The sequence below is a fragment of the Rhinatrema bivittatum genome, chromosome 11, assembly GCF_901001135.1.
Source record: "Rhinatrema bivittatum chromosome 11, aRhiBiv1.1, whole genome shotgun sequence".
NCBI classification, from domain to species: domain Eukaryota; kingdom Metazoa; phylum Chordata; class Amphibia; order Gymnophiona; family Rhinatrematidae; genus Rhinatrema; species Rhinatrema bivittatum.
The window spans coordinates 84007771-84151949 of record NC_042625.1 but is presented as its reverse complement, the minus strand read 5'-3'; the positions used below and the strand labels follow the sequence as shown (position 1 = coordinate 84151949).

Below are 144179 nucleotides of genomic sequence, written 5' to 3'. Positions count from 1 at the left end.
AAGTTCCTGCCTTTTTTTTTAAATTTAAATAATCAAATATTCCACAATTTCCAAATTATTCAATGCAAGTTACAGTAAAAGTGTTCCTGCAGGCTCCTGCCTTGCTTCTCGTTTGTTTCTTGCCTTGCCCACCCCTGTCTATCCTGTTGTATTCTCTCCTCTGGCCTGACTTCTCGTTGCCTTGTCCTAAGCCCTGGACCCTGACTTCGCTTTGCTCTCTGCCTGCCTGGACCTTGACCCCGCTTTGCTCTCCATCTGCCTCAACCTCAGTCCAGCCACTGACCTTGCTTATTTCTACCTTCCTTGTGCCCAGCCTAGAAAGTCCTGCCCGCCACCAGAACCTGCAAGCTCAACTAAAGGGAGAGGTGGCTAGTCATGCAGAAGATCTAGTCTGGTGGTGTATCAGCTTCTACCTGTTAAGGCCTATCTTGTGCTCGCATAAGATAAGGCTGTATAAACTTAACAGTGGCCCAAGGGCTCACTAACCCTGTCTCATAGCAGTTACCTTGTTCTCCCTTTGAACTTCCTTTTTATGAATGTAAATGGTGTCTTATTTTCTTGTCTGGCACTTTATGTTTTATCGTGCTGGGTTCCAAACAAATAAATAAAAAGTTTACAAAAAAACAAGAGAGGGCTCCTGAGAATAGTTTAAGAGACCACTGGAAAAAAAGTAGGGACAAAAAGCTGCCTTTGCTTGAGATGTCCAATTACCCTCGACTTGCGTGGTACCTTCCTGCTCCAACACATCTTCTAGCTTTCCAAATATGCAAGAGATGTCTCCCCGTGGCACTCAACTCATGAATATTTAAAGCTCAGATGGTCGAGTCTAAAAACTCGGTGGATATTTATGCTTCCAAAGACCAACGAGGCAACATAATGACTTCCCCTCCAGTGTATTTACTGTTACAAATTAAAAGTGCACTGACATTTCCAATTAGCTGCAAAGAAAAGCCGGGATCCCATAAGTATATCAGAAAAGAAAATGAGCCCGCATGGAATGAGTATTCTGCTACCGCAGTGTGAACTGTGAACGTATAGCATTCTCTTATTAGAAAGGATATTTAATGATACTACGATAACAGAAAAAAAAACAAAAAACCCCACCCAAAGATCTTGGGTCAGATTCAAGGATGGCAAAAAGTGTTACCCACGCCTCCCCCTTCCCCTGTAAAGGTCAGCTCACAAAATCAACACAGCACCAACCAGCAGCACCTCCCGAATCGATGATCCTGGAAAACATTGTTTTCAAGGCAGCAGGCACCCCTCCAAAGGGATACAGCGGGACAACACAAATAGGCCTGTAATAAAAAGGTGAACCCTTCTAGTCAGGAGAATGCCCCCCACCCCAGAGAGCTGTCTAGTCAAGCAGAGCGCGGCCAAGGTTTGGGTGAACCTTCAGCCAGGTCGCATCCCGAAGGGTCTGGTTTCAGCTGGCTCCAGTTGATTTAAGGGGAGTCATTCTTCAACGCAAAGGGGGTGAGGGGTGGCCACTCGAAGTCTTGAACGTCAGCACTTGTCTGGGGCAAACCTGACCAAACATCTGTGAAGTTTCGTTGATTTACTGTTGCTGACCTTTGGCATTTTGCACGACTTCCCTCTCAATTCCACATTTACTTTTCAGATTGCAATAACGGGGGCCATGCTTTGAACAGCAAATGTAGAGTTTATAGAGATTATGGTATTAATTCTATTTGTTATGACCAATATGCAACTATTCATTTTTAGAAGGAGAAATAAATGACTGGGGGTATGGCTATGCAGCTAAAATCAAGGTCAATGGTTCAGAGTATGGTCCTAGCGGCTCCATCAACAGGCCTGGTTTTCAGGATATCTACGATAAATATGCCTGGAAAATATTTCGGTACGCTGGCTCTAAGATCTAAGAACCAGACTACTTAGCCTTAGTTTGGTTACTCTAAATATCAGACCTGTTGGGGGATACCCCTAAAAGCAGGTTGAAAACCACCGATCAGGGCAACACCAGCATCCAAGGATTTGCGCCAATAGCAAGATTTGGGGGGGGGGGGGGAGGGTGTCCTGCATCCCCCTTTAACGCCATGCAAAGAGGGTGGAACTCAGCAGTCGCCTTGTCTTCCCATGAATATCGCCAGCTTTTCTTCCAAATACAATGCTACATTATAATATGCAAAGGGACTTCTACCACTGCAATAAATATTCATCGACAATGCCTGTCTTTTGCAGGGTGAAATCCATTCTGCGATGGATATCTTTTGCCTGCTTGCTAAAGTTTGAGAGCCACTGGCAGTTAGACTTAGGGATAGGAAGCAATAAATTAAGAGAAATCTTCAGGATGGCTAGAAAGGAAGAAGCGCCCCATTCAAAGGAAAGTTGAGGACCATACGTTTGCCCGAGGGGGAAAAAAACCCCAAACAAACAAAAACGTGTTTCTCTAATGCAGGCGTGGGGCTAGAGTGGAACACAATTTTATTTTTACTGGAAGTCTGTAATCATTTTAAACCAGTTTTGAAATGAGAGAGGAACGCAGCTCAGACTATACGTGTGCAACCTCACTGGTAAGCCCGAGCAAGTAAGGGGGTGAGAGAAAGGGAACTGCAAAGGGAAAGGAGGAACGTTACAGGGTGGTACATCAGGGTTAACCCTGAGGGTAACGGAAGCCACCAGAGGAGCGGCGACCTTCGTCCGTGCTAAAATTGCCAGGTGCTGCCATCAAGCTCGCCACCAAATATTGTGACGAGCCCCCACGGGCCTAACGGTACGAAAGCTCCCAAGAAGACAGGAACAGAGGAAAATGGGAAGATCTTCAGGATTCGCTCTCCTCCTAATAACGCTATATCTTTGCCTTTAAAAGAAAGGAAAGAGCACTGGACGGGGGGAAACTGAGGGAATGCCCACAGAAGAGGCAAATTTAAAAAAAGGGATTTTGTACCTCACTGGCCCCAGTCCTGCCAGGGTGTTTACAGGCCACCGGCAAGGCCGGACAGACTGAAAGAGGCCCAGACCTCTGTGAGATGAACTGTTTGTTTGGCGGATCTCTGTTCCTACAGCAATTCAGGTGCGAGACCCAGATGAACCGCAAGCTGTGAACGCCTTCGTGCAAACTCTCTGGGTCTCCTCCTAGGCCTCCATACAGCTTTTGTTGTGTTTTGGGGGTTTTTTTGTTTCAGGGCTAGAGATAGGTTAATCTCTCACTTAAAACTCACTGGACTGTGGGAATTTTTCAGAGGGAGACCGGGATCCCGGTACCGTAATGGCCCGAGATAGAGCTGGTAACATGGCAGTTCTGGAAGGGGGCCCGGTGTCACAGCCAGCTCTGTGACGTCACACGAGGCTTCCACTGCGCTCTGGAAGCCCCGCCAGCGACGCCAGTTTCCACAAATCGTGCAAAGGTCAGGCCGATGGATGTTTGTGACTCTGCCGCATGAACATTCATTGCGGGGAATCAGACCCTCTTGTGTCGCTCGAGGGCTGGCGTTCCCCACTCATAACTCGAGTTTCCTCCTCCCCCACCTTTGCCATCTGTTTTCTGGGCTTCCTGCTCACACTCGCTGCCACGCTGCAAGCATTCCTGACCTGTGCAAATGCTCAAACATCTGGACAGATGCACTTGGTTTTTTTTCTCTCTCGTGCTACAAAAAAAAAAAAAAAGATTCTGGCCTTCTCAGTGTGAGGGTGGAGGGATGGGATATTTGGATCTGCCCCTTAAGTCTTTGCACACCTCCGGTTAGACCAGTTGCTCTCGAAACTGCTGGACCTAGAATAACCAGTGAAACGCAGGCTGTTAAACTGTGCAACACAGGCTTACAAAGAAATCTACATTCCCAGGCCACTGCTATACAAATAATTATGTCCTGCTGTTTAGTGCTTAGTTCCTAGAAAAGCCATAACATGTAAACTTTTTTTATATATGAGTACTCTTGAGAACACAGTAGTGTACCATGTTCACAAGGCAATTTATAACCAGAGGAAAAGCAAAGGTAGCAATTATTGTGTGCAGTCACAAACTGACACAAAACACAATGCACAAGGGCTAAAAAGCTGCCGACAACTCTGATGCCTGCAGACTCTGCGCTGTAAATACATTATTTGGGGTTGGCTGTTTTTTTTCCCCACTGTATACTGCAGAGCTATTTCCTCTGGAGGGCTTCTGAAATGGGCAGAAGCAGCCAGTGTATCACCCAGCACAGAAGCTAATCTCATCTCATCTGTCCCAGAAGTTGGAAGATCTGAGTCGGATCCGCCAGGATTTGAACTTGAGGACCTCAGGTCACACCGAAAGTAACAAGCTGACGCCAGAAGACATCAGAACAAACACAAACACACATCCGGCCTGCAAACCCATCGCTGACCCGATCCTGTCACTTCGGGAGATTCAGAGACTGCAGAGAGAAACATGAACTGTGGGGGAACCCCCCCCCCAAAAAAAAAAACCGTAGGGCTTGAAAGACAGAGCTATGAAAGGGAGGAAGGCGAGAGCCCCCAGGGACGGTGCTGGCATGCCACAGCTCTGAAGGAAGAGCCACAGCAGACCCTGCGGCAGCCATTTCCCCCGGGAATCTCTGGAGCCAGCCCCCCTGCAGCTGCCATTCCCCGGGGGCCCCTGAATGCAACCTTTGATTGGTGGAGCACCTAAGGGCGCAAAGTCTTTTACGAGCCGGGTTAAATGCTTTTCCCAGGATCCGACGCTGGGCTCCATTCACCCCTATTTAAAGACTTGGAAGATCTTCGAGCTGAAGGGTAATTTTTTTTTCCGATGCACAGAACTATTCGTATTCTTAAAAAAAAAAAAACAAAACCCAAACTAAATACAAACGGCCCAGGGGCACCGTGTACCTGAGAAAGAAACTCCCAGCCCCCCTTCTGACTGGGCTTTCTGGGCCTGCCCCACCTTTCAGTGCAATAGGCCAGAGCCTCATTATTCCTTTCCTGATACATGCGGCCACTCTCATGCTGCCCACAGCTGGACTCTGGGGAACGGGGAGGCTCGCCTGCCAAGCTTCAGACCACCGCCGCGCCTCACTTAAATCCAGAGAACGCAGCGGCTTGCTCCATCCGGCCCTGCCCGCCGTGCCATCACAGGTCTCAGGCCAGGCACAGCCTTTTCCCTCCCCTCTGCCTGTGGGGGTCCCTTCGTTAGGCCCAGCACTGGGTTCGCTTTCTCACATCTACTGCCTTTCCTCTCCCCACACCCCCCTGGCATCATCATCTCCCTGCCACTAACCCTCCTTGGTATTATCACCTTTCCTTCCCTGGCCCACCGCCACTCCCTGCCATCACGTTCCCTTCCCATCCCTCCCGGCATAATCATCATCTTCCCTCCCCCCCATCACCAGGCATCACCGCTTTCCTTTCCCTCATCCCCTTGGCAGCACCACGCCCCTTACTTCTCTGCCCTCCTCTCCACTGCCTGGGCATCACCACCTCCCCTAGCCCTATGCATTACCATCTTCCCCTCCCCACTCGGGATCATCTCCTCACCTGTTGGTGCTCTACTGCTGCCTCTCTCTCTCCCCCCCCCCCACCCTTTCCTGGCTTCCCATTGAACTCGGAGCCATGCAAGGCTGCAGCGAGAAGCCAGCAAGGGAGGCTGTGTGCCGAGGATGTGGGTGGAAAGAGAGAGAGGAAGTCTACGCTGATGGCACCGGCGCCTGTGACCCGCTCCCACCTTCTCTCCCTGGGAGGGGGGGGAGCAAAATTTGGCAGCACACGTGAGGTCCCCCCCCCCCCATCCCCTCCCGGGACACCAGTTGGAAACTTCTGTTCTATTCCATGCGACGCCGGGCATATCGCGCGTGCGACCCTAGCGCCTCCTTGCTAACGCCGACAAGCTTGGGGGTGCCAGGGGCGCGTTAAGAGAGCGGGCGCTGACTGTTCGGCGCCCGCTTTCTACGCGGCTTTATTGTATCGGCTCCCCAAAGCGTGGATAAATCCTACGGGCAATTCAGTGGTGCATTTTTGTAGCAACTTTCAAAAGCCCACTTACATTAGTCCCGTGCGTTTGCACGTGTAAAGCCCAGCACTATTGAAAAATCAGACCCTTCGTGTGTGTGTTACAGGGTGGCAAGAAGACGACAGAATCAATGAACAAGAACAGCCCCCACCCAAAAAAAAAAAATAAATAAAATAGAGGGAATGCCTCAGAAGAAAGGGCCGAGGGGAAGATGTGAAAATAGAGGCAGTGAATAATATCCTGTTGATGCGCGATCCGCTTCTTCCCCTCAGCATAATATGTTCATTAACAAAACGTCACCGTGCATGAGCGCCTTTAATTAAAGGCCTCAAAAGAAAGGAGCAACGGGAGCAGAACCACCCACGCAGTCGGCTCCCTCTCCAAGGAGCAGGCAGGAAGGAGATTGTTCCTGGCTGCTCAGCCGTGCATAGAAAGCTCCACGGTGGGGCCGCCCAAAGTGCAGGTTTGGATGGAGAAATAATAATGGCCGTCCCACGCCGCGTCGGCATTCCATCAGGCGGCGGCGGCGGCGGCGGCGGCGTCCTAACGCTCGAGCCTGCTATTAACGTCGAGCGCCCGGCGCGGCCTTCGTCATTTACGCCACCCAGGCCGGCGAGAGAAAGGCGGCGGCGGAGGGATTCCGCAGGGTCCCGCGGGCAAAGCGGCGGAGGCGACCGAGCCGGAGAGGGCAAAGGCCGCTCTCCCTCCTTTCCCCCCACCGCACAGCATCGCCACGAGGCGCACAGACACCCCCCCCCCACCCTTCTATAAGATAAGAATTCACCATTCCTCCCCCTCCACTAAACTCTCTACATTTGTTTTTTTTTTTGGGGGGGAGGGGGCGGTTGTATTATTCACGCTTTGGCTCACTGACTTATCCACTCCTGAGCCTAAAAAAAAAAAAATAATAATTCCTCTAATTGTAATCCGCGATGAATATATTTTCTGGACTTGCGGAATATAAATCAAATACATACATAAATAAATAAATAAATAAAATATTACCCCCCCCCCCCCACCCAGGAGGTGGTGATGCCAGAGAGCCTCCCTCCCAGCTGGTATTTGTGCGGAAATATTCAAAGTGAAAGCAGAAAAAAAAAACATTTTAAAAAGAATTTTTTTTTTGTGGAAGAGGCTGTGTAAAACTCATTACATCCACGATGTTTTTCATCACCGAGCTCAAATTTTAAAAAGTTTTGGCAAAGCGGGTAAAACTACCCCTCCACCCCCACTAAAATGTTTCCCTCTCCACGGCAGTTGTGGCTCAGCCTCCCCTTTTCCTCTTTTTTTCTGTAACCAGGCAAGATTTAAGATTTAACATTCTGCAGTTTTCCCGAGGAAAACTCTCTCATTACTGAGATATATTCTCACTAACATCCAGTCGTTGCTGTGTTATTAGCAAAAACCGTGGCCGGATAAGTCTTAAAAAGTGCTCCCTACCCGGCTAAGTAACAGGGTCATTGATTAAAATGTGACGGGCCATTATCGCCTGCGTCAACATTTAAATGAGGGAAAGGGGAGGGGTTAGGGTGGGGTTAATTACATTTTGAAGCCGGTACCGCTGCGGGCGATGTTTTGTGCATTAATCGCCGGCAGCAGCACCGGAATTAGCCGCGCCTTTCCTACTGGCGCCCTGGGGGCGATAGCGGGCAGCGCAGCCGCACCCGCGGTGGGAGAAAAACGCACCGCCGGCTCAGTATCGCCCCTGCCCCTTTTTTTTCCGCGACTCACCATTCCGCTATAGTTAGCCGGATAAGTGAAAAAGATGGATAAGTAAGATAGCCGGATAAGTAGCACTTTTTAGGACTTATCTGGATAAGTGAAGGCAAAGCCACTACTTAGCGGGAAAAGTCAAAACTTGACCAGATAAGCGTCGGAAACTGTTTCACGCGAGTATTTTGACGTGTAATTTTAGAAATCTGCACCAGTACATTTTACATGCGTAGATTGCCCTCCCTAAATCGGCTTTTACATGCGCGTGACTCCTGAAATTTTACAACCCGAGCATGGGAAGCTAAATACCAGTTTCACTGATTCGTCCACCAGTTTTCCCAGTCCTTATGCAGGACACCAAGCCCACCCACCCCCACGGTTCTTTATCCTGAACTCCCACCAGTTCACCCAGACCCCTCACCCGGCCTGTATTTGGCAGTAAAGAGTTTTTTATTCTCACATCAGATAATCCGCAGGTATAAATGGACGCAAGTCACAAACTTGCACGCGTCACTTTGGGAGGGATGTATAGTAAACGGTGGCCGTGCCTCGGACCGTCGCTGGACCGTGCCCTTTTTTTTTTTTTTTTAACGCGTGCAATGTTGCTCGCCAATGCTTACTTACATGTGCATGTTTGGATTCATAAAAGACCGTGTGCAGGAGCACGTGCCATTTTACGTGCATACGTGCCACTTTTGAGGACGTTAACATTTTGAAGAGTCGCCTTTTTTTTTAGGTGCACAAGTTGTCTTTTGTTATGGTGCACATAAATCTTACTTTAGCGCAGAAGACACCAGAGCGCACAAAATACGTTTTCCACGCAGACAACATGTCTTATGTGTACAAATTTGTACTTTATGCGCACTAAGCAGCTCTTCTGCGCACACTTTCGAGTTAGCGTGCTTTTTTTTTTTTTTTTTAAAGTCCCGATGCATCGGGCGTTAGCTTCGTTTAGTCAAGAAAATGTGAACCCAAGTTTAGCTCGCTTTATTCTACTCACTTTTTATTACACTGGGCCCTCCGGACCAGAGGGAGCGTGAACTTCCGACATCCAGTCAAGAAGTGGTCACTATCAGAAGTTATCACCTTGCTGTATTTTTGCTTGTTATTTCCGTGCCGTCAAATGAAAAACTGCGGATGCTGTGAAACAGCAATAACATGCCCTGCTTTGGGCCCTGGCACGGGTGAGGAAGCCCCCTGCCTACAGAAGACGTGTGTGAAAGATCATCTCCGCCAACCTACCCTGCACTTTTATGAATCAAAGGTGACCAAACAGATTTCATTTTTAAATCATGATGAGTGATCCAGGCCTGGTTTTACCCCCAGTCTAGACAAGGTCTCACAGTTTTGATTTCACCCTCCCTATATATAAAATAAGGTAACCTTAGTGACCCAAAACGAGAAATCTCATCTCTGGCTTCTTTTGCTAAAGCTGAGCCTTTAACAAGCAGGCTGGTAGGGGGGAAGAGCCAAGAACATGGAGCAGGAAAGGAAGGGACATGGGCAGCTCTGCCTCTTTGCTCAGCTTTCGGTAGCCGAACGGCTGCGGCGGGCTGGTAGCCAGAAGGTTGCAGCTTTAAATCCCAGTATCCCCAGTCTGAGGTGCTGCTGCTTTGTAAACCTTCAGAAGGATACAAAAAGAAAGTTTTAGCTCCTCCCCTGACCTCATCTTTGCAGTCTGTAATCTGCATCTCCACCCAGTTTGTTTGTTTTTTCCCTGCCCATGAATCACCAGTTCTCAATGGGATTTCAGAAGGCACCGTTTGCACTGCACTGGACACCAGGCCTCCCTCCCCCCCTTCAAGCCTTAGAGATCTGTGCAAGCATGGGAGACTGGCTGAGCCAGCCAAGCTAGTTTTATAGTTTCCACTGTTTAAGAGGGGTTTTTTTCCCCACATTTCAGCACTTTTAGGGAGGCCCTTACAGCCATTCTACTTGACGCATTCTCTCCCATTTGATAAAAGGCTCAGCTGCTCTCCTGAAGTGATATCAACAGTTAGGAACACAAGTCTACATGTGTTACTGACTCACCAGCATATAGTGCACATTAATAATAATAGGAGCCTGAGAACCATTTGTGGGCATATATTAAGGCAATCTAGCAGCCCTGGCCACACACTACTGAGCAGGGCTGTTTAATAACCGCATGCAATATGAGAATGGGCTGTGCATACCTAACATCCACTGTAGGACAGCCAGTGGCGTGCGGCGACATTCAATCTCGCTCTCTCAGCTCCGCTCCTCTCTCCCCACGCCCTTTCCCCCACCCAAGCCTTCAACATTCTTACTCTCTCATCCCCTTTTCTCCAAGACACAAGGGACACTTGGAACCCCCATGGCATTTGGCCTATTGTAACATGCATCGTGTGGGAGTTTGGCCCTCAGAAAGTAATGAATACAAAATTCAAATATAGCATTCAAACACTTATGAAAAGACAGCACTGCAAATATAGCAGCAGGCCCTATAACACCAATACACCATCAATTAGGAAAACAACAAGCTCATGCTGCCTAAAAATACCTTTAAAATAAAAATACTTGTGCCTAAAAATATTGTACAAAATATTTTAAATCTACATAGGTCCCTTCTTTATATATCAGCTCAGAAACATTCACATCTAAAGACAGTTCCTTTATTGTCTCAATAGCTCACGTACAGTATTTTTGGGTAATACTTACATAGATCCTATAAAAACTATCACATTCTGCCAAAAAGGCAGTTTACCACAAGAGACAGATCTGCCATATCAAAACAATAATTCCCAGGATCCTACAGCAACAACCCAACCCAGCAAAGTGCAGCACTGCAAATATTACATCAGGCTCTAGAAGACCAATACACCTCCAACTAAAAACAGAACAAGCCAAATTATTATAGACCCCTACACTAGCAGAATCCCTCACCTCAGTCGCACATACAAAGCACAGACAGACTCTTACCAAATACAGAATAAGAGACCACAAATTAGCATGCAAACAAAACTGAACTGGGAACCCCAAGCAGACTCTGCAGTGCAAGAATGGAAAATGAAAAACATCACCACTGCCCAACACTATTGGCCTCTGCCCCTACCCGGCCTCTACAGAAGCTGTGGATCCCAGGACTGGACTAGAAGCAAACGGTTACCGTCTTTTCTCACCCCGGAAGATCCCCTATTCTCTGCCCAGCACCTTCCTGACTGCACCCCCCCATCCCTCTTCCAGCCATCCCCATGTCCACATTCTCCCTCTGACCCCCCCCCCCTCCTATGCTCCACCCTGGTCTCAGCCCATCATCCCCCTGGCCATTTTCCCAGTAACCATCCCCCCCCCCCCCCCCCCGGTCTGTAATTTCCTCCCTCTACCTCTCCAGGAACGTGAGCATCCTCATCCTCCCCTCCTCCTGTCTCCCAGGCTACAGTACCTCTCTCCTTCTTGGTGCATGGAGGAGAGGGCCAGTGGAAGAAGGCAGCACTCTCTCCTTTTGACAGGCCACGGACACGGGGGCAATGGGAGGCAGCCTCTCTTCAGGCCGGGCCACCAAACGGAGGAGGCGGAAGTAGCCGTGGCAGCAGGGGCGCCACGCACACTGAACTGCCACGGCATGCACCTCTCTCCCGCCATCAAGGCCCAGCTTGCGCAGAGAGCTGGATGTGGGAGCCGTACAGGTGCAACCTCCATCCCTTCCACTGCTGGACCGGCACAAAACGGGGGGACACCGTCAGCTGGAAACCCTACCAGAAATCCGTGCCCCCTCTGAGAAGCAAACTGCAGCCGAAATATAAATGCAAAAAATAAAAACTATTAGGGCTGGGGATTCTCTGAATCCCTCCAAGGCCCTGACCGCACGCCACCGACAGATAAGCAGATATTATATAATTACCAGAACCGCTGTCCCCTTTATACAGGCTGTGCCCTCTGCCAGCAATATGACACTTATAGTAAAACTGCAGCCCAGGCACCCTAAAAGCTTCAATTCCCCCCTGAAAAAAAGCTTGGGATTTTAGCTTGATAGGTGGGGACTCTCTCCCCCACTTCACTTTAACATGAAAGCAGCAGCACCTTGTAAAGAGGGGGAAGGACACTGCTCCTGCAACTTGACTGCAATGAAAACGTAGCCGAGATTCTGTAGAGGGTTCTGAGGGTTCCTCTTGTTTCCTCCTGGCCCAGAGTAAGAGTAAGAGAGCTCTATTGAGGGGCTGCAGGCCTCTAGGTGCCTACAAAGTGTAACTTTCCATATAGCGCTCAAGAGACACAGCGAGAAAATAAAGTGCCCAGCTGAGAGACCCATGAGTGCCACCTCGTGGCCGGACCTAAGAATGCAGGCTGGGCTAAATACAAGCCATTCCAGAAAAGGAGGTGGCCAATTCACCTAAGAAGTCTCTCAGACAAGAGCCACATACTGGCAAACTTATTTCCACGTGCCAAGGGTATTCCCCTTACACAAACCTCCCCCATTGCATTCATTAAACGCTTTGCTTCCTATCATCTCATTTTCAGGATATTCTCGTGGCGCGTTTGGGCAGCCTGGAAGTTTTCACTTTCCGCACTTCACGCAGGGTTTTGGGGGAAAACGTGCGACCGCAGTCTCCTTAGAATTATAGCTCGCCCGCATTTTTGGTTTCCTGACACCACCATGGAGCACAAATGGAGCAAGAGGCCTAATTACAAAACCTTTCCTTTAATATATCTTCAGTGTAAGCGGAGCAGTTTTTCAGGAGGGCCCCGGTTTCTTTTTAAAGAAACTGCAACTCAATTACGAAAAAAAAAAAAAAAGGTAAATTCTAAGAGGAACCAAAGAACAGAAGCGATGAGCCTTTGTGACCTTAATGGATGGCTGGAAACCTTAATTTAAGGACTGAGCGGCTCCCGGCTTAGTTTTGCCTAATCTGAAATACCGCTTTTGCCCTTAAGAGCAAGTGCATATTGATTTGATGCTGAAAAGCCGCAAACTTGTGGCCCATTTCACTCTCTGGCCTATCATCCCTCGACTTCCCTCTTTTGCGGCCCGTCCTTTCCAGCGGTTAAGCTCAAGCGCGCTTGCACGAAAACCAGAGCGCCCGGCCTTCGCCTCATTATAAGGGAGTGAAACGGACCTCCCCACAGATAACAGGGAAGATCAATTCTGCTCAGCGGCTGCTCCTGAGTGTCAGATTCAATTTAGCTGCAGAATGGTTTATTTCTTTATTAGAGAGATTTAAAAGCACAGTGCCCTTTAAAAGCAGGCAGAGAACTGGAAAAGATTAACGGGCCTGGTAGCTGGGCTAAGTGTTGCAGTAACATCAAGTGGCTCTTCCTTGCAGAGCAGTGCAAGGCAACGCTTTACCTCCATTTCACTCCGTCAACGTATTCCCAGTCCGATCAGCTACTCCCAAGACCAGTGGTATGTAAAACCCCCCCCTAAGCTAAGCCCCCCCCCCCCCCCCCCCCATATTCTCTGACCAGGCAGCTCCTATTTTCTTCTTCATGCAGCTCAGTCCCAACGAGGATTGGGGTCCTGGCACAATCCTTCCATTGCAACTACCTGGGGATTTTTTTGCGCCCCCCTCCCCTCCCCCACTTTTTATTCCCTCTTCCTCCATTGTCCCTAGTCTGCTCATTGCAGCAATGATCCCCAGGTCCGGAAACTGTGCGCCAGGGCTCCTCCTGGGGACCTAGAATCACGGGTTCCCTTTGCTCGATGATCACAGTTCCCTCCCGCTGAGGGTGCTGCACTGGCCCAGGGTGAGAGCCCCCCCCCCCCCCCCCCTGTCCTGAAGCGGACCCTGAACCATCAAGGCTAGTCCCCCCCCTCTTTACGTTTGATACACCTCACCAGCTCTAGTATAGACGGCAAAAAAAAGACCAAAGGGTCCGTCCAGCCTGCCCGGCGAGTTTCTTATGGAAGTAACTGCCGCTCCATGCAGGTTATCCCCATGCTACCCCTTATGTTAAGGGTAGAATATTAGCAATCAAAACCAAGCACTGTCAACCCCATAACTAAATTACTGCTAGCAGCATTTTTACCGGGTGAGCAGCCTTCCTGACAATTCATGCAATGCTGCTGCTGCTGCTGCTGCTGCTTGAACATGTTTTGCTTTGGCTGTAGAAGCAGTCCTGCACTTTTCCCCTAATGTCTGTGTGTCAGTAGCCCGGACCATAAAAGTCAGAATCCTGACTTTTACCCCTGCCAAAGTGGAGAGCGATGTTACAGTTGTGTCAAAATTATGAAAGCTAATTGTTAAGGGTAAGTAATCCCCATGCCTTCTACGAGGGGTAGCAGCTGCTGCTCCATGCAGGTTACCATCATTTCCACCTCTAGCCTTTAGGCATCCATAGTGTGTTTACCCTATGCCTTTTTGAATTTGTTTACTGTTCACCACCTCTTCTGGAAGGGTATTCCAGGCATCCACCACCCTCTCCATTAAGAAATATTTCCCTACATTGGTTCCCCTGGAGTTTCATCTCGTGGCCCCTGGTTCTACTGATTTCTTTCCAACAGAAAAGGTTCAAGGATCATGCATCATTAAATCCAGGTAGCTGACGATCTGTATCGCATCTCCCCTGCACCTCCTCTCTTCCAGGGTGTACATATTCAGATCCTCCAGCCTCTCCTCATAAACTGATTATTTACGTATGCTCATGCTATTTCTGTATAAAAGTTTTTTTTAGATATTTGAGTATATGCAAATAAAAAATGAATTAAAAAAATAAATAAAAATGAGTGTTTCTCTTCCTAGGTCCCATGAGTAGAGAGGAAGAATACACTTGTAGTGAAAGGAAAGGAAAGAACACAGTTTTAGTGAAGCGAAGACATTTAATAAACCTGGGGTATACTGTTACTGACCGCAGCCTGCAGAAAACACTGGGGATGTGCAATCACGTAAAATGAAAAAATATATAGCGAAAGAAACATACAACAAATATTTTTTCCTCATGTACACCTTTAGCAAACTCCACAGCTTCTTCTATCTGGCTAACGAGTATAAACCAAAATTATGCAGGCTCAACTGTTTTCCCAAGAGAAGCTACTGTTAGGCTAGGACTGGGATGTAGACGGCCATAGGAACAAAAAGGGGCATCAATTCCTTGGCCAGCAAGCAGAGTCAGGGCTGAGCCAACAGGTCAGTGCTTATTGATTTACATATCCTGCAAAATTCAAATCTTTGTTCAGTGTGGCTCACAAAAATACAGTCAAGAAAGCCCGTGCGGATGAAGCAGAAACAGGCAAAGATCCAAGAATTAGGCCAGAATAAAAGGAGCAGCAAAGTCTAGCAAATCCACTGGCACATCAAAGAGCCAGCGCTGCAAAGGAGGTTATATGATTATACAGCCAACAAACAGAGGAATATAAAGAGCCTGATGGAAGTCACCCCCCCCCCCCCTCCAAACTGCTGAACCTGTAGCTTGCAGAGCGTGCTCTCCATCAGCAGATCCAAGGTTCACCTCTTCAAGATGGCAAACTTGCCTTTCAGACCAATGCAATGCCGAGCGCGAAAAAAACAACAACCAAAAAACGTGCATCCAAGCTGGGCGAACGTTTTTAAAATGTGGGCACATCCCCCATCTCCTGGGCGCCCGATGCAATAGGCAAACGAGCTGACACGCTAGGGAGAAGATGCACGTGCCTAACGCATCCACGGCATCGTGCGCCCAGGAGATGTGGCAGTGGAGCAGGTTAGGAAAACGGATGCTCGTAAATTGAGCGTCCGTTTCCTAACCTGACTGCCGTCGAGATGTTCTTTTTTTTTCCCCCCATGCTGCTTCCTGTGCTTCCTCCTACTTAGTATTGGGAAATGCTAAGTAGTAGGAAGCACAGAAAAGAGGTATTTTGGAATTTTTTTGGTGGTGGCTTGGAGCGTGAAGACTTAACACTAGCTCCGGGGCTGGCGTTAAGCTTTGCACATTAAAACGTGTCAGCAGGCGTGCGGTGATTTTTTTTTTTTTGCTTTGGGGGTAATAGCTAATAGCTTCATTGTCATGGCATTTATTTGCTATTAGCTATGCACTGGGTTTGGACGCGCATTTTGGACTTGCTAATCCCATTGCATTGGGAGTCATTCTAGTGTGGCAAACTGCGTGCTAGGCTGAGCCTGTTTTGGGGTTTGTTTGTTTTTTTAAGTAATAATCTTAAAATTGAAAGCAAAAAAATATATGCATTGTATAAAAGTTAATCTGTGTTTGAGCACTTCATTCCATCCCTTAGAAGCTCGCTATGAAATATTTATTTGAAGTGCACCAACACAGAAGGTTTAACTGTTATACAACGCATTTTTCCTCCCCTTGCTCTTAAATAAGCTCCTGTTTCCTTTTAGTATGCAATGGTAACTTCGCTGAGAAATGTGAGACATGCTGGGACTTCCCATGAAGCAGCCAAAGTGGTGAAACAAGGCCCTGACAGAGTCCTTTTTCTTTCCAGTGGAAGCTGCCATAGTTGGGATCCCATAAGATATTCATTTTCACATAAAGCACTTTTGCACGAACAAGGACATTATGGGAAGGTTTTGGGACCTCGATGCTCATGGGGTGCATTATGATTAGATGCTTGGATGACATCACAGCACTGTTTGGTGTAAAATGTGAAACATGAACGCACCCGGCTACTAGGAAATGATTATGTGTCATAAAAAATGATGCAGGAAAGATTTTTGATTAATGAAATGGATTTTGGGAGATAGAGCATGCATGTCTGGTTTATTTTGAGTGATTGGATCTTTTTTTTGACAATTTGTACTACTTTTTAGTCAACTCACAGTATTTTTTTTGAAGAAAAAAGTCTCATTTGAATATGCCATTCATTGTAACCCGGTAATGGGGCTTGACCTTGCAATCACCACTGAACCCTATAAAAAAAAAATAAAATGTTCAGAGATGGTGGAGGGTGCTGTCAGTGGCCCTCAGCAGCAGGCTGACACTGCTTTCCAGGTTATCATAATCAGTGCATTCAGCGAATCCAACTGCCAAAGTGGTTGAGATCACAGCCCTCTCATCTCACTGTAAAACAAAAATGCTACATTTGTAGATGCCTTTTAATAAGATGGTACCTGCTGTGCTCTCTTTATTGTACAAGAGTGTTAGCAACATAGGATGGCCACTTCACCCAGGTCAAGCTGGAGAAGTTATTCTGGTCCTGGTTTTGCCGCATGGCATTATACTTCTGATTTCCCTTAAAACAAAAACAAAAAAAAAATCACACAACAACAACAACACTACATCGCCATGAATACAATGGGGCAAAACCAAGCCTGGATCAGGCTTTGAGCTGACAAACTAAACACTCAGAGCAAGTCAGGAAATTCAGAGTTTTAAAAAACATCATCCCTCACTATATAGCTATCTTTCATTCAGAGAGGAAGCTAGGATTCTCTACAATTGCAATGCATACAAAGCCTGCCTGCAGCCACCTTCAGGGTGGAAAATCTAGCGTCCAGATTTTGGCTTCCAACTCTCTCTCTGTATTTTTTTTTTTTTTTTAAGGAAGGCAACACACCCCTGACGCATAAAAAAAAAAAAAAAAGAACGCACCAGTAACTCATCAACCCATAAATTAGCACTGCCTGAAGGAAATCTTTAATGAATGCACATACCTTCCACTAGCACAGTGAGATTACAAGGCTAATTTATACCTCATGCTATGCTTGGTAATCTCTTTGTAAATAAAAGTGATGGAAGATGACTTAAAGAGAGATTGTTTGTTTGCGGTTATTTGATTTTTCATGTTGCTTTCCTTTACCAGGCATCAGTGCCTCTGGTCAGAAGAGCGAAGCCTTGGCGCAAAAGCATATTATTTAGCAATAATTTTTACGTAAATCGGATGTACCCATAATAAAGTGGGCCACTTTTTAGGGGGTCCATTGCCTGCTCCCCCAATGACCAGCAGCCGTGGGCTCTTACTTCCGCTGACCTGGCACTCGTCTTGCCCATCCCTTCTGACAGCCCTAACTTCACCCACTTAGGTCACATCCAGCAAAGGCTGCTCCAAGTCTGGCTTTGCCACATTGCATGCAGGGAAATGTAGTTTTGATTTCAGGCAGGCAGGTAGGGGCAAACCCAGGACCCCCACTCACTGACAACATAGTGTATTTTAATTAACAGACATTAAAAACCCCAACTTTGAAAATCTGCCTCATAAATTTTGCTTACCACCCAAGCGACAGGGAGCAAATTCTCGTTCTGCTGTCATATGAGCACGCATGCGCTGTTAGCGGGGCAGGGAGACGCGACCTCAGGGACAGGACGGGGACGCGCAATCCTGCGGCTGAAAACGCCTTGCAAAAAAAAAAGGAGTTTGAAAAACCAAAATCTACAGTTTAAAAAAAAAATCTTTTTCTGTGACCGCTTCCCATCAGACGATTTAATGGAAACAATTTTTTTAAAACTAAGGTGAAAGGGAAAAAAAAGCAATTTGTCATTTGTCCAGTTTTTTTAAGCGGCAAAGTGCAGCAGATGCAGCAAACTTCCATCACGTTCTGTCTTCCGTGCAATAATGGTGCCATTACATCTTGTAACGAATCCTTATTTCACATTTTCGCACATCCTGACTTATAACATGGCTCTGAATTGTAAAAGCAGAGACCTTTTAGCTCGCTTTGGTGTTTGAAGGGTGCGGCTGCCTGTTTGAACAGTTTCCATGTCTGGGGTGTTATCGGCGGGCCAGAGAAGAGCTCCCCGGACCTCAATACGTGTACCCGAGAGGAGAGGAGACACAAGGGGGAAAATAATACAGACAGGTGGCCAACTCCGGGCCTCAAACAGGCCTGATTTGCATGCTACCCACAGTGAATGTGCATGGGATAGATCTGCCATGCGCCGTCTCTATCATAGGGAAATAGATCTCATGCATATTCATTGTGGATAACCTGAAAACCAGGCCTGTTTGTGGCTCTTGAGGACCAGAGTTAGCCACCCCTGTGGAAGCAAGCCCTTTTGAGTGCAAAGAAAGTTCTGCAAGTAAGAGGCTCTTAACAAGTGTGGGTGTGGTGTGTGTGGGGTTGGGGGGAGGGGTAGGCTTAGGAGCAAGAACAGGACACGTTTCTTCCCAAAAAGAGCAGTGGATACGTGGCACCGCCTCCTGGGAGTGGGAGGGGTGCAGACAAGAACAGTAAGAATTCCAGAAGGCCTGGGATAAGCAAAGAGGATCCCCACCCGTGAAGGAGGAAAGCCAGGGGTCAACTGGGATCTACGGCAGCGGTTTTCAGCATATCCACAATGAATATGCATGAGAGGGATTTGCATTCAATAGGGGGCTTCAATGCTGTGTTGTCGCTCCCGATTTTTTTTTTTCGAGCAAGTCATTTTCGGGGAAAATTCGTTTTTCGGGTTAGGGGGGGGGGGGAGGGGCACATTTATTTAAAAAAAACAAAACACCCCAACCCTTCAATTTTACTTTCTTACAACCTCCCCACCATCCCGATCCCTCCCCAAGACTTACTAAAAGCTCTGGTGGTCCAGCGGGGTCCCACGAGCAATCTTTCCCTCCATGCCATCGGGCTGTCGGGCCTGCTACGAATCAAAATGGTGCCGATGGCCCTTTGCCTTTATGATGTCACAGGGGCTAGCGATGCCATTGGTCGGCCCCTGTCACATGGTAGGAGCAATGGATGGCCGGTGCCATCTTGTGCTCGTTGAAATTGCCTAATTCATGATAAACGAATGCACATCTCTATTGGATAAATTCTTGGAGGAGAAGTCCATTAACTGCTATTAATCAAGTTTACTTAGGGGTAGATTTTAAAAAAGAGCGCGATCGCGTACTTTTGTTCGCGCAGCAGGCGCAAACAAAAGTACGCTGGATTTTATAAGATATGCGCATAGCCGCGCGTATCTTATAAAATCCTGGATTGGCGCGCACAAGGCTGCCGATTTTGGGCAGCCTGCGTGCGCCGAGCCGCGCAGCCTGTCTCCATTCCCTCTGAGGCCGCTTCAAAATCGGCGTGGTCAAGGCCTCTGGACCAGCCCGGGGGCTGGTCCAGAGGCCTTGACCACGCCCCCGGGCCAGCGCCACGCCCCCCAGTCCCGCCCCCAAAACGCCGCATCATTCGGCCCCGACACGCCCCCTTTAAAAAACCCCAGGACTTACGCGCGTCCCGGGGCTCTGTGCGCGCCGGTGGCCTATGCAAAATAGGTGCGCCAGCGCGCGAGGGCCCTGCTCGTGTAAATCCGGGCGGATTTACACGAGCAGGGCATTTAAAATCCGCCCGTTAGGGAATAGCCTCTGCTATTAATTGCAGTAGTAGCATGGGATCTTCTTAGTGTTTGGGTAATTGCCAGGTTCTTGTGGCCTGGCTTGGCCACTGTTGGAAACAGGATCCTGGGCTTGGTCTGACCCAGTATGGCATATCTTATGTTCTTATGACTTAATGTCACCTAGAGCAAGTAGATCCAGTCCTGGTTTTGTCCATTGCATGCATGAAATTTTAGTCCTGACTACATCTGGATGCACAAGGTTAGATAAAAACCAGGGGCTCGGTCTGTCCCGTGAAGGGAAGCACGGACCTCTCCTATCAGACTTAATTTCTCTGAGGGTTTTCAGGAATTTAAGTGTTTTGTTTTTATGATTTAAAATCTGAGCAAGAGCAACTTATGTAATGCTCTCAGAATTTAAATCTGGGGCAAAAAGCCTTTAGCTCATCTTGCTGGTGCAGTTTGGAAATAGGGCGGCTCTTACCCGGGCACTTAATTTTCTGCAACTTCTATGAGGAGGAAAAAAGAGAAATTGTACAAGAAAAAAAAATCTCCTGCCATAAAAGCACCGCGGGTGTTTTGCCTGATTCTTAAATTTTGCACTTTTGTTAGGAAAAGGGAGGAGTCTGGCTGCTCTTTGGAAAGAAATGTTTGCTTGTACAAATGCTTCTATTTACACTTTATTGCTTCCAGAAGCTGCAGAAAATTAAAAGATGAACTATTTCTCACTTTCTAAACTGGACACACGTTTCTGGACCAATTTTCAGTCAAAGCTTAAAATCTGGTCCTTAATGTCCTCTCAGTACGTAATAATTCCCTTCCCAAATCCTTTCCCTCTCCGGCACTGCTGCATTACTATGGATTTTAACTTCTCAAATTAATAGGATGCTTCCAGAGTTGGCTACACAAAAGTTATGCCCAGTGATTAAAGTGTGGCACAACCTATGACCTATGCTCTTATGGCTGAATATACCGATGCGCTTGGACCCGTGCACGCTGCGCACCCGAATCAGAAACGCGACAGTGGATTTTGCCGACCCCTTATCAAAGCCTCTCCTTGCTATTCCGTCCTGACCTTTAGCGAAGACGCCTCTCTGTTATTTGTCCCATTCCAGGCTGCTCCAGGATGTTAAGTGACAGAGCATCCTATTAGCACGGGGAGAGAAAATGCCGCTGTTAGCAGCGCACCGCCCGTTCCGTCCTATCAATCATGGTTCCTCGCGGTTGTCGCCGCTTCTACAAAGGAACTATTGTTAGGTCCACTACTGGGGAAAGGGGAAAAAAAAAAGGCTTTCTTTCTTTTTGGTTATAATTGGATGGATTTTATCTCTTCAGTTATACAGCATTTCTTTTTTTTTTTTTTTTTGCTTTGCGGCTTGACGGCCTCCTTCTCCTCCGGCCTTCCGGCTCGATCAGAAAGCTCTCTGCCCCCCCACCACATTTCCCTCCATATTAATTGTCTCGGCCACAGCGCTGCCCAATCATTGCAGCAGCTGTCACGGGGGCGTGGGATTCCTTTCATTAACTGGGTGGCGTGGCCTGCTGGTTAGAGCAGCGGGCTGCAAGCCAGGGTTGAAAATCCCACCGCTGCTCCTTGTCACCGTGGGCAAGTCAGTTGATCCTCTGTTGCCTCAGGTGCAAGCCTGGATTGCGAGCCCTCTCCAGGCAGAGAAGCACCTGAAAAAGCAGAATATAAATATTCTCAAAGCTGTGAGGGAAAAAGCCACATGGATAACGAGGTGAGAAGCAGACAGGCAATGCTGGACAAATGCTGCGCCCCACTGCGTGGTGCCAGAGACCCGACAAGTCAGCCAATTCACTGTCTTGCATTTATCTCACCTTAGACCAGCAGCGGTATTCAGTCCTCCGGGGCCGCCATCGCCGGTTCACGTTTTCAGGGCATCATGAATATGTACGAGCTTTATGTTGTTTAAGGACATCTTAATGCAATGTAAAAATTTTAAAAAAGTTACATTTTGGGACTTAGACCTATGATGATTAAAAGGCTGATGTAAGGGCCTGATCATCATTGTTCAGTGCTGGTCCTCAACAGTGTATGATGATCTCTTCACTCTATATTTCACAATGTAAATCACCTGGGGCCATGTACAGGCCGCATGTAAATGAAATAAATAAAGAGGTTTTGATATATAGTTTAGGTAGACTGAGGGTCCTCAAGGCAGGCAAGCGTAGGCAAGTTCTGAAATTAGTACTCCTATGTGGCTTTTGATTTTTGTTTGGACAGAAACCAACTATGTCACGGTTAAGCTAATACTCAACCGCTTTACCAGCAACCAATCGGAGGGAGACTTTATTTAGACCAGCCCTGACTTTCTACCAATTCCAACCCCTCATGCATTTTGGTAAGCACAGGACCATCAGTGTCAGAATATCTGGGAGCTGAATGCAGCCGTGATCCAAAGTCTTCCTCCAGCAACCCATCTCACTGGGCAACTCCTTCTCACCCCCTTTGTTTTGGGGTGAGGGGTGGAAGGGCAGAGTAAAAGCTGCCTGCTAGCAGTGCTCTCATTTCTCTGCAGCTCATTTTTTTCCCTTTCCTGGTCGGCCTGCACACAACCGAAGCAGCTACCACACCACCAGACTAAGGATATCCAGTTTTGATGAAATAATGGGATGTTGACTGGCAGCCGAAATCCTCCACAGCTCTCGAGCAGGGCTGATGGGAATTCAAGATAACAAAAGCTGCAGCATTTCTGATGGTGCTGTTGCACTCAAAATGCATTTTTTTTTCAATCTCTTTCTGAAGCCCCTCAGGACTAGTTTCTTGATTTCTCTCTCCACTTCAGGCTAGACAGCATGAAATGCATTATAGTTACAGAGTCTATATCTTGTTATGTGTGTTTGTTAGACACTCTGAAATAGGCTGCTGAAAGCTTATAGTGCATTTTGATTTAAATATTTAGACACTGCTTTCATTTACTTACCACCGCGAAGGCCTTGCTCTGGAACACTGCGCTTGCACGTTGACCCGGTTTTGAGAAGAGTTCCAGGCTGAGCCGGATTCTATAGGGCTCCAAGGCCATATGGAAAGCTGTGAGGCTTGTGTGGCTCGCACAGCGGGATCTAACTTGCCTAGAATTGGAAGCAACCTGAAAAAAAAAAAAAAAAAGGAACAATTTTATTTTTAACACCAAATGAGGTGCTGTCTTCCTAACTGCAGGACAACTGACCGCGCTCGTGGCACGTAGGAACCCTAAAATCCCAGTTTCCCCGAGAAACGTATTGTTGTTAGTCCAATAAAAAAAGGTCTCACCTTATACTGTTTTTTTTTTGTTTGTTTGCTAACCTTTATTTCTGTGCAATTTCCCTGTGGAAATGATGCTTGCAGGGTACAAGGTAGGACAGTTGCAAGGCCCAGTGCGGGTCCATTCTGATTGAACTGGAAATGCAAAGGAGTGGGAGGAAAGCAGATAAGTGCAAAATGATTTCCTGGCAGTTATTTGCCAGACGTTTTAACCGTAGCATTTGGTTATCAGTCATGAGGTCGTCCTTGTCTGCCCCCGCTGCACGGAAGAGGGGAGTGTGCATGGTGGATTGCCTTTTGCTGCAAAGGAGGAAAGAAATCAAGCTTCCTGAGTTGGGGGCCATAGGGACAGAAGCTTAAGTAGTGTTTTCTGTAATTACTTTCGGTGTCAAAACTGTACAAGGAGCCATTCTCTGGATGGAACAGTTCCATTTCTGCTCAAACAGGGACATCTGCTGGCCGAACCTGTGTACAGCACCCTGGCACCCAGAGTTATGAGCCAGGCAGCTATTTGAATCCCTACCTCTTTTGTGGTGCGCAGATGCAGCTAACAAATTGGGGAACTCATCTAGAGGAGCTTCACAACTGGAGACCCTTGTCCCGCTGGTAAATTAGATACCAAAATCAGTTTCCTGGTGATAAGGGCTGACCTGTGTCCTCGGGAATCCCAGTTGGTTGGGTTTGCGCAGGCCCATCTACAATAAATAGGAACGAGGTATATTTGTGGTCCCTACCTCCACTGTATGCAGATATTTCTTATGCATGTTCATTGAGGATACCCCTGAAAACCCAACCAGCCTGAGGCTATCTGAGAATCGGTTTGGGAATCACTGCAGTGTCTTCTGGGGAAAAAAGTTGCCAACACAATTGAGTTGGTGCTGATCATCCAATGTTTTGGGTACTAATTGATCAAGCAGGGAGGAAGGTGATCTACTCTTCTTGTCTCAAAAGGCTTAAGCCATTGAATTGGATGCCGTCTTAATGGACAGCAATAATTGCCACCTAACTAGCAATTATAGGGACCTCTTAATCCTATTATAGAGGGACTCACCTTAGTGAGGAGTAATTATATTCCTTGGATTAGAAATTATTAGGGATGTGCATTCATTAACTAAATGTCACATTTTCTTTCATTTCATTTTTAAAACAAAAGAAAAGCAAACTTTTGTTTGTTTTCCTTAAAAAAAAAAAAAGGTTGTCACTGCCGCAAACCCCCCCCCCCCCCCCCACCGCGCTTACTCCCAGGCCTTTCCCCTCCCCCCCATCCTCCCCAGGTACCCACACCCCCCTCTTGCCCTCTTTCTGAAAATTTCTTCAGGAGCAGCAGTGCTTGCTCCTGCCCTGCACACATCAAAGCCGATGCCACTGTAGATTTTTGTCACACAAAATGACAGCGGCCATAAGGAATATCTAGTGTGAAGCGTTTCATTGGAGTGAATCCAAAGGCCTTAAAGTATAGCGATCTGTGGGGCAAAAAGTTTTGTTTTTTTGGGGGGGGGTCCTTTTTATGGGGGGGGGGTTGTTTTGTTTTTTTTTATTTCCTTGTTATTGTTTTTGTTTGTTTAGTTTAGCATGTCCCTAAGCCATTTTAACACATGCTAAAACCATTGTACACGCACCAAACAGTAAACATTTTAACACAGAAAACAGAACTAACAAAATCACCTCCCTGTTGGAGTATGGCCTTGCTCCTGTTAGAGAGCAGGACCCAGGGCTGAGACAGGTGTCAGACACCTCTCAGTTCCCTTGCTCAGCAAGGGCAGACCTAGGAGGGGGACTATTAAGATTAGGAATGTTCCTAATCTTTCTTTGAAAGACGGACAAGAAAGTGACTTGTCAGGTAGACATGGCCGTGATAAGTAAGGAGCAGCAATCAAAGGCATTGCAACATCCAAGGTCTCCTGCCATGTGGCAGGTGGTGGAGTAAGTTCTGTCAGCCTGTGGCCGTTCATCTGTAACCTCATCCTGCCGACTCTCTCTAGGAGCAGAGGAAAATGCCTGGATGCTTTGCCTTAAATATTTCATTGCTATAAACTTGTTCAGCAGCGAGACTGTGAAGCACCAAATCCACTGTGCTGCGCGTTGCTTGGATGAGAAAGACAGCCGGGGTACTGTGAGGCTGGAATCCAATTCATGGAGGAGCCTAACAGAGATTTATTCTGTCCCATTGTAAACAAGAAGAACCCCCTGTTCTAAATGCTTTTCGCGCATGAATAATTGAGGTGGTTTGTCCAAGGAAAGAAGCTGTCTACACCTGTTGAACCTGTACGAGTGGTCCCTCGATTAGAAGGTCTGCAAATGATCTTGGCCAAGTGGGAGAAACTGGGGTAGATTTTTTTTTATGGTAGCCTTGAACAAGAAGGTGTCGGCTTTCTACCTCGGTGCGGGGAAAACAGAAGATCCTCTTTTGCTGTCGACATTTTTTTAGGTCTTCATTTCTTTGCCTATTCTCCGACAGCACCAGGCCAAGAGGGTTCCCTCTCACGATGGAGGTGGCTGTCACAGATTCAGGTTAGAAATCTTGCCAGGCCCTCGTTTCTCAAAACCAGAGGCAACCCACCTCTGCCTCATCCTTCACCGCTGTTTAGAAAAGCCGATTCAGTGTGTGTCAGAAGATATCTCAAATCCTTCGGGCTGCCTGCAGAAAGTCCACCAGGAGATCAAACAACCTCACATGGAAATGATTGTCCTTTCAGTGTAAGAGCAAGTTTACACATTCCTTTTCTTGGCCCGTACAAACCTCTTGGAATACTTTCTAAATAGCTTGGAGTCTGGCTGAAGACCCAGTCTAGTCATCTTCAATTGTCTCTTTCCCTGACTTTGTAGAAGAGAAACAGATTTCGGTTCAGCCTTTAGCTGAAGGTTCATGTGAGTGAGCCCTCATGCATTTGAAATCTGCCGTAATAAACACCACTGTATCATGTTAATCTGATGAAAGGCCCTTTGAGGCCACTTGACTTTGTGAGCTCACTTACCTAAATGTCAGTTTTGGTGGCAGTCCTCTCAGGCCACAGAATTGGTAGGCTCCAAGCCCTGGGTCTGATGTGCCTTAGATCAAATTTTGACACGACCGGTGATGCACTCTGCCCAAACGCTTCCGTCAGGTGCTCACAGAATCCTACCCTAAGCAATCATTTGTCCTCCAACGTCTTCCTCTAACTCTTAGACCCACAGGGAGGAAACTGTCTTCCAGCGAATTAACTTTTAGGGGGTAATTGCGCGGTCTGTTATGGGCACAAGTTACACCAATTTTCAATGTGAACTCACCTGTGCAGTTTCGCCTTGAAAGTTATCCTGGCAAATTTAGGTACGCACAGTTGCACACCTGCTGTTTGGTGCACATAGTTTTGCCAAGAATATTTAGGCACATGGGAAGAATGTTCAAAATGGTATGCACGTAAAAATTAGCATATACGCACTTAGGGCCAGATTTTAAAACTTATGCGCGGGCGTAGATTTGTGCACGCAACCCGGCAAGCACAAATCTACGCCCAATTTTATAACATGCGTGCACAGCATTTTTGCCAGAGGGCTTGGAACCGCCCCCAGCCCCGCCCCTGGCCCGCTGCCATGCCCCGGCCCTGCCCCCGATCCGCCCATTTTCGAAAGCCCTGGGGCATACGTGCATCCCGGGGCTTGCGTGTACTGCCGAGCCTATGCAAAATAGGCTCGGCACGTGCAGGGGCAGATTTTCTTGGGTTACGTGCGTATTTTATAAAAATAAAAATACACACATTTTCACTTTCAAATGCACATATACATGCATTAAAAAAAGGGATAATCTAGGCACATTCTCAGATGGGATCCACACTTATGCATGTAAATTGCTCTTTTAAAAGGCACTTACGCACAAATATTTTCCAACTTACTAATTATTTTTACACCTAATTATCTGGCATGGTATTAGGTGTAATACTGGCTGGGTGGGAGGTCTGGGGGAACTGAGGGAACTTCAGGCTGATGACCTGGAGAAGGATTGGGCGAAATAGTGAACTAATTGGTAAACTGATTAATTTCATTTACACGCACTTATTTCAAAATTGTCCAACTTATCGTAAGTCCTACTTTACATTCATGCGTAAAATATGCAAGCGAATGTTTTTAAAATAGCTAGGAAAAGTACGTGCATGCAACACATTGATATATGTGATTTCAATGCATTGCATGTATTTATGCGCAAGTCTACATATGCACATTTGCTGTGGAGTAAAGATACATGCATTTTATAAAACGTGTTTATATCATACACGTGTGTTATAAAATATTTATGTAGATCTGCTCATGGCCATATAGACGCATATATGTCGCTGCATGCATTTGTTTGAAAGTTATCCTTCCTCTTCTTAAAATGAAAGAATTGTGCCCGTAAATCCCAATCCCATCCAGACTTCACCCTCTGAAACACCCCTCTCTCGTGCACGTAAAAATATGCACATACAACGTGCATGCGTGTAATTTTCTGCATGTATTGAGTGCACAATTTGCTAAAGGACCATTTCTGCCAGTAAAGCACTCCTTTACCCACAGACATGCCTTTGAAAATTACCCCTACCTGAGCATTCACGCCTTAGTCCAATAACCTCAGCCGTCCTGAGTGTAAACGCACACAATCTGAGATTGGCTATCATTGTTATTCCAATTCCTTGGCGGATTTGAACTTGGAAGTGTATGTCTATGTTTGCAGACTTAGTGGCAATCGCAGAAATTTCTCAATAATTTTATGTTTGTGTATATGGATTTCATTTCTTTTCCATGTTTTTTATGTTTGCAATTTAATCAAATCAAATTAACCCAAGCAACCAATGTCTATATTCATTTTGCCTGACTTTCACCCACTTCCTCCTAATGGGTGAAATTCTGCAAAATGTATACAAAACCAGTGGGGGAAAACTCTGCTTCAGGTTTGCAATTTAATTAGTTAAAAATTCACCCATCCTTAGTCTCTAGGTTCATGGCTTCATGCTCTAATCCTGATAGCACCGTTTGTTTCAGTCCCATTACCAAATAAATGAAGAGAGAGAGATAAGAGATGTAATTATTGTTTTCATATGTGTAAAAGAAATTGTATTTTATTAAAGCATGCCCTAATTGCATTCCCTGTTATTGGGTATATCAGTCTGACAGGATTAAAACAAATGTTTTATTTTGGATAGAGCTTCCGTTTACGAAACGAGCTGCCTACTAATTAAAAATAGCGGAAAGCACAAAAGCTTAGCAAAGCTTCATAAAGGAGAGGTATTCAACAATTATCCAACACTGCAGAATTATAATTTTAAGAACAAAACCCGTATCGCCCTGGGCCTGTGAAAGCTTGATTGTAGGTGCTTAGCAGACAGTTAATTCTGAATTCATTTAGTTTTCTTTACATATAAAAACATGAAACAGAAGGACACAGATGGATGTTTTCAATGCTCAGGGCACCCGGTTATTACATTGTGTATAACAAAATACAAAACAAACAGGCCATATGCCCTGTGCTGTGTGCGCTATTGATTTGATTCCTTGCAGCCTGCGAGACCTTTAACGCTGAACCAACTTAAGAATTATCTAACAGGCTCGGCTGTCCCAGTCAAGTCTTCCGCTCTTTGGGTTGGCGGAGAGTGGGATGCTGTGGAAGCAGCGTTCACGGCCTCTGGAGGTGGCAGTAGGGGTGGTGGGGGGGGGGGGGGGGGGGTGAGAAGAGGCGAAAAAGTCGTGGGCATCACTCAAGAGTGACATCTAGTGGCTGGATTTATGGCTCATGCCTGCAGGCTTCCGGAAGGAGCCCCGGTGCAGGACCCCTGGACCAGGCTGCTGCCGCTGCGGTCAAGAATCCAGGGCCATCGTCAGAGCATCAAAACTCTGCTGTGCCCAGAGGGGGGAAGCTAATGTTATTTGCACCTTACTTTCAGCCTTCCTGTTTCAGCCGTTGGAAAAGTACAGGAACTTCCCTTCACGGTGCAGCAGTGCTCTTGTTTACAGCATTCAGCCTCACTGGGGGGGGGGGGGGTGCGACTTTTTCAAACCTATTAACTATAAATAACAATGGCAGTCCCGACGCAGCTCACCACGTTATAATTCAGAAGCGCACTTTTGGAAGAAGCGAGGGCAGAAGTGTAGTATGGTTGCTGTCACCCCCACTGCGAGGCGCGTGCTCAGGGTCTGCACAACAAATTAGGGGTGGGCGTGGCCAAGGTCATGCGGTCAGCCAAGGACAGAGGTGGGATTAGGACTAGAGCACGAGGTGAAAAACAGGGGAACTTCGTCTAGGTCCCATGCAAAGAGGAGGCGCCGGTGCACGGACGCACGCTTAGGGATGTGCATTCATTTAAAAACAAATGGGAATTCAAACCGAAAAAGGGCCATTTTTTGTTTCATTTGGTTAAATCTAAAACAAATCAAAAAAATGGACCTGAAACCCCCCCCCCCCCAAAAAATTTCATTTTTATTCATTTCGGAAAACAGTGCTTGCTATTCGCAAATAGCATGCGGGGGTCCCCCTCTGATGATGTGCCGTGATGAAAGGGGCACCTCCTCCTCCACCATCCCTCCCAGCCACTCCTTCTGGGAGTGGCAGTGCCCCATCGCGCCCGCCTCCTTAAAGGTGCAGTGGTGGGCCAGCAGCAGTTCAATTAATGACCCTCTCGTGCTGCCAGCCGGTAAGCCCACCCACCTTTAAGGTGACAGCGCTGGTCAGAAAGTGCCACCGGGCCAGAGTCGGAGGAGCCTTTTTTCAGCCTGGCACCCTGAGGCAGCTGCCTAGAGCAGTGGTTCTCAACCTTTCTAATGCCGTGACCCCGCAATACAGTTCCTCTTGTTGCGGTGACCCCAAACCAAAAAATAATTTTGGTGGCTACTTCAAAACTAATTTTGCTACAGTTATGATTCGGAATGTAAATACCTGATATGCATTATGTATTCTCATTGCTACAAATCAAACATAATTATACATTGGGGAACAGTGTGAACTACATCTTATAGTGGTCTCATAGTATAAGACCGATGTAGTTCACATTTTTAAATGTATGGTGCTTTGTGTAAGTGTAAGCTGCTTTGTGTACTGTGTAATGATTACACACAAAGCACCTTCACTTACACAGTATTGTGTGTATGGTGTGTGTACTGTTTTTACATTATTAACCTTTTTTACACCAGCAGGCTGTCTCGCAGGCTCTCTGCCTCTTGCCTCTCCGCCTCCTAGGCTTCTGTCCTCCGGCGCTTGCTGCGTCCGCCCACTGATGACGTCAGCAAGCGCCGGACACATGTAATGCGCTGCTATGGACTGTGGAGTGTTCCCCCCGCTTCCCCCGCCCCTTAGGCCCCGGGCGGATGATGCAATCACGTCTGTGCATGCGCGCAGGCATTCAGTTTGGAACGCGCATCCATAACGGCGTGCGTTCCAGCTGAATAGCGCTGCTGCAGACGGTAGCGCGACTTCTCAGCGGCTAAAGCCATCAGAAATATGTATTTTCCGATGCCTTTAGGCGACCCCAGTGTTTTGGTCGTTCGACCCCCGCCGGGGTCGCGACCCACAGGTTGAGAACCGCTGGCCTAGAGGGAAAACTGGGCCTATAACCGCCTTTGTCATAATAATAATGATCACACATAAATCAGAATATAAATACGTGAGAATTAAAAGAGAGAGCCTTAAAAAATGCAGCGATCTTTGAAGTTTCCAAAAATGTTTTATTTTTTCCCCCTATCCAAAATAAAAACAGACGCCTCTCTACAATGACTTTTTTTTTTTTGAAAGCTACAGACCGTGCTGAAAAGCCAAGTATCTACTCTAAAGAATAAATATTTCTGACATTAAAAAAGAAAGAAAAACACACAGTTGTCAGAGTAACGTGGAATGAATTGTGGGACGTTTCTTATTGCTGCCTTAATTCTTTTCCCCATTTCCTGGGGTTATCTACCTCGCTCATTGGAAGCCGTTTCGCAGGACGGCAGATGGTTTCGGAGAGGAACCTGGTTGAGGTTTATGTCTGATTTCCAGCAAATGGTCTCTTTTGACCATTGGTGATTGCGGGAAACCAACGGATAACGCAGCTCAGGGTGGGCCGGCTAGCCTCTGCCGCAACGCCGGGGAATCACATCGAAGTGTCAGCAATGGCCACAACCATGGTGGAGCGGGTCAAGAGACTTAATGCTGTTCTCTGATTGCTGGCAAATAAGGTGTTTCACATGACAAGTGGGGCACTGCACGAGACGCAACAGGATCATGGCTGATCGTACACACCGACTTCAGTGAAGGCCAGCCACGGGATTACGATGCAGTGATTATGCTTCAGCAAAAAATGATCACCCTGGCGTGGGTTTTGCCATGACTGGCTCCGGTGGAAAAGATGCCCACCACCAGGCTTGGCACCGATGATGTGTATTATGGAGGAAAGGGTCAAAACGTGCTTACATGGGGCAAATGCGTGTTTACTTGTATAACAATACGGTTTGAATACTGCCACCCTGCATCCCACCTGGGGGGGGGGGGGGAGGGGGCGGGGTTAGGTTGGGGGAGGGGACGGCACCCGCGGCGATTTCGAATCACCGCGTGGACTTTCTTGCCCACAGATACAAAGGCACCCGTGGTGTGCGCGCCGTCCGAATTTTCACAGTTGCCCGTGAGATTTGATAATTGAGAACAGGCACGATAGACATTATGCTAGATAAGAAAGGTTGTTACGCGCTCTCATGAGGCCTGAAAGAGCAATACAATACGTGAGGCATTTGGGGGAGGGGGAGGGGGTCCTCGTAAGCAGGACTATGAATAGGGAAATTGGAATCTGCAGGCAAAAAACGATAAACAAAAAACGATGTGCTCATCACACCGAGCATCACGCTTAATTAGTAATTACCTTTTTCGCGTGTAGCTCATGGCAGGTTCATAACTACAAGCTTCATCCTGCTATCGCATCTTTAAGTTATGTTACTTTGAAAACAAACAAACTTTTACGGACACAGAAATGACAAACCAAGTGCATGAGGGATTCACAAAACTGGTGGTAATCAAGTATGTACTGATGAAGAAAAAAAATATATATATTTATATTAAGTTCTATAGCATTTCAAACTCCTCTGGGTTTGTATGTGTATAGTGTATGCACATTATACAACAGATAGGATATAAAGCATTTTTTGGCGCACAGCAATTCCCAGTGCTTGGCTTTTAATAGCGTGCCTGTAGCTTGATGGACGTTTTGCTGTGCACAGAAATGGATGAAGTCTGCAGCTTTGCTTCCTGCAGGCTATGCAGGGGAGAGGGTTGGTTTCCCCTGTACTGCCGAATACGTTAGGAAGGAGATTGGAGACCGAAGAAGTGCTTCTTCCAAAGTTAAATGATTTTGTTCTCCAGGGCCGCAACTCTTTTCGTCACAGCTTCCAGTGAGCCAGAGTTAAGGGACATAAAAAGTGGTGGCCGGCCTTGCATGTCAGGCCTCGCCCCCAACCCCCTCCCACGTCTCTTAGCGGATGACCTCTCCCACCCCTGCTTTCTTTCTCATTTGTTCAAGAGCCGATCCAAACATGGTTCAGAGGATTCCTCCAGCAATTCGCAAACACCTTTTCACTTCTACAGAGCCTCATGTACTAAGGGCTCCCTCCAGATTTTGGTCTATGGAAATTAATGCTTAGCACATCTGGTCTTACGCTCCTTCAGCACTGTCCCTTCATGTAAATAGCTTCATCAGCATGTGATTTACATGTAAATCATCAGCATGTGCTAAAACTTAGAGAGAATACCAGCGGCAAGCTTGCTGCTAGACAAACATGTTATTTATCATCTTCCCCAACGCAGTATACTTCAGCCCAGTGTGCCACCATGGATCCTCAGCATTGTATGTTTACAAATACTTGGTGGGATATTTTTAAACAATCGTGGCTCATCTGAACATATTTACTGAGACCAGTGCAACCGTGGACAGTTTTGCACAGTCAGACAAAAGTCAATGAAACAAACAGTTCACTACAGTTGTAAAAAAAAAAAAAAAAGTATGAGGTCTATATTCAGATACAGTCCGGAGAGCAAATTTTGCCAGATAAACGTATCCGGCTAACTTTGGAGGCGTATTCAGTAATGCAGCCGCACAGTTGAATATATCCGGCTATCTTAAGTAGTTAACTGGCAAATTATAGTCGGCTAAGTCATCTGAATATCGGAGTTAGCCAGTTAACATAGCCGGCTAACTCAACTCCGCCCCATTACACCCCCCGGACTGCACCCCAGTTTATCCGGCTGAATTCTAATCTCCTAACTTATTAGCCAGCTAGAAGTTAGCCGGAGAAAGGCTGAAGATAGCCGGGTAAGACGCTTAGGGCTGGATTCATCATTCTTCGCAGAATGATCAATCCCGCAAAAAAGGGGGCGGGGCGAAGGGGGCGGGCCTGCGAAAGGCTGCAGCCTTTCACACAAATAGCGCCACCGTAAAAGGTGGTGCTATTCGCCACGCTACTGCCGGCGATAATGTCCCTCACATTATCGCCGGCAGCAGTGCCACAGCCAACTCCTCCCCTCCCCGCCCTGACTCCTCCCCTCCAGCTTATTTGCATCCTATTCACGTGAAAAGGCCCTTTTCGCGTGCGATAGGGGTTTATCACGATAAGGCCCTAACGCACGCAATAAACGTTAAGAAAATAACCCCCTTAGATGCATAACTTTTCAGTTATCCATCTAAATGGCTTTTGATATTGTTAACCTATTAGAAAGCCTACAAAACAGAATAAATAACAACTCATGAATTTCTTGTAGTATAATAGAGATATTAGTGACAAGGGCGATCATGGTAATGAATGATGTTGGTGGTAAGGATGATATTAATGACATTTCTTATCCATGGTCAATAGTTCTCTAAAGCAGATAACCGTTTTTTATAATGCTCATTCGCGCTTGAAACGCTACTTATAGTTTAACCAAGTTACCTACATTGGAGTGAGCTCTGCTAGGGTTAAGGAGCATGAATTCCGGTGAAAACCTTTAACTTAGTTTCAGATATGGCTAAATTTTTATATGTATCATACGTGTTATTTAAGCTGCCAACACACAGGTAAAAGGATATGCTTCCGTGTCAAGGTCTGGATGAGTTCTGACACTTTGGTCTGGAACTTCACAATGGCTTCACACTCGCACGGATTTTCTTCTGTAGGCAAGAAATCAAAACTCCATTTAGCACAGTACATTTTCTGCCAAGTCCAATAGTATAATGGTATATTTAGCATGAAGCAAGATGAATGACCAACTTAACCAACAAGAAAATACATCTGTATGAAGGGAAATTACTATTATAGGAGACCAAATCCACCATACACATGCCCTCTCATTACAACACGCAACAAACACCATCATTTTAATATCAAAGCTTCCACTGAGGATGCCCATAGAAGACGGCAAAAGCAGGAGATGTTTTTATATCTTCTTCCAACATTTTCAGAGTGGGGAGAAAAGGATGAGCAGAAATCAGCCTTAGGTAGATGATCCTGGTTCGTTTGTCGTTTAGAAGGGTGTTGGGTAGGGTAGGAATGTGCATTTTCTTCTACATAGTATTGTTCTGTTTTATGTTTGCTGAGTTATTGCACTTACATAGCATATACATAAGGTATTCTTAAATTTAAAAAAAAAAAGAATAAAATGAAACAAAATGATTACAAAGTGAAACAAACAATAAAAGAGAACAAAATGGCAGAGAAGCCAAATCCTGGTATTGATGTCTTCTGCAAGATTAGCATGTAGCCATGACGTAGCGTCACAATGAACAAGGAATTATTTATTTCATCTCAAGATTATACTGGATGGGCCAGCCTGGTGGCTCAGTGGTAGAACAGGGGCACTGCCATCCCGAAGGCACCAATTCTAAGCTTAGATCGTTTGCAGCAGAGACAACGTTTGCAGCCCCTGAGTGTAAGGGAATCTTAGTCATTGCACAATAATGTCACCTAGTGGCTGGATGTAGGGCCCCTGACTGTAGACTGTTGCTGCAAATAACTGGAGTAAGGTGAGTTAGGAGAGGATTTAAAATTGGAGGACTGGAGGGGGAAACCGCTGGGTAGTTGTGAATGAAGGTTTATGGCACTGGATCCCATCCCTAATCCCAAAGGAGGAAGAGGAAACTGCTAGATCAAAAAATTCATATGACCATACACAAAATAGTTGCCTAAATTTGGGTAGTCTAAATGACTACTTTCACTGATTTTTCTGCCATAAAACTTTAACATTAACATTTTTTTTATCAAACAGGTGAAAAAGGAGAAATTAATTGCAAACCGTGTGCCTATTCTGCTGACAACTTGCAAAAATGTTTGCTTTGCATGGCAGTTCATTGGATAGGGTAGATTTCTCCATTTTCTGTAATTTAATGTGCAAAGAAGCCCTTTCAAACCTGGGAGACCAGCACATTTGCAAATTGGAAGATCAGTCCATAAATTTGTTTGCAAAAGTGAAAACCTGATTTCCCCCACATCCTTATGTCTAACTGAATGCAACCCACATTTAGTCATAGTACAACAATTTATTCTGAACTCTTATACCGGCGGTGAGGATCTGCTATCCCGAGCCACTATTCAAGAAACAGGTGCTCAGGAAATAAGGCAGACATTTAAGAAATCCCCAGCCTGGTGGCTCAGTTGCTGGCAATGCCATGCAGATGACCCAGGTTCAGTTTCCTGGCCGGATCTTCCACTCCCCAGATCAGCCGGGGCCGAGGATGCTGCAGTCATTTTGCAATGGTGACTCCTAGTGGTCATATTTAGGGCGCAGGGCTGCAGGATTCCAGAGGGAGCTCTGGTGCATGGCCCCCTGCCCAGGACTGTTGCCTCAATGGCTGGACTAAGTGAGTTGGGAAGGGGATATGAAATAGGGGAAAACTTCCAGGTAGTTGCTAAAGAAGACTCATGGTACTGTAGTTCAACAGAGGCCAGTGCCAACTGAAGTGGAAGCACAAAGGAGCAGGAGAAGATTGCTGAGCCAAAAAAAAAAAATGATTCCCCCATCCAAAGTGATAGCAACTCACCAACACAAATTTTCATCTGTAGCTTCTTTCCGATCTGGTTTATTGTCTTGAAGTCTGCTGTGTAAAAATAGAGCTCTGGTTTGGAGGCAATTTCCTTTAGCTCATCTTCAACAGCATTGCCTACACCAACAGCGTACATCTTAAAGCCTGAGAATGAGTAAGAAAATATACTTTGATTATTCCATATCTCAGCACCATGGAACAGCAAGAAAACAAAAACTTTCTGAGGCCTAGGTCTTCAAGGTCATCCATGTCTGTCCATTTTGTCATGAGCATCTGACTTGGAAAAACTTGGAAAACTCAAGGATTTCAATGGACAAGGAGAGGGCCTGGGTGTTGGTTTCACTCTGGGGATCTGCATCCTCATCTACCCAAAATGGCAGAGGACAGAAGAAAAAAAAAGACAACAAAACTAACTTGGATAAGGAGAGATCACCACAAAGTGCTCAACCGTCTATGGCTGGTAGTTGGGATATATTCTTAGCTAGAACAGCATAGAATGGAACCACCATGCAGATTGGGCGGGACAGCTGGTTCTTGTTTGTCATCATCTATTGTTATCACTATGTTATTGTGACTTAATAAACAGCATCATGTGACAGTCCCAGGAAACTGCAATGCAATATGATGGCCATTAAAATATGTGGATGACCTGCCAAGGTGCTGAAGATACTCTGCCTTATTGGAAGGGAAGTTCTAGTACAGGGATGACCAAATCCAATGCTCGAGAGCCATAAACAGGTCTGTTTTTCAGGATATCCGCAATGAATATGCATGAAACAGATCTGCATACAACAGAGACAGGCCTGTTTGTGGCTCTTGGAGTTGGCCACCCCTGTTCTAGAAGAGATCATGATAAGAGCCTGAAAGAAGATAGTCTTAGGTGTAATATTAGCAAACATTTCTTCACAGAAAGAGTGATGAATGTATGGAATTGTCTCCCACCACAGGGGAAAAACAGTTTCAGGATTCAGGAAGGTAAGAGATAAACACAGAGCATCCCTCATTGTGAAGAAGAGGAGGGAAAGGCAGAGATCAACTCAGGGTTATAGGATGTGAGAAAGGAAGCCGACTGGGCAGACTAGATGGGCCCTGGGATCCTTAAAAACACATAAAAATAAATTGGTATCTTGGATTCCTACCTAGATCTTTGGCTTTCTTGGCAGCATCTTTGATGTAATCTTGTGACCGACCATCAGTGAAGACAATGCCCACCTTTGGAGTGCCAGGTCTCGCTCCACTGGAGACAGCAAAGCTATTGTCCACAAGGTAGGAGAGAGCCTGGCCAGTCATTGTGCCTTTTTCCATGTAGGACATCTTTTTAACCGCGTCCTTGATCTGCTTTTTGGTTTTGTATTGACCCAGGGGGAACTCCTGCCTGACAGAACTTGAGTACTGAACCAAGCCAACCCGAGCCTTCTTCTCTCCCACATCCAGGGAGTCCACAATCTGATTGATAAACTTCTTCACCAGCTCAAAGTTTTCAGGCCTCACGCTCTTGGATCCGTCGATGAGAAAAACAAGATCGGTAGCAGCTGCTCCACAGGCTGGAAAAAGCAAGGCCCAGAGCATTTAAAGACAAATATACATAACATTTTAAAAAGGTACCAATAGTGCAAAGAGATGTTTGCAATGTGCTGATGAGAGGAAAGGATTATTCAGAAGCGGGAATGGTTGTGGGAGGTCAGAGATGGAGGAGACCTCACAGTTGGGAAGGGCAAAAGGCTGACTGAGGAGCAGCTGGTGGGCAACAAGGTTTGTTTTTTTTCATTTAGATTTTTTATTGAGACACAAAATGAGATCCGTATTCCAAAGCATTTAGCTGGCTAACTCAGAAGTTAAATATTGATCAACTGAACAGCGACAATAGCTGTTCTGTTCACTGCTTATTTTGCTATTTTTTCAAAGTATTTTTTTCAAAATTTATTTTTATCAAATGTGCTGTGAATTTTTTCAGTATAATCTTACTGCCTACACAATTATTGGAGTTAATTTTTTCTTTTATTTTAAGACAGGGTTAACCACATTGGTAATTTTGTGGTCCTACTGCCGTTTACGATGTGACTCCTTCTGTGCCTCCCATTCGAACTCACGCCATGGATATCAACGTGATGCCATGGATGTCAACATAAAAAAACCAATAAAGCACACTCCTTTGTGAGGGATATAATTATCATAAATATACGAAACCAAATATCACCTCAAGGCAATTTTCAAGAAATATTTCTGGTTTGTGATTAGAAACATTATACATTGCTGGATGCAATAACATGAAGTTGTATGAAACCTTCCTCATCTTTCCCAAAAATTTTTTCCACTTTTATGGTGGATAAAAAATTGCATTGGATTCATTTGAAATATGTAGAGATTTTTTTCTCTTTATCACAAAATATTAGAAATATTTCTTGAAAATTGTCTTGAGGTGATATCTGGTTTCGTATATATATATGGATGTCAACATGACATCAATTGAGATCCCCTGTCTGTTGGACTTTCACCTTATAGAAAAATTCCCCTGAGGAAAGACGCATCAGTCTGAAACACGTGTCGGGAACCGAGTGTAAGATTCACAACAAGAAGCTCCAGTCTGGCCCGTTATCGAGTCTGTCGCCAGCTGCTGGCATAGAACTTGGGGCTTTGCCCTCCAGGTTGCGTCAACTAAGGGCTCACTAAGGACTCATGTACCCTCTGTCCATTACACTGAAAAGAAAATCCTCCCAGCAGATCATGCATCCCATTCACCTCCTCCTCCCAGCACTCTCTCTGGAAAGACACACACACACACAAATATGAAGAACCTTAAAGTGTGATAGTGATAGAGAATTTCAGGTCAGGTTTCCAAGCATTAGGGGGTTGGCAGAACTTGGTATTCAGTAAGATGGAACTTTGCTGCTTTTCCTCTGCTGCTAATGCAGGTTCTTCCCTTTTTGGTGGAATGTAGAAAAGAATTTGCCTGTTTCCATATTCCAGGGCAATTTTCTATCCTTATTCTGATTTTCTATGCCCAGCTGCAGTTGGTAAACTGAGGCACCAGAGGAGAGAAGTAATTTGCATAGAGAATAGAAGGCACCGAACCTGGTTTGCTAATAGCTGCAAGCTCTTCCCCGATGACTCGTTATTTTTCCATGTTAACATTTCAGAACGATGTCTTCTGCAGGGCTATTTGATGTTAATGTGGGAGGATCAGGCACTCACACCGCAGTGACTAAGGGTCAGCAGCGAGAAAACCTGCAGTAACGCACATCATTTCCATCTCACAGCAGAATGACATGTACAGCCTCCCAGACGTTTACAGAAAAGCACAAACGGGCAATTTTAGTAATTTATGGAGAGTGGTAACATGGACCCTGAACCAGAATGTATTGAGATAAGAAAACAAAGACCGAACGGTACTGATAGTATGGAATGGAACTGGACTGGCAGCAGTGCATCTTTTTTTTCAGAAATACTCCACACACACACACACACACACACACATACACAAACACACACAAAGTCACACAGACACAAACACACACAAGGGATGTGCAGCCCCCAGAATTTTTGGTTTGGTATGTTTATTTGTTTTGGGGTGATTTTTTCATCTGGGTTCGGTTCACCAGGCCCATTAACCAAGGCCTAGTCCCATTGGAGACCTTTTTTTTTTTATGCAGCAAGCACAAAAATACCCAAAGCGTTTTGGATGTTTTCATAGAAAACCATTTTCGGTTCTTTCCATTTGGAATGAACCAAAAATGGCCTCATTCGTTGCATTTTTCGCAGTCATTAAAAACGAATGCACATCTCTAATACACACATACATGCTTCCACCCTTATGAGCATAAGAACATAAAATGTGCCGTACTGAGTCAGACCAAAGGTCCATGGAGTCCAGCATCCTGTCTCTGACAGTGGTCAGTCTGAATGACTAGGAAGTACCCAGCACAGATCCTAAAATGTAGACCCAATTCCTGTTGCTCATTCCCAGGGATACGTGGTGATTTTCCCCAAGTCCACCTGGCTAATACTTAACAGGCCAGCAGTCAGTAAAGCCAGTTAGTGGATATTCAGTGGGATAAACGTCCCGCTGAATATCCCTAATTCAAGTTATCCGGCTAACAGAAGCTGGATATTCTTTTCAATATCTCTGATTATGTATAGAATTATCCGGGAGACCACGTAGCGCAACGGTGGCGCGTCTGACTCCAGAATTATCCAGCTAGGCTTATTTACAGGCCCTAACCAGCCTCCTCCTCCCCCCTCCCATCCGAACTCCAAAAGGCTCCTCCCCATACTTCCCTGCATCAAATTATTCAACAAATATAGGGGCCAGAAGTCCTAGCTTCCTTTTTTTTTTTTTCCTGCAAATCTTTTTATCTCTGGGCTCCCTCCTTCCCCCTCCCCCTAAACCTTATCCTCCCACCCTTGCTTTACCATAAATTTATATTTATCTTCGGTCTGGATTGCAGGAGCCTCCTACTGCGACCCAGGCCCCAACACTTCTTGCCTCGCTAAAGCAGTGGCAATGGAAATGTGCCCTTCCGGCCAGGCTCCTGTGAGCGCTAGGGCGAAAGCCCACGCTTCCATTGTAGCTTGCTTAGCATACAACATCAGAAGGGCTGGGTCCAGGTCACACTGGGAGGCTACCTCGAGGTCCACCTGGCCAGTCAGGCTATCCGCACTAAAATACCTCTGCATATAGTGTGGCAGCAGGGCGTGCAAATAAATCTCATGCTGCAGTGGAGGGCCTGAAACCCACACTGGCTGTTTGGGTCTCCAGCACCGGGCTGAGAAGCACAGCTCCAAAAGGTGCGATGTGGCTGCCCCTCCGTCTGCCGGACACGTCTGCTTATGCACCCACAGCGATCCACGGGCTGGAGGCTATCACCACTCCAGAACACACGTTGACGTTTACAAAAAAACAAAAAAAAAAACAGCTCAGAAAATGTCTTGGGAAATCTGGAAGCTTAATGCCTGATAAAGCACTGGGGAAAGTTTTCTTTTAAAACATCTCTCATTTTTTGCATTCAACTTTCATTTTCTAAATCCCGACTTTAATGAGGTTTTGCCATCTGCAGCCGTCCATGTCACCAATGCTTGGTCCCAAGAGGGGGGGGGCCACACCTCACCCAAGCTGATACAGAGGGACCGACCCCTCACTGCACGCATGGAGATTTCGTCCCTATTTTTCTTACAGTAATAAGAACTAGAGCTCTGTGCACGCGACGGGCAAAAGCGGGAGTGGCCTGGCCTCGCCAGGCTGAGCTGGGTTAGGTGGTAAACCCCTAGTCACCTACCAGCAAGATATTTTGTGACTTTGTGATGCTGTCAAGCAGGCCTTCAACATCTATGGAGATGAATGAATTAAGTAAGGGGTGCATAACAGGACAAAAACATTTACGTGGGAAAGTTTCAAAGTGCGCACCCTTTTAGCAGCAGGAAAAAGACACGTAAATGTGATTTTCATATGCACGTGGGCTGCTTGTCCTGCCCCCTCCTGATCTGTCCACCTGCGCACTTTGCGCATGCTAATTTTTCAAAGACAAACAATGCAGGTAATTTCCCTTTGAAAATGTACATAAATTATACACCTTAAACTCGCCCACTTACAGTAATTTGCAGCACTGTGGGTCATTTGATAAATTGTCTCCTATATCTGTGGATTTCAGGGTGGGTTCCCCTGGTGCTCTGATCTTGTGAGGAATGGTGGGTCTGGTTCTAGTCAATGCTTGGATGGAAGGCCTCCTCAGTGGTCTACACCAAACGCAATATAATAAGAACATATATTCCCGTATATTCTTCTACTTCCATCGGACCTCCCCTCCCAAGAAACCACGTCATGCATAGCAAAGTATCTATGACAACGCAGCATGATGGCCAGCTACCCCTTGTCAAACACTGAGATTGTATGTAAAAATAACACTTACCACTGCATGTCTTTCCGTCCTCGTTAAGCGTGTAACCATCTCTACATGCACATGAGTAGGAGCCTGGGGAGCTGACACAAATCTGTTCACAGTCATGGTCCCCAGTAGCACATAGGTCTGACACAGCTGCTTGAATTAAAGGATAAAAAAATCACACTTTTCAGAATATTGCCTGTTGATAGAGAAGGTCTCACAATTCTCCACACTCCGCACCCCCCTTTTTATTTATTTATTTTATGTTTAAACAGTTTTTATTGAGTTTCCAATATCATATGTGCCGTATATAGCATGCATAACAGTTTGCTAGTTTTTTCTGACATTAGGGATGTGCATTCATTTGAAAAGAATGCATAAAACATGATGAAGGAGATGACTTTTTATTCTTTCTGAATGAAACAAACCAAAAATAGGCTCTGATGAAAATACCCCCAAATGTTCAGGTATTTTCATATTTGAACATTAAAAAAAATGGGCCTCCGACGGTACAATGTTTTGACCCGGTTCCGTTGCTCAGGTCTAGGCCTGGAGCTGGGGCCCAGGTTCTGTCACTGAGGCCCAAGCCAGATTTTGTTGCCAAGGACTAGGCCTGATGCTGGAGTCTGGCCCAGGCCCGGGTCCATCGCCAATCCCAGGCCTAGGACTAGGACTAGGACTAGGACTGGGTCTAGGTCTAGTCCCAGAGGCCCAGGACCAGGCTTAACAACGTCTTCTTTCTTCTTAGATTATAGGAAAATGATGTCGTCCGCTGGAAGTATGTATCGCAGTAACATCACTGCGGTGCCTTCCTCCCGAGCGGAAGGCACCGTATTGATGTACGGCCATACGTTTCAATGGCCATACATCCACATGGCATAGTCCACTCGGGAGGAAGGCGCCATATTGATGTACGGCCATACGTTTCAATGGCCATACGTCCAAATGGCATAGTCCACTCGGGAGGAAGGCGCCATATTGATGTACGGCCATACGTTTCAATGGCCATACGTCCAAATGGCATAGTCCACTCGGGAGGAAGGCGCCATATTGATGTACGGCCATACGTTTCAATGGCCATACATCCAAATGGCATAGTCCACTCGGGAGGAAGGCACCATATTGATGTACGGCCATACGTTTCAATGGCCATACATCCAAATGGCATAGTCCACTCGGGAGGAAGGCACCGCAGTGGCATCACTGCGGTGCCTTCCTCCCGAGCGGAAGGCACCGTATTGATGTACGGCCATACGTTTCAATGGCCATACATCCAAATGGCATAGTCCACTCGGGAGGAAGGCACCATATTGATGTACGGCCATACGTTTCAATGGCCATACATCCAAATGGCATAGTCCACTCGGGAGGAAGGCACCGCAGTGGCATCACTGCGGTGCCTTCCTCCCGAGCGGAAGGCACCGTATTGATGTACGGCCATACGTTTCAATGGCCATACATCCAAATGGCATAGTCCACTCGGGAGGAAGGCGCCCCAGTGGCATCACTGCGGTATTTCCTTCCAGTGGAAGGCCCAGCCAGGGTCAACAGAGGGCATTGTTTTCTATGTCACAAATACTCCAAATTTTCAGGTATTTTCATAGGAGGTTATTTTTGGTTCATACTGTTCATAATGAACAGAGGAGGACCTCATTAGTTGCATTTTTGGCAATTGTTACAAACCATTGCATATCCCTACATAATACCACTACAGTAATTCAATAGTAAAGTAAATAGTGTAACTACTTGATATACGGTGATCTAGCACAGGATTATATGCAGGCTATGACGTCTTTGTTTGAACCAAAATAAATGCTGGATATTCATTTGCTCACAAAACCACTCAGGACCCTTCTCCAAAACAGAAATGCATTGACTGAAACCTTTTTTTTATGAATTACAAGACGTGGAATGTCGGAAAGGATTATGTGAAAGGGAACTCTGTCTGTCTGTCTGTTTAGAGGCAAAAGACCTCTCCACGGAAGGAATGGAAAGTGCCCAAATTTGGTAGGTAGAAGAAAATGATATTATCTCAGAAAAGTTTGAAAATCAGAAACCTCAGGTTAGTATTTTTAGAGCATGAACTCTCCCAAAATATCCCCATTGCTTTACTATAGGAAGCAGAAGTCACTGCTCCATCCAAAGCCCCATCCACCTACCCCCCCCCCCCCCCCCCCCCCACTGACTTGGCCTAGAGCAAGACAGATGGACAGAGACAGACAGGGGAAATTAAAACTGAAACAGTTGGTCAGATGGGTCATCCCCCTCACAACACAACACCCACACCACAAACCCACCCCACAATCAGCACCTCTCTCAAAACACACACAACTTTATCTATCCACACACATACAGACCCCCCCCCCCCCAAATATCGCAATCAGCACCCCTCTTATAAGATACCTACTCCCCCTCCCATACTCGCTCCCAGACACCCACACATATACCCACAAACACCTCCATACGCACCCCTCCAACACTCCACATCCCTCCTCCACACATGCACCCAAACACGCAATTTCACCTTCTGAGTTGCTCTCCCTCCTCCCAGCTTTCCCCATGGTTGCAAGATTACAAAAAGTGAGCAACTTTACTGACGCATTGCTCTCTCTGCACACTGCCTGAAAGGTAAGAAGAACCTTTTCCTCCTCCTGCAATTCTGTGTTGGAAAGCAGTCCCTGGCTATTCGCTTTACTGAACTTGTGCAGCCTGCACACTGTTGGACTGACAGCACAAACACAAGCAGAGGGCAGCGCAAACCCAAATAATGCCCCCCTCCTCCCCTCCCCCATCACTGTAGCCGCTCCGCGTGTAACCATTCCTAAAGATAAGAGGAGACACAGCCTTCTTCAGTCCTCGGTCTCTGTGCTAAGATGGATGGATAATGGGATGCCAACTTGTATCGGGCAGGATGTGGTTGGTTTTAGGGGCCTGGACCCTGTCACGAACGGATCCGCGCAGTTTGACTAAGCTGCTTACCAGAACTCAGCCCATAGCACGTCTAAGAGGATCGCCGAAAATAAAAATGCAAATACGCTTTTCTCTTTATTTCAGGCCCATCCTAGGCGGCCAGGCATGGCGCGCAGAATGCAGCATCACACCACTTGTGTTCATTGTCCTCCGCAAGCAAATAGGATGGTTTTTTGCTTTGTGCCAAACACTGCAGACAGCTGTGTTCCCACGTGTGCATTTGTATATGAGCCTTTCCTGTGCAATTCTGCTTATTAACATGTAAATCTTGTGAAAGACTACGGCAGCTGACTAATACGTTGACGGGGGTTAGGTTAATGGCTGTCAGGGATGACTTCAATTCATGACAACTTTGGTTTATTTTACCGCTCAAGTAGAACATTTAGTAATGGAAGACAAAAGAAAGGGGAAAAAAAATTAAGAGAAGATGACTGAAGCGGTGCTGTAATGAATGATGTGCATGTTTCACCAGTCAGATTTGAAGTATTGTTATTTTAATTTTTTTTATTTTATGAATGTTAGCAGCCTGGATCTCTGGTTTGTGCGGCATATAAAGACTGTAATTAAATAAAGAAATGAATTGTGTGGAAGTGGGTGTCTCTTCACAGGGTTAGTACCGTGGGTAGGGTACTCTGAAGAGCTACTTTGAGGGACTCCTTAGCTGTCTTACTGGACACGGACAGACTCTGGAGCACCTTTGAGCAGCAACTGCTTATCAACTAGGAGGTCAATAGTGAACGAGTTTGCCCGGCTTAGCTTTTCATGATCTGCCCCTCCTGAACGGGTTACGTTTCAGCTGGATGCGTCCTTACCCGGCTAAAACTTTGCATGGATAAAGAGAAAAAGAGGCAATGCAAGGTATTCCCTGGGAGGGAGGGGGTTAATAAACATAGCTGGGTATCGCCCAGTCCTGGCAGAGAGCAGGTCTAACATTATGTAGATAGACTCACATGACTAACTTTGAACCTAAATGGGGTTATACAGTGGGACTTGTATCCCAGCCAAAATTAGAGGGGTAACTTCCAGCTGCCCATGCCACTCAATGGGACCTCTTTGAGGTCAGTTTTCAAAAGGGCTTAGATCAGTGGTTCTCAACCCTGTCCTGGGGACCCCCCCAGCCAGTTGGGTTTTCAGGATATCCACAATGAATATGCATGAGAGAAAATTTGCATACACTGCCTCCATAACATGCAAATTTTCTCTCATGCATATTCATTGTGGATATCCTGAAATGGTGCCATTGGTCGGCCCCTGTCACATGGTAGGAGCACAAGAAAATGCCGGCCGTCCATTGCTCCTACCATGTGACAGGGGCCGACCAATGGCACCGGTAGCTCCTGTGACATAGTAAGGGCAAAGGCTATCGGCACCATTTTGAGTACTGGCAGCCAACGACCTGAGGGCAGGAGATCACTCCAGGACCCCCGCTAGACCACCAGGGTCTTTTGGCAAGTCTTGGGGGGGTCAGGTGAGTGGGGGTTTTATTCCTTACTAATACGTTGCATTCGTAGGGGTTCGCTATACATTTCGGCAAGTCTTGGGGGGGGGGGGGGATTTAACTTTAATGGGAAAGAAATACCATACGTAACTAATGGACGAATCGGCGTCCCCCAAAAACGGATGCAACGGATTTGGATCCCAACGAATACTAATACCGAATCGGACGAATCCGTCCCTGCTGCACATCTCTACTGACCTGTCCTGAGTCTCAGCTAGTCCCAGTGGATGGAATTTGCCTATGCAGTCAAAAAAAAAAAAAGAGAAAAGCTGGCCCAAAGGTTTATGCTTGGAAGCATATATTATTGTGATACATATATTTACATGCTGAATATGTGTTGGAATACTGTTGGTACATCTGATGCTATAGGTTGTTTTAATTATCAAGTGCTCTTCATTGAACAATGGACTTTTGTACAGGGATCACTGTGAATGACAACAGCAAATACAAGATATTCAGATTTACCTCATGCTTCATTAGATTTCTAATGGTAGGACTGGTGGTGGTTCAACCCTGTCTTGTTGACTCATTTATACCCTTACTATAACACTTACCACAAAAAGCTTCTTGGAATTTCTTGGACAGCTTCTCAATGACACTGTAGCTCTCCACATAGTCCACATGGTCATCAAGAGGCTCACTGGCTATTTGTCGGAGAGTGCTCATGTCCACTCTGCCCACACCAATAGCAAAGAGTTCAATGCCGCTCCCTCTGGCTTTTGCTGATATATCTTTCACACCGTCCTGAGGGCGTCCATCTGTCACCACAATGGCCACCTATACAGCAGAAGGCATTGTTTTATTTGAAATTGAGATCTATGGTCAACATCTTCCATGCTGAAAACTCATGATGCTTCAGTGGGGTGGAAAACATATGAAGCTTATTGAGAATTTCACAAAAAGCATCTCCCTTTTGCTACTGATTTATAGAAAACAGCTAGGTCAGGGGTTCTTTACCCTGGTCCTCAAAGGCTTCAAACAGGTCTGGTTTTCAGGGTAACCAGCAACTCAAATTAGTTTTGTTCTTAGAATATATGTATGCAGATAATTCTGATGAATATTTATTGGGGATAACCTGAAAACCTGACTCGTCTAAGGTCTTCACATGTTAAGCATTGGACAACATGGACAGAGGCTTCAGGGCTTAAAGCTTATTTAACCAAGGTTAAGTGTTCCAATAGTTGAGTATTCTTCTCACCTCGTATTCTGAAGTATCACTTTTAGCTCTGGTATTTTCACCTGGTGCCAGCATCAGCAGAAGCACGTAGTGTGTTGACTTATCCATAGACTTACTGTGTATCCCAATTTGAGTTTTTGCTGCCCGCAGGAAGTTAAATTCTACTGGCTTGACTTTGACTATGTACAGCTTCTAGTTGAGTCTTCTCACATCGTATCTGTGTTGCCAGGTCTTAGTTTGCCGTGTCCCGCTAGCTTGGGTTTCCTCTAGTGGTCTCACTGAACTGTTGCCAGGCAGCATCTCCAGTGATGGATTTAGATTTTTGCCATCACTAAGCACTGTTGGTGCTGTCATCCCAACCCCCACCCCCACTATAAGGTCAGACAACAGCCTTCAGATAGCAGCAGATGGTCTACAGTATAGACCAACATATTCTGCAGCAGGAATTAGAAAATTGTGATGTGCATTGACAAACATCTTTTATTTTATATTAAAAATTAAAGTAGTTTTCCAACCTTGCTTTTGTCTGCATAATTTATGTTGTTCTTATTTAGTGAGGAAAAGGGATCTCAAATATTAGTACAAAGAGGAGATCTCAGGGATGAGAAGGGGAGAAGGAGAGGGTTAGAGGACCAGTGATGGGGACAGGAGAAGGTACAACTAGAAATTGGGGAGAGGGGAGGGAGGAGGATCAGAAATGGGGTGAGAAGAAGGTGAAAAGATTGGGGATGGGGTGGGGGTGGGGAGCATGAGGATTGAAGATGCAGAGGAGAGGAAGAGAGGACCAGGGTTGAGAAAGGTTGAAGGTTGAGGAAGGGGAGAAGATATAAGAGATGGAGGATCAGGACTCTAGGTTCAGGAAGGCGTGTGGAGGGAGGGCGGTTCTGAGTTTGAAGGAGGGGAGCCTGGGGTAAAAGAGGAATCAGGAGAGGAAGGATTTAAGAGCAAGAGTAGGAGGAATTCCAGGATCCGGGGAGAAAGGAGAGGCAGGAAGGAAGGGGAGGTTTTTTTTTTCCAGAATCTTGGAGATAGAATCCAAGATCAAGGGAGGAAGGACCCAAATTGCAGTAGGGATGGAAGGTGGTGGGGAGGGAGAGGAGGAAGGTGTCCCTACTGTGCTCCAGACTTGCTACCTTTGCATCATTTCTCTAAACTCCATCCAATCTGGCATACATACACACACAGACACACACACACATCACCAATCCCTTCTCTCTTTCTCACACACACACACAATCACACACGTACACACCCCCCACCAATCCCTTCTCTCTCTCACGCACATATTCACACACCACCAATCCCTTCTCTCTCTCTCTCTCACACACACGCCCTACCAATCACTTCTCTCTTACACACACACATACACACACACCCTACCAATCCCTTCTCACACACACACACATAAACGTACACCACCAATCCCTTCTCACACACATACACACACACATAAACATACACCACCAATGCCTTCTCTCTCTCTCTCTCACACACACACACACACACACATACCACCAATCCCTTCTCTCTCTCACACACACACCCCACAAATTCCTTCTTTCTCATACACACACACCCCACCAATCCCTTCTCTCTCTCTCTCTCTCACACATACACACCCTACCAATCACTTCTCTCTTACACACACATACACACACACACCCTACCAATCCCTTCTCACACACACACATAAATGTACACCATCAATCCCTTCTCTCTCACACACACACATACACAGACACATCCTACCAATCCCTTCTCACACACACACACACACACAAACATACTCCACCAATCCCTTCTCTCTCTCTCACACACACACCACCAATCCCTTCTCTCTCTCTCTCTCTCTCTCTCACACACACCCTACCAATCACTTCTCTCTTACACACAAACACACACTCCCTATCAATCCCTTCTCACACACACACATACACACACATAAAATACACCACCAATCCCTTCTCTCTCTCACACACACACACACACCAATCCCTTCTCTCTCTCACACACACACCCCACAAATTCCTTCTTTCTCATACACACACACACCCCACCAATCCCTTCTCTCTCACACACACATACACAGACACACCCCACCAATCCCTTCTCTCTCACACACACATCACACACATACACAGACACACACCACCAATCCCTTCTCTCACTCACACACACACACACACACACACACAAAACACTGCCTCCTTCTTCCATTTCCCTTTCTCTCACACACAGACAACCCCCCAGCCAATTCCCTTTCATCTTCCAAACTCTCTCCTTATTCCACAATAATCCCCCACTCATGCCCTCCTAATCTCCCCAAAATGATCCATCTTGGCTCTGCCTTCTCCAGATTCAGAAGGGAAGGGGTTGAATTAGGGAGACGAGCATCTCTTCTTTGAGCCACTATATATGCTCCAGGCTCACCTCCTCTCCTCCTGTTTCCTGCACGCTGCCTGGAAGGGGAGGGGGGGCTGAATCAGGAAGCAGAGGGCCCTCCTCTGCTGAGTGATATCCAGCATGGTTGAAAGGCAGCAAATCATCAGCCAGCCTGTTGCTGTCCCCTCAGATTTTTGCCAGCCTGGGCACAGGCCTAGCAATGCCTATTGACAAATCCAGGCCTGAGCGTGGCAGAAACCTGAGCGCATGCCCACCTCCGGGCAGCACAACCTTCTCAGAAACCTGAGCGCATGCCCACCTCTGGGCAGCACAACCACAAAAGCTGGTGAAAGCACAGGCCTTCAGTGAGAAAGTCAAATTCTTCATGATTCGTTCCAGCTCTGCACTCTGCAATGAATAGCAGTCATTTAAAAAAAAAAAAAAAAAGCATTCAGACTACGTTAATAGACTAAGGGGTAGATTTTAAAAAAGAGCGCGATCGCGTACTTTTGTTCGCGCAGCAGGCGCAAACAAAAGTACGCTGGATTTTATAAGATACGCGCATAGCTGCGCGTATCTTATACAATCCTGGATCGGCGTGCGCAAGGCTGCTGATTTTGGGCAGCCTGCGCGCGCTGAGCCGCGCAGCCTGCCTCCGTTCCCCTCCCCTCACCTTCCCCTCCCTTCCCCTACCTAACCCACCCCCCCCCCCGGCCCTGTCTAAACCCCCACCTTACCTTTGTCCCTCGATTTACGCCTGCTAGAAGCAGACGTAAATCTACGCGCGCCAGCAGACTGCTGGCGCGCCGTCATCCGACCCGGGGGCTGGTCCGGAGGCCTCGACCACGCCCCTGGACCGGCGCCACATCCCCGGTCCCGCCCCCAAAACGCTGCATCCCGCCCCCGAAATGCCGCGTCATTCGGCCCTGCCCCCGAAACGCCCCCTTAAAAAACCCCCGGGACTTACGCGCGTCCTGGGGCTCTGCACACGCCGGCGGCCTATGCAAAATAGGCGCGCCGGCGCACGAGGGCCCTGCCTGCGTAAATCCGCCCGGATTTACGCGAGCAGGGCATTTAAAATCCGCCCGATATGTTGTAGGAGAGACAGATGCACATTTTTTTATTAAATGCGTGTATATCATACTTGCGAGTTATAAAATTCTTCATATGTTTGTGTGTCTCCAAATATGCATGAATATCCTGCCGAGTGTACATGTGTGTAATTTTACGCACGTATCGGTCGCACGGTTTTTCTAAAGCGACATTTCTGCAGTTAAAGCATGACTTTACCCGCAGAAGTTCCTCTGAAACTGACTCCCCTACAAATGCAATGAAAGCCCACACTCAGCGAGGAAAACATTTTTTTTTTAGAGTACGTAACGCAGGCACATTGCCTGGCTCGCTTTTGCAAACAGAATGTACCATGTGTGCGTTTGTCTGTGCGATGTTCCTACCAAGCTGAGATTCTGCGCCGGCTGACATGGTAAAATAACTACTAAGAATGAGCTTCTTTCTCATCTTGCTTCGGACCTCCTTCCTGCACCGCTTGCACCGCGGATCCTGCTGACCGAGTCCTGCCTCTGAATGATTTCCTGTGCCGAGGGACCTCATAGTGCACATTTTGCAGCTGACTGGATATTTTATGAGGCGAGATTCCTCCCGGGATTCCCCCGAACAGGCTCTCAATGTTCCCTCCTGCGCACATTAATTCAGCTAAGACAGTATGTCAGTGATTAGTCGTCCGATTCTGGGAAAGCAGCTCCCGAAAAGAAACTGTCCCACTGTTTTGTAAAAGAGCAAATGCCTAAAAGCCATACTTAGAAGAAATAAATAAATTGCTTCTCATTTCCCCCTTCCTAGCTTGTTTTCATGCTAAAAGGCTTTGGGCCAGACCAAAGGCTGTAAGGGAGGCCCAGGACTTAGGATTGTGGGTTGGGGGGGGGGGGGGGTGCAGGGGGGTAACCATTTGAGCCCCGGTAGGAAAAGAGAACCAGAAATCTGAAAGGTTGCTAAGGGCAACTGGATAGACCATGAATGGAGCTAGGTCCAGTTTTCTGGCCTACAGGATGAGCATGGGATGCGTAAACTGGCTGGGGAGTGGGAAGGCTGGGAGGCTGCTTCTGCGTTCTTTCCCCCTCTCCCGGAAGGGCTCACCTAGTTCTTTCAGACATTAACATCCATGGACACTCCCCACCTGTGAGAGGAATAAAGACTGGAAGGAAGCAGAGCTTGGCTAAACTCAAATAAAACTTACAGTACTTTAACTGTCTTGCAGCAGTGCTGATGCACTGTTGCTGATTAAGAGCAAAATAATCTCTTTTTTTTAAGCCAAAATACTATTTTCATGCCTCTTCCTTTCCCTACAAACTCTCTAATTCCACAGGAAAATTAAAACATTCTTGCCACATCTCCCTATAAGAGCTTCTTGCTGCTCCATAGTCAACCTATTCCTATTTCTGAATAGGGCATGCTATTTTCTCAGCTCTCTTTCTTGACTGTTGTTTCTATTGGTGAAAGTTACATTGCATCAAGAACTTGAGTAATTAGCTATGGTGTTGTGATTTACCACAGTGCAGATAGCACACACACCATCCAAGGTCCATTATGGTACTCAAGGCAAATTAACATGACATATGGAATGCGGTAATGCATTGCCATGGTTAACTTCGCAATGTTGCAGAGCCATGTACAAATGATTGCATAGGCTGAGCATCCCATGTGATCCTTTGCCACTTAGAAAGGGTGCCAACAGCTTACAAAGATCGTATGGGAGGTACACAGTCAGGGAAATGTGGCACCCCATTAACATGGTACATCAGCTCCCATGGAGAAACTTTCGATGCAGGCCACAGCTATTGTGAGTCCCCTTCCATAATTCTTTGTGTTCGGTGTGGCACATCCTGCTGCGGGCAAAACATAACACTGTGGTTGCAACACAAGCCGATGTGCATTGCAACGCACATGCAGCCTTTCCGCAATTACATATTTCTTCTTTTTTGTTACCTTACTGATGTCAGGTGATCTCACTCTGGCTCCTTCTGACTCGCTGAATGCCTTGTTCATAGCAAACTGGATGGCCAGACCAGTCATGGTCCCAGTGGAGAGGGGCTTGATTTTTTTCACAGCTTGGAGTAGACTGGCTTTAGTCTTGTGGGTCTTCAGTGAGATCTCGCTCTTGACGGAGCTGGCATAATTCAGCACAGCAACTCGGGTGGCATTGGGGCTCACATCTAAGGACTCGATCACCTGGGACAGAAAGATTTTAACCTGCTCAAACTCAGAGGGACGGACACTGCGGGAACTGTCAACAACGATCACCAGGTCAGTGGGCCTCATCTTGCACAGGCCACCTAGAAAAATCAAGTGGAAATGAGAAGTGTTGAAAGGTAGCCCAAGAATGATAATTATAACGTAGAAATTATGGACCTTATTCAATAAGGACTTTTTTTTTTCATGGCCAGAGGAACAAGTCCCTTTTGGACAAAGCCCAGCGAGAGGTGCTGGGTGGAATGTTCAAGCTTCTTTAGACTCACCTGGGTTTCCTTACCTCGGGGGTAGGCAATTCCGGTCCTCGAGGGCCACCAACTCGATCAGGTTTTCAGGATACCCTAAATGATTTTGCATAAGCCATACTGTATTTGCATACAATTGAGGCAGTGTGCATGCAAATCTCTCTCATGAATATTCATTAGGGGTATCCTGAAAACCTGACTGGTAGTTGGCCTTTGACTGTGTTGCTTCATCTGCACAGCTGTAGCCAAGGGCTTCATATCTAGTAAAGCATGACTGGAAGATGAGCTTAAAGGAAAGACCATCAAGTCATGAGCATGCCTGATACTCATGAATTCCAGTCCTGCTAGTCCGTTGATTTTCTGTGGGGACCTAGTGTGTCATTTTTGCCTCATGGTACCTCAGTTTACTCAACTATAACTGCATAATAATAATAATAACAGTCATGCTTCTTCTTTCCTCTTGCCTTAAAAAGCTGTCAAGAAGATTGTACAGCAAACTTGGCAAACGGATTTTCCGCCTCAGAGGTGGCTGTATGTACGTGCCTAAGTACAGTATGTTTTTCTTAAATCCATTACTGGTCATTTATGAGTGCTGTAACTGGGAAGTGCTTACATATAATTCACCTTTCAATTATTATAAATATTTATTCATAGGGGCATCATTTTCAAGGCCATTTCCATGGATAAAGCACTGGACCTTTAGAAGTTATGCATAGCAAGACACCTCCACTCCCCCGGGTGTTACATCAGAGGCATGGAAACAAGTCAGAATAGCAGCAAGCCCCCAACTGAAGAGTCTGGGATATGGCAGTAAGGACACCCAGTCCTCTGCCCATTCATTCCCTCCTCTCCCCTTTGCTCACAGTGGCATGATGGAATTAGAAGTGGCAGCTGGGGGTTTTCATGTCACAATATACTTTATTGATACCGTACCATTCACCAATGCCACTCTAATACAGACTGAGTTTCTGTCTGACGCACACATTCAGTCTTGATTGACAGACTGAGCTCACTTCGGTGCTTAGCAAGCACAGTGCCAATTTGCCAAGCAAACGGGACAATTTTATAAAGGCCCGCGCGCGTAAAAGTTGGGGGTTATGCATGTGGCCGAGCCCTGTGCGTGCTGCGTGCATTTTCTAAAGGACCCGGCTACGCGCATAACCCCTGATACGCGCCGAAGTGCCGATCCCTCGCAAAGGGACAGGTCTGGGCATGGTGTGGATGGGGAGGGGTGGGGCAGAGGGCTAGCCAGGGCAGCGCCATTAGACACTGTCCTGGGGAAGCGCGTGCCGGCAGCCAGCCAGTGCATGGAAGATACTTCTGCTCTGGAGGAGCAGTAAGAGAAAAATAAAAAAATTGGGGATACTTAGGGGTAGTTTACGGTCAGGGAGGAGGGGGGAAGAGGGAGGGTTAGGGTTAGGGAACTGGGAAAAATGGAATTTGTGTCACTGCGTGTAAATTAAAAAAAAAAACAACCCTCCCTATGTGCTGAAGAGGCCACCCACCCTCACATGCGCACGTGAATATTAAAATCCAGCACACATGTGCGCACAGGAATTCTATTTTATAACATGCGCACGCCAATGCGTGCGCATGTTATAAAATCAGTGCATCCACGTGCGTGCACCAGGAATCACACGCGCACACCTTTTAAAATTGGCCCCAGAGTTAGCAGCTTGCTAGTAGCACAAACTCTGTTTCTGTCTGGCTAGTGTCTAGGGCTATCCTTCACAATGTGTGGAAAAATGTCTCACGCACGCACTGAATGCATGTGCACTGCGGATTAATTCTCTTTGCACAGACAAAATAACTGTAACAGAAAAGATACAGACAAGGCAATGCTTCTGTTCTTTCTCTGCCAAAACAAGCAGTGCACACTTTGCAGTCAGAGACAAAAAATCACTATCACTGCTGTTTGTTTTTCACTGGCACTGTCCTTTGCCCTGATCCAGTGAAGAGACAAAATACAGCAGCACCTCTGTCTCTCACTCACAGTGAGAACAGTGCACTGTGATTGCAGCACTGAAGATAAAAAGCCCTTTTGCCAATGCCAAAATTCCTCTCTCCCTTTCTTTTATGAACCTTTTTCTTTGACTCTAAGAGAGCTTCTGAAAAGATAAGCTGATGCTTAGAACATTTAGTGGGAGGTTGTCAGCATCATTTGATCCAGACGGCAGCTATAGGCTAATTTAAAAAAAAATGCTTCACCTTAATTGGTCCTCCATCTTGCCTATTTCCCTACATCTCCCACCTCGGCCTGACTCCTATGTCATAGGGAAAGATTGGTCACTATAGTTACCAGTTAGTTCCTGCAGCTTTCCGACTAGAGCAGTTCTGAATGTGCCATTGTCTTGAATGGGAAACATATATGAATTAAACTAAAATGTTCATTTAAATTTGTGGGCACCCTCCATTTGTTTTCGGGGTTAACTAATGAAATGAAAATGGTCTCTTTCATTGCATTTTACCCATTTGTTTCAAATGAATGCATATCTCGAGTAAATTGAGAAAGTCATTGCATTGACGCTGGCTAGCTAATAGGATACAAAAGTCATTGTCATTTGACAGCCACTGGTGGCTTATGTATAATAAATCTATGCAGTCTAATTCCAAGTATACAGATGCACTATAAAGATGATTGAATGAGGCTGAACACAAACCAGACTGGGCCAAGCTCAACAGGAAAGCTCTGGATTTCCTAGAAAGCAGCTGATGAAATCCATCAAGTTTTTTCTTTCTTGGCAGATCTCATGGAAATCCAAAGAGGGATTCATGGCAGATTTCCACAAATCAGCTTTGGATTTCTCATGAAGGACATGGGCATTTTTTTTTTTTTGTAAAGAAGCTGACCGGGCCAGCCCTGCAGCTCTGTGGCAAGTGTGCACTGCCATGTGAAAGGATCTAGAAGACATTCTTTCTAAGCTGTACAGGAGTCCATAGCTCACTTTATAACTGCTGGGTGTGCAAACCTCATGAAGGCTGCAGCCTGCCTGGCGGTTAGAATGTGGGTGACGGACTCCCATGTAGCTCAGAAGGGCTCAGGTTCTGGTGCCTGTTCCCTGGGCTTGCCATGGCTGGGAGGAAGTGAGCCCCAGCCGTCAATCACTGGCGACATCTAAGGGCCGGACTTAGGGTCTGCATTAGCCAGGCTCCAGTGGATGCTGTGGTTCATGTACCCTGGCCAAGGGATGTCCCTGTGATGGTTGTGCTGAACTGGGAGGGGGGTTATAAAGCTAGGGAAGGAAGAGCTCGGCTGAATTGGTTCAATACACCCACAGATTTTACATACATTCATCAAACAGGGCAGCAAACTTCTTTTAGGAACGTTAGGAACGATGAACACGTTCCTAACGTTATCATGAAAGACGGTGCGAAATTGGCAATTATTCTGCGGTTAAATGGCGGATCTCACTAAAGTGCCGGCCATTTGCCATCTTTTGGGCAAGTACAAAAAATTCCCCTGGAATGGCGTAGCCACAAAGGCACGTGTACTTGCAGAATACCTCCTACTTTGATGCCATTCCCTTAAGTGCTGACTTTTGACTTATCTTACCATATACATTGGATGCTTTCTGCAGGCAATGTGGTTTTTCGCTTCAGCTCCAAGTGCAGCCAGGACAGTGCACACAAGCCGCTAGCGTAGTCTCCAGGGTGCCAGCCTCACCTCACTAGCTCTTTGTAACCTTTTGATTGGAAGGTTTGTGCAATGAGCTGATGAAGAAACCAGATGTACTGACCCTGTTATAAAAGTGGTTTTCACCAGGGGGGGGGGGGGGGAGGTCTGAATTGGAAGCTCATGGTCCAGTTATTCTAAAAATATTGGCACCTTTCCACCTAACAGAGACCTACAAAATTCCGAAAGGCACAATTGTGATGGGACCAAAGAGAGAAGATTCGTAAAAACTCAGGAGAAGTGGAACATAAATTCTGTCCTGGAGTCGGGTCTTCCACACTCTGGGTTGGCTGGAAAGGCTGCAGAGGTAGCATTTGGAGTCCCCCCCTGGTCGGGAGTCAGGGAACCATTAAGGGTGACATCAATTGATTCAGAGATCTGGAAGGAGCGCTGGTGCACGGCTCCCAGCCTCAGGGTCATTGCTGCAATGACTGGACTAGGAACAGCGGGAGGGTGGGAGTCTGTTAAAACAGAGGGAGAATACCCCAGCTACTTGTGAATGAAAGGGCCAGAATCTCAGCACTGGTTAGTCTGATCTGGAAAAAAAAAAAGGAGAAACTATGGAGCCAAAAAAATAATCAAGCAAAAAGTTTATTTATAAGATGCATTTTGCTATGCCCTAGCACACAGTGGTTACCGTTCATTCTCCGACATGCACTGTGTTTGCCCAGTGGTTTGCTGCTACAAGAGGCTTTTTGGCTGGGCCAGAAGACTCCTGGGCTACCAGAGGAATTCCACACACTGTCGCAAACGAGGGCTTGGCTATGTTAGAAAGAAACTCAGTTTACTACAAACAGCCGACTCACTGTCTACAAACAGGAGACTCTCCCACAGTCTTAGCAGGAATTTAACTAATAGCAGATAGAAGGCCATTCATTATTACAAGGCACTTTGCTTGATTTCAGAAGAATTTTGCTCCATCAATATCCATCTAGAAGTCACAGTCACGTTTCAAGTGATTGACTCTATTGGTGCTGAAGGTAACAGGGACCACGCCGTAAACAAGGTCCCACTGCCCCTGTTGAACTGGTTTATTGAGGCAGCCAGTGGTGAAATATCAGGGCCCCGCTTCTCCCCAAACCCCCAGCCCCACCCCTGGTCTTCCTCTGTGCTTTGCCTACATCTAGAACAGTGAGGGGGAATGAGATGTCGTGGGGCGTGGCTCGTGCTCTGTGGCTCGTGCTCTGTGGCGCCCTGCACCTCGCATTCTATCACAGCAAGCAGAAGCAATGGCTTTTTTTTGCCACCATAATTCACTTTATACTGCAATGGCTTTTCTAAAGAAAAAGAAATATCTGTATCTATATATCATAGTTATTACCTGCAACGAGTGAATCCATGGGGCAAGGGCAAGAGGAGAGCTGTAAAAGTCTAAATACCCATAGACATGACCCGTGCAAAAGCTGCTTAACGTTTTTATACCTCAGGCTCCAACATTCCCGTTCTACTTGGTGTCAGACTTCCTAGGGGGGGAGGCAAAGGCTAAAACTTGAATTTTAAAAGCTGGACACTTGCTAAAATCGGGAGACGAGGGCGCATCTGACCCTTGTGTGTGTCCACCCAATTTTATAAGGTGACCAGATGCGCACACACGTTCCGATAGGTGGATATCTCCCATCAGGTAACAAGAGGAGGGGCGTGGGCAGGGCGTGCATCCATGTGGCTGCTACACGCCTGGACATATATCCAGGTCCAGTGCTGCGTAACCTTCCTTCTGCTGTGCATGAAAAATAAAATGTACAGGCACTTGTGAAGTGTTTGAGGGGTCTGGGTTAACTGGGGGGGTGAGGGGTTGGAGGACCTAGCTGAACACTGGGCAAACTGGTGGATGAATTGGTGAAACTGGTCACTGGCTGGATGCGCGTCTGTTATATATAAAATACCCTCACCTGCGTGTCTGTAAACCGACTTATCCTGCCAGGCACGCCCAAGCTTAAAATTAGGTGCACATGTATGCACGCCTAGGCTACTTTATAAAATGCACATGCATGTGCACGCATGTTATAAAACTGGCATGTATCTGGGCATGCACTGACACACACGTGTATATGTGCACCCGTGTGCCCGTTTGAAAGTTACCGCCTAAGGAGTAATTTTCAAAAGGATTTATACATGCAAATGCACTTTACCCATGTAAGCGGGATTTTGAAAATTGCTACAGTATATGTCACTGGATTTTCAACAGGTTTTACCCGTGCAAGTGCACTTTATGCATGTAAATGGCTTTTTAAAATTACTAGATAGTCTGTTACAATTACATGTGTAACTCCTTTGAAAATTACCTCCTATGAGCACATAATTAGTCCCGCTTGCTTGATGAAAAAGGAATTTGATGCTTGAAAAGTTGTAAAAGAGGCATTTTTGAAATCTTGGTCCCTTGACAGAAAGCAAACTGAGCAGCAGACACATAAATAGATGTTTAAAAGTGGATGGCAGGGCCAGCATACAGATCCTTTCCCCCCAACCCCAATATCTTGCCGTTCCATAAATGCACGCAGCATTTCTCCTTAGGAAACGTTAATGGTAGAGCTTCTGAATCATTTTAGGATATGTTAGCAAAAAAAAAAAAATCCTTCCAAATAGGTTTGAAATACCCAGGCCCAGGGGGCTACCTACAAGGGCAGATGGGGAGCAGAGGGTCAGAGATCAGAAAGCGTTAGGAAAGCAGCGAAGGGTTGATGCTTTTTGGCTAGTCCGCAGCTTTCTATGACGGGCTGGGGGGGGGGGGGGGGGGGGGGGAGAGGTTTCTAGGGGCTCCAGAGAAGGTCTCCTCACCTCTTTGCTGAGGAAGGGCTCCGCAAACCCTCCGGTCCTGGAGGCGAACGAGCAGAGAGAGCAGGAGAGCAGGGAGGAGGAGGAGGACCTTGCCCATGGTTGCTGAGATGCTGGAGACGGCGGCGTGCGGAGTGGCAGGAGCAGGTTTGACCCCCAGGTAATAACTCACCGCCACTTCTAGGAGAGGCAGGAATCCAACCTCCTACACATCTGGGGGTGTGTGTGTGTGTGTGTGTGTAAGGACATTAAAAAAATATAGGTTGAAAGTGGATATGTTGAGGGGTTAGACCAGCCCCTGCCTTGGTCCCAGGAGGCTGAGAGCTGGTTTTCTAGGTTTAGAAAGAACACTGACATTCTCAGAGGCTCAGTAAGGATCTGGGAATTCAGCAAATTCCTCCTCCCCTTCCCCTAAAAAAAAAAAAAAAATGGCCCTGTGGCTAAACTTTTGGAAGGGGAGAAATCAAATTGTGTGGTCCTGAGGCAGAAGGGAACTGGCTCCAGAATGAATTACTTAACGCTGCTTCTTAAAGCCACGAGGGTCAAACAGGGCCAGGAGTGGCTGTGGATTACCTCAGCTGCTTTTATAACTTTAAAGACAATGACATGAACAGCAATGCGGCAGACGACTGGAAGGTCAAGTAAAGAATTCGTATTGTAGTGCGGGACAGCACATCCCATTTAAAGGCAGAACTGGGTAAGCCTAGGCAGGCTGAAGGGCCTGACTCGGACATGGCTTGAGGGAGGAGCCAAACAAAAGCCACTTGTGACCCGCAAAGGTCAGAATACTGGTTTACAGCCCCACCGGGGACTCTGCCCCAGGCCTTAAGGGAGCGAAAAAGGTTAGGGAGGGTGAGAGAGCCGTGGCCACCAAGACAGGGATTTGTGCTCTTGTTTTAAATTTACAAGGAGACAGCAAAAACGTTTGTGGCTTTGTGTCCTGTCCCATCCAGCATGATGTAAACAAAGAGGTAGATATTCATAAACAGCTAAGTAAGTTAGTTGTATAAGATTTATTCAGCTAACTTACAAGGGATACTCGGCAGTGCAGCTATGCTGCTGAATATCCCCGTAAAAAGTGCTAGTTAGCGGGATAAGTCTTATCTGGCGAAATTTAGACCTGCTATTGAGGCTTATAGCGAAAAAGAAAATCCATGAACTCCCATGGAAAAGCAATAAAGTGATAGCCTGCAAAGGGGCCATATTTTGGGCAACAGGACAGGGGAAGTGGTCAGTCACTATTTGATGAATCCATCACAAAAATAAGGAGGAACTGGCGGTTTGACAGCATTGCTTTGAGAATCGTGTGCCATGTGACCCACTGCCAAGCAGCCAGGACATCAGTTTCCGGGAAGCATCGTGAAATATAAAATTCTTCACCTGCCTAGATCTTTGTCAGAGAGTGGTCATCACCTCAGGCCGCCACCGTGTGTGTCGTGGAAGGCATCAGGAGCACCAACGTGCCATCCAGTGAAAACAATTTTTCATTCCGTGCTGCTTATGTTTAATGGTGGCCTTCACCAAGCTAGGAGTGTTTAACTTACTGGGCTGCCGTGCCGGTCTGTGGCACGTGTACAGTTCAAAGGACGCAATACAGCAAGATTGAAATGTCACCCACTGCTGCTTCAATAGGCTCGTAATTACATGAAAACCAGATCCAGACCGACTCTTCCTCATCCTGCGCGCGTGGTCCCATCTGGGCTTTCTAAGCTCCGTCCCACAGCTTTCATTTTGCATGGGAACACAGGGCTGCTAGGTAGTGATTTAGAAATGATCCTCTCCCATTCTGTGCCTGTAAACGTAATCTTTTACCAGTCAGGGTTTAGGACTGGGGAAGCAAAATCTCTGAATGACACAGGGATTGACTGGAAATGCTGCATGGGATACGAAATTCAGTTCAGTCCAGCAGAAAAGACTGGTGGTGGGCATGGATTACCACAATCTGCCTATTTTAAAGAGGAAAAAAAAATGTGACTTAGGCTAACGGAGAGCTGTGGTGAATCCAGGAGGTGGGGGGGAGGGGAGGGGAAGAAGAGGGAAATTGTTTGCAAGCCCCTAAACGTTTTAACCATCTGCAGTGCACCAAAGCCATCTGAAGGTGATGCATGAGCAATGCGGACAAACACGAGCTGTGGCACTGCCACGTCCCACGGTGCAAAAATGTGCTACATGGCAGAGTGTGCAGGAGGCTTGCATGCCTCGTCATATACCGAGATCCATATGCAGAGGAAGCCCCGGGAAGTTGTTCTTACAGGCATCAGGATTTACGTTCACAGGATTTGTTGCCAGAGAAAAGGGTAGTGGTACTTTGAAAAGAAGTTCTTACAAATGGCATGTGAGGCAGGTGGTAAGGGAGTCAATGGGCAGAGAGCTCGTTCCTTTTTTTTATCATTATTGTGAGCTGGGTCACATTTGAAAGTGAAAACTTCAGTAAATCAGACTGAAAGGCCAGGCAGCTTCACTTGAAAAAGGGCCTTTCATCACAGTGAAATGCAGCATTGAGACCTTGGTGGCTTACCTTGCAAGCAGATGCACGTCTGTCCGCTCCCGTGAAACCGGACTTGGCCAAATCATTCAGCATTTCAGAAAACCGAAAGCATTTCCTGTCTAGCACCTAACCCTCCACTGACTAGAAACTCACAATACACCTATACATTTTATCAGGTCTCACTGGGGCTCCTTTGAAAACGTGCTTTTCACACAGCGAAGTTTTTTTAAATTCCTACCTACAGAATATCATGATACTTTGTGAGCAACTGTCTGTCTTACTAGGTAACTACAGAACTTCAGGTGCCTTGTGTCAGGGTGAAGAATGAGCAAAGAATCCCAGGAATGGCATTTCCTCATCAACAAGTACTGATGAGCACATCAAGACACCAGGAGCGCAGACACATTTATTTCTTTTGCTTTTTTTTTTCTATTTCGTTTGTGTTTCATTTTAATTGAAACGAAAAAAATAAACAAAAATAATGTCTGGTCACCCCCACTGCAAAAATAAATAAATAAATAAATAAACAAACAAAACAAACAACCTTAAAATAAATGCAAACCCCTCCCGGACTCTCCCTCAAACTTATCCAGGCTCCCTGGATATTCTTACCCCAAGTCTTTTTTTTCTTATGGGGCAGGAGTGATCCTTAGTTGCTGCTGTCCTGCTGGTGTTATGGTTGTAAATGGTGCCAGCAAATTAAGGCCGGCACCATATCAATTTCTTCCATTCAAGAAAATGGCACTAGCCGGGGCCTAAATGTAGGCCTTCTATCCATTATCCTAGACTTAGGCTCTTAACTTACATAGATGTCTGCCGCTATGAAAAAGAATCCGTACTAATCAGGATAATGTTGAACATACACAATATATATAAATCCTGAATGTGTATATAGTGGGTAAAAAATAGATTCTATGATGTTTCTCTATGTGACCTCATATGCCATGCTTTAGGGGAAACAGGCTATGGGGGCTGCAGGCTCAATGAAGAGCTTTCAGCAGCAGGAATCTTTTCTAATCATTGGTTACATTAGAGATAACTAAGTGCCCTGTAGCTACCACTCACTTTTAGGGTCCTAAATTTTGTTATGCTTGCCATCCGTGTGAGACCCGCGGCACGGCCCCCTCACCTTTACACAGTGACTCCAGCTTCTGGTTCCTCCTCGCTGGCAGCGGTGGGCCGTCAGCTCCATCCTTGGGCCTCCCCCGGTGCCTCCGGCCCTGCCACAGTCCCCGGCGCCTCCGGCCCTGCCACAGTCCCCGGCGCTCCTGGTCCTGCTACCACTTCTCGTCAGGCCTCTTCGTGCGGCCTGCAGAGAGTTGCTGCTACTCATGCCATGCCCCTCCCTAGGCCCACGCGCGCCATTGATCCTTAAATAGGGACCGGGATGGAAACCTAGCCGCGGGCCCGGATGATGATGTCAACTTAACTACGGTATTTAAGCTCCGGCTGTGCTCCCTATCGTTGCCTTTGCAACAGGTCCCCTCACTGGTCGAGTACTCATTGCCTTCTAGAGATTTGTCTCATCCTTGTGTTCCTGTTCCTCATTGTTCCTGGTTCCTGTCTCCTTGTTCCTACCTTGCTTCATTCCTCAGATTGATTACACGGACTTTGACTTTGCTTCGCCTGACTTCACCATTGATTCTCTCCAAGCCCAGACATTCACCTTGCCTGACTACGCTACTGCCTATCTCCAGACCCAGACCACTGCTTCGTCCGACTACGCCATTGCCTATCTCCAGACCCAGACTTCTGCTTTGCCTGACTACGCTCTTGACCATCTCCGTGATCAGATCTCTGCCTTGCTTGACTACACTCTTGACTATCTCCCTTGGATGCCTCTTCAGCTTACTCCCTGGACGTGGTTTCTTCAGGCTTCGGCCTACTTTTGCTTGAGTGACCCCTGTCTGTCTCCGTTCCATGCCTGAGTTTCCAGGACATTACCCAGTCCAGAGTAAGACTGTACCATCTCTCATCTGCTGTCTCTGGGCTGAACCAACTACTTCAACACAGAGGCCCACCTAAAGTCCTGCTAGCCCCGGCACCCAAAGGCTCAACCCGCAGGGAACGAGGGCTGGTATAGGTGAAGCTCCAGCGGCCTCTGTCTTTCAGCCCACTCCACCTGCCAACGGTGGAGACCTGTAGGTCCTTACCTATGGGTTGCGTCAACCCCACCTCAGCCCAAGGTTCCACCTCTCGACGCAACAAATTTAGGATCCTAATGAAAGTAGGAGCCTAAATTCAAGCACTCAGCCCAGGGAAATTCTCCCTCTCACAGTTAGCTCTTAAGCCCTATGAAAATTGACCTCTTGCTTAACCAGATTTAGGGTCCCTGATTGTAGGATTCCAGAAGGATCTCTGGTGGATGGCCCTGACCTAGGATTGTCACTGCAAAGACCAAACTAGCTGGCTCATTTATCATTTCGCATTAGGGCCTTAACACTAGCATTACTAATATGCAAATGTGACTTTAGTTATGCAAGTGGGAGGAGTTTTCATTAGCTGTACATTACTGACCGAAAAGGTTTTTATCGCGAGAACAACCCATATGTAAGTTTATTATTTATACCACTGTAAGAGGCGGCACTAGTAACTCAGGGGGAGGTTTTTTTTGGGGGGAGGGCAGTTTTACATACACAGTCAGAGGTATGAACAGCAATGGTGATATCACTGAAGATTTTTCTGTCATTTGGAGCGATGAAAGGTAAAAGAGGAGTTCACAGTGGTATAAATCGTGATGGTGCATAGCACCCTTTTTCATTGTGGCCGCTATTTCCACTATATTTATAGCATTTGATGAATCTAGGCCTAGGTGTTTTGAGGGGCAGAAGCAGATATGAAATGGGAGTGGGGTGGGGAATGACCCAGATAGTTGTGAATGAAGTCTCATCATCCCAGCCCTGGTTCTGAGAAGTTGATTTTTAGCTATATTGAGGGTCTGAGTGACTAGAGCTCTGTTTTTCCCATTCTGTGTCCATGGGAGAAAAGCTGCGTCAGTCAGGCTCTGAGGGAAAACACTTTATACCTGCGTAAACTGCTTGGAAAATTGTCCTCTTATTTAAGAATTCTTTTGCTGAGGCAGATTGAACCATGCAGTAAGCTTTTTCCGCCAGGAGAATGCCTGAGTGTTTCCTTATGGGCCTTTAGATTTTGCTGGCCGTCTGCCCATTTTTGTCCAAAATGCCTTATGGATACAGTTATTGCCCCCGCTCTCATTAGCATGTATTTTGTTTACCACTGAAGGATGAAGGACCGAGTCAGCCAAGCAAAGTCAGGCTACGGAGCGGTTACCCTTAGCTTTATGAATATCAGAGGGAAATGCCTCAGGTAACAGCGCTATAACTTGTGAACACACCTACATGCATGAAAGGACCCTTCCAGTGGGAACGGGCATCTGAAAATATTCTGGCCACAGTGTTTGCATAAATCAACTCCTGTTCTGACTCTCTTGTCATGTTTATTTTTTTTTTTCACTTCGCTAATCAAAGAACATTTTTATTTATTTTTTTTTTTGTTAGAAGCAGCTTCAGCTGAGCCAGCCGAGAGAAGTCTGGTCATTGGTTTTGCTCTGCTTTATACAGAACTGTGTGGCTACCAATAGTATGGAGACCGGGCAAGCATCAGGAGCACAGGAAGCAGGACTGAAGTCCTAGCAGCAGCACTAAGGTCATTTCTCTATAAAGGTGACCACATATTTCCGTGTCCAGTGGGGACAAGCTGAGCCACTGCATGCAGGGAGGGAGAGTTATGATATCTCTATTGAGAACCCTAAGGAAAGCAGGAATTACGTCTCCATGCATGTCGTGAGCTGAAAACCAGGACTGGCTCAGCTCGTTCCCCCCAGACATGGAGCTACATGGTCCCCCTGCGCCAGCAGCAACTCACTCCTTTGATCAAAGGAGCCAGTTTCTGCAGTAGTGGAGCGGCTCTGAGTCTATGGTAAATTCAGAAGGAGCATGACTTCAGTTTCCCCTGCTTAGGAGGACATTTCATTTCCCATTCTGAGTGGGTAAGAAGTGGAGGAATGGAAACGGAAGAGCAGGTAAGCTGCGGAGATCAGTTAGGGGCAGGTGAGCAGGTTACATTAAAACTTTCACTCTGCTTTGCTTTCCAGAGACTTCACCACTACTTTATTCATTGCTGATCTAACATGGACTTGAGACAGCCCAGCTCTCTTGATGCAGGACAAGGCTGAGATTATGAGAATACAATGCGACGGGGCCACCCTCATGACTAGATCTCTCCAGTCTAGCTGCAGGTCATGAACTGGGACTCACCAGCGATGGCCTTCTGCACTTACCAATGAACCTGAAGGGTTCTCTTATGGTATACATGCTTGCTCAGGGTGACACACGAGGAGCAGCAGGTATTTCTGGAGGACACTAGCTGGCTACCTCTTTTTTGCCCAAGCATTGCAGCCAATCTTTCCGCTACACTCCAGCCCCAGCCAGTGTGAGGAATGGGCCGTTGGCTTGGAATCCTACGATGAGCTTGCTACCTGGGGGCGTGCTGCACTCTTAAGTGTGGCTTTCAAACGGTCTAGACCAAAACAAATTTGGCGTCAGTTGCCGTGAAGTGTCTTCAAGCTCTTTGAAAAGCTTATGCTAGACGTGCGACTGTAAAATAAAATCATACAGCCACCGCCCCCACACACACACATCACCCCTTTCACTAGCTCATGTTGGCTATGACACCAGAAGCTCAGAATTGAGATCCTAGGTGCGTCCCACCCAAGAGACCCAACAGAGGTGCTAGCAAAATGACAGCGCATGGGACGAAGGTTGGAGAATGGTGAAACAATTCAGAACTTTCAGCTCTGCCTTTAGGGTGAGTCTTGTTTAATGGAAGCTGCCTACATGTCTCAGTTAACCTCATCAGTTTCAATGTCCCTCTTCCCCTCCCTTGTCAATCTCAAGTAGATTATATTAAAATGCTAACATCTTTTTTTTCTTAAATAACTGGAAATCAGCATTTTTAAATCATCAAACAAATAGCATGGATTTGTAAATTGAAAAAAAGCTAAAATGTCGAGTCAGAATGACGACACGAAACAACCTGTGATGACTCTCCTGATTAGTCTAATTACCAAACCTGAATATTACCCAGTTGGCATGGTTGCTAAGGATGGTTAAACCAAACAGCTGGGTTCGGAACAAGGATTTAATCTAGTGGAATTTGTTGTGTAATCAAATCATTTGGGATAAGCTTGTCTTATGTACAGGTTTCTCTACATATCATTAAAACATGTACAACTTTTCCATGACATAGCATGTTGGGTTTTTAAGCAAACATATTCCAGAGATAGCATGGCTCCATCAGGATTTAGATTACAACAATTTTTTAAAAATCTTTTATTAGAAGCAGCTAATATTGTAGAAGGTGACATGTGAAAGTCCACTTGTGTTACCCAAAATTCCCAAATGTGGGGGCATTAAGTTCAACGACCCCCCCCCCAGCCCCTCATGAGACAGGTTATGCAGATACCGAATTAAGGACCATACTCACCAAATATGGCTCAGTGAACAAAAAGACTGGATTTAAAAACAGAGTATGATACCGATCCAGCGATGCCAGGGATCGCTTTGAGGAAAGAGGCTGCTACCATTGAACCTTAACTTAGGTAGGAAATGGGGGGGAAAGAAAGAGCACAGGCATATATCAAGCTGTTTATTCATAATGAAATTATGGACCAGAACTACAAGTTCACACATTAGAAGCAATTCACATGGAAATATATCTCTGAGGAGAAAGAACCAGCACATTGCAGAAGCTGATGATCTCCAGCAGCCCTCACCTCAAAGATAAGCCCTCTGTACCCACAGGGAAAACCTTCCTTCCTTTTGCCAACCATGAGGGAATAAGATCAAGAGCGCATTTCCCATACAGTTTCAGCAGATATGATCTGCTGATTTCCGAGGAAGCCACCTTAAGTCAGAAGTACACAGACCAAACGCACGTCCCAATGGGAAAAAAAAGCCTTAAGACAGCAGCGCTAATTGGATTGAATGCTCTACGCTGTTCTTGGATCTTGGCCTGCTCTCTGGGAGTTAATACTCCAGGTTTCTTGGAATAATATACCATGTACCACTGCCGTACTTGTTTTTCTGGGAAAAAAACAAAGAAAAAGTCCTTTGCTCTTTGGTTATGCATGCACGCCGTGTTTCAGTGTGGATGCTGGCATGGGCTTCTGGTACGGATCGGTCCGAGAATGACCCAATTCACAGAGAAGCAGAGTAAGGGGAGTGGCTGTGTAAGTGGTGCTTTCAAAATCTTTTAATGCTTCGGAAATGAAATGAAAATCAGACCAAATAAGGGGGGGTCCTTAATGTCAACTGTCTCGATTTGCTATTTTGTCTTTTTTATGATGGAGATTTGAGCAACAGGACATGTAATCCCCTTAATGTAATACATTTCACTGGAGTATCTGCAGGGACAAAGCAGATAAATGGTTATTATTATTTTTTTTTTTATTTAACCAAAACAGGTGCGGCTCCCAAGACGGGGAGGTTCGGAAACTCTGATGCAGCTACCGCTGATTGTACATTTGTTTCCAAGGGGGACAGAAAGACCACCGTTATCTGAGCGAGCAGCACTTTTTTATAAGGCAGGCTGGAAGCCAAGTAATACATTTGATTTAAAGCTGCTTCACTCCAGCAAAACAGGATGGGGGGAAGTCCCAGGAGTAATGCAAGAAAATATTTCTCCACCTGCAGGAGGCCACCCCCCCGGGGAAGGGACAGAGGCAAAAACAGTAGCAGAATTCAAGAAAACCTGGGACAAGAGCAGAGCATCCTTAGCTGCATGGAAGAAAGGATAAGAGCAGAGATCAGCTGGGGGTCTGTGGCATTGCAGCTGGAAAGGGAAAACGGCAGGACTAGATGGGCCTTGCAGCTAGGACCTGCCATCCTGCTTCGTGTTGCTCTGTTATAACGATGATGGCTTTACGTTAAGAGGCTTTGCCATAATGAGAAACTGCACAGTTATTCTATTAAGTTTCAAATCAGGGGATGAGTAAACCTGAGAGAAAGGGAGAAAATATCCAACCTTTCTCCTGAAAAGGAGCCGGGACTGGAAGCCAGAAGTCCTTCAAATCCCAGCAGTTTACTGCTGTTACCGAGTGGGCCCCATGTTACCTGTACGACCCTGCGCAGCCCTATTGTGAGGTTAAGAAATCCATGGCATGGATGGGGCTCTTGCTTTGTATTCCTCTTGGCAGGGTAAGTATTTCACCAGGTTGAAATGGACAGAGGGTCTGAAATAATCCAGTTGACCTTGAGAACTGCAGGTTGTTCCACAGCTAAATGCCAACTTACCGAATACAGCATTTGGGGCAGGAGGCCTATTTGCCTGTGCTGTAGCTTTTTTTTTTGTGGTGGGGCACTGTGCGTGTGAAGCTTGCGCTGCTGCCGCCTGTGCTGTACCTGTTCTGTGGTGGGGCAGCGAGGGGGGTAATTACGTGCAAAGAACCAGGCTGTTCTAAAACTGACCAGGGCCTCGATGCACATAAAAGTGCACACGTAATCCAGTTACACGCGTAGTTGTACACACGCCGAGGAGAGGGGTTCTGAGGGGGAGGGGTTGGAGTTGGCACTTGTGCGCATAATTTTAAAAAGTGTACATGTAATTGTACATCCGTAAGTCACGCCCTCTGAGGAGGAGATGTAACGTTACGCAGGTGAATGTGTACACATCCTTGGCTGATTTCACACATAGGTTCACCTTGAAAATTCATGGTAGAGTCTGCGTACAAAAGGGATGTGTGGTCCTTTGACATTTCTCATTTCATTTCATTACATTTTCAAAATGGAACAAAAGAAAAAAAAATCTAAAAATTTGAGTTGGTTTGCTTGGTTTCATTTTGGAAAAAAGAAAAAAAATATCCACCGAGGCTTCAATGTGGCCTGCTCCGGAACTCGCCCCACGACCCGCCCCGTCCCGTGGCCCCTCCCTCCTGGAAAGCCACCAGGACCAGAAACTGTCCCGGCCCCCCTGGGCAGTAAAAGGGACAGAAGGCCCGCTTGCCACCTGCCTCCTTGGTCCATCTCTCTAAAGTGGCGCCGGTCTCGTGGGCCGGCCGCTGCCATTTTCTTGTAGGATGTTGGCCAGACCTGAGGCTAGCACCATTTTTAAGTCACTATGGCGCTGGTCTCAGGGCTGACCAGCGCCATTTTAAAGAGAAGACCTGGGGAGGGGGGGGGGGGCAGGAGCTCAGCGGACATCTCTCTTGCCTGTTTTATTGCTCAGGACCCTCATGGATGGGATAAGTGGGGGTCGGGTTGCTTCCCGGTGCCAGCATCATTTACAGGACAGGGCGAGTCCCGGAGAATCCCTCCTGGTTTGTTTGGTTTTTTTTGGGTGGGGGGGGGTTATTATGTATTTTGTTTAAGTAAAGGAACCAAAATGACATAAACCTCAGGGGCAAATAAGCCCTCCAAAAAAAAAAAAATGCACGAAACAAATTTTTGGGGCTGCATGCCTCTTATACACTTACAGTATCAACAACACTGAAGGTAACTTTATTTTCTCTTATGTGGTATTAATGCTACATACGACCAACCCACAGAGAAAATACAATCTTAAATATAGTTCAGTCTTATTTATTTGTGAAATACAAAAACCCTACCTATACAATTAAAAACTATCACACTCATACAGCATCGTACATTCACACACATTAAAAATATATTAGAAAAGATACACACGAGGATATTTGGATGTATAATTGAAGGGAATTATATTAGCTGGATTTTATGAGAGCTGATGTGCATATATAATACATGTTGAGTCACATGTACATTTGTGGGATTTATCGAATCATTGATCATATGTAGGGAAAAGTGTTATATGATTATTTGATAATAGGGACATTTGTATCTTTTCTAACATATTTTTAATGTGTGTGAGTGTATGATGCTGTATGAGTGTGATAGTTTTTAATTGTATAGGTAGGGTTTTTGTATTTCACAAATAAATAAGATTGAACTATATTTAAGATTGTATACACCACAGGCCGACTTTACTGCTCGTGTGGGCTGTTTGAGAGCGAGTTACCCTCTCCGCGTGTCAGGAGAGGGGAAGCTTGCACCGCTGCTGCTCGTGTGGGCTGTTTGAGAGCGAGTTACCCTCTCCGCGTGTCAGGAGAGGGGAAGCTTGCACCGCTGCTGCTCGTGTGGGCTGTTTGAGAGCGAGTTACCCTCTCTGCGTGTCAGGAGAGGGGAAGCTTGCACCGCTCGTCTTGGATATCTTCTGGGAGCAGAGGGCTTTCGACTTTCCAGTGCTGTCAGTCCAGCACCTTTCCCAAGCACTAAATTCATTGCAAAAAAAACATAATTGCTAAACAGAATAGCGGGTACCTCTGGAGAAATGAGGACCCGGTTTACCGCCTGCCGTGAAAGATCCCCCCTCCCCCAACGAGCGACAGAGCAGCACTAGATCTAGCGCTCTACCATCCGAGGCAACTATCATGAGCGGGGGCAGGACTCAAAGCTGGTGGGCGAAGGGGGCACCCTGGGGCTGCGGAAATGGTCGTTTCACCAGCACCCGCGAGGCCGTGCTGGCACAGGAGACGAGAGAGGAAGGAGGCGGCGACATCTTAAGCCACTGTGTAAGGGGGGGGAGGTTCTTTGGAGGGTAACTGCATGGCTTCTTCGTACGACGGCAGCACGACCTGGGGAGAGAAAGCCATGGTAAGGGTCACTCCACAGCCTCTTCATTTTGCCACCGACCTCCTGCCATTTCCTAAGAACTCTAATGAACTCCTACAAGTCAGCGAGAAATGGGTCTGGTTAAAATGATGATAACTGATGCTCTTTTGTTACCAGAAGAGATCATCTGGTGAAGTTGGGGAAGAGTAGTCATTTCAATCCACGCTTGCAGGAGGGAAGTGGTTGCGCAGTGGCTAGAGTCAGAATTACCCCAGACTGCCTCTGCTCCTGTGCTTTGGTCCTGCGCCTCGGATTATAACCCTGGCCCTCCCCGCCGTGCAGCCCAACCTCATTTCCTGTTCCTGGAGAGATTGTTGGTAGGGCAGGAGCTGGATACAGGATGATCGCTTCTTGATCTCAGGGGGGGGACGACCACCCTCCCCCTACCCTTTCCTCTGCTCTTCTCCGGGAAGGACCAAACTCTGGATGGTTCCTCCCTGGGCCCTGTAGCCCCCTAGAGTCAACCCTGTCTCAGGTACTCCTTTTATGGGGGGGTCTTGCCTCCACTGCATGATGCAAACTGGAGATGGCCCCACATTCACCTGGTAGCAACTATGGAAACGATCAGCAGCGGGAGGCAGTGGTCGCTGTCTCCTTAACTTCTCACCTTTTCAGGGGCGTCAAAGTCGGGCGCGGCCTTCACCTCAGCTTTCTTGCTGGCTTTGATGAGCCTGGAGCACCTCCAGACGCACCTGACCATGTGAGCCTGCAACGCAAAGGAATGAAAGAGCATCTCCTGTTATTACCGTAGAAGTGGCATCTAACGGAGGAGGCTGTCTGCAGTAGAGAGCAAAACAGAAGGAGCCAAAGAATGAGAATGTACAGTAAAGAAGGGAAAGTAGGAGCGGAGTCACTTGTAGAGGATCCCAATACACTGTAGAGGCTGCAATAGCATTCTGGCGTTCTAGTAGCTCAAACATTGGTCTCATTGCTTGTCTGAGCCAATAATGCGAATAACGTCTTCTAGTAAATTGTCTTATAATTTTATTTATTATTGGCAATGATAGAATTTTTTTACTATGGGAAAGTGTAGAGGGAAAGGATTTAGGTTACCATAGGAATGAGTACAGTTAAGGCCAAAACACACTGTAGACCCGGTGTAACACAGCTCAATATAATGCAAAATCTCTCATAACACGATCAAAGGATGGCTACCAATTTTTCCACTGTTAAAATACATATCTTGTTATTTCATGATTTTTTTGATAATGCTAGAGTGCAGTACTTTGTTCTTAGCAATAAAAAATCTTTATTTCCGGCACCCACACAAGTGCACAGTCTAAGATTATCACATCTTTCTTATCTATTACAGCAAAATATATAAACTCAATATAGCGTGGGCTCACATATAATGCAAACCACATTTTTGGACCCCATCACTCGCGTTACATTGGGTCTACAGTGCTCATCTTAAAAAAAAAAAAATGCATGCTTTGCAAATTTCTTTTTTTTTTTTTTATCACAACAAAATGAATGCCAGCTTTTAAATACGGTATTGGTGATTCTACACTGAACATCTGCACTTTACATTTTAAAACAGTCCTTTGAAAATATTGAGGAGAAAAAAAATGATGGCAATGTCACCTTTTTCCAAATCTATAACCAAAGTCACAATTTCCAGAGGACCCATGTGGGTAAGATGGCGCTTTATTACCCCCACAGACTAGTCATATAAAGAAATATTGGAATGGAATTTTATAAGGAGTCCTAAAATATTTAGTCACATGGGTCAATCTTCACGTGACATTACCCCCCCCCCCCCCCCCCCCACACACACACACAAATCATCAATCTTGCACAAATTCAGAACAAAGCAGAAAAGTATGATTTAGTAGGGTCATCTCATTGGACATAAATACTTTCTGTGCTGGGCATCTGTTTTCACGGGAGCACGTGCAGTTCTGCTAGAGAACGCTATTCACAGGGCAGCAAACATTCCTGGTAGCTCCGTGCTGCTGGCACTTTGTACTCTGACCACCGGGAGCAAACTGAGGCAGGATCCAGGCCACATGCTGGCAAGTTCAAGAGCCTGTCCATTCTGTCAGAGCTGATAAAATCAGCTACAAAAGAGCCATAACAATAGTTGGGTGGATGATCTCCTCCTTATGCAAACAAATATTTAACAATGCATGCTTTAGGGACTCCTCAGACCTTGTTAGTCCCAAAAGCTTGCATTGTTCAACATTTATAAGCCCAATAAAGGTACCATTCACCAAACTACTATGATGATTTATTGATTTATTTATTGATTTATTTAAAAGCATTTATATACCGTTTTTTAAAAATAAATTTTTGTCAAAACGGTTTACACAACTAAAATAAACATAAAAATAATCAAAATAAAACGAGGTTTCAAATATACATAAAAATAAACAATAACTAGTCAGAATGCTAGGATTAAAGATTTTATAAAATAAAAGGTTTGATGCCATAGGCTTAATTATCTAGGGAGTCGAGTGAGGAGAAAATAATAGAAAAAAAATGGAGATTGCATTAATATTGCAGGGGAAGGGAAGGGTAGGGATTCTGCGACCCCCTCCCCCGGTCGCCTAAGATAACATGAGCCCCAGGTCAGCGAGATATGGTCACTCCTCCTCACTCCTCCTCCTTCTTCCCCTTCCTTCCCAGCTTGGCGAGACCAATCCCACTTGGCTGCTGAATCTCATGAGTAAGAGATGGGAACTACGAAGGTGATGATTGGTGGCCTTCTCCTACCCCGTGCATCTGTACGGGCAACAACCCTCAGCAACTGGACTGGTCCAGCTACATAGGGTTTCTTTTAAATTAGCCGCACCCCCTTCCCTTCCACGAGGATTTGCTTGGGAGCAGAACAGGTGGTAGCAGCTATTTTATTTATTTATTTATTTATTTTTAATTTTTATATACCGAAATTCTTACATCCGATGTAAATCATACCGGTTTACATTAAACAGAATAGCAGGAAATATACATTTCCATAGTCTAATACAATGAACATTTCTAATTAAAATAAAAATTTTGTGGCTTTGAACCTTCCCCCACCCGCCCTCCCTCTCTCTGCTAGTTTTTTGGTTTTGAAACATTATGGTTATTTGCTATGTATTCCGGTTGTCGCAGCGGGGGGGGGGGGGGTGGGGGGGGTAACCGAGCACATGATGGGAAACTAGGATGATTTTGAGGGGACTGGAGATGCGATGTGTTGAGAGTGGGCCCCTGGCTGGCTGTGGTGGAAGCCTGAGATCGATGGACCTACAGGACTGCTGACTTGGGGGTAGTTTTAGCTTGCTGGGCAGTGGTGGCTGAGCTACCAGGGGCCGGTTAGAGATTGTTCAGTTGTTATAAATGATGCTGGGGTTAATGAGCTCGGGTACTGTTACAATAACGCTGCGGTCTTTGACCTCCAAAATGGTTTATAGTGGTCTTTCCGTTGTGTTTGAATGTGAGATGATTGGCAAGAGAACTGAAGGATGATCCTGGGTGTCTTCATGTTATCTTTAACAATTTTTTTTTTTGGTGACTTGGTAGTTCATTTTCCATTTCTTTCAACCTCACCCAGATGAACCTGAAGACGCTGATCCAGTCCCAGTTTTGACTGTACATAAAGTTTGAGGCGTGTGGATGCCTTACATCATCACTTTTGACTCTACGATAAGATTGGGGATAGGGTGCTCCCCCACCCATGGGAGGAATGGGCTGTCCGGATGGGTCAGAGAATTCGTTTTTTTTGGGTGGGGGGAGACTGAGGGCGGTTGTTGGGAATAAGTTGTTATGTGGTTTTATGTTGCTATGTTTTGTGCATTGTATCTACATGTGGCTATGTGTTATATGAATTACTTGTAACTCGTTCTAGGGGCTTTGCAAAAGGACATGCTGGAAATGTAATAAATGAAATGGAATTAATGTCCTGTTTAGAAAAACAATTTTCTGTAAATCCAAATGTTTATTATAATGCTCTTCTCGAGGCAGCTTAGGAGAAAGAAAACAACAGTAATATGAATAGTAATAATGATACAGCCAGTGGTTTCCTGGTATGGATTTATCAGTTTTTCTTATTTACTGGAGTCACCTGCAGCTATTCTGCCAGATGTGGTCGGGAGACAGCGATGCCTTCTAAAGAATTTCATTAAAGATATGCAGAGTCAGATTATCCAACATGAAGGCTGGTGTCTTATCTTCCCGGCCCACGGCGTTCCTTTCTTTATAATTTAGATAATCAGCACAGACCGAGAAATCTGACAGCGTCACTCACCCCGGCAGAAGAGAATGAGCAGCCCCAAAATGAAATTCAGTAGAAATGTATTGCATTCTGGGCTAGGTGGAGATGGTGCTGTCCATCAGTGACCATAGTTCATGAGACTCAGGTGTCCCCAGATGCTCCTGTCCTGAGGAACTTAGTTAACTGCAACAGGGTTGAACAACTCCAGTCCTTGAGAGCCACAAACAGGCCAGGTTTTCACCATATCCACCAGGAATATGGAGGAGACCGATTTGCATGCAACGCCTGCATTGCATATTCACTGTGGACATCCTGAACCCCTGGCCTGTTTTTGGCTCTCAAGGACCGGAGTTGTCCCCCCTCCTCTCCCCGCACTACAAAATAACCAATTACAGACAAGATAATCGTGAAATCTGTGTACAGACGGTAGCCGGGATGGTGAACTTTGCAGAGGGAATCCTGTTACCACTGCATAGCTCACAAACACAGCCATTACTTTGCTTTTATAATAAATGTGCATATTATTTTAAACAGAACTGGAAGATGGACGTGAAATGAATGTATGGATATTGACACAATCCAGGCTAACAGTACCACCGTGATGGATAGTGCATAGAATCAGAGTTCAGGGAGAATTACTATGCCATGGCGTTGGATGAATCAGAGCAGACTTGGCAGGGCCATAAAAAGAACTAAACCCTGAGACGGGGTAGATTGATGGAAGACTACACTGATTTGCAATACCAGCTGTTTCCAGCCAGTTGGCAACCTATGGATTTTGCCAGGGGCTGCTGTGGCGACCAGTGATCAGCTCTATTGGTTGCCGGAGGCTAGCAAGGCTAGCACTGTGGCTCAAGAACAGTTTTACAATGCTAGGTCCAACCAATTACCTTGAAGACTAGGATCATCAGGAACATGAAGGTAAAAAAAATCAACATCTTGGTGGAGTCACCAGCGGGTATTTTCTCATTGTTCGGAAAATAATTCTGTGAAGAGAGAGAGAAATGTTTGCTGGTGATCCTTTGGGGAGGTGTGTGTGTGTGGGGGGGGGGTGTTTGTCCTACACTTGCTATTCCCATGAGACATGACGTTCCCCTCCTGTTCTGGCTCCCTGCGGATAAATCCAAATCCAGGCACCAGGCTGGCAGTGGCACGGGGAAGGGCTCAGAGTTGGGACTCCAGTTTTACCTCCCAAAGCTCGCCATGACCTTGGCCTTACGCGTCCCTGTCTTCAGACTTGAAGGGAGTACTTTGCAAGCGGTGGGGAACTGTAACCATTAAAGGAGGAGGCAATGTTCAAACCGTCCACACCGGGGCAAGGCCTGTGCATTCTTGCTACCTGCCAGATGTGCAGGTAGCAAGAATTTCTCAAAGCAAGAAGTACATGCGTACGTTTGCTTTGGATCTTGCCGCAGGTATGCAATTGCATGGCATTGCTTTTTCCTGTGGGGAAATATTTTTGCTTGAAAAGTATGCGAAAAAATATGAAAAATTCAATTGATGTGCATACTTTTCCTCCTTCAGCCTGAGCATTCCGTAATCCCACCCCGCAGTAACGCCTCCTCTCAATGTTGCTAAAAGTGTGACTTGTCATCATATTCGGGGAGGGGGATTTTTAGACGGCCAATTTAATACAGATAAAATACTTTTTTTTTACCCAGGGAAATCACTTTAATGTTTGACCTAATAAAAATATCTTCTACGCCTCTGTATGCACAGAGGGAGCTGTATAAACCATAAATACTGTTATTAACTTTCATGGGAATACTGCAGTACTTCAGTAACTCATTATGCAAATACTGGACAATACTCACAAGTGCATACAAGCAGCAGTGCATTGCTCACTCTCAAGAAAACAATAAGTTGTCTTTTGAGCCGTCAGCTATTCATTTTGAAATTCTAAGCAGTGCCTTTGCAGTGGAGTCAAAATTTCATTCTTCACTGGATTCCTCATATCAAGGATCCATTTTCTCTCAAATTATATGACACTTACAATATGGACTGTGAAAATGTTATTTGTGGTATTTCTGGCTAACACGAGCACATGACCTTTGAAAGTGCCATCCTTGGCAGAGTTGATCATCACCTACCAGATGGTTCATGGACTGGAAATTCAGGTAGGGCGGAATCTCCATGTAGGAACTGCAGAGGGTCAAGAAGATGAGGCAGAAATCCAGGATCTGCAGAGCGAGGAGTGAGTCCCATGAGTGTGTAGCCTGTAGAAGAAAAAAGAGTCAGGTGTGCTTGCGTCTGATTTCTAAGCAGGTCCTATGCAGGTTGCCTTCATGGCCACAGTGGGACTATGTGAATCATTTCACCCTATAGCCAGCCACTCCTGGTACATTTTGGAAGTTTCTCCTGTTTGTAAACATACACAACTTTAGCTGGGTTTATCCATAAACTCCATTTCATAAGGGAGAGAGCTGTGCCAGTTCTGTCATCATTTGCTCATTCTGTTTTGGATCTCAGGAAGGAAGTGTCAAGCTAGTCAAGAAATATATTGTTAGTCCAACAAAAAAGTACATAAGAACATAAGTGCCATGCTGAATTAGACCAAGGTCTATCGAGTCTCTGACAGTGGTCAAGCCAGTTCACAGGTACCTGGCAGATCCCATAAAGTATTACCTTATATATTTTTTTTGTTGGTTAACCTTTATTTCCATGCCAAGAAATAGAAAGCCTTGTTTGAGGAGTCTAAGTCAACATTTGTGCATGTATCCAGAAGTTTGTTGAGCTGTCAGTTTATATTTCCCAAATTTTGTTCCAATTAATTTTAAATGCCATTGTCCAGCGAGGGCTCGAAATGGTTACCTACCAAGGGGGTCGTCGGTGTGAACTTTAGGAAGATGGGAATGTGCATGTAATAACTGCAGAGAGTCAATGTGCTGAGCAGAATATCCATGATTTGCAGAGCCAAGAATGGGATGAAATGGCGCTCCTTGTTCTAGGAAAGAAAAATCAGAAAAAGAACAATTTATGTTATGAGGTTGATCTTCTCATATACTTCATACAGTCAGCCAAGCTGAAAGAAAACCAGAGGTCCGTAAGAATCAACCTCCTACCAACTACCTAAACCTTAACATTTTAAAACCAAATTTCTCAGAAGCATCAAGCTTTTTAACTTCAAAAAATAATGAACATTCAAACCTTTCAAACTTGACTAGGACTCTAAGATGGATGCCAAATTTAGTTTTAAAATCTGCAGCCGTTGTTTGAGCCGACTGAGGGCAAACCCTGCCCCCATAGTTTGAATAATTTTCACGTTGAGAGTTTCACTTATTTTGTCCCCATCTATCTCAAACTGCCACTGCACTGGTTTTAGTGAAATTTGGCACGCTGACAGTTGGCATTCCAGCCCTTTCTGCCAAATATTGGAAGTTGGTGGAGGGTTGTGGAGGGGGGACAAGGAAAGGACCTAAAAACCAAGCATCTACATGGATTCTGTAGCACTTTTCAACATAATCCTATTCAAAAATGGCCTGAATGCTCATCGGGTTCTGATCTTTATTTTTTTTATTGGACACAGCAGTTTTGTCCTGCTCCCTTGTACTTGCAGCTCAGACAGAACAGGGCTATGATCTAGCACCAGGAGCTTTCATTTGCAAATCAACCAGGGATTCCCCCTACCCCATGTTTTGTATCTGTTTGCTCACCCAACTCCGGTCAACCACATGTAGTCTGGTCATGCCCTGTGGCCACGCACAGGGCTCCATCTGGAACTGCAATCATAGGCACCGAATCTGGCTGCTAGGTGCTGCCCTTAAGCTATGACCACAACTCCGCCCCCTAACTCAGGGGCTGTTAATGCTGCTTCCACAGGATCCCCTGCCCCTGCTGATCCAGGGAGCAGAATATCCGATCCAGGGGGATTGAACCAGGGACTTGCTGCATGGCAGTGTACAGCATGGTGCATCTTCTCACCAATCACAGACTCACTTGGTGCAGTTTAGTCAAAGATGTCATGCCTCTGGAAGTTCGGCCGTATGGACGAACTGAGTCAGTACATGAGCATTTTTGACATGCCTTGAAAAGTGCTAAAAATTAGTCAATTATTTTTTGGTGAAATGTCAGTTGAGCAAAAACTGCTTTTCACATGGATTAAGCTTTCCATCCATAACAATGTAACAGAATTATTACCCACAAGGGGCAAGGATATCCTGCCACAGCTGGAAATTGAAGGGTACCATATACCTATGAGATATAGAATAGAAAGGTACAACTATAAGGGAAGAGCATAGATTAATGTATATGATTAATACATATGGGTCAGAGGTATATATTATTGGCAAATACTAGTGGTAAGAAAGGTATCTTTAGGGAACAGAGAATTGAAAGATATAATAGGTATGGGTTAAATAATAAGCAGGTATAATATACCTTTATATGCACTCATATGAAATCAGAGATAAAGCCACATGTACCTTCAGGATACCGTAGAGTAAGGAGGCACTGATGAGAAACAGCATGATGATAAGGAGGAAACTGGAAGTAATGTCCGCTGAACAAGAAACAGAAAACAATGATATTAGTGCCAAAATTGACAGATCAGTTCATGTGACATCATACAGTTGCATCTGATTGAATGGTGATCTTCATTTGCATAGAAATAAATGACAAACAAGTTGCAGGTGTCACCTTCCTATCAGACTAACTTAAGACATTTGGGACTAGCTTTCAAGTGTTACACACCCTTCAGAAGGTCAGCACAGAATCAACCCAAAAAGTATCATATGCCACCTGTTTGTGGATCATTAATTCTACAGGTCCAAATCGACTAATATTGCAACTGCATGACTTTATGTGATGCAGATAATAGTCAGGCAGAGAACCTCCTGGTTAAACGCTGGCCACCACATAACGCATTGCGGAGTTCTCCGGAGAAGGCAATAGGGATGTGTATTGGAGAAAGTACAGAGAAGGGCAACCAAAATGATAAAGGGGATGGAACAGCTCCCCTATGAGGAAAGGCTGAAGAGGTTAGGGCTGTTCAGCTTGGAGAAGAGACGGCTGAGGGGGGATATGATAGAGGTCTTTAAGATCATGAGAGGTCTTGAACGAATAGATGTGACTCGGTTATTTACACTTTTGAATAATAGAAAGACTAGGGGGCATTCCATGAAGTTAGCAAGTAGCACATTTAAGACTAATCGGAAAAAAATTCTTTTTCACTCAACGCACAATAAAGCTCTGGAATTTGTTGCCAGAGGATGTGGTTAGTGCAGTTAGTGTAGCTGGGTTCAAAAAAGGTTTGGATAAGTTCTTGGAGGAGAAGTCCATTAACGGCTATTAATCAAGTTTACTTGGGGAATAGCCACTGCTATTAATTGCATCAGTAGCATGGGATCTTCTTAGTGTTTGGATAATTGCCAGGTTCTTGTGGCCTGGTTTGGCCTCTGTTGGAAACAGGATGCTGGGCTTGATGGACCCTTAGTCTGACCCAGCATGGCAATTTCTTATGTTCTTATGTTCTGCAGTAAACGCATACCTCGCCAACTTTATAATACACGCAAAAAAAAAAAGAATAATGATATGGTAACATAGTAATGATGGCAGAAAAAGCCCCGATGGTCCATCTAATCTGCCTAGCAAGCTTCTTATGGTAGTATCTGCCGCTCTGTGCAGGATCCCCCATGTTTCTCTCAAGGATAGTATCTGCCGTTCCATGCCCAAACATTATGAAAGAGTAGTAATATTTGCAATCAATCAAAACCGAGCACCTGTCAAACCCATAGATTTCTGCCAGCAACATTTTTACTGGGTGAGGAGCCTTCTTGATAATTCAGACAATGCTGCTTGATGTGCTTTGCTTTGGGACTTAGCCACAGAAGCCATCCTGTGTTTTTTCCCTTATGTCTGCGTGCCAGTACCCCAGTCTGTAAAGGTCAGAGCCCATGTAGGTTGTTGTCTGTATCCAGTTCCCCTTTCCCCCTCCCCCACCTTGCTGTCAAAGCAGGGAGTGATGTTGCAGTTGTGTCAAAAGATCAAGGCTATTGATTGAGGGTTGTAATCCCCATGCCTTCCGTTAAGGGCAGTAACTGCGGCTCCATGCTGGTTACCTCCATACACCCTCTTCTTCATTTCCAGCCTCAAGCCTTTAGGGATCCACAGTGTTTATCCCATGCCCATTTGAATCCGTTGACTGTTTTCTTCTTCACCACCTCCTCCGGAAGCGCATTCCAAGCATCCATCACTCTCTCTGTGAAGAAATATTTCCTGACGTTGGTTCTGTTGGCCCCCCCTGAAGTTTCATTTCGTGACACCCTAGTTCTACTGTTTCCGATGGAAAAGGTTCAAAGTTTGTACATCATTAATGCCTTTCAGGTATCTGAAAGCTCTGTATCCTATCTCCCCTGCACCTCCTCTCTTCCAGGGTATACATAATTAGATCCTTCAGCCTCTCCTCATATTTCCTCCGATACAGACCCCACACCATTTTGGTCATCCTTCTCTGGACCACCTCCATCCTGTCTCTATCCTTTTTTGAGCTACGGTCTCCAGAACCGAACACAGTACTCGAGGTGAGGCCTCACCAAGGACCCGTACAAGGGCATCACCACCTCCTTTTTACTGTTGGTTATTCCTGTCTCTATGCAGCCCAGCAGTCTTCTGGTCTGAATGGAACCTAATACTTCCTGCTGGTCCACACACAGGGGAATGTGTTTGTTACTGTCAAAGAAATGGCTGTGTGTCTTGTACCACTGGGTTTATTATGGGCTGTAAACAGTCCACTTAACTCCTAGCACCTACAGGCAATCATCCACAGCGCAAATGCTGTTTGTACATTCCTCATGTCAAAAGTGAGCTTCCTTTTGCAAACACCCCCTCATTATCTGCCATTTAGTAGAACCAATATAGAGCGAGCTTTTTTCACATTTTGTGCACTAAGCCTTCTCCCTGTTGCCTTATTTTATTTTAAAACGGACATGCTAAAACTAACTGGAGAGTGCAGAGAACAGGAGTATAGTCCAAGATGACGACTGGGAGAAATTCACTGGCAAGCAATGGGCCACGGTTTTCAGAAGGCTTGTGCTTAGGGTCAGAGCCCAGAGCTAGGCCACCTCCTGGGGAGAGCGACCTCGAACGCCTACAATGAGCCTCTTAAACTGAGACTGCAGAATGAACAAAGTGGATAGGCAAAACATCTGTGTGGGATGGTGCAGGCATAGCAGATTCTGCCGCTAGAGAAGGGATGCTCTTGATTTCCTCTGATTCTATGAAAAGCATATCATGGTCACTAAGCCCTTGTGTAAGAGATATACTACGTTGGTCGGCAATGGGCTTCTTTAGTTCAACTTGGGGACTTTGTGTTTGATTCAGACACGGTATAACTGCTGCACATTTCTGGAAGACTTTGTGGTCATCTGTGGTCAGCCTGATATAAAGTAATGGATGACCACAGGCTGACCATGGTGACCTGCAGTTTTCTTCAAAGTCGGTCCTGTATGCGCGGCCTTTCGCTCTGATGGCCTGATGGATGTACCGCGAGTACTGCAAGCAGCTCTGTGCATCACGGTTTTGCCTAGGCTACCAAGAATGCATCCCAGGTGGTGCTTCTGTACTCAGGCAGAGAGAGAGAGAGCATTAAAACTTGATTCCGATGGATCAGTACTCAAAAACTAAAAAAGGAAGCCCTGTAGCTAGCCTAAGAAAAATAATATTAGGAGAATTTGGCTGGGTAGAGATGACACATTAGGGAAGGATACTTTTCAAAGGGGCAACTGCGATCAGGGTTGCCAACTGGATCCAGATTTTCAGGACAGGGTGAACCAGTCCTGGTTTTACTCCTCTGCTTGCAGGAACTTACAGTCTTGCTTTTCTTAGGGAATGCAATGGGGTAAAACCAGGATTGGATCAACTCTAACTGTAAGTAAAGTAGTGCTTTATCGGAAGAAATGGCCCTTTACAAAATGGCATATGTGCTGCATACACACTGCGTGAGCGTGCTTTTATGCACATAGGGAGAGGCATCCTAGGGGATGGACTTACACACTTTTTGCACATGACTTCTCTAAGCAAAACAGCGCCCACCAAATAGTAGGTGTAACGGTGTGTGGGTAATTTTGCCGGGATCTGTCTTCCAAGTGGATTCCTGTGTGAAATTCCATTTTAAACACTGGTATACCTTGTGCACATATTTGCCAGCTAACTTATGCGCAATGTTGCAAAATGACCCCTAAATGAACGAGAAAGACCTTTAGGGTTAATTTTCAAAAGAATTTACACGTGTAAAACTAGGTTTTACGCATGTAAATGCGCTTTACATGTGCAAATGGGCTTTTGAAAATTGCTACAATATATTCCATTGAATTGTCCATAGGAATTTACTCACATAAGTGAACTTTACTCAGTAAATGGGCTTTTGAAAATTGCTGCAAGTGTATATTACATTTACAGGTGTAACTCATTTGAACATTACCTCCTTTGTTTTTTAAATCATAAAGTATGCACATTAGTTCCAACTGTGCCCTAGCTCCCCTCATCTAACCCAGAACGCCTCTCCCCAGTTGGTAGGGATTTGCGCACATAAAACACAGTTGTACGCACACAAATGGCTTTGGGAATTAACCCCTATAGAAGCACACGCTTGGATGAAATTCAGTCTGATTGTGCGGCTACACAATACAACCCCAAATGAACACTCTAGCAGAAGCAGGAGATAATAGAATAACTTAGAAAATGACCAATTGACCCTTACAATTGCTGACCTCTTGCTGGGTCTAAGAGATCTCGTTCAGATCTTCCTTTGTGACTTCATCACCAGTGCTTATTTAATTCTGTGCACTGCATATAGTGCTGGACAACATAGGATCTCTCAGTGTAACGTTTAGAACTATTAAATACATGAAGCTTGTAATATTTTGCCTTGCTTTGCTCCTGGTTAGAAATCTGCAAAGTAGCCTTATCAATTGAGACAAATCTGCCAATTTGAAAAAATCTGAAATTTTTTTAAAATCCAAAGCAGATGTTTTGGCTCTCCTTAGAGTGCCTTTTGCATTTTCCTCAAATCTGGTAAACATCCAATGGATTTGCTCACTGGATCTTGGGAAACCTCAAAATGCTGAACTCAGAATGGGCTGAGATTTGCCTGGCTCATGTTGACCTTTGAATTCATTGCATATTATTAACCATGGCAGTCAACAGTGTGTGTTAACGGCAGAAGGATGTTCCCTTGGCATTCAGGATGTATCCTGAATATCACCGGAATAAGCTGTACGGAAAGAATTGGATAAGCAGAAACTCGCAAACCAAAGAAGATAATCTATTTAAACCCAAAGCCGACAAATTGGATGCCTCTCTTTCTCACGCTTCTGCCATCTACAGACTCACCGATTTTGTAGTAGTCATTGCCAGCGGTCTTGCAATATCCTTTTCCATTGGCTACCTCCAAGGCGTGCTCGATCAAGAACAGTACGCTCATCACCTGAACAAGCAAAGAAAAAGCTGAGTGTGAGTATGATGCAATCACATGGTCAGTGGCAGGGTTTTCTACCTGTCGGGATTAACGGTGCCCTTTCTTGTGCACCATTGGCTTCTGTAGTGAAATCTGAAAGGGGGACACAAAATGGCCACCAACATATCAAAAAAGGTTGTGGTTGGTTTTTGGTAAATGTGTGGAAGCATGAGACACTTATTTTTTCTTCCCCTCATAGACAGAACCAGCAGAAATAAAAGTCAACAAGGGATGGTCTGCGTATCTTTTCTCTTTAAACGCCAGAGTGAGGAGTAGGTGGTAAAGCGTGGTAAGTGCCACATGGCGAAATGCGTATGCAAATTTAAAATGAGTATTTGAGTGGGAGGAGTTTGGGCGGAGTAAATGGAAATGAGGGCTGGGTTAACCAAGGCCTACAAATAACTACAAACACCCCAAACAGCTATCAGTTTCCAACCCTAATGTTTAAAAAAGATAGAAGCACAGTAAAACAATATCATATTTATTGATTTTTATTAACACACCGTTTAAAAAAACTAAAATTGCACATATTTAGTTTTTTTTAAATGGTGTGTTAATAAAAATCAATAAATATGATCTTGTTTTATTGTGTTTCTCACCCCGAGTTACTAGTGCCCCTTCTTACAGTGGTATAAATAGTTAACATTTTTGTGAGCCTCTCAGAGTCTCTTTCTTTCTCTCTCTCTCTCTCACACACATGGTAAAATACCTATGCGATGTGGTACCAGGAAAATTACCCTAACCGCCCCCCCCCCCTTTTGTTTTTTATCACGGGTGCTATTTTCGCTATATTTATAGCGAAATGATGAATGTAGGTCTAAGTGCCTAACCACCGAGTTAGGTGTCTACCATCTAGATCCCCTATTGGCCCGACCCTGAGTGTAGTTTCACCGTGCATGTATATTAGGTAGAGATGTGAATCGGAACCGGAATTGGTTTGGATTCCGGTTCCGATTCACATTGTGTTTTGTTTTTCGTTTGGCCCGATCGCGGTTTTGTTTATCGGCTGCGCCCGAGCCAATAAACAAAAAACCCACCCCGACCCTTTAAAACTAATCCCTTAGCTTCCCCTACCCTCCTGACCCCCCAAAAAACATTTTACAGGTACCTGGTGGTCCAGTGGGGGTCCCGGGAGTGATCTCCCGCTCTCAGGCCGTCGGCTGCCATTGGCCGGCCCCTGTCACATGGTAGGAGCACTGGATGGCCGGCACCATTTTGAAAGATGGCGCCGGCCATCCTGTGCTCCCTCCATGTGACAGGGGCCAGCCAATGGCACGGATACCCTGTCACATGGTAAGGGCAAAGGCCATCGGCGCCATTTTGATTACTGGCAGCCGATGGCCCGGGAGCGGGAGATCGCTCCCGGGACCCCCACTGGATCACCAGGTACCTGTAAAAGGTTTTGGGGGGGGGGGGGAAGCTAAGGGATTAGTTTTAAAGGGTCGGGGTGGGTTTAGGGGTTATTTTTGTGTGCCGTTTTTCCCGCCCTCCCCAAAACGAAAAGAGAACCCCCACGAACAATATCATGGGGTTTTCCTATCATTTTGGGGGAGCCCCCGATTTCTGACGATTTTGAAAATATCGACGATATTTTCAATCGTCCGAAACCCGATTCACATCCCTATTATTAGGTCACTCCAAAGGTAGGAGGCATTCCCAGGGGTGTATCTTGCTCAGCTTGAGGGGAGGTGCAGAAAACTATGCAATTATATGGAAGTTTCAAGTGTAGGCCTGTAGTTTCCTCTCCTCTAGCTCCGTCTGCAGGAATAGCGGGGGGTGGGAAGGGGGCAAGGTATGTGGGCACTTTTGCACCCATGCACCTCGTACTGAATTTTCACAAGAAAACTTAACCCTGTAGTTTCCCAAAAAGCCTGCAGGTATGAAAGGACCTATGTATGTTGCTGCCAAGCGGCTCGGTGAAAATGTCTGCTTTGGTACATTTTCCTCAGGTGCACCCATGGTTTTTATTCTTTCTATGGTCCTGATTATATCTGTACAACTCTGACTGTTGTACGTTTGTCTTGACTGGGCTCTAAGCTCCATGGAGCAGGGACTGCCTCCTATGTAAGGCTGTACAGCGCTGCCTACATCTAGCTGTGCTTTCAAAATGATAAGTAGCAGTAGTATGATTTGCTGCTGTTTTGTTTTGTATATTTTTTGTGTGTTTGATGATTTTATAGACACCACCTTCAGCTCCAATTGGAAATTAAACAAACAAAAAAAAAAAAAATGAGGCAGGAGAGGGGTGGAAAGGAAGGGAGGAGAAAGGAGAGGGGAGATAACGAAAGGAATGCGAGAGGAAAGAGAGAAGGGGGTCAGGAAAGTGAGGAAAGACGAGAGCTCCCTCCCCGACCACTAACAAAACCCTCAAGGCAACTGAGATATCAAGCGTGGCCTCTCCGTACCGCCTGTGTCTGCCGCGTGATGCTGCTCCCCCAGCAAGCACATTCCTGGACCTTGTGCAAGTAAAAGTGGCTTTGGCTTTGCATACAGCTGGGATAGGTGAAGTCAGTGATCACATTTCTTACAGCAAGAAATCAATGCAAGTTGTTATTTATTTGAATAAAGGCCACATTATAGATTCTAAAAGTAACAGGAGAGGCCTAGAGGGACGGACCCCTGCTTGGTGAGCGCTCAGTAACCCTGCATTCTCTGTGCTGCTGACTTATCGCCCTTGCTCCCATGCTCCTGCAGTGCGGGGTGAGCTGGGGGATGGAGGGGAACAGGGTGCAGGGCGTTTGAAGGTGATTTCCCCCCCCCAACCCAATCTGCGCACCTTCTTAACCGGCTGGGGGCAGCAATCAGCTGAAAGAGCTCTGTCTTCAGGCGAGCTGATTGGTTAAAACAAAACCTCCCGAATTCTCCAGCAAGGCTCTGTTATCAAATTAATTAGGGCCAGATTCATTGAGGCTTTTCTCCCATTTTGGGTCCAGGGGGAAAACCCCTTAGTGCATCAGGTCCTAAATTTGGAGTGTAATCTCCCGAACCACATCGGTCCCTTTTAATACAGGAGTATACGCGAATGAGGTACACATTACTAAGAGAGGATGACTCAAAAACTACTGAGGGGACCAGGACATTTCCTACTTGTGGGTTCCATTCCTGCCTCTGCCTGTGACTCTCGGAGTTACGGAGGCAGGGGGGGGGGGGGGCGAGAAGGTGAGCATACCTCTGCTGATTTTATCACAGGTGTCACGCACAAGAAGCTTCCGGCACTCTGTCTATACCACTGGAAATTTGCTGTTTCCTATGAGACAGCGTATGGTAAAGCAGCAGTGCAATCTAGGTTGCTCAAAATACTGAATTTCCTATTGGATCTATTTGCTTCTACTTTTCATCTCATTCCTAGCTCTCCTTCCATTTTTCCTTATGTGTTTTTATTTGTAGGCACTGTTTTTTATTATTAAAAAGAAGCATGCTTCCCCAAGTTCATGCCTCAGCTGCCTGTGCTGTGCTACAGGTATGCGTATGAAGCCTGGGCGGATGTACAGGATAAGGATCAGCAGTGGCCCCCTTCTCTCCCCACACAGTTATGATGGTGCATTTACATGGGACCTTAACCGTTAAAGTCTTCTTTGCAATTTAATAAAAGGCCCATGTGCTTGTTTTAACTGACAAGTGAATTATTTAAAAAAAGATTTGTTTCCAAAATAGTACAAAAGCCCTGTGCATGCAAACATCCTGTTTGCAGGGCGGAACTTCTCAGCAGCTGCAAATCACGGTGTCTCAGCTCGGTAAACAGCATGCCCTGGGGACTGATATGACGTTGTCTGTCATATAAATGTATTGTACATCTAAGGAAGCTATTGAGAGCACAGCAAATGCATACGTTGCAGGGAGGAACACCCGAGTTCAAATCCAACTGCTTCCACCATCACTCTCTGTAACCTTGGCAAGTCACTTCATCTCCCCTTCCTTCAAGGATCAACCTAGACTGATCATTCCTGGGTGCAGGGATTCATTGTGCCTGTTTGCAACTTGCTGTACTGTGCCCAAGTTTACAGAACCAAGAGGCTAATTTGTAGAGTGCAGGAAGGTTGCAGAGATCTGCTGACCTGTGTGATGTGCAAGTGCAAAGTTTGCAGGGGACTGAAGGCAAGGGGAGCTTCATAATGAAATCTCGGAGTGGACTTCAGCCGGCTGGTGTCAGCCCGACCCCCTCTCCCAGTTCCACCCATTCTCCCTGCAGGTAAAAGCATCCATCCTGTTGACAGTACAGGTACTTTTCCCAACAGAAAGGGAAGCACAATTTTTAAACATTCATTTACCCATGGAATTCTCTTTGAAATCTGTCCCTCCCTCGGGAGTAATTTTTCCAACAGCTTGCATTTAAAAAGTCAGCATAGGTTACCTGTTTTCAAAGCAAACCTACACAGGTATGATTGCTTTTAAAGTTATCCCACCAAACTACCCACGCATAATTACACCTGTTAAAATATACCCAGAAGGCTTTTAGGAGATTTTGCATGGATACTTTTCAAAATCCAAAGGCATACGCATAGATGCAAATCTCCCTCCCCTCCCAGGAACGCCTTTGCTCAGCCCAGGTAAGCTTTTGCACATACAGGACATGGCGCATATACATTTACCCGCATATCGGGTCGACAGTTCCGCGGGGTAAAGCACGGGTTTTCCTTCAGATAATTACCCTCTCTGGGGTGGGGAGTTTTCTGCATGCATATGGCTGTTCTGCACACTCAGCCTCAGGGAGAGGATAAAAGTACCTGCCTGATCCTGTTACAGGCCTGCTCTCAGACAAACCAGAGAGAGGCGTGGCGGGGTTGGGGGTCTACATTTTGATTTTTAAAAGTATGTGCGTGAATTAGCCCACGTGTGCTACACCCTCCAAAGAGGAGGTGTAGCACTGCGCGAGTCACTGGGCCAATAACCCCAGCATTTTCAAAGCAAGCCTATGCACATAAGTACTGGGTACAATCCTGCGTGTACACGCCACACGCAGCCTTTAGCCCTACCTGCGCACTTATAAAATAACCCTCCCTATGAGGAGAGAATAATTAGATATGCTAGGTACAGAAATTGTTCACTTTTCAGAGGCACCTAAGTAGCCTGTAGCTAAAAGATGGAGAAACGCAGAAATACAAAAGGTACTTGCAGCAAAAATAAAATAAAAACAACCAGTAACGTAGCCTGCGTGATGAAATTAATGGAAAATGTCACACATGGTTTTTTCCTCCCCAAAACTGAACTGCAATTTTTTTTGCAACAAGCAGTGAAAAACTGCAGACTTTCACTATTTTTGCAAAACAGTAATGCTTTAAAAATTTAGCAAAAAACCCCAAACATTCCAGGACTGATAAATTCGGCCATTTGCACGTAATTTCCCCCCACCCCAAAGCTTTAATTAATTGTTGAAGGACTGTGTGCAAATTCTGCTCTCGCATGCCAGAACCCATTCCGCACGCATCCTGCATCTGGACCACTAGGTCTCACCAAGGTGCAATGGGCGAGGTTCCCTCCCACCTCTGCACTATCCCAGCCCAGCCCCCAGCTGGCCCAAAAACCCAAGCTGGGCTCAGGAGCCGTGAAGCAGCACCACTGAGCCATCCAGCTACTCAACCACTTTTATTTACTGCCAAGTCGATTTTTTTTTTTTTTTTTCGATTCAGCGATTTTCTGCTGCTCTTTTTGGCTTCCAGCACCTTTGGAACCAGCCTCCGCCGGCCTTTAGTGCCATGAAAATCCTTTTGGAAATTACCCATAAGTGTTGGTGAGCGATTTGCTTTCTGAAATTCCGATTTTTCAAAAATAAAAAAAAAAAAGGCAGAACTGAGCAAATTCTCACGTTACAGATTGTTTACTGAAACCCTAAATACCCTTTTTTTTTTTTTTAATTGTTTAAATTATTATTTATAGACAACCGGCTACCAAGTGAAATGTCAAGAGCTTGTAGAGCGGAAAATCATGTGGGTTATTTTTTTTACACAAACTCACACGTTTGCAGCCTGATCGCAGGATGGAAAGAGGAAGAAAGGCAGAACGGGTGGACAGAGCTTCAATTCTGTTGGGGGTGGCGGGCGAGGGGGGTTCACCCAAGCAGAGCGAGAATTGTCTAGAAGTGACAAATCTTGTACATCCATAGCCAGCTGGCTTATATGTATTGTCACAGCGCTCTTAGCCTTCATGCTTTCCTTTGCCCGTCTATGTTGTTTCTGGAGGACAGAAGGGTTCCAAAGGGTGCAGTCTGCAGACTCCTGATAGGTGCTCCGAGGACGAGGGAGAGCTTGATGGGGGGAGAGGGGGCAATGTGGCCGTCCCCCTCAAAAGATTTATTGTGATGAAAGAAGCACCTACTCCGCCATCCTGGTGGCACCTTCCTGATCGGTGGCACCCATCCTGGTGACACCTTCCTGATCGGTGGCACCCATCCTGGTGGCACCTTCCTGATCGGTGGCACCCATCCTGGTGGCACCCTATCGCCAGCATCCCCTTAAAAGCACAGGAGCGGGGCCCGGTGGTGATTCAGACTTACAACCCTAATGCCTTTGGCTTGCGAGCCCCTGTACCTTTAAGAGGATGCCCCCCTCCCCCTCTCAGAAAGTGCCACCAGGACAGAAAAGTCTCCCTTTCTTTTAACCGGGCAGGCCTAAGCAGCTGCTTATGCTGCTTAGTGGGTAATCTGGGCCTGGTAGGTTGCAAGTGCCAACGCGCCTGTTACCCTAATCGTGGTATTTGCTCCACAAAGTTTACAGGAAATCAATCAGGGCCGGATTTAGGCACAGGCAACATAGGTCCGTGCCCAGGGCACCAAATTCTGAAGGTACCCAAAGACCAAAACTCCCTATGCTGCTCTCTGATTTCCAGGGGTGAAACTCCCCCCCATCCCCAATCCTCTGCCTATGGGCACCATAATCTTAAATCTGGCCCTGAAAACAAGAGGTGATCATGATTAGCATACCTGGGAAGTCTCTGGATTTGGCCAGGAGACTCCGGAATTCTGGAGGAATTGCCAGATCTCCAGGCCAACATACAAAAAATCTGGATGCTCCTACCTGCTCATGCACCCCAGGAAGAAAATTGTGTGTGTGAAAGCCAGAGAGCATGTGAGGGTGACAGCCTGAATATGTGTATGAGAGAGAAAGACAGCATGTGCGAATGAGAGCATGTGAGTGTGTGACAGAGAGAGACAGCATGTGCGAGTGAGAGCCTGTGAGTGTGTGTGAGTGACAGAGAGACAGCATGTGCGAGTGAGAGCCTGTGAGTGTGTGACAGAGAGAGACAGCATGTGTGAGTGAGAGCCTGTGAGTGTGTGAGTGACAGAGAGAGACAGCATGTGCGAGTGAGAGCCTGTGAGTGTGTGAGTGACAGAGAGATACAGCATGTGCGAGTGAGAACCTGTGTGTGTGTGTGTGTGTGTGTGTGTGTGTGTGTGAGAGAGACAGTATGTGAGACTGAGAGCCTGTTTGTATGTTTTAGAGAGGAAGGGAAGAAGAAGTCAGGAGGAGAGAGTTGAAACAGAAATTTAAAAAATAGAGACCATAAAAGAATTAGGAAAAGAATGAGAGGGGGAACATAGAAAAAAAGAGACCAAGACCAACCAAGTAGAAAAATAAGATCAGACAACAAAGTAAAAAAACCCCAAAACATTTTATTTTGATTATTTAGTGATTGGTATATGCTAGCTTTGGAAATGTGCAATATATATTTGTATTTTGCTTACTCTTCAGTATTCCACTGTTCAGAGTCTGCTTTCTCAGGCTTTCCATTTCAGTTTTGTTTGCATGTTTCTGTTTCTAATTTGCGGACCCTTCTTCTGTATTAGGTGACTGAGGTGCAGTATTTCTGTTAGAGTGCAGAGATCTGTAGAAGAACGGCTTGTTCTGTTACCCTAGTATGTGCTGTATTAGTGTTCCTCGGCCTGCTATAATATTTGCACTGCTGCTTTTTCATAGGTAAGCTTACTGCTATTTGAGTCCTGAGATTTAGTGCTGGTATGATATGGTTCGGCAAGGTTTAGGTGTCTTTTTTAGTTTTTGTTTGTTACTTCAAGTGTTTGGCAGTGGAGGGTGTTTGGTTTGCTGTTACTGAGGTGAGTGTGTGGAAGAGGGGGAGAATTGGGTGAGTGTGCGTGTGTGTGAGAGTCTGTGGGTTAATGAGAGGTATGAGAGTGTGTCTGAGAGTGAACGTGCGAGCCTATTAGTGTATGTGCGCATGCTGCTACCGGTGATTTCAAGGCATCTCAAGGTGCCTTGAAATCAAAGGTTCCCAGGAATGATGATTAGTGCCGGAGAATCATGAATCAGAGAATAAATTACAAAGTGCCTGATATCATGGAGGACTTCGTCATTTCTTCCCCAATAAGACCCTTGCTTGTGGCCTCAAATGAAGGCTTTTCCTCCGATCTTAATATTCCTCCCTGTCTTCCCCCTTGTTTTTTGTAGAACCTTCCACCCTCACTGGCCAGGAAGGGAATCCTGCTCTCAGTTCTGTTCCCTTCCTCCCATCCTTGCTCTTTAGTGGATACCCACTCTCACTCTCACCAATCTACCCGGCCCACCAGAACTGCCAACAAAGGCACCCTACTTGTACCCTCACTTAAAACAGCCCACCTCTCCTCCACATGCGACTGTGCCCTCTCAATTGCCAGCCCTTCACTCTGGAAATCCCTGTCTCCAAACCTACGCCTCCAACCATGCACCTTCAAATTTAAAAAGACATTAAAACGAGCCTATCCGGACTAGTCTTCCACACAAAATGTCTTCCCATGTGCTTCTGCATTATGATGTTATACTATTTCCCTTATAAGCAATACTATTTTTCCTTATGTTAAGGATTTCTATGTTCATTTGTTGTTAATTTAAATTTCTACGCTGCTCTTGTGCTGTCCCCCTCCCAGTTCCTACTCCCTGTTAATATCTACTTTCAAACCTGCTGTTCAAATGTGAACCGGCCTGATGTCCCCACTAATACCGGTATAGAAAAGTCTTTAAATAAATAAATAAATAAATAAATACCCTCACGTGCACAGCGAACTTCTAACTGGCGTGAGGATCACAGTTTAAGCAGGAGAATAAAACTACAGGGACTGTGTCTAAGCCTCAGGCATGGACACAGTGGATGGACTGTCCACCGATGGCCCACAGTCAGACCCTGGGCATGGCCATTTGGATACGGAGCAAGAGACCAAGACGTGGGAGACAATGATCCTGGAAGCTAAAACCTGTTGGGCATAATTTAAAACACTATGCACAATCCACAAACTAATCTATGAGGAAAATACTGACTGGCTAAACACTGCACTACGACTACATGTCCCCCAGAGAAATCTAAGATCAGCCAATAAAGCTCTACTAACCATCCCCTCTGTAAAGACAGCAAAACTGACACATTATTATCCTATTATTCATATAAATGGAATTTCCAATCCACAATCCAAATAGCGTATATTATTTGAATCATGTAACCGAAACTTTATTGGCACCTACTAGCTAATTTATAATCCTAACCAGACTTATTTATGTGCCTATCTGTAAACCGTTGTGATGGTATACTACTAAACGACGGTATAGAAAAGTTTTTAAATAAATAAATAAATAAAATAACTAGTACGAGCTCTCCAGCCCCATGGGGGCCATGGCAAGAGCAAACTCAACCAAGGTCACCATCACATGCATCTGACCAATGTTAGACTGGATGCTATTATTAACAGGCAGTTTGCATGACTGGTGTCTGTCGGAGGGCCCTGGGGATTTGTCTATCGATATTTTTAAATCACGCGCGCTTTCAGAGTAAGCCCCATTGCACCTGTTCAAACTCTAAAGAACGCAGCGTTTAGCTAAAGTCTGTCGCTCCTTCCCTTTCCACTCTGAAAAATCTCAGGATTTGCTTGTTCAACAGCCCTTGGAGAGAACTGCTGCACCATAAATCTTCCACCCAGACCCTACAAAAGAAAAAAGGTTATGGAGTGAGCGAGGCCATTGAAGACAAATGCCATTTGCTGTCAATGAACATTCCTTGTCATTTGCAGTAGAGTTGCCTGCTGACTCTGTTTTGCTTTTTTTTGTTGTTTTTTTCCAGGAAAGTTTGATCCAGTCCTGGTCTTACTCTCCCCCCGGCCCCCACCCACCCATGCAATGACCTGTGCTGTGAAATCAGTACTAGATCAGCCTGTGCCGATGAAATGGGGGGGGGGGGGGGGGGCCAGCTGGCAGCCCGAACTCACAGTAGCAGCAGCAAAACCAAAACCATAGTTTACACTGACATAACTAACAATGCTGTGTCAACCCAAAAATCCCCTTCGCTTTTCAGAAACCACCACCAGCCTTTCGATGAAGAAATATTTCCTTATCTTCTGCCCCCTTTCATCATCATCTCGTGGCTTCAGGACTTCCTTGCCAAGGAAAAATGCCTTCTGTGCACTCTTTGTCTCTGTCACATTCTGCCCGTCCTTCCTTGCCTCCGAGTCTCACTTCGGCTAGGGCCCTGCACCATTTTGGTGCCCGTTTCCTCTACCGCCTCTTAACTTTCCCATAAGCTTTTGGAGATACAGCTTCCAGAACTGGACGGGCACAACGCCCGGAGGGGCCAATGCAATAAAGTGCGCCCAGGCTTTTACGCCCATAATATTACAGAGGCTCCCAAATGAGGTAACACAGCAGCACAACAGAGTAAAAAAAAAAAAAAAAAGTACACATCTTTGCTATAATTCTTGGTGAAATCTATGGATTTTCTGAGGAAATCAAGCCAATGGGATTCTGTGCTTCCCTATGTACAGTGAGTCAATGAACATTTTCTTTGCTAAACAGGGATCAGGATCATGAAATGTTTCCACCAAGGAGGCCAATCAGAGAGATGTATCTTTGGCACTCCTCGTGCTGCTTCTTGTCGCCTCACCTCTTCCTGCTTGATTATTTTGAGGCATTTATCAAGAAGGCAGGATGGATAAGAAGACTCATGCAAGTCAAAGGAGATAAGTGTCAAATCGTGAAGTGATAAGGAACAGGGCTGGCTGGGAAAGGCCTGCCATCCAGATAAGAGCAGCAGCACATTTCCACTCTGCTGCTGAGATCTGCAATTGGGAAGTCGCTAGAAACAGAGTCATTGTGCTTTGCAAACTCTGCTGCCCAGTCATGGGGCATCATTGCAGAAAGTGACAACGGGCATAGAATTATAGGGACTGATTACAGGAAAAAGGAGAACCCATGGCAAGGGGTTTCGGTGACAGGCTAAGGGGAAAATGACACCCCCCCCCCCCCCATGATGCATAGAGGAACCAACTAGGGGAGAATAGGATCCCCATGATGCAGAAGTACAGCGACTGAGTCTAGGATAAATGACCCCATCATGCAGCATTAGTGTGACTAGCTAAGGGCATGTATGATGGCTGATACTGAACAAGAACAGCCCTTGGGTGCTCAACTGCACCTAGGAAAATGAAAACATGGCCCTGCGTGCTCCATAAAGAATGCCATAGCATACAAGCTCCGTTCCCAATGTCCCTGACTGATGAAATCTACAACAATGGTCCCGCTGGGGGCCTGTTCTAGCAATCAACCAGCCCAGTGACTTTATGTGGTGCTTAAAAATCCCCATTTCCTATATTCCCTTAGGGCCAGATTCAAGGCTCAAAGCACGATCAATACAGCCTGTTTGCTGTTAATCCTGTTATATGTAATTAATATTTATTAATTCTGTTATTTGTAAAGCATTGTTGCTAATTTATTGTTAATTGTAAACCGCGGTGATGTATATTTTACGTACTGCGGTATATAAAAACCTCTAAATAAATAAATAAATAAATAAATTCAGGGCACCAAAAATAGAAGTAAAAACAGCCCGCAAGTCGGTTGCTCTGCCTGCACAGTTGTGAAAAGGCTCTTGGGGGCAGGGAATTGATAATAAAAGTTTCTATCCCTCTTTGTCTGTTCTTCAGGTGCTTTCCATCTCCCCCCCCCTCCAAAAAACCAGCAACGGCACCGCGCACCGCTGGTGGCCGCCGCTCACGCACGGCAGAACGCGTGCACGTCTCTGCTACAACCACCACCATCCTATGCAGATCCCTGGCAGGCAGCCCTTGCTAATGTAAAGCAAGGAAGGATTCTGGGTGCTTTCCACTGCAACTTAAAACCAGAAAGCAAACACCCATGAAGAAACCCATATCGCAGCATGCGACTAATCCACCAACAGACAAGTTGCTGTGACGCCACAGCGAGCTGGATAACCGAGACTCCGCAATTCAGGGAGCTCAATGGCACAAATGTCTGTGAATTAAGCAGGGCAACAATCGTAATAGGAATTCGCCCAACTCCAGGCCGAAAACTGCCCTACCCTCAGAGGATAAAACGTACACCCGCTCTTCCACAACGCCAGGGAGGCGGTTAGTGCGTGGGAGGTGGGGGACTTCATTCTGAAATCTCTGTGCTTTTCGGCACCTACTTTGCACCTGTTTTAAAGCAGGAGCTGCAAACTCTGCCGCTAATTTTTGTAACCGCGGTCTCTGCCTGCACCAAGCGGACAAAGGGGCCGATGCAATACAGTGCGCTCAGGGGATCAGCGCCTATTTAACGCGCGGTCCGACGCGGAGTGAATGAGTTAGCGCTCATCACGTGCAAATGCACGCGAACGAGGCTATTACTCATTCACTCCAAATGCAAAAAAATATAGATGTGCGTCTCAGATATTTATCGCTCAGAAAAGCAGAAAAAACTGCTTTTCTGTACTTTTTTTAAAGTGAAAAAAAAAATCTGCCGGCCACTTTGAAGACCGACGCCGAGATGCTCGGCGTCGGTTTTCATAACCGGCCGGCTGCCGTAATGAAAACAGACGCTGATAAAGTCCACGTCGCTTTTCATAACCGGCTGACTACAGATATGAAAACCGACGCCGAGTTTATTGGCATCGGTGTTCAGACCACCGGTAACCACGGGGTCGCGTTAGCAAGGAGGCGCTGCGATCATGCTAGCGACCCTAGCGCCTCCTTGCTAGCGCGACCCCCTAATTTGTTTATTGCTTGGAGCCCCCCCTCGCGGGCGCCATGCATGCGATAAGAAAGCGGGTGCTGAAATGTCAGCGCCCGCTTTCCGCAAATTTTATTGCATCAGCCCCAGAGGGAGAATCCATGGGGAGCTTCCCTTTTGAAAAATAAAAATGTACTCGCAGGTCCATAGGCATGAGATACTCGCCAGACCTGCAAACTCCCTGCAGCGTTCATCTCCCTGCAGCCCGACAGCTCTCATCCTGGGCCTCAGAAACTCCCCGGCAGCTCCGGATTATCAGGATATTCACAAGGAATATGCCTGCGGCCTATGCATGCATTCAGTGGGGTTGAAACAACCACTTTGGTGCCCATCCATACCCCCTTGGGAAACTCTGCAGAAAAAATGTAAGAGTTTTGCACGCAATATTTAAATATTCTGCAAAATTCTGCTTACATTATTTGTCAAAATAACACAATAAAATCACTGTTTTTGAATAATTAATTTCAAATGCAATACAAAAGAAAAGTTGCCACTCAAAAATGGATAATTTTTATTGTTTAGGTAGATTTTTCCCCAGGGATACTGTAAAAGTACATCATAAGGCCCTGCCCTTCCCTCTAGGCTTCAATCCCACAGCTCTCTCGCCACAACCCAGGCTCAAACACACCCTTCTCTCCTACCCACCACACTAAACCACTGGGCTCTTTCCCTCAGCCCATATTCAACACCCCTCCAGCTCTCTTTCCCTTTCTCCTCTACCTCAGAACCCTCCCCCTGCTCTCTCTTTCTTTCCCAGGCTCAATAACCAACCCCTGCCCTCCCTCTGTTCCCCCCCTCCCCCATGATCAGTATCCACTGCTCTCCTTCTCCCCCAGGCTCAATACCCACCTTCCCTCCCACCTTCCTCTCTTTCCCCCCTAGCATCTATCTCATCCCAGGCCTCTTTCCCCCAATCTCCTTGGCTCAACGACCTTTGCCCCCATCAGATTCAAATCCCCTTCCCCATCTCAATTTTCTCTGTTACTCTTAGGGTGTACGCACCCCTTTTTAAGCCTGCTAGCCTTGATGTCACCATTGTGCGCAGCTGCACTGAGGAAACCCAGCAACGATGAATGAGAAAAGTCACAGGTTTTAGCTTCCCTGTCCCAAAGAGCTTAGAGTTCAGACATTGAATCTGAGCACAGGGGCAGGTGCCCTGCAGAATTCCTGCACCACATAAATGGTTGCACAGCTGGGGGGATTTTCATCTCTTGGCTTTTTTCATGAGCTGCAAGAGAAAAGATATTTGGTACTAGTGACATGGAAATTTCTTTAAATTACATTCACGGAGCAATTCCCCAAATCCAGAAAAAAAAAATTTCAAAGGATTAGTAAATGGGATCACTGAACTTTTTTTTTTTTTTTTTTTTTAAAGAAAAATCTGAAGAGGATCCACAAACCCACCTCTAACTAAAAACTCCGGAGGCAGATTTCAGTGGCTCAGCAAACCTACTTTGCTGGACCAACATTGTGGAACTCCATCCCACCAGATTTGCGACAGGAACCCTGCCTTCCTACATTTAGGAAAAGACTTAAAACGTGGCTATTCACGAAAGCCTTTCCTGAACTAAACTAAACCTATTCCATTATTACCTATTCGCTCAGACTTTGCCTTAATCATAGTAATTAATATCCCTACCTCATAAGGGCAATTCTTCAACGCTATAAGCACATTGACTGGCATATATGTTATATATATTTAAACCCCTGCTTCTTTTCTCTGATCCAAGTTATATTACTTCCTTGTTTTATTGTAACTGCATTCCTTAGCCTTCTCTTGTTTAACGTTTTTTACTACTATTACTATTATTTTATTATTATTATTACTTAGATCAATGTTATTTATTGCCTTTTGTTCCCTATCTACTTGTTAATTGTAAACCGACATGATGCGATTTTTATCGCGAATGCCGGTATAGAAAAACTTAAATAAATAAAATAAATAAATAAATACTTGGGATTTTTAAAAAATGCAAAGAGAATATTTGAATTTTATTGGGATTTTACTCTGGAGCTGCTGACAAATACAATCTGATGGATTTCCCCAGCAGACCTGGGGCCGGAGATTTTTATGGTGAACTGGAACCAGGCTGAATTGCAGCTGAATTTCATGTAGGTAGGGATGGATACCCGCCTTTTCAAAACACAAATTGTACCCCAATTTGATCAGTCATAAAAAGTACAAACTACAACATCACTGAAAGCACAATAAAACCACAACCTCTACACCAAAAATAAAAACCACATACTAAAAATCCAGGCAGGAAAACGAATGTAAGAGAAATAGCCACATAATAATACAAGGAGCCAATATAGAGAAGCTGCTGTTCACTGCTTGACGGTTTGTGTATTATATGCTGGGTGACTGTGGCAGGACGGTGGTCGAGAAACGAAGTAAAATTGATTCGTTAGTGTCCTGCAAAGACTTAGGCCTAGAATTCATCTTAAGAACATAAGAACATGCCATGCTGGGTCAGACCAAGGGTCCATCAAGCCCAGCATCCTGTTTCCAACAGAGGCCAAAACCAGGCCACAAGAACCTGGCAATTACCCAAACACTAAGAAGATCCCATGCTACTGATGCAATTAATAGCAGTGGCTATTCCCTAAGTAAAATTGATTAATAGCCATTAATGGACTTCTCCTCCAAGAACTTATCCAAACCTTTTTGAACCCAGCTACACTAACTGCACTAACCACATCCTCTGGCAACAAATTCCAGAGCTTTATTGTGCGTTGAGTGAAAAAGAATTTTTTTCCGATTAGTCTTAAATGTGCTACTTGCTAACTTCATGGAATGCCCCCTAGTCCTTCTATTATTCGAAAGTGAAAATAACCGAGTCACATCTACTCGTTCAAGACCTCTCATGATCTTAAAGACCTCTATCATATCCCCCCTCAGCCGTCTCTTCTCCAAGCTGATTAGCCCTAACCTCTTCAGCCTTTCCTCATAGGGGAGCTGTTCCATCCCCTTTATCATTTTGGTTGCCCTTCTCTGTACCTTCTCCATCGCAACTATATCTTTTTTGAGATGCGTGTGCCTTCCCTTCTCCCACCGACCCCCACCCCCACCCCCCTCAAATTTTGTAAAACAGAGAGCAAGGCGCTCAGACAAGTTTGTCGAGTACAACACGGGTTCTGAGGGATTTCGGAGCTGACGACTGGGAGGGGCCTAGGTGGACTTTGGAAGAATTTTATTTATTCATTTTAAATTGCTTATCCACCACATTCGCTGCAGATCGTAGCGGTTTACAGTTAAAAACACTCATAAGAAACATAAAATTAAAACAATGCAAATGAAAACAAAACAATGCTATAAAATAATATTCCATAGAAATAAAGTACCCTTTAGTTTTCTGCAACCCCCATCTGTAATCCTAGTCTGCGTTTATGAATTCACTGAAAACCTGCCTACACGTTTTTAGATATATTTTTAAACTCTTTCGCAACAGAGATAAGCCGTAGATTTTCAGGCGTGGTGTTCCCTAAAATAGGACCCACAACCGAGAAAGCTCTATCCCTCAGCCCTCCGTGCCCTAGGTGTGCCTGCTGGATTGATGGCACATTCACACGTCCTTTGATTGAAGAAGGTAAGCAGCACTAAGGGGTGTATTCATGCCCAGCCAAGAAGAGGCAGCTTTGTGAATGATTTTGTGAACTAATGTTAACGCTTTATACTGTATTCTGTGTTGTATCGATAACCAATGGAGGTTCACTAAGTCGGGAGTCCTGTGAACTGAATGTGAATGGAGGACTAGTCCATTTGGGGCAAGGAAGTGTGGAATGGCTAGCACAGGCAGTGGCCCATTGGCAACAAACAGATTCCAGCAGTGCCGCAGTCATTGCTCCAAAATAAACAATCAATATTAACTGTGGTACTGCTGGAATCTGATCCTATCACGATATATGTAATATATATCTGTCTATCCATTGATACTCGTTTTCACTGCATTTCATTTATGTACCAGACACATACTGAAAAAACAAACAGAAGAGAATTGGTTTCCAGACCAGCTCTGACATTCATCTTACAAAAGTAAATGTCTGCTCTCAGCTTTTATGTCAAATTATTATGTGGAAGTTGATTGCAATTATGAAAGATATTTGTGCCTCTAATTAGACAGATATTTTCCTATTCTTGGCTTTAAAACTTGGGAAAATGGGTCATTCCTAGAAATACGCACTTAATGGAATATTATATGTTTGATGTACAAATACGAAGCTACTGCAGCTGAACTGTAGAAAATTTCAGGTAATCTAGAAACCTCTAGCTCAGGGAATGTAATTGCAGTCTGGTTTGTTGTATCATGAAATAAACTCTGTTGCACAATATGCTCATCATATCCTCCCAGTCAAGTCAATGTTACGTTCACTAAGTGGCAATTGTATAAAATAGTTCATGTGAATTGAATAAATAAATATATATAAAGCAAAAAACCTGTCTCCCCTTTATAGTCATTTGCTTTAAAGATACTTACAGAGGTATTTGAACCTGTGACCTCGAACAGCCTGGCAATATTTGGCCTAACATTACTAAAGAAAAGATTTTTATTCCGCCTAGGCACAGAATCGAGGAAAAGGTCCTTTGACAACAAGGCCCATAGCATGATTTTCCACTCCTTCCTTGGTCCAATAAAAGCAAGGTCGGCCAGCTTTAGCGAGTAAGCGCCTTACGGAGGTGGGGGCGGGTGCTGGAGATTCTCCATTGGAAAGGTTTTGCAAGTGAACCCACAAAACATGATGCACCTTGCATGCAACATTAGTGCTTTGAAAAAAAAACTACATCCCATAACTGAATGCGAAGGCCGGCACAATAATTTAGAACATGAAATAATGCGTTTATGAGGCGCACGTCTGGTTCCAAATATCTTTACCCTAATTTCTTGGATTATTTTTTCCTACGCGTTCCTCTATTCCTGTCCTTCTTCCTTGATGCTATTTTACCATCCCTTCACTCCTTTATTTTCTTTCCTGCTGTATCTCATTCTATGTACAAAATCCGTAATTTGGGGCACCAGATCCCATAGTTATAATAATAATAATAATAATAATAATAATGTTATTCTTAGATTATGCCTTACCAGAAAAAGTGCTCAAGGCACAGAACAGCAAAAGTATCCAGCATAAGAGAGCAGAATAAAGTCTTAACCTCGAAGCCGCAGCTAACATGACCGTAAAATAATTTAAAGATGGTGCCATTTCTAACGTGAGGACAGGGAGCGGGGGGAATTGGGGACCTCCTGGCCTATGTCTCATAGTCCAATGGTAGGGAAGTTGATCCGCAGTCAGGTAAACTCAGGCACAGGAAAAATAACAGGACAGAGGCAGCAGATGCATTCAAGCTAAGGTGTCCGCTACGACTAGCATCGTTCCCTCTCTAGTAGTGGAAGATAAAAAGGTTACCATGTGGTAGATGGCCAACGCCACCGTTGAGGTCCTGACATTGAGGCAGCAGCAGCACCTTAGAAGCTCCTGGGGCGTACGGGAGGCCATGGTCGTTTTCTCCCCTCTGCCAAAGGCTGCTCAGACTGTAGATGTGCGAGATGTTATCCAGAGCGGAAGGAGAGAGAGAGAGAGAGGGAGGCTCTCTACCTCAAACTCATGCTTCCTTCCTGATGGTGAAATGCGTCAAATCATCTGAAACAGTCTCATGACTCACTGCAGACAAGAGCTTCAGTCCCCAAACGCCAACAAAAATTGTTAGGGGGAAAAAAAAACCAAAAACAGCAAACCAGTGCATCATTATCTCTCAATCAGGCCATTTGCACGCTCGTTGCAAAATTCACACAAGATTAAAAAAAAAAAAAAAAAAAAAGTTTGCATACAGAACTAAAATTTGTTGAAACAGTTGGAAGGCAAAGTTTCAATGTTGCCTAATTTTAATTGTGATTATTTTTAATGGAGCACAGTAATTAAAAAATTCAGGTGTGGACAGCTGTGCGGATTTTGGTCCCAGATTATCATGCTGGATGCTCTCCACCTTGGTCTTTTCATCACATCTCTCCTCTCTGGTCAGGTCTTCTTTTTTATATTTTCCTCTTTCACCTCCAGAATGGCACAGCCCTCATTCTCCTCTGCTTCCATGCCACACCCCAGAATGGTGCAGCCCTACCCCTCTTCTCCCAGTAAGGAACAGCTCCCCCCACCCACCTCCAACACAAATACAAATCCTCTCGCTTCTGCTTTCACCATCCCTCCAGGGTTATAGAAGGTGATTTGGCATCTCCGGCCAAGGGCAAAAGTGCGCTCTCACCCTCCTGTGTGTGCTTCACAGCGCCTATGAATGTATGGCCTTCCAGATTTTCTCTTTGTGGAAGAGATTATTGCTGCCCTAGCAGCCCATCTTGCATTTCACTATTTACATGAGCAGAGCATTGGCCAACTCACCCTCCTTGGAGGCACACCTCACCAATTGGATTTCCAGGATATCTATAATGATTATGCACGAGATAAGATTTGCATACATCGGAGACCCAAGGTGTGCAAATCTATCTCATGCATATTCAGTGAGTCAATCCTGAAAACCCAACTGGTTATTTGCGCCACCAAGAGAGGGTTCCCAGCAGTAACATCTCCCTTCTTCCAAAGCCTTTCGGTGAGGGATTAAAAGCATCATCCTGAATCGTTTACCAGATCTCGTCAGAGGAGATACCTGGACCATTCCCATTAGATTCCTAGGCTCCAGGTCTCTGTGGGTGCTCCTTGTTTCCCCGGAGCTCAGGAGGGCAGCGGTAATAAGCTACAATATTCTTTGAAACGGCTTTTTCTGAAGTGGCACATATCAGAGACACGTTACTACCGGACGACATTGCTCCCGCCCCGAGACCCACCTTTACATAACAGCGCAAGGAAAGCCAAACAATATTCCAGTTCAGCTTGTGTAGATTTGTTGTTGCTGCTGCTTTCCAAGACGTGAGCGCTGTTGTGAGTTGGCAACAGGGCAGTGCCTTCTTGGTGGGGGGTGGGGGAAGCAAATCAACAAAGTTCAGCCTCCCCCAGCTCCCACCACCGATTTCCTGATTTAGAGGGAACATTTTGTTACCCGGCCAGGATCGGGACGAAGTCTGCGTGGAGAAAGGGCAATGCGGACTTAGCGCGCACAGGCTCACCTGGGAAACCAGTGCGTGGAAGCCAGCGTGGCGGGCTGGCACACGTTTAGAGCTGCTCAGGATGGTAGGGGCCATGGGGCAAAATGGCGCCAGCTGGCCCCGAGACTGGCGCCATGTTCCTGGTTCTTTGAGGTTGGTCTCGGGGCCGGCCGGCACCATTTTAAGAGAGACATGGCAGGGTAGGAGCAAGTGGGGGGGGGGGGGGGGGGTCACTCATCCTGCCCCTTTCTTCTTGGACGCCTCCTCTGGAAGGGGTAAGTGAGGGCCAGGGAGGTTCCTGCCCTCAGCTCATTTCCAGGAGCGTGAGTGGGAGGGGACGTCACTGAGGAGGTTCCAGCTGGGCTTGGCTGAGCCCAGCAAAGTAGGCCAAGGCCCCTGCTTATTGGAGAGGGTGGGGGCAGATGGGTCAAGAGGTCTGGGGGGGGGGGGGGGGGGGAAGGGGCACCTTGTTTTTTTTTTTAATGAAAATACCCAAACAATTTTAAATATTTTTGGGCACGGCCCAACATGGCCTTTCTTGGTTTGGATGTTTCATTCATTTTAAACAAATGCTCGTCCCTCACTGCTGCTGACCCCCAGAAGAAATAAAAGTTTCTATTTTGGAAGACAGTTTTCGAGAGAGGCTTATTTTTCTGGTCACAGGCCAGGGGTTCAAAGCGTGAGTCTACCGGTCAAAGGAAGAGAGGAGGGAAGAGTTGTTTGCAATGGGGGCGCAATCAGATGGTCAGGGAGAGAAAAGGGAAGATTTTATTCCTCTTCCCTCTCCTGCATGACAGAATACAGAGCCCTGGTCCCTGGGCCAGATCTCACTTCACCATCTGCTCCATCACGTTTTGTGATTTTTTTGTTTGTTTGTTTTTTAACCCAAAGAGGCTGGCGACAGGCTCCAAAACCCAGCACCAGACCCTCCTTCATCGAATGTACCCCAGCCTACGGTTACATCCGCTCTAGTAAAGTTACACTGCATGTCCTCCAGGGTAAGGGGGTGCTCCACTGCCAGGAACTCGATCAGGCATGCGGTTTGATTTTATTTATTCATTTTTACAGTAGCTTTCTTTACCCAGTAAAACTGCGAGGTGCTAATCCCGTTTTTCTCCTTTGCTATTTCGATCTAAAACATCTTTAGGCCCCCACGAGGGCTCTTTTCTGCAGAAACAGCAAGCTGATGCCTTTGGTCAAATTATTTTGATTTGCACAGCTTTTACAACTGCTCCTACAATACAAGAATCAACAAGAGGAGTTTTTAGAGCTGGCACTCAGAGCCCTGATGATAATGAAAAGGAAGAGGTAGGATAACATTCATCCCAGTGACAAGATAGCGGGGGAGGGGAAGATCCTGGTACAGGATTTCAGATTAAGGGCCTCACTTAATAAAGAATATTTCCATAGGACCACAATGGGGAAAAGTCCCTTTTGAATAAGGCCCTTTATCTAAACTAACTTCATATAGATAAATATATTGTAAACCGGTACAATAAGACCTGGTCTTGAGTATCGGTATAGTAAAAGAAGATAGATAGATAGATAGATAGATAAATAAATAAATAAAGAGAGAGAGAGAGAGAGAGAGAGAGAGAGAGAGAGAGAGAGAGAGAGAGAAAATTAAATATATATCCCTCTGTAATTTGTATACCAAAGGGTAAACCCTCTAGCTCTTAAAACCTACACATGCAAATTTTTCATTAGGGATATGCTGTCATTTGTTTCATTTTGTTCGGTACGTGTTAATTGTTTTTAGCATGCACTAAAGTGATTTATCGTACACTAAAGTGAATTAGCACAGGTTGCGTCCTTTCAATGTGTACTAGCTGGTTTTAACGTACACTAAAACGAATCAGAATAAACTAAAATGAAAACGAAATGACAGCATTGAGACACTTTCAGCTGCACACCCCTACTTTTCATTAGAAGATTTTATTTAAAAATAAACTCAGTATGGTCTTGTATTTTCCACACACACAACCACTCCACTGTCCCCAGCATTCTTTTTCACTTGCTGTGGACACATATAAATGGAGCTGCAGGAAGAACAAATATTTCCTAATAAAATAAAGGTCTATTCATAGCCTGGACCTGGATTCCCTTGGAAAGCAGGCTTTCATTTTCGCATTGCCTCATCCTTTTATGGTCCAGACAGAGTCCCTTTGTTTTTTGCATCGGTCCAACCAGGCCCATCCCATACGAAATCCATAGCGCGCAAAAACAAACAGAACCTGCAGCCGCCTGCCAACCCATTTCTTTCCAGCCACTCAACGGTGACTGAGGGCCATTGAGTGTCTGGATGCCAAATCCCTGGAATAGCACTCTCATGAGTGGCCTCTTTGACTGGCCTGCATTCCACATAACACTTCCAAGAACTCGGCAGAACAAACAGAAGCCAGCCTCAGAAACCTGAGGGTGGTAGGCAGCGGATCTCTATTCTCCACACAAGGAAGCATGAAGCTGTTCCCACAGCACCAAAAGAACCCACAAGAAACATAAAAATTTGGTCTGCTCCTTTCGAGTCTCATGTTAACCACCATGGAAAATTGCCAAGATACTGTAGTCTTTCTTATCATCTTCACATAGTCCACTTTGTCGGATGTGCTTACATCAACAATACAAGCATCTTTTTATAAATAAACCGTAGAGATCCTCACCTCTCACAAATATGACCACTAACACATGTTATTCTCAGAATTTCGGTCATAACATTCATAAGAACATAAGAAATTGCCATGCTGGGTCAGACCAAGGGTCCATCAAGTCCAGCATCTTGTTTCCAACAGAGGCCAAACCAGGCCACAAGAACCTGGCAATTACCCAAACACAAAGAAGATCCTATGCTACTGATGCAATTAATAGCAGTGGCTATTCCCTAAGTAAATTTGATTAATAGCTGTTAATGGACTTCTTCTCCAAGAACTTATCCAAACCTTTTTTGAACCCAGCTACACTAACTGCACTAACCACATCCTCTGGCAACAAATTCCAGAGCTTTATTGTGCATTGAGTGAAAAAAACTTTTCTCCGATTAGTCTTAAATGTGCTACTTGCTAACTTCATGGAATGCCCCCTAGTCCTTCTATTATTCGAAAGTGTAAATAACCGATTCACATCTACTCGTTCCTCTCACGATCTTAAAGACCTCTATCATATCGCCCCTCAGCTGTCTCTTCTCCAAGCTGAACAACCCTAACCTCTTCATCTGTTCCTCATAGGGGAGCTGTTCCATCCCCTTTATCATTTTGGTTGCCTTCTCTGTACCTTCTCCATCACAACTATATCTTTTTTGAGATGTGGCGACCAGAATTGTACACAGTATTCCAGGTGCGGTCTCACCATGGAGCGATATAGAGGCATTATGACATTTTCCGTTTTATTAACCATTCCCTTCCTAACAATTCCTAACATTGTTTGCTTTTTTGACTGTTGCTGCACACTGAGCCGACGGTTTTAAAGTACTATCCACTATGATGCCTAGATCGTTTTCCTGGGTAGTAGCTCCTAATATGGAACCTAACATCGTGTAACTACAGCAAGGGTTATTTTTCCCTATATGCAACACCTTGCACTTGTCCACATTAAATTTCATCTGCCATTTGGCTGCCCAATCTTCCAGTCTTGCAAGGTCCTCCTGTAATGTATCACAATCTGCTTGTGATTTAACTACTCTGAATAATTTTGTATCATCCGCAAATTTGATAACCTCACTAATTGTATTCCTTTCCAGATCATTTATATATATATTGAAAAGCACTGGACCAAGTACAGATCCCTGAGGCACTCCACTGTTTACCCTTTTCCACTGAGAAAATTGGCCATTTAATCCTACTCTCTGTTTCCTGTCTTTTAACCAGTTTGTAATCCACGAAAGGACATCGCCTCCTATCCCATGACTTTTTAGTTTTCTTAGAAGCCTCTCATGAGGGATTTTGTCAAATGCCTTCTGAAAATCCAAATACACTACATCTACCGGTTCACCTTTATCTACATGTTTATTAACCTCTTCAAAAAAATGAAGCAGATTTGTTAGGCAAGACTTCCCTTGGGTAAATCCATAAGAACATAAGAAAATGCCATACTGGGTCAGACCAAGGGTCCATGAAGCCCAGCATCCTGTTTCCAACAGTGGCCAATCCAGGCCATAAGAACCTGGCAAGTACCCAAAAACTAAGTCTATTCCATGTTACCATTGCTAATGGCAGTGGCTATTCTCTAAGTGAACTTAATAGCAGGTAATGGACTTCTCCTCCAAGAACGTATCCAATCCTTTTTTAAACACAGCTATACTAACTGCACTAACCACATCCTCAGGCAAAAAATTCCAGAGTTTAATTGTACATTGAGTAAAAAAGAACTTTCTCCGATTAGTTTTAAATGTGCCCCATGCTAACTTCATGGAGTGCCCCTAGTCTTTCTACTATCCGAAAGAGTAAATAACCGATTCACATCTACCCGTTCTAGACCTCTCATGATTTTAAACACCTCTATCATATCCCCCCTCAGTCGTCTCTTCTCCAAGCTGAAAAATCTTAACCTATTTAGTCTTTCCTCGTAGGGAAGCTGTTCCATTCCCTTTATTTTGGTAGCCCTTCTCTGTACCTTCTCCATCGCAATTATATCTTTTTTGAGATGCGGCGACCAGAATTGTACACAGTATTCAAGGTGCGGTCTCACCATGGAGCAATACAGAGGCATTATGACATTTTCCGTTTTATTCACTATTCCCTTTCTAATAATTCCCAACATTCTGTTTGCTTTTTTGACTGCCGCAGCACACTGAACCGATGATTTCAATGTGTTATCCACTATGACACCTAGATCTCTTTCTTGGGTTGTAGCACCTAATATGGAACCCAACATTGTGTAATTATAGCATGGGTTATTTTTCCCTATATGCATTACATAAGAACATAAGAAATTGCCATGCTGAGTCAGACCAAGGGTCCATCAAGCCCAGCATCCTGTTTCCAACAGAGGCCAGGAAAAGACCACATGGTCCATCCAGTCTGCCCATCCATCCAATTAATTTAGCTTTATAATTCCCATCACTTCCTTAAAATAGAAACATACCTTGCACTTATCCACATTAAATTTCATCTGCCATTTGGATGCCCAATTTTCCAGTCTCACAAGGTCTTCCTGCAATTTATCACAATCTGCTTGTGATTTAACTACTCTGAACAATTTTGTGTCATCTGCAAATTTGATTATCTCACTCGTCGTATTTCTTTCCAGATCATTTATAAATATATTAAAAAGTAAGGGTCCCAATACAGATTCCTGAGGCACTCCACTGTCCACTCCCTTCCACTGAGAAAATTGTCCATTTAATCCTACTCTCTGTTTCCTGTCTTTTAGCCAGTTTGCAATCCACGAAAGGACATCGCCACCTATCCCATGACTTTTTACTTTTCCTAGAAGCCTCTCATGAGGAACTTTGTCAAACGCCTTCTGAAAATCCAAGTATACTATATCTACCGGTTCACCTTTATCCACATGTTACTTCCGGTACCTGTTTACATTTCTTTATACCTACATAAAATGTATTGCATAGCATCCTGGTTTATAGTGCTATATTAATTCTGAAATAAAAATTTTAAAATGATACAGTTCATATGAGAGTCCTTAGAGGAAGAAAGCCACGAGGCAAAGTTCTGTGGCCAAGCGACGTGACTCATTTGGATGAGCGCTTGCAGGGACCTGCAATTAACTTGAGAAGAACGAGGAAGTGCTTCTCCTCTGGGACAATCGGGGAACAACTGTGGTGCTCGCTTTGGTTGCTCATCCGATGGCGACGTGGACCAGGATTGGTAATGGCCGAAAATCAATTCTGTTTCAGGGCTGACTCCATCACTATCTTGCCATTACACGAATCACAAATTCCATTCGGATAATAGAGAGTAGTTCCAACAAGGGCTGAGCTTATTTAGCAGCTAAACAGGGATAGTCCTCTGTCAAAATTACTTTTTTTTTTTTTTTAAATATAGTTCTAGTGGCAATTGTTACAGAGCTCTGCCCATCTCTCTAACACTGGGCTTTACATTACATGGCTCCTTAATCGCTCTCAAAGCAATCTTAACAAATCTCTTCACAATTTTAATATCATCAGACTTCCAGTCCACTAAATTAATCTCATTTTAGGTGAGGATTAGATAGCTGGGAAGATTCCCTGTCGTTGTCATGATGACAAGTAATTATCTTGGTCTTGCTGTTCTACGGAGCAATCAGTTCCTTTCTCCTCCTGTATTGAGAGGTTGTCCCCCTATCTGGGGCCAGCAAGCAATAGGCTGCTGCCATGATCCGAGCCAGAGCGAACATCCTCACTCCCAGAGGTGCTCCCAAATAAATTACAGAGACGACCGTTTTCAAAACCTTATGCATGCATCACTAGATACTTTACCCCCTTCCCCCGCGCCTGTCTGAAGAGAAGCATTGCAGTGCATGTGTTTAGGTCAGGGGTGGTTATTCGATTTTTTTTTAATTTATGCACGCTGTTTTGCCCCCTGCTTCTCCACTTGGACATATAGCACGCACGCAGTTGCACACAGCATGCAGACTCTTTTGTTTGGTGGCTGCTGGTTTCCAAAAAGAAGGCCAAGCAGACAGTTCCCCTTTGAAAATTGGCTGCTGTGTGGGCTAATGGTGTCCGTGCACGTTGCAAATAATGTGGGCTATTACAAATTCCTCCCAACCCCCCACCCCTTGGATTTCAGACACGATCTTATGCCTTACTACGCCAGCTCTCTCCTCAGACTAATTTCCCTAGGTCGGTCAGGCTCAGTCTGGAAAGGACCGTTTGGATCCAGATTTACAGGGGTGTTCCTTGGAAAGCACCATCTCATCTTCAGCCACAGGGCTACACTTATGCATGTGACTGCTTCATATATTGGGTAACGAAGTCAAATGTTGGATGACTGCTGAGGCTCATTACACCTGTGTCCCATGTTGCTGAAGCAAAATTACTCAGCAATATTTGTGCCGTTACACATGGATGCCCCATATGCGGTATACTCACAACCTGCACCAAAGACTATGTTTGCTGTGGTAATCTATCTGGATGCTATCTGGCTCCTCCAGTTTTGCAGGGAGTTACATGAAAGCTTGCTCTGAAATTGGTGCAGTATTTGACACCGTGACCTATCAGCTTTTAATTCTTAAGACTGAGAGCGATTGGTCTTGCTGATAAAGCCTTAGCTTGATTTTCCTCTTTACTTTCGGATTGTGCTTTCCAAATAGGCTGGAATAACCAAGTTTCCAGAACAAATAAACTCCCATATGGAGTCCCACAAGGCTCTATCCTGTCTCTGTTGGTATTTAACAAAAAGATTTTAACCTTAGCTACTCTCATTCAGGATTTCGGTTTCTGTCCCTCATTCTATGCCGATGAAAATCAAATTATTGCTTTCTTTAATGTGAAAGATCGGCTGCCACTAATAAAAATGGCGCCGATGGCCCTTTACCCTTACCATGTGACAGGGTAACCATGCCATTGGCCGGCCCCTGTCACATGGTAGGAGCACTGGACGGCCGGCGCCATTTTTAAAGATGGCGCCGGCCATCCATGTCATTCAGCGTAGTGAGTAAACATAGAACATGAAGGAAGATAAAGACCATACGGCCCGTCCAGTCTGCCCATCCATATCCCCTGCTCAGCTTAGTACCGGGACTATACCCCACAATGCGTCTGGGTGCTTCCCTTTTGTGCTAATGCTTACAATCGAGTTATAATTATTCAGGATTTGTTTGTTTGTTTGTTTAATGGGGGGAGGGGGGAGGGTTGTTTGCATAACAGTTCCTTCTTTCTCCTCCCTTTTCTTCCAACTCAGTCGGACCCTGGTATGCCGGTGCCATGAGCCTTCACTCGCCACTACCCAGGGATTTTCCCCTTATTTAATAGACTTTTCCTCCCACTGTGTTCCTAGTCTGACAATTACTGCAACGTTCCTGAGGCTGGGAGCCGTGCACCAGAGCTTCTTCCAGAACCCTGTATCACGTGCTCCAAATCCAGCCACCAGGTGTCGCCCTGAGTCATCACTGAGGCTCCCTCTCCACCCCCGCCCTGAGTCATCACTGAGGCTCCCTCTCCACCCCTCTCTGCCCCCCCCCCTCCCCCAAGCACTGTGAGCCATGGGGACCCAATCCAGGAATCGAGCCAGGGACCCGACTGGTTATGGAGGACCCAAGGACCAGACTGAGCACTACCGGCATAGCCAAACAAAGAACGGATTTATAAAAGACAAGAGAGATGTGAAAACACAGTTTATATAGTTCTGGTCATACTGCGAGCTATTAAGAAATAATCTAAACTTATTACTGATATTTTTTTGGAGGGAACAATGATATAAAAATATTTTTTTTAAATCACATTAGACATTACATTAGGCTGCTTAAAGGGTCACACGAAGGCGTGAGGTCAGGCTTCTCGGACTTCAACACTGCTCCGTGCAGAAATGCAAACTGCTGGTTCTATATTTAGGGACAATTTGTAAAATGTTCACATTAGGACAACGCCTACGGACCGAAAGTTAAGTTTCAAACTGAGCTGTCAGTTTTTTAGCATGCAATTACAGTTCCCTTACTCTCTTAGTTTTTTGTTAAGATTTGGAGTGCCTGGTGTGAATAGTTGACCCTAAATGGGATCTACAGCAAGAGAGGTCGTTTAAATTCTCCGCACAAGATCTCGCTTTCCTTCTGATGTGTCTTTTTTTTTTTTTTTTTTTTAATCAGAAGCCATTGGTTTCTTGGTCATTATAGACAGATATCACCTGCCCGCAGAAAAAGAGGGGAGGGAGTGGCAGTGCAGGGGCAAGGAGTTTGCATAATATTTTACTGGCGATTGCCACACCAAACCCTGTGAGGGCCACGGCGTATGGAATGCAACATCTTTGTCATGGACAAGTACAGGACACAAGAGAGTGCCTATCGGGACGCGCACTGGGCCCCACCGATTCACTTAAAATACGGCAAAAAGCACAGAATTAATTAATTCATTGAAATACAGGGACTCCAGAATCCTTTATCAAGAAGGTAATCAGTGCGCTCATGAATTCTTCCATGCGCCTTGGGACAAGCATTTGTCTCCCTCCGATACGTTTATTTCGGCAACGTGAAAGGTATTGACCTGAAGCAGAGCCTTGGGTTTGTTAGCCCAAAAGCTGCTGCAGCATCTTCTGGTACCCTGTGATATGTTACATATTAGACTTATTAGCACAATTCTTACCTTTTATGTAAATTGATTTACTGCAACAAGCAAAAAACATGGGGGCAGATTTTCAAAGGGGTACGCGAGTAAGATACGCGCGTACCCCCTGAAAACCTGCCCCAACCTCCCCCTGTGCGCGCCGAGCCTATGTTGAATAGGCTCGGCGTGCACAAGCCCCGGGACGTGCGTAAGTCCCGGGGCTTTCCTGGGGGGGCGTGTCACGGTGGCGCGTCATCGGGGCAGGGCCACGGGTGTGGTTCTGGCCCGGGGGCATTTCAGGGGTGTGGCCGAGACCTCCAAAACTGCTCCTGGGCCGGGGAATCGTGCGCCGGTGGCCGGACCAGCGCAGGCGTAACTTTTCAAACCAAGGGGGGGGGGGGAGTTTAGATAGGGCTGGGGGAGTGGGTTAGGTAGGGGAAGGGAGGGGAAGGGAGGGGAAGGTGCGGGGGGGGGGGGGTGGAAGGAAAGTTTCCTCCGATTTCGGAGCGGCCTCGGAGGGAACGGAGGCAGGGTGCGTGGCTCGGCACCCAGGCTGCCGATTTTGCGCAGCCGTGTGCGCACCAACCTCGGATTTTAAAAGATACGGGCGTAGGTCTTGCAGTTGGTGCTGCACATGGCAGGGCCTTTGCAACCTTCTTGTTCCTGATCCTTACATTTGGAGCAGAGGAAACCTCCATGCTCTGGGGGCTTGGCCCTGAGGGGAGAGAAGCCCTGGTCTGAACTGAGAGCTGAAGCGGTGGTACAAGAAGGGTGCAGTCAGAGGAAGGCCAGGAAAACTGGGTCAGGTATCCCAGGTGGCACATTTGATATCACCCAGGAGAGAGGAAGGGGTCCCAACAGAGAGGATGAGTCAGAGGCATGAGGGGACCCCCCTGCAACCCCTGTTAAGGTGCAACCCAGATAATAGCCTCAGAGACCATCTCTCACACTTGTCTTTAAGTGGACACTGTAGCCATTTTAGATTTGTTTCCCAGGATTTCCTGCATGGCCCTCACATTGCTCTTTACGTTTCCCATAGTTAAGTCGCTTGCACCCAGCACTGATAATCTCAGCATTGAGAATAACGAAAGTCACTACCCAATAAGACACATGAGAACCTTTATAGCTGTGCTCTTCACTTTAAGATGGTACAGAATATGTTTAGTAAGTTTGTGACTTCTTGCATTCGTTTCTTAAGTTTCAGATATTTCTCTGTTAGTTCTTTTAGTTCCTTGACTACTTCTCTTCCATTGTAACACAGGGCAATTTAGAACACTTCCCTCCCAATGTAGACAAAGCATCCAATTGGTAATTTTAAAGTATTTAATCTTTTACCTCCTACCTCCTCTTGTAGAATCAAGGGTGATAGCTTTGCCTCCTCTTTCACCTCATCTCCAATAGATATTCATGGGCCATTGATGTGGTCCATCTCTCTCCTCTCTCTCCTTCCTCCTTCTCCTCTCCTTGGAGATCTCAGGTTCCTCTGTTAAGAAGATACCTCCTCCTTTGAAAAAAAAAAACAAAATAGCATAGCTGGGTCCAAAAGGAAATGGAACTCCGAAATCAAATGACGTAAATGTGGCATGAGAGGGTGGAAGGAAACTCTCACGCAAGACAAATGTCTCCACAGAGTTTACAGTTAAGACTTAGAAAACTGAGAGCAGAGCCTACGACATGCTGCCTCCTCAAATGCAAACATGATCCACAAGAGCACAATGGTGATCTCTCCAGAAAACCACTGGGGACACTACCATCACTAGCTGCCACGTGGGGGAACTGGAAACCCCACAACACCATTCTGTCTACCCCCATACCTAAATGGTATATTCCTTATCCAGTACTAGTAGGGGACTAACAGGATCCCTGCACCTAAGTGGATAAAATTTCCCCAGCATACCATCAACAGGGCCTCTGGGGTTTTATATCACCTCACAGAGATTGTGAGGTGCTGGGTAAAAAGGAATTCGGTTGCATTTATGCAGGCTTCCACTAGCAAGTGTGTATACTGTGTATAATTGTCACACTTCAAGATATTTCATAACAGTAAATTGTGTGTTTATTTGGCACAACCAAGAGCTGTGTGGACAGGGCCGGGTGCTTCCATTAGGAAAACTAGGCGGTCACCTAGAGGGCAGCAAAATCACGCATGCACGAGACCCAGAGGGGGAGAAGCCACTACCTCCAAAGAAGGGAGCGCTGTGCTGGAGCTGCCCCCAGTAAGTAAGCTGGGGTAAAGGGTGCAAGACTCGCCTAGAGCACCCAATAAGCTTGCACCAGCCCTGCGTGTGGAGCGTAGCCATCGGGAGGCGCTGCAGGAGAGTCACAAGCTCCTTGCTTCACCGTAGGGAGGCACTAGACAATGTTTCTTTGTAGCGATGAGGACCCACTAGGAAACATACAGAGACTGCCGGCTCGTTTCAGATAATCCGGTCAATGGCTTTGAAATGGGCATGACTGTGTCGCCTCCGCTAGCACAAACTGGATTTGAACGTTTAACCCAGAGATGAGATGGTCAGCAGTCGTCTGCCGATTCACCCTGCCATCCGGTCTCCATAGATTTCCCACTGAAGTTTGCAAAACGACATTTTCGGGATCAATTAGGGGAAAAAAATAAATAAAACAGCATGTCGCTTAAATTTAAACATTTTCAGCCTCAATCAACATTAAATACTCAAAAAAAAAAATTAGTACGTTTTCAATTTATCATTATGTATATCCACTTCATTACTTATAAGTTCCTGCTATGCCAGCGCTAAATAAAGTGCAATTTTTCATTAAGGAATAGGAAAAAAAAAATCCTCTCTCTTCCGTATAATCAGGCTCCTCTTCTTTAAACTAGAATTTACATTTGAAAGATTTCACTGAATTAATTTCAGACTGAATGTAAATACAGCACCTGTATTTCTCCCCGAAGAGGAATCCTTATTCCGGATTCTCGTAAATAACCCCGCCAGGCTTGCTGCTGGCACTTTCTGGGGTGGAGGAGCCAGCACAACACGCCTGGCCCTTTCCTCTCACCCTTTCAGAGCCTCCAAGTCAACCGGAGCCGACCCAAAGAGGGCTAAGGCGCCACGGTCCTTCTGCACTTGCAGCTTCCCCGAGAGGGTTCTGCCCCATTTTTATCCCACCCCCGGGGAAAAAGAACCCCACTGGTTCCGTCGGGAACCCCAGGGCCAGCGCGCTCCAGGACCAGCCACAAAGGGTGGCCCATTGCACGCAGGCCGCCACGCCCTCCTTTCCAGGGCTTTCCGATCTCGCCGCCTCTGCAGTGGTTCTCCGGACGTGGTTGGCCTGAGGAGCCAAAACCTCATTGTAGGGGTAGGGGTGGGGGAGGGGAGAGGATGCCAAACCTGTATCCTCAGTCTAGCGGGGTGCCGAGCTGGTGCCAGGCTGTCGAGGCTGGTGACCCACGATCTTTGTATTTTTATTTTTTATTTGAAGACCCAGAAATCTGATGCATGTCTATTTTGTATACTTTTTGCATGGGTGAAAAAAAAAAAAAAAAGGTAACCTACCTAAATCAGCCATTTAGTGAATTTCTGGGGTGAATATTCATCTCAGATATGTTGTTTCTGATTTCTGGATCAAATTGAACTCTAAACTCACTTCTCGTTGCCAGATTTCTGTCTGCGGTATGGAATACATTTTTTTTAACCTTCACTAGCCAAGGAATTTTTTTAGAGAAAAAAAGATCTTGAAGTTAATGTTCATTCTCTAGGCCGCTTAGACTATTGTAATGCACTCAAATTTTCTAGAAGCTTATCCAACAAGCCCAAAACACAGTGGCTAAATTGATCCATGGGGGCAATATCAGAGTTAGCCAGATAACTTCAGCACTGCTCCGTGTAGAAATGCAAGCTGCTGGCTCTATGTTTAGGGACAATTTGCAAAATGTCCGCATTAGGACAACGCCTATGGGCCAAAAGTTAAGTTTCAAACTGAGCTGTCAGTTTTTTAGCATGCAATTACAGTTACCTTACTCTCTTAGTTTTTTCTTAAGATTTGGAGTGCCTGGTATGAAATTTTCTTTGCACGTAGTTGACCCTGAATGGGATCTACAGCAAGAGAGGTCGTTTATATTCTCCCCTCAAGATCTCGTTCTCCTTCTAATGTGCCTTTTTTTTTTTTTATCAGAAGCCATTGGTTTCTTGGTCATTATAGACAGATATCACCTGCCCGCAGGAAAAAAAAAAAGGGGGGGAGGGAGTGGCAGTGCAGGGGTTAACTCAACTTATCTGGCTAACTCAACTCCTCTCAGTTACACCCCCAGTGTATCTGGCTAAATTCCAACCAGGTTAACTTAATATCCAGCTAGAATGTAGCCAGATAAGTGCCTGAATCTTTATTTAGGTTGATATGCTCTGAGGTATCTGGCTAAAAGCTTTTGAATATGGACCCCATAAATTCATATTCTCATATACGAAAGGCCTTAGCAATAAATACAGGAGAGGAAGAGGCCATGAGGGCCCTGACACTAAACGTTCATCAGAAGCCTAGGTGTGGCCAGTTACAAAACATTACATAGGATTTGCTTTGCTGGCTCAGACCATCCAGCCCAGCATCATGTCTCCAACAGTAGCCATAACAGCTCACTTGGATGGAAGCAAGCATAAGATTTCTAATAGGAGAGCTCATTGCATGTTGTTCCCTTCCAAAAGCGGGGAGGTGGAGATACCTAAGGTTATCTGCCTAAATAATGGTTAATGGGACCTGCCCTCTAAAAGCCTAACTAAAACCTTTTTTTTTTTTTTTTTTTTAAACTCAGCTAAATTTCCTGGCAGTCAGTTTCATAGTTTAATTAAGCATTAACTGTAAAAAAAACAAACAAAAAAAAAACAACCCCCAAAAAACCTCTTAAATTTGTTTTAAATCTGCTACCATTTTTTTCATACTGAGATAAGTTTGCAGTCAGCTGGTATTGCCGCTGTTGGTGGATGCCGTAGGCAGACGGATTCTGTGAATAAAAGCCATCACGTTCAAAAGGGGCAGCCAGCGGAGACTGCTAATGATAAGTAAAGTGCGCCCCCTGCTGGCTTTACCTTGCAACTCATTACTGCATATATTCTGTGCAGAGCATATATGCAGAGCATATATTCTGCATATATTCTGCATATATTCTGTGCAGAGCCCTCATGTGGCCCTCATAAATGTCAGTGCAGAGCACAGAATATATGCAGAGCACAGAATTCCTGTAGAATTCCCCTCCTGCGCAGCTGCACAGAATCTGTGCAAAATTTGGCAGGCCCTGGTGAGCTGCGAGCAGATCGGCCTCCATTCGCGGCTCCAGGGCCTGCTCCTTCTTCGTTGCGAGTGGGACAGCCTTCCTGTGTAAAGGTGTATGCATGAGAGAGAGAGAGGGAACCTGTATGAGGGGGTGTGTATGTGCACTAGAGAGAGGGAGCCTGTGTGTGTGTGTTTGTGTGTGTGTGTGTGTGTGTGTGCGTGCATGAGAGAGAGAGAGAGGGAGGGACAGAGGGAGCCTGTGTGAGGGGCAGTAGCGAGAGAGGGGTCAAATTCTGGGAGTTTTATATATATATATATATATATATATATATATATATATATATTGGAGTTTATTTCTTTGCACTGTCTGTTTGGACAGAATCATTCACTGCGAGAAATGACTGATTGCAAAGTGCTGAATTCTTACAGCAGCTCATTAGTAACTGGACACTTCTTGTGTCCGTGCTGCATGTCCCAGGGGCATCCCTGATCATCGCAGCCTGTCTTCAAGATCGCTCTATAGATTCCTTTTGAGTTTATAAGCCTGAGGCTAAGTCTATAAAGGTTGGTCACATACGCCAACCACTTGGTCAATATCCATGGGTTTTCTTGTAGGGGCCTGGGATGGGGAGGCGGGTTATAAATTCAGACTGCAGGTTTTCTGTTCTCTAGCGTGTGTTTCGTTATATTATGACTGTACCTCATTTAAGAGTTTTCAGATATGTGTGTAATAAATATTTCAATAATAAAAACTGTAATCCAGTCCCAGAGAGGTCCATATTCAGAGATCCGGTGCACGGGTAAGTGATCTGGATAATTTTAAACCTGATGCTCAGCAGGACTCATCCAGATAAGTCTGCCACTGAATATATCAGATAAAGTTCTCCCCACCCAGACCTACCTGCGTGACCTTTCCCAGACACAGGGCTGACCAGCTAAAGTGTTATTGCATTCTCTCCCCCCGCCCTAATAAGAATACCTCCAGCCCCACCTATTTTATACAGACACATTCTATGCAGGCAACCATCTGCCCAAGCAAAATGTATCCACTCAGCGAGAGTCAGGGTAATTTAAACCCTGGGGATTTTTCCGGCTAAATTAGCTAGACAAATCTTCAGAATTGTCGAGTTCAGAGAATTTGTGTCAAATCTATTTTTAGCTCCCCTGTGTATCAACCTCCTCCCCCCCACCTGTGGTGGCATTGCCCTCTCCAGCTTCCCCAGAGTCAAGCAGGTCATCTGTGTACGAATGGCCTGTGGCTCTGTCAGACGGCAAACGTCAAGCATGAGCCAGCATGCCTCCATAACAGCCGGAAAACATGACTTCACATGTGTGTTTCCTAAGCCATGCGGCATGCAAGTACCCACAGCTTTCTCTGGTTTTTAGGTACTGATATCATCCAGTAATCCCTGGGTTTCCAAGAAAAATACAGGAATTTCTCTGTAATGAGGTTCACTGTGGAGTACAATAATGTGATGTCAAGGGCTGTCTTCGTTCTGATAAATAGGCATTTGTTGCAAACGATAAGTCTACTGAGTGGGCGATGGCGTAGGCTGCAATGACAGGACCAGCTTCCTGCATCCAAGTTGCCCCGTGTTGCTGGCCAAGGGTCATTAACTGCTAGCCAAGGAATCCCTCTTTTTCTGCTCATTCATGGAGAAGCAAAGAAAAGATAATAAGGAACAGGTCACGGGGAAGAGAGAGAAGAGTTAGATCAGCGGAGGGAACATGCGATTTCAATTCCAAATCAACGCTCCCGCTCGCAGGCAGTGCTAAGCACATGGATGCAAAAGTACTCAGTGAGCAATTTTCCCTGAAACCTGCTTGCAGACCTGTGGGGCATCCCTGTGGCCCTCATAAATGTCAGTGCGAGCAACTCTCTCGTGACAGTGCCTACATCCATGGGCATTAGCATCCACCTTCTGCATTGATATGCTACTTGTGCAATGGGCTGCACACTTCTAGCAGCAGCATAGGAGGTGCCTCCCTTTCAAACTCTGTCCAAGCATCATGGGAAATGTAGTTCAGAGGGCTATGTTCCATATACCGTAGATGACCCTTTGGCCTACAACTCCAGTTACGGTTAATGAGGATCCCTTTATGCCTGTCACATTGTGAAACTGGGGCTCAACCAGCCAGTCAGAAAAAAATAAAATAAAACTTAATTGTGACTCAGAATAAAGGAGAAAAAAAAATCCAAAATTATATGTAGGGGAGAATTATTTTCACTTTTATCGCTGCCAGAAATCATGAAGATTTAATTCAAAAAGGCAAATATCTGCTTTGAACCAATAAATAATACCAATAAAATCATGGAAACAAAGAGAATTCACCTTAGCAACAGCTGGAGGCTGACTTATTGATGTATGCACCTGTCAGCCGATACTAAAGGTTTTTGCATTTAAATGCTCTTTGAAAAATTGTAATCTTTATCAACCCATGCATAATGCAAGGTAAATCATGAAAGTAATAGATATTAGAAAACCGAATGCTCCTCTCAGCCAATCGGCTTTGATCTATAGCAGCTATTAACAGGACAGAAGCTTGTTTGAGACTGAAACCGACAGACCATTTTAAATGCAAACTGGAAAAAGCCAATGGGAAAACATCTCCCAAATGTTCACTTATGATCACTGTTGTCATCATTTCACTTGTGCAATGTTTGTGACAAAAGAACTGTACTGTAAAATTAATGGAGCTTTATATATATATTACAAAATGAGGTGCATTGTTCCACATTAATAGAGGCTTGTGCTGAGAGATCTCTTGGCACCCATTTTCTAGCCATGCTCCTTTCTTTCTAGTCTTCTAAAAGTTGTCACCAGTCCTACTCATGCATTACTTTTTCTAAATGTTTCCATAAAACGTTGGCTTCCTACCCAACTCAGTGTAAACCCATCATGAACACTTAGAACTCAGAAACATTCAGAAAATGTGGACCTCGTCAAGATTGTCTTCATCTCTCCTCCTCTGGTTTTTGCCCCTAAGGGACAGGAGATGAGCAGACTTCCCCTGACGCAAAGGGGAATTCAGAGATGCCCATCAAAGATTTCTAAAAAAACCCAACAAATCAGACATTCTGCCACAGATATAAAATGGAATCTTCCACATACATTCACTCTCAAAGACAAAAGTTTACACACTGTCCCATGGACCAAATGGATTTCTATTGGAACATCAAACTACATGATTTATCTCTTAATAGAAACATAGAAATAATGCCAGAAAAGGACCAAATGGTCCATCCAGTCTACCCAGCAAGTTTATGGTAGTATCTGCCACACCATACAAGTCACCCCCATACTTATCAACTTCCCAGACCATCAAGTCAGGGCCCCTGTTGGTTGCTGTTTGAGTCCAATTCCCTGTCACCTCTTGCCATTGAAGCAGAGATCAATGTTGGAGTTGCATCAAAGGTTTCAGGCTTATTGGTTAAGGGTAATAACAGCCACATCAGAAAGTTACCCCCATGCTTATTTGTTTTCCCAGACCATAAAATTCAATGTCCTACAGAGAAGGGCGACCAAAATGATAAAGGGAAAGGAACAGCTCCCCTATGAGGAAAGGCTGAAGAGGTTAGGACTTTTCAGCTTGGAGAAGAGACAGCTGAGGGGGGATATGATAGAGGTGTTTAAAATCATGAGAAGTCTAGAATAGGTTAATATGAATCAGTTATTTACTCTTTCAGATAATAGAAAGACTAGGGAGCACTCCATGAAGTTAGCATGTGGCACATTTAAAACTAATCAGAGAAAGTTCTTTTTCACTCAACGCATAATTAAACTCTGGAATTTGTTGCCAGAGGATGTGGTTAGTGCAGTTAGTATAGCTGTGTTTAACAAAGGATTGGATAAGTTCTTGGAGGAGAAGTCCATAACCTGCTTTAATTGAGTTGACTTAGGGAATAGCCACTGCTATTACTGGCATCAGTAGCATGGAATAGACTTAGTTTTTGGGTACTTGCCAGGTTCTTATGGCCTGGATTGGCCACTGTTGGAAACAGGATGCTGGGCTTGATGGACCCTTGGTCTGACCCAGTATGGCATGCTCTTATTGGTTGCTGTCTGAATCTAATTCCCCTTTTCCTCTTTTCTCCCTGCTATTGAAGCAGAGGGCAATGATGGAGTTACATCAACAGTATGAAGACTTATTGGTTAAGAGTAGTAACCACCATACCAGCAAGTTACCCCCATGCCCTCTTGTTACCTTCCCCACACACGAGACTCTTTTGGAAGACATACAGCCACAAATGTCTGCACCCTGCACCATGGACCATATGGATTTCTATTGCAACATTGAACTGCAGATCTATCACCTTTGACATCTCGTCCTTCCTCTCCAACCATCCATAATGAATCTCCTCCTAAGCAGTGACATGGAACATCTTCTGTAGACTCTTCCAAGGACAGGTTTTCAACTGAGAACTTCCCAAAGAAAGATCTGTGTCTACCTTGGAGGCAGAGGTCTCACTTCATCTTCAGAACCTCATCTTCATCATCATCATCTTCTTCATCATCATCTTCAGAACCTCATCTTTTCACCAGGTCTGGCATTTCTGTTCACCAACAATCTTAGCACCAAAGCACACTAAAAGTATGGGCAAGTGTTACTATGGGAGTAATTTTGTAACAGCTCGAATAAAGGCCCCCTGACACAGACCGTGTTTCGAAAGAACTGTGTCACGAGGGAACCCAGACTGATTAGAAGTGCTCTGGATATTGAGAGATTTGAAAACATAAAGTCAGGTTATCATTGTTGGGCATCCACTGTTTGGCTGACATGGGCAAAACAAATGATAATCTGACTTTATATTTTTCAAATTGCTCAATATCCAGAGCACTTCTAATCAGTCTGGGTTGCCTCGTGCCCATCCCCTCCATGGAACAGACTGCCTCTCCCAGGGGGTCCGGAACCATTGTTGTCTCATCTCCCGGAGTTTCAGGGATAATCCTCAACAAGCTCAAGCGAGATCTGTACTTCGGGTTGAGTCTCCTCGACAAGCAGGCTTGGTTGGCGGGGAGACACTTCTGTTGAAGTAGGAAAGGTGAAGTCCAGTGTCCGGGGAGATTGTGTCTCTCCTTCAACACCTCAGCCACACTGTTGACTCCTTGATCTATGGAGAAAGATAGATTAAAATAAGTTGAAGTTCTTTATATAATTCTCAACTGCTAACCACACAAGCACCCAAAAGAAAGACATCATATGAAAACATGGAAGCACATTCAAAAATCATACCGTCACTCGGCCCAGAGTCGCACCCGTATGGTGCACCCACACCATCCACGACCTTCGGGCAAAGAGTGCTCAGGACTAGCTCCTCGATGGGGGGGTCAAAATGATATCGCATGGTGGCCCACCACCAGTCCTGCGAGCCAATGCCTTGATTTTGGCTGCCTTTTCTTTCATGTCCCTTCGTTTGTTGCGCCAGCAGGGCTGGATTTGTTTGACAGCTCTGGGTTTTGACCGACAAGGAGCTCACATTCACAGCTATCCTCTCCCAAATCCTTTTCTTGGTAGAAGGGGAAGCCTTCGATCGGAAGAGCACTTTATAATTTCCACACACGGACCGGCAAAGCAGTTCCTTCTCGGAGTCCGAGAAGCATGCATCACGTGATCGCTTCTTGGGCGCTTGGCGACTGCTGGGGCCTGCCTGCTCTTCCTGACCTTCAGCATCCCTCTCCACCTGCACAAAGGGTCGCTTTTCAGCCATGACAATCTAACTCTCTGCCCGTCGGAACTGTGAATGAAAAAAACAAAACACCGCATACGTCAGAATGTTGTCAATTCCAATTTATTGCAGTTAAAGGTAACATGTATGAATATCTACTGTCCTCAAAGCGATGTCCAGGCAGTTATGGAAGGGCAAACAGGAGCAGGGCACATGGAGGAGCATTAAGACATAGCACAGCATACACGTCCAGGCAAGGAGCAGGATCATACAGGCCCGTTACGAGTGCCCGGGTCATGCTCCTTGCATGGACGTCCAGGTCTCAGGCACCCAGGTACAGGCCTGTCCTTTCATAGAGGTCTAGGACTCGGGTGTCTGGATTCAGGCCTGTACCTGGCACCCAAATCCTGGACGTCCATGCCAGGAGTAGGACCCAGGCGCTCCTAATGGGCCTGTACCCGGGCACCAAAGTCCCGGACATCCATGCGAGAACCTGCAACTTGGGCGCCCAGATCTCGCTCCTCCAGGAATTGGGCGTCTGTCTATGCTGTTTGCCAAAGAAAAAAAACAAAAGAAATTACCTCTTGAAATTGAAGCTGAGCAGAACTGACAGCAATAGCAAATCGAATATGAATCCCACACACCAGTTCACAGTAGAGATTTAATCGAAGAACTGAGCAAAAAAGGATTGTCCAACTCTTTGCAGTGATTTATATACCCCCCCAAGCAGGATTTTGGCACAAAGCATGACTCACTGTGACATCACATTGGGGAAAAATGAAACATTTTGAAATAATAATAATAAAAATTTTCAATCACCATCTCTCTCATGTTCCATAAACCGCATGCCCCTTTGACAGAATTTCGGCGCATGAGTGATGCTATACAGACGTCCTATGCTATAAAATAGGTAGCGTTAAGACTGCTCTTTTTTGACCACCCGTGCATGTTTGGGTGCCCTTTTCATTTGTGTTTCATTTAAATATAGCATTGAGCGCCCAGGAGAGGAGTCTGTGCACATGTTGAATCTGCGGGCGCCAAGATTGGATGCATTATTTTAGCGCATCCTTATTGCATCGGCCTGATAGTGGTAAACTAACTCCTCTCTTGTGGCAAGAAAGTATTCAGTGACGTAATAGAACATTTGTACCCATTCATGGTACAAACCCAATGGCAAACGTGCTTGCAAGCCCTTGAACATGATAATCTGCTCAGCATGTTCAAATATGACCCTATGCTGGCTGCTCTGCAGTCTTTTCCTAGGTCTTGAGCTTCCATAGGGCTGCTGTAAGATGGGACCAGGATGCTATGGTCCACATGCATGTGTGAAAGGTTCCAGAAGAGAACATTAGAAGGCACTTTTGGTAGCCTTCCAGTTGCAGCAGCTTGCATGCTGCCACTGGCCCATACTCAGATCTCCTGCTTCCACTGCCTAGAAACCCCAGGCTCACACACTTGCCTCTGGCCCCACAGGTGCTCTAGGGCCTGTCCTGGATATGGGCAAGTGAGGGAGAAGACCAGTGACCAATTAAAGTCTGTGGTAACAGTAGAGAAGGGCAACTGGGCACACTGGGAACACTGTTCCTCACCAGTGAGCAATGTCCGTGTTAAATTAATTATCCTTCCTTCCACTCATGCAGCCCAATTTTTATGTTGGAAATCATGAAAGTGCAATGCCAAATTTCAGTGCCCACAGGCTGTACCATTACATTAGCAAAAGAGCTGCGTTTTCTCTAAACAAAATGTTCAGAGGCTTGGTAGAAAAGGGCCGATTTGTGCACCCAGTCTGGCCATTCGTGCCTGCTTACTGGTGCAGTTGCTGGTCTTAATCGATCTGTGCTTTTTCCCCATCCTTTCCCCATCTATCCCATGCATGCTTGAATTCTGCCACCATCTTGGCTCCTATAACCTCCACTGGAAGTCTGTTCCAGGTGTCCACCACCCTCTCAGCAAAAGATTAAAAAAAAAAGAAGAAAAAGAAAAAGAATTTTCTCAGATTTTTTTCAGCTTCCCATCCTTTGGCTTCATATAAACGACCTCTTGTCATTGAACTTTCCATTCTAAAGAACCTCGTCCTCCTTGTAATTTATTGCAGCATTTACTGGTAAGGTAGAGGGTTAACGATTCACTAGGGACTGAGTGCTCTCTGAGTATGAATAGGGACCTTCATTTTCAGTTTTTATTTTATTTTGCCTGGGAATTGCAGAATTATATCAATGGAATAATGACATTGATATAACACACAGAAGAAAAATCAATGGACAAGTAATTTTTCCACTGATTTTTTTATTTTTCTAACATTGAAATTCCCAGGCAAAATAAAATAAAAACTGAAAATTAAGGTCCCGAAACCTGAAGAATTATTACTTGAGTAAACCACATGGGAAAGAAAATTTCATTTCCAAACTCTACCACCAGAGGGAGACAGAGAACTGAGAAAAAAAACCACACAGAAGTTCTGTTCTTTACCTGTCCCTAGTTCATTTTTGGTGTGACAAAGTCCTCCACGATTTGCTGCTGCTGGACTTGTTAACCTGTATCATTTATCATGGATCTGGTGCATTTTCCCCAGAGGGTTCTTTCAGTTTCTGCTGGAAATGAGCCTTGACGGGGAACCAATTCTTATTTTCATTTTCAGTGGATTTGTTTACCAGCGTCTGTGATTAAAATTACCTGTAGTCACTTTCCCAGCCAGGGATATTAATGGGGGCTAATTAACATGAAACAATGAAGGGCTGATTGATTTAAAAAAAAAAAAAACCTTATATAGGCCCACATCTCAAAACAGCTGAACATTAGTTTTGCAAATTTTGAGAGGTGACAGTTTGTGCAAATTAGATGATAACTGATGCTGGGTTTGACCTTTGAGGGACGCCAGGAAATCAGCTCAAACAATTGCTTACAAATGAGTGCAAACATGTTCTTCTAAAAATATATTTGATATACATTATGCATAGGACTTTCCAGCTCTGTTTAACTGCTGCAGCATCCTAGAAATGTGTCCAGTATGCCTTTTTGAAACATCCTGTCCGGGTTAGAAAAAAATAAATCAGCAGTGCTTTCTATATTTTTCAGGTGAATACTGAACTTGAAAAGAAGATTTTTTATCAATATTATTATTTATTATATTTAATTAACCACTAATCAAAGTGACTGCAAACTTTTTCTCCTGGTTTACATGGCAGCTAACTCCCAAAACAGGAAAGGAAGAAGAATTAAAGGGAGGGCAGTCAGCCAAGCTGCCTGCCATGCTGCTACAGAATGGAGACTAAGGCTGATTCAGATTGGGGTGGGCAAAGATGGTAGAGAGCTATGGGGTAGCCATAAAGGGTGACATGGTGGTCTGGGAGAGGAGTAAGAGAGGGAGAAGTTAATCCAGTCCTGGTTTTATTCCACTTTTGAGTTTCTAATTTCCTTATGAGAGGGCAGCATGACATCCCCAGGATTGCAATGGGGTAAAATCCAGAATGGCCCTTCTTGTAGGCATTCCCTAGGCTGGATCCTTCAAGCCTGCAAACCTGCTCGCGGAAATGACCTTTGCAGCTGCCTGCCCCCAGCATGCTTGGCATTATCGCCTCCAGGACCGGGTTTACACTGCAGAGCATAAAACCAGAGAACTAACCTGGACGAGAGTCCTCATGTCTGACCATGGGAAAGGCCATCAGAAGCTGAAGAGTTTTAGATATTCTGCTCAAGGCGGTTTGTGAATTTACAGTATTTTGCCAGATTGGCCCATAATGTCCTTGTATAAGAACATTATTGGTCCAGTAACCAATATAACAAGCTCCAAATGACTCGGACAACAGAATCGTTCCTTAGCGCTCAGCCATGACTGAAAAAAAAAATAAATCAGTTAAAGGGTTCTGTTGTTGTTATAGCCACATTCTGGTTTTGAAAATAATGCCCTTCCCTGGGTCCACTCCACAGCTGTCTGTAATGTATTCATGCTTTGAATGTGTCAGTGTGATGCCTGCATGGGGTCCGTGATGGAGATCCGCTCTTCAGCTGTCCATGCTGTGTGTGTACGTGTTTTCATGTATGACGCCTGCTTGGGATTCTGATGCGGGTCAGCAAGCCAGCACACTCATATTGTCTCTCTGATTGCACAAGGGTCAGTCACAGTCCGCACTGTTATCTCCGTTTCATGGCAGGGGGTGGGGGAGGGAACAGGGCTGCATCCTCCAGGGAACATGCCCAGTCCCACACACCTTTTGAGTCTCTCAACGGCTAGGAGGTACCAGCAAGGCTAGAGTGACACAACATAGGTCAACTGGAACAAGGGACAGGCTGAGCAGAGCCCTGGTGTCACCCCCTCCAGTGCATGCATGGAGCGGGTGTTCCTGCAATGGGGCACAATCAGGAGTGGCTCGGCCTACGCTTTATCGCCTGGGTTTATTATGGCCATCCTGGTTTTAAGGAACATATTAATAGAGGGCACTGGCCAGACTGCGGAGAAGCTGCAGAATCCTGCCCACGGGAGGATCCTCTACCTGCAGGTGAGACTCGGTAGGGAGGTCTCTGTGCCGGTGGGGACCGCAAACCAGCTCTCACCCGAAGAAGGAAAAACAAAGCAAGACATCTGAATGTTTCATGACCTCCCGTTTCTTTCTCTGCTTCAGAAATGTTTGCTTGAGTTAATTACTGGGAATGTGCAGCCCCTATTTTTTGTTTCAGTTTTTTGCTTTTTTTTTTAGGGGGGAGGGGGTTATTTTTAAGTTCTCTTAATGTATTTTTCAGTTTGGTTCATTTGCCAAACCAAAACAAAAAAATTAAACATGAAAAAAAAAAATCTAAAACAAACAAACAAAACCCCGAAACGATTTAAAAAAAAAAAAAAAAAAAAAGGCCTCTGAATGCCCTGGCTAGGCCACGTCGAGGACCTGCAAACCCCCCACTCCTTGGCCAAAACTCTGAGCTGGCCCAGTGCCGGGGCCTGGCAGGGGCTAGGTATCTCCCCCCCCAGTTTAAACGTGCCCTGCTGGATTAGTTTTTTGGCCCGAGAGTGGGGGTCACAGGGGCATGGGACGGTACATCTAGAGTTGTAGGAGGCAGGGTTTTTTTGTTTTTTTTAAATGCCACAAATACAAAAATATCCCAAAAACTTGGAGTATAGGAAGTTATTTTCAATTTGTTTCATTTGAAATGAACAGAAAATGAACAAAAATATAACAAGCACATGTTATAAAATAGCGTAGGTGTGCAAACGTGCGCGCCCTATTTTGCAACTGGGCATGCACAGCCGTGCACATCCGGGTCTGAGCCACGGAAATGGGGGAATTTTATAACCGGCGTGCGTCCACACCATGACCAGTTTCACCAGTCCGTCCACCAGCTTTCCCAGTGTCGGGCTAGGTCCTTCAAACCCCCCCGGTTTAATTGCCTGCACTACCCCCAGTTACCCCAGACCCCCCTCAGAAATGGCTGTTTTGGGGTTTGTTTTTTTTACACTTCCTCCATAGCAGGAGTAAAGTTACATGGTCTGGACCTGGGTGTGTGCCCAGGCACGTAAGTATCTTGTGCACATCTCTTGGCCCCGGCCAGGAATGCCCATGCCCTGCTCAAACCACGCCCACACCACGCCCCTTTTTGAATTGGATTGAGATATTTGTGTATTGGGAGATGCACGTGCATGTAGGCCGCTTTTAAAATTCAGCGCACGCATGCATATCCTACGTGGGCATGCATCTCCGGATTTCTGCAAGCGCCCAGCTTATAAAACTGACCTCACAATTTGGCCTGTCTGATTATTGCTCTCCCTCAATATGGCTAAAAATAAGTGCATGGTGGAGCAGCATGTTTATTTTTAGGGGAGGCCTTCCTGGGGACAGGATTTAGGCAAGATCAGAAAATAGTGTGTGTGGTCAGTATGGATTGTATTTTGAAGTCTATATGCATTATTTTCAGTACAAAGTCCACCCACCATAACAAATCCAGCCTGGGTAGTTTGTACCTGCAGCAAGTTTCAAAAAGGGAAGCCTGCCAGTACTTTGGTTTTGAAGCTTGGTGCAAAATCCGCAGGTAAAAAGCATCTGAAAATTGCTCCCTTTACTGACATATAGAGTATGAAGCACAAAAAGAAAAAATGGAGTCAGCTGGACTGCACTAACCAATGGCAGAGCAGCTATTAAAATGCTGCGTGACATCACAATGTGTGCTGATCTCCCTGTGAATTGCCCTGTTCCCTTGTGAGCAAGAAAAACAGATAGGGATTCCATGGCTGGGGAACACAGGAAAAATGTGAGCCATGGGTCAGTAGGTGCTCTGACCATCTGGGGCTCAAATTTGAAAGAATTTGAATAAATGGTTCAAAAGTTATTGGGAGGGGGAGTGGACAGACATGGTGATCTTGCAAGGCTGGCTCCCCTACAGGAAATGAGGCCAACAATAGATACACAAAGCGCATTTTCAAGACAAGGTTTATGGTATTCGGTTCATACGAATTTTCTTAGAGTAGAACTGTGCCTTTAAAAAGCAGAGCTAATGGCTAAATGGCCCCTAGAGGCTGCTTTTATTTTCAGTGTCTGCTTGGAGAGCAAGGGCTCTGCTCCAAGTCTGTAGGATGTTGGTAAGCGGTGCCTTCTGATTGGCTGAGAGGCAGCAGCTGATTTGCAATGCACCTTGGGGGGGGGGGGGGGGGGAGGTCAGCAAGGAGGATGCCACTGACTCAGCATTTTCTGGCTCACTGGTTATTATTCCTCATCTTCCTGACAGATTCCTGGAGGAGTGGGGGGAGGGGGAGAGGGGGGGTGAGAGGACAATGCATGAAAAATAATCCGGGGGGGGGGGGGGGGGAACTCCTGAGAGAAAGCAACCGCTCACTCTGCAGGAAACTGTGGTCTCATTCATTTATTTTATTTTCATTTATTTAAAACATTTCTTCATCACCTCCCTGGCCAACCACTGACCACCCAGAGCAATATGATAAATGATCATAAAAATACAAATAGCTGTCCATAACAGCAACATAAAATGTAACATATAAAACAAAACAAATCAAGCTTATGTTGAAACAACATAAAAAAAGGCCTCACAATTACCAAAGATGTCAAAATATGGTAGAAAGAATGAGCACACTTGTGAAGATAATAGAAAACATGTTTGATGTTATTTTATGCCGAGCCCTAAGTTTAATTCAGATGCATGGTCGCAACTTAATGAGTCCGGTGGAGAAATGTAAAAAGGTAACGATAATCTCGTGCAGGATTCATGCTGTTGACGGACCTAGTAACATAGCAGATGATGGCAGAAAAGGACCCCTTTGGGTAGATGATCATATAAGTTTCTCTACAGAAACCAATACCAGTCCCCCTTCCCACTCCTAATGTATTTCCCCCATCCTCCTCAGTCCTAGTCCTACAACTTCCCTCTCTCTCCATCCCAAGCAGGTTTAAATGCCATCGCAGTGCCGGCCTCCGTCGCCTCTGCTGATAGGACGTTACAGACCTTGTCGTCTTTTTCTTCTTTGATTCCTACAAGTTGCAGACTTGATGATTAAGGACAGAAAATGGTGATGAATAAAGGGTCTAGGGCCAGGTTTTCATGAAGCCACCCGGGATCCTCAGACTTGTGCAGATCTCTGAGGGAAGAAAAGAGAGAGTGAAGCTTAGAAGAAAGTGAGGAGGGGCAGACTCGAAGGGTCTTTAGCTGCCATCATATTTTCCGTTTCTATGAAAGTAGCAGTATGTCACACTGAAGGGTGACGTCAAGCACATTTAACCAACTTGAAGGCTAATGAAGCGACCCCCAAAGACAACAAGCAAACATCTAGTCGAAAAGCATGCACTGTAGTGGCAGGGCACATTTTTCACTGTCGGAAGTTCAGAGGCACAGTCAGAGAGGATTCGTCTACCTTGTCAATTTGCTCAATGAAGAGTCAAATGTTGAACATTTGTGGTGGTGCTTTCTAGAGTTAATTAAGGCGTGTGTCCTACAATCTTGATACAAATAACATGAAAACTGACTCCGATGTTGAAGGATCCTCATCCTATGAGAAAACCAAATATTAGGGTGGGACGAGTTTTTACTTTCAGTGGTGTAGGGAGTGACCCAGATAACCGTTCAGAAAAAGCCAGACCCTTGCCTACCATTTAAGGGCTCTGATTTTCAGGACAGTCCTAATACACATTTGACAGACCTATCTGCATACAGTTTGGTGTACGGAGCAGTTGGATGGTACCTTGATAAGCCCCATAAAACATTACTGTAGCTATTCATCTATTTCATTACAAAGCACTGTCCTCTGATGTGATAGGGAGTATGTGAATCCTGAGAGGGCAGGGGATTTGGGGTAATTAGTTAATTAATGTTTTAAAGGAGGGACTTTCAGCAAGTGCCACCAGATTATGCAACCCATCAAAGGACTGCGTCCTCCAGACTGTAATCAATTTTCAGGGTATTACATTCAATTTTATTTTCCAGTCTACTTGTACAGAGCTATTTTAATAGTGATGCCATGTTTTATATATATATATTTATTTATTTATTTATTTATTTATTTTTTTTTAATTGCAGTATGTAATATTTTTATGGAGTATTAATGCCTCAGTATAAGGCTATTGGACCAGCAGAATTTTAGAGTCTTGCTTACATTCCTGGTGTAAGGTGTGTTTTGGTGGAAAGTGGATACCATCTCACTAGGATAATTCCAAAGCTTCACTGAACTGCTGCTCTCCATGGCCTCATGAGCCATTAAGTGGCTTGCTCCACATTGGCACAATTACAGCATACGATTCAATCTGAAATAATAATAATAAAAAAAAAATGGAATGCAATTATCAATTGATTGTTTAGTTTCGGTGCTGCTGTGTAGATGATTATAGGATGAGTGGAGGCAATTATCGTGCCATATCCACAGCAAGTTAATGTTTCATCCCATAACTGACAGTGGGCAACAGAATGCTCTCTCCCACATCCAAGGACCCTTGCTTCTAGTGCTGGATGAAAAGGAGGAGCTGTCCCCTAATGCTGGAATGAATCCTGTTAACACCAGGGGCCAAGGAGGAAGGCTAATGAAGGGCTCAGCTGAGAGCGGAGGTCTTCTGGGTGGGCAACCAATCCCAGGGAAGGGAAAAAAGGCCCATGTGGGCCCCAGTCCTGCGGGAGCGTGCTTATAAGAGAGGGGGGGGGGGCGGGTGCTTTCATGACAGATGCACTCTCTGCACTCATGGTGCCCATGGGGGTAGAAGGTTATCAGCCACAGAGGGGGGAATTGCTCTTACACAGGGTCCAGGCCAGGCGAGCTCAGCTGCAGGGGTGAGCGGGGCCCAGTTTGTAGGGGCAGGGGGGATAAACTGTCCAAAATACATGCACAGTGAGTGATAACATACCAGAAATAAGTTTCACTTTGCAAATAATCCCCAGAGTTTGTGACTTTATTCACCATTAGCTTTGCTAGGAAAAAGTTCTGAGCAAATGTAGAACAAGAAATATTCTAGTTCTGCAGCCTTTAGCTGTTTAATTTTTCTACAAAAAAAAATAACCCTTTTAATTAGTTTCAGGAGAGATTAACGTGTTTTCACCCGTGTCATTAAAAAAAAATCTCACTAAAGCAAAATGTTAGTGTGAAAATGTTATACAGCAAAAGGTACTTTGCTCATTTTTCTGCTTAAGGTAATGAGCCAGGTTATTTTTTTGCCTTTTCCTACCTTTCTAACAGAGAGGAGAGCAGGAGCATTGCCTTTTTTTGTCTTCACATTCGCGATCTCGCTGTAAAAATAAGCACAGTAGAAGAAAAGTATTTATATATATATATCACCCGGGTTGGGAGGTGGAGGTTGAAAATAACCAGGCTCACTGCAGCTGGGACAGTTTACCAGGTTTACTGGGATTTTTTTCAGCCAGTAATGTGTGCGTCCGTGCTATCTCCTAAGCACTCCTCGGTAACATGGCCCAGGAGAAGCTCGGACCATAGAGCGCCAGCCCCGGGCTGGGAGTACCGAGTGACCGTGAAGAAACTCCAGCAGACCCCGCAGAAAAAAAAATGCTCAGGCAAAGAAAGGGGGTATGGGATGTTCTGGACTGCAATAACTTATTATAAGTTATTTGTTGTTGTTATATTGCAATTGCATTTGTTTAATTTTATTGGTGGGATTTTATTTTTTTTGAAATTTTGTTATACGGGATGATGAGTTGTTTAATTCTGGGTGTATTGATGGGGGAGGGGGGTCTGTTATTTTATTAATAGACCCCCACTACCACCACCACCACCACCAATACACCCAGGGGATTTGGGAGGGGAGGATACCCATCTTACTTGGATTTAAGGGTTACAGTAGTTGCTCTCCGCTTTGAGCTGTAAATTGCTAGTGGAAAAGCGGATTATACATTAATAAATCAAACTGAATGCCTATGAGAAATAATACCATGCAGCAGATAAGCCTAGCATATAAGCAATTCATGACCAGAAAGCAGGGGGTGGGGACCGGTTAGTGAGCAGGGTAACGTAGACATTTCAGAGCTCTCACAAGCTGGGCAGAGGAATAAGTCTGGCCCAGCTGCTCCTGGTAATTGTAGGACATAACATACCCCGTTCCTCGTCTGGCAAGGACCTCCAGAAGCACCTGCTGAAAATAAAGAGGAACGAATGAAAGTAGAAAGGGGGAAAAAAAACAAAGCCCTCTGAGCAGGAGAAGAGAGAGAGAGAGAGAAACAGGTATGCAGCTGCGGCGAGGTTACAACAACATTTAGCATCATTTTCCAATTAAACGCTGATATTTCCAAGTCGTTTGTTGTCTAGAAGACCCATTAGAATCCCCTCGCGTTTCAGCTTCCGGTCACAACTTGAACACCCGGGACTGTGGCGGGAGCGAGGAATTATTCGCCGTAGCCCTAGTTCCATGCCTTTGGAGCCAATGCTGTGAGCTACCAAATGGTAGGACCCACCTTGTGGCCCATCCGCCTATCAGTTAGGGCAGGGGTGGGCAATTCCAGTCCTCCAGGGCCACAAACCTGTCCAGGTTTTAGGATATCCCTAATGAATATGCATGACATAGATTTGCATACAACTGAGGCAGCGTGCATGCAAATCTCTCTCATGCATATTCATTAGGGACATCCTGAAAACCAGGCTGGTTTGTGGCCCTCGAGGACCGGAATTGCCCACCCCTGGGTTAGGGTTTGGGCTCACAGCCCCTGTGATGCATTTGCTCCGCAAGGGGAGAGACCCTGCTGCAGGCTGCAAGGGTGGAGGGGGGGGGTTCACGCCAAGCGGAAAAGGATCCTCCTGGGCCTCAGCCTGCAGGGGATCTCTTCCCCCGACACGGCCCCGGGCAAAGCAACCCCACCCCAGGACATCTGTGTTTAGAGTAATCAATATCATAAGCTAACATGTAATATCCTCGCAACATGAAACAGCAGTAACTTCAGAGGACAGAAGCATCCAGGGGAAAGGATACCTCTGTCTTAGTGGCATAAGTGCTGATTCCGGCAAATTTATTTGCTCAAATTACTGTTCTTTTTATGCTGCGTCTGTCTGCAAGACCAAACAGCTATTCCCAATCCCTACAGCCATGCGTAGTATAAGCCAGTGTTTCTCACGTTTGGAGTCCTGTTGTCGGGATACGCACAATGAATATGCACGAGATAGACTAACAAGCAGTGTTTTTGCTCAACCATCTCATGTGTGTTCAATTCTGGGTGTCTTTTATTTATTTTAAAAAACGTTACATATCGCACACGCTGTAGACTGTAGCGGTTTACAAAATGTACATACATAATAAACCAGATTGGCTGGGGGGAATAGCCCTCCAGGACCAGCTGGAAACGCACTGTTCTAAGTTACACGGATGTATACCCAGCCCTGTCCTGGAGACACACCAGTCTGGCTTTTGTGATTTCTGTCACTAATAAGCATGCAAGATATTTTGTGTTGGAGGCCCACTGTATACAGATCTAGGGGATGCATATTCATTGTGGCTGTCCTAAAAACCCACTGGAGGAGTAGCAGAGAATATAAAGCAAACTCATTTCCTATCCATACCTGAATGTAATCCACTTTGAAATGTCTTGATATGCGGAATTATAAAATATTTAAAAACAAACAAACAAAACAGCCTGGCTAGGTGAGCTCCCAGGAATGAGTTTTGAAACACTGATTTATAACCACAACACTGTTAGGAAGGGAAAAATGAGCTAGGACAGTGAAAAGTTAAGAGCCTGTTTCATATCATGGTTTCAGTAAGATCATGTCATTACACACACACTTCCGATGGAGCCTAACGCAATACTCCCAAGAATGTCTCGCAGTAGATAATTGCTTGGTGGAAATGGATGCTAATGAAGGGGTTGCATCTTAACAATGCAAAGAGCTTGCATCCTGGAACCTGAAACCCAGGGAGCAAAGTCTTTAAGGCAGTGACAGTATTAAAATGAATTCTGAAGCGAGCACTCTGCCATGAGACAGAGTCCTTGCACAGCTCACTGAGCTAACAAATGACTTCCAGGCTACCGAGCACACCTCTTCCCCTCTCACAAGCAGCTCTAAGTGGTGGTGATGGTGAGGGGGGGGGGGGGGGGGGGGGGAGGGGGAGGAGCAAGCAGAGGAGCCGAAGGAGCCATCAAACTGTGATCCATGCGTGAGCCTCAGTGCACCAGGAAGAACATGCAGAGAAAGATGAGATGAGGTGGTGGCGGCCATGGAGGGGAGGGCAATGATTAGCAAGAAGCAACATGGTTTCAGGAGCCAACCTTACTGAGGGGGGTGGGGTGGGGGTGGGAGGGAGAGCTGAGGGTTGAGAAAATTACCATCAAATCTGATATGGGAAAAATTGTTGCTCTTGGAGATTGGACCTAGGTTGGGGTGTCAGCAACTGGGCAGGGGTTGAACCAGGCCTCCAAACCTACCTAGCTCTAAACCATCCTATTTCCTGTGGTGTCTTGACTCAAACTCTTACACCTGTGCATCCTGCCCCAGATCAGTGAAGAGTAATTTCCTATTGTGTATCAGCTGGTATTTAGGCATCTTTTGGAAGAAAAGTGGTCAAATGGATTATAAACAAGAGACCAGAATGGAGTCTCCTCAAAGTCCCAGCACAGAGCGTGTGGTCTTAACTTTGGCTCAAAAACGCAAATTCAATTTATACGGATTTTAGTTCTAATCATGCCCAAGTCACATAGCAACCAATCTTATCAGATGCATCGATTGGTCTAAAGAAAGCAAGATCCACAAGAAGGCATCCTTTTTAATGGAGTCCAAATTAAAGACACTTGCCATGGAGAGGAAGATGCCAGAACTCCCTGATCAACGCCAACACAAATTTCACATTTCACCTTCCTGATTTCCTGAGGCTGGCTGTAGGACTCAGAGCCAGATCTTTTGATTGGCAGTGAGGAGAGTGAACCACTGGATCAACTCGATCAAATCTTGTCTTGTGCTTTCATTCATCATCAACAAACCAACATTCTTAGCCATGTCAGAAGAAACAATTAGCTCTATATAAAGGGGCCTCTGGGCCCTTCACTAAGGTTTATACTCCTCCCAGCATTGGACATATTGTGGTTGTCAGTACAGTGAGTGCTCCAATCCCTCTTATTCTCCAAACTGGACCACTGCAACTCCCTCCTCCTTGGGCTCCCTTCATCCTCCCTCAGACCCCTTCAACTACTCCAAAATGCAGCAGCCAGATCCCTAACAAACAGCAGTCAATCCTCCCACATCACACCGATCCTTAAAGACCTCCACTGGCTCCCCATAACCCAAAGCATACAATACAGAGCCCCACAGAACACAGAATGGCTAAAAGACGTCCTCCACCTCCATGACACCCAGAGAAACCTCAGATCCAAAAACACCGGCCTGCTAAACATACCCTCCGCCAAACAGGCACACCTCACCACAACCAGAGAACGCGCCATATCAATAGCCGGCCCCTCATTATGGAACAAACTCCCTGCACAACTCAGACTAGAACCCTCAGCCCAGTCTTTCTAAAATCTTGGTTATTCTGAAATGCCTTCCAGCCCACATACTAAACCGCACTTCCCCCTTCCCATCACTATCTCAAGATACAAGGTAACCGCCACTATCTTATTAAGCCTTATTGTATGCTCGTGAACCACTATTAAGTTCCAAACTGCTCCCAATGTCCCTACTGATACAATGTAATAATCACTCAAGTTGCCTACTGTTTCAATTTAATAATTTAAGTTCTTGAGCTACCCTACCGTTACAATGTAATTATAAGTTTTTGAGTTTCCGACAGTTCCAATGTAATAATAATAAGACGACCATTATAACGTAGTAATATAACTTTTTGAGTTCCTTACTGTTACAATGTAATAATAATAAGACACCTTAGTCCTATTATTCTCCGTGTTAGCATGTAAACCGATATGATAGATCCCAATGAATGTCGGTATATAAAAGCAAATAAATACATAATTTTTGCTATGGCATGCCCCTCCAGGAATGACCACACTCGTGCAGACCAGGCTGCTGATCAGAAAAGTACAAGAATATTCTGGTGAGAAGGCTTTGGAGCTGAAAGACAACGCTAGTTTCTCATCTGTCTACTTGAGTTTGCAGATGGGGGAAAGCCGGATTTCTGTCCCCAGTGTTTTCAGAATCCTTTGGTAAGTATAGAGGTCCACACAGAAAATCCCCTTTGGTGGTGCTTTTGATATGCTAGCTAGCTGTTCCTGAGAAATCCAGCAGTGGGGTGCAGTGTATCCCCACTCTGAGGGAGAAAACCTTTCATCCTGGCTTTGTTTTCCTATGGGGCAAAGTCGACCCTGATCAGAGTTCAGTGTTTGGGCAAAAAGCTTTGCAGGAGGAGCAAGCAGTGAGCATCAGGTGCCTGTCCAGAGGTAACCAGCAGTGTGGAAAGCAGAAGAGAAGAGAGCTACCCATTCAAACAGGATCCTTGGGAGCCCAGCATCTAACCAAGAGAGCTTAAACCCCAGGAAAAGGATCGAGGGTTTCCCAGGAAGGTGCATCACCAAGGATTAGTGACCCCCTTCTGAAATCTCAGGACCTGGTTTGAATTTTCAATATGGAAAAACTGCACCCAACTGCCATTTTCTGATTTGAACTGTTTTAGAAAAGATTTGAATTTTTGGAACATCAATATCTCGTGTCAAGTGTCTTCTTGGTGCTGTGCTATTTAAATGCCTTAGGTCCTAAAGGTGATGGCAGCCCTCCCCCTCGCCCACATTGGGAGATCTATGCCAGGGTTTTACAGGACTGAGTTGAGATTAAGCCCTGGCATTGAGTGTCTACCTAGAAGGTAGACACAGCAGTAATACTCGGAGATTTCAACCTCCACGTAGACATCCACCCCCTCACCACATCCTGCGAAACCCTACTTGTCTCTCTCAAAGCCCTGGGCTTTAAACAGCTCATCACCAATCCCACGCACAAAGCTGGGCACACACTCGACCTCCTTTTTGCTAATACTAGCTTCTCTACACCCCATGCACCAATCACCACACCCATCCCCTGGTCCGACCATTGCCTCATCAACGCCCAGCTCAACATCAACACCAACATAAATGCCTCCAACACCAAATCACACAAAAAGACAATTTCCTACCATAGACCATGCTCCTCAGAAGAACTCTCCCAAGCCTTCAATAACGTAAGTGAAAACCTCGACCTCACCAACCCAGATAACGCTCTCCTGTCATGGGATAAGCTTACTGCTGACATAGCCAACAACATCTGCCCCACCATCCACAAAGTAATAAACCCCAACCAAACAGAAAGAAAACCATGGTACACCTGTGAACTCAAAAAATTAAAACAAGACCTTAGAGCCAAAGAACGCTCCTGGCGAAAACAACCCACCCCCACACTCAAAGTAGCCTACAAACACACCCTACACCTATACCGACAAGCAACACTCCACGCCAAACGTGACTTCTATGCAGCAAAAATTCACAGCTACAAATTCAACCCTACCGCCCTATTCTCCTATGTAGCAGAACTCACAAAGTCCACCACTCCTTCCCCCCAGGAAGATAATAGCATAGAGAAATGCAATAAACTAGCAGATCACTTTAAAAACAAAATCACCAACATTCTCAATCGTCTCCCCCCCAAACCCACTCACATCGACCTCCCACCCACCCCCAACAACATTAACCTCACATCCCTTGATCTCACCACTACGATGGAAGTCAACGCCATCCTAAAAAAGATGCGGCCAGCCACCCACATCGCCGACAACATCCCATCTAAACTCCTCCTCACTATCCCTTCCGTCATAGCAAGACCGTTAGCGGATATCATAAACTGCTCCCTTACCTTCGGGACGGTTCCCGACCCGCTTAAACTCGCCATCGTAAAGCCCCTACTAAAAAGCCCACCCTCGACCAAAATGATCCAGCAAACTACAGGCCCATCTCCAACCTACCTTTTATTTCTAAAATTCTGGAGAAAGTGGTCAACACACAACTTACCGACTTCCTAGAAGATAACAATATCCTCCACCCCGCCCAGTACGGCTTTCGCAAAAACCGAAGCACGGAAAAGCTCCTACTTGCAATAACAGACACCATCCTAAAAGGCATGGACCACGGCCAATCATACATTCTAGCCCTCTTAGATATCTCAGCAGCTTTTGATACGGTGAACCACAAAATCTTAATATCACGCTTAGCAGAGATAGGCATCTCTAACACAGCCCTATCATGGTTCTCCTCCTACCTTGACCACAGAAAGTACTTAGTCAAACTTGATAAATCCGAATCCACACACATTCCTCTTTCACAAGGCGTACCCCAGGGCTCCTCCCTTTCCTCCACCCTCTTTAACATCTACCTTCTCCCTCTTTGCCACTTATTATCCAAACTGGGACTAAAATTCTTCTTGTACGCTGACGACGTACAAATACTTATCCCCATCCAAAACTCCCTCAACGAAACCCTGCACTTCTGGGAGACATGCCTCACATCTATCAACACCCTCCTTTCCAACCTACACCTTGCACTCAATACTTCAAAAACTGAAATCCTAATTATTACTAATCAACCCAGCTTATCCATTCACCAACTGCAACAGAACACTTCACAAAATCTCACACCTCCGTCCACTGTCAGAGATCTAGGAGTTCTCTTAGATACACAACTTAGTTTCAAATCCCACATCAAATCACTCCTAAAAGGGGGCTTCTATAAACTCCAAACCCTCAAAAAACTTAAGCCTCTCCTCCACGCACATGACTTCCGTACCGTTATGCAAACCACTATACTATCAAAACTTGACTATTGCAACTCACTGCTAATAGGCCTTCCAGCTTCCACAATCAAACCCCTCCAAATCTTACAAAATGCCATGGCTCGCATCCTTACAAACTCAAGAAAGACTGATCATATTACTCCCATATTACAAAACCTCCACTGGCTACCAATCACCTATCGCTCTCAATACAAAACACTTACTATCATACATAACACGCTATATAAAAATAACTCCCCCTGGATCGAAGATATGCCACACTTCCACCAGGCCAACCGTCCTACCAGAAACTCCCTTGCGGGCACCCTCCACACCCCTTCACTCAAAATTGCTCACCTCACAAACACCAGAGCGAGAGCCTTCTCCATCGCCGGCCCCACCCTTTGGAACTCCCTTCCCACCGAGCTCCGACTAGAACCTTCACTTAATCAATTCAAAAAAGGAATCAAGACCTGGTTATTTAAACAGGCCTATCCCAACGCCTCTCAACCCTAGCATTTGACTTCTCCTCAACACTCATTATTTCCCTCTCCCTAGTACAGTGTCCCCCCCGCCCCCTTACACACCCTCCCTCCCTCACCACCCCATCCATTTTATGGCTTCCTGATATTCAGTCACCACCTCTCCTTCCCATCGCCACCACCTGCCCCCTTGTACAGTTCCTACCCCACCCCGCCTCCCCTATGCGCTTCATCCCCCACCCCGCGCTACCCCCCACTCTGTCGCCTCTTGTATATAATTAATTTATGTCCAACCTGGTTAACCACATGTAATCTCATTTAATAACTGTGGCGCCCGTTGGCTCTACAGTAAAGTTGTCACCTTTTAACTTCCTATCCTTCCTCCATCTATCATTGTAATTTCCTTTCTCAGTTGTCTGTAAACCGACATGATGTTTTTTTTTTTTACGAATGCCGGTATATAAAAGTTATAAATAAATAAAATAAATAAATAAGGGCAGGGGGAGGATACTCATAGTTTAGCCTCTGACCTGTAAATTTGTCAAAATATTTCCAGCCCAAAAGGACCTGTCCATCTGATGGCACCAACGTTTTACAAGCATTGTTCCATTTTGGCAGTAGGTTTTACATTGCAAGATGCAGAAGCTTAATGCTTATCATCTGCTTACTTAATATGGTCATT

At 45.5% G+C, this 144179-nt stretch overlaps 3 protein-coding genes and 1 long non-coding RNA gene across 4 annotated transcripts in view; all 4 read right to left on the bottom strand.

The window, feature by feature from the left end:
- Positions 1-30781: 30781 nt before the first annotated feature.
- Positions 30782-71964, bottom strand: MATN1 (matrilin 1). The gene is made up of 8 exons (XM_029619080.1): positions 71880-71964; positions 52932-53428; positions 46924-47146; positions 41929-42057; positions 37165-37569; positions 36023-36169; positions 34076-34156; positions 30782-32405 (listed from the first exon to the last, which is right to left on the bottom strand). The coding sequence occupies exons 1-8, from the start codon at positions 71962-71964 to the stop codon at positions 32356-32358; spliced, it is 1617 nt and encodes a 538-aa protein (XP_029474940.1). The 3' UTR covers positions 30782-32355.
- On the bottom strand, positions 68027-104271 carry LAPTM5 (lysosomal protein transmembrane 5). Its single transcript, XM_029571144.1, has 8 exons — positions 104101-104271; positions 85600-85693; positions 80694-80770; positions 79088-79216; positions 78363-78488; positions 77163-77258; positions 72685-72783; positions 68027-72040 (listed from the first exon to the last, which is right to left on the bottom strand). Exons 1-8 carry the CDS (start codon positions 104188-104190, stop codon positions 71966-71968), a joined length of 786 nt encoding a protein of 261 aa, XP_029427004.1. The 5' UTR covers positions 104191-104271; the 3' UTR covers positions 68027-71965.
- Positions 104272-124895: 20624 nt separating this feature from the next.
- LOC115100561 lies at positions 124896-125920 on the bottom strand. Its single transcript, XM_029619079.1, has 2 exons — positions 125431-125920; positions 124896-125308 (listed from the first exon to the last, which is right to left on the bottom strand). The coding sequence occupies exons 1-2, from the start codon at positions 125903-125905 to the stop codon at positions 124896-124898; spliced, it is 888 nt and encodes a 295-aa protein (XP_029474939.1). The 5' UTR covers positions 125906-125920.
- A 6774-nt stretch (positions 125921-132694) lies between these two features.
- The window catches only part of LOC115073481, a 13487-nt gene continuing 2002 nt past the window's right edge, over positions 132695-144179 (bottom strand). The window contains exons 3-6 of the long non-coding RNA XR_003852025.1: positions 136388-136425; positions 135508-135568; positions 134451-134598; positions 132695-133439 (exon numbers count right to left, since the gene is read on the bottom strand). This is a non-coding gene — a long non-coding RNA (uncharacterized LOC115073481). The remainder of the gene's footprint in view (positions 133440-134450; positions 134599-135507; positions 135569-136387; positions 136426-144179) is intronic.

What these genes read in the sequence shown, in the direction of transcription:
- MATN1 (XM_029619080.1), bottom strand. Translation starts at nt 71,964, where the DNA reads ATGTCGCCGCCTCCTTCCTCTCTCGTCTCCTGTGCCAGCACGGCCTCG. An exon ending in CAAGAAAGCCAAAGATCTAG is followed by an intron (nt 36,170 to 37,164) that starts GTAGGAATCCAA and finishes ACTCATTCTCAG; the next exon opens with GCTTTAAGATGTACGCTGTT. An exon ending in CCAGACCTTGACACGGAAGC is followed by an intron (nt 32,406 to 34,075) that starts ATATCCTTTTAC and finishes ACTCTGGCTCAC; the next exon opens with TGGAAGCTGTGACGAAAAGA.
- LAPTM5 (XM_029571144.1), bottom strand. Translation starts at nt 104,190, where the DNA reads ATGGCCTCCCGTACGCCCCAGGAGCTTCTAAGGTGCTGCTGCTGCCTC. An exon ending in CGTTGGCCATCTACCACATG is followed by an intron (nt 85,694 to 104,100) that starts GTAACCTTTTTA and finishes TTGCTTGTTCAG; the next exon opens with GTGATGAGCGTACTGTTCTT. An exon ending in CAATGACTACTACAAAATCG is followed by an intron (nt 80,771 to 85,599) that starts GTGAGTCTGTAG and finishes TTTCTTGTTCAG; the next exon opens with CGGACATTACTTCCAGTTTC.
- LOC115100561 (XM_029619079.1), bottom strand. Translation starts at nt 125,905, where the DNA reads ATGGCTGAAAAGCGACCCTTTGTGCAGGTGGAGAGGGATGCTGAAGGT. An exon ending in CGACTCTGGGCCGAGTGACG is followed by an intron (nt 125,309 to 125,430) that starts GTATGATTTTTG and finishes CTTTCTCCATAG; the next exon opens with ATCAAGGAGTCAACAGTGTG.